General features: G+C 37.8%; 6 protein-coding genes and 1 long non-coding RNA gene across 17 annotated transcripts; 1 reads left to right on the top strand and 6 right to left on the bottom strand.

Annotated features, from left to right (window-relative positions):
• Positions 1 to 10,732: 10,732 nt before the first annotated feature.
• LOC136267687 (uncharacterized) lies at positions 10,733 to 16,312 on the bottom strand. Its single transcript, XM_066062835.1, has one exon. The coding sequence runs from the start codon at positions 16,310 to 16,312 to the stop codon at positions 10,733 to 10,735; it is 5,580 nt and encodes a 1,859-aa protein (XP_065918907.1).
• Positions 16,313 to 74,977: 58,665 nt separating this feature from the next.
• LOC136267686 (uncharacterized) lies at positions 74,978 to 96,213 on the bottom strand. The gene is made up of 12 exons (XM_066062834.1): positions 96,184 to 96,213; positions 96,132 to 96,137; positions 95,934 to 95,961; positions 95,807 to 95,884; positions 93,046 to 93,186; positions 92,571 to 92,777; positions 92,460 to 92,521; positions 92,119 to 92,395; positions 91,722 to 92,012; positions 91,275 to 91,574; positions 91,103 to 91,217; positions 74,978 to 75,302 (listed from the first exon to the last, which is right to left on the bottom strand). Exons 1-12 carry the CDS (start codon positions 96,211 to 96,213, stop codon positions 74,993 to 74,995), a joined length of 1,845 nt encoding a protein of 614 aa, XP_065918906.1. The 3' UTR covers positions 74,978 to 74,992.
• A 410-nt stretch (positions 96,214 to 96,623) lies between these two features.
• Positions 96,624 to 98,639, bottom strand: LOC136267685 (extracellular matrix protein 3-like). Its single transcript, XM_066062833.1, has 10 exons — positions 98,633 to 98,639; positions 98,437 to 98,574; positions 98,178 to 98,384; positions 97,985 to 98,122; positions 97,736 to 97,930; positions 97,531 to 97,671; positions 97,280 to 97,483; positions 97,084 to 97,221; positions 96,825 to 97,031; positions 96,624 to 96,769 (listed from the first exon to the last, which is right to left on the bottom strand). Exons 1-10 carry the CDS (start codon positions 98,637 to 98,639, stop codon positions 96,624 to 96,626), a joined length of 1,521 nt encoding a protein of 506 aa, XP_065918905.1.
• A 17,120-nt stretch (positions 98,640 to 115,759) lies between these two features.
• On the bottom strand, positions 115,760 to 116,551 carry LOC136266928 (uncharacterized). Its single transcript, XR_010706380.1, has 3 exons — positions 116,467 to 116,551; positions 116,180 to 116,345; positions 115,760 to 116,130 (listed from the first exon to the last, which is right to left on the bottom strand). It is a non-coding gene; the product is annotated as an uncharacterized lncRNA (long non-coding RNA).
• Positions 116,552 to 123,397: 6,846 nt separating this feature from the next.
• Positions 123,398 to 127,190, bottom strand: LOC136267684 (uncharacterized). Its single transcript, XM_066062831.1, has 4 exons — positions 127,028 to 127,190; positions 126,561 to 126,860; positions 126,389 to 126,503; positions 123,398 to 123,680 (listed from the first exon to the last, which is right to left on the bottom strand). The coding sequence occupies exons 1-4, from the start codon at positions 127,188 to 127,190 to the stop codon at positions 123,398 to 123,400; spliced, it is 861 nt and encodes a 286-aa protein (XP_065918903.1).
• A 395-nt stretch (positions 127,191 to 127,585) lies between these two features.
• On the bottom strand, positions 127,586 to 130,141 carry LOC136267683 (extracellular matrix protein 3-like). The gene is made up of 6 exons (XM_066062830.1): positions 129,969 to 130,141; positions 129,785 to 129,922; positions 129,523 to 129,735; positions 128,345 to 128,485; positions 127,883 to 128,089; positions 127,586 to 127,833 (listed from the first exon to the last, which is right to left on the bottom strand). Exons 1-6 carry the CDS (start codon positions 130,117 to 130,119, stop codon positions 127,646 to 127,648), a joined length of 1,038 nt encoding a protein of 345 aa, XP_065918902.1. The 5' UTR covers positions 130,120 to 130,141; the 3' UTR covers positions 127,586 to 127,645.
• A 5,688-nt stretch (positions 130,142 to 135,829) lies between these two features.
• Positions 135,830 to 141,289, top strand: LOC136267094 (uncharacterized). 11 transcript variants are annotated; one of them, XM_066062152.1, is made up of 9 exons: positions 135,836 to 136,174; positions 136,300 to 136,506; positions 136,555 to 136,649; positions 139,748 to 139,852; positions 140,107 to 140,171; positions 140,232 to 140,260; positions 140,351 to 140,443; positions 140,863 to 140,927; positions 140,987 to 141,289. In XM_066062152.1, exons 4-9 carry the CDS (start codon positions 139,842 to 139,844, stop codon positions 141,060 to 141,062), a joined length of 339 nt encoding a protein of 112 aa, XP_065918224.1. In that variant the 5' UTR covers positions 135,836 to 136,174; positions 136,300 to 136,506; positions 136,555 to 136,649; positions 139,748 to 139,841; the 3' UTR covers positions 141,063 to 141,289. The 11 variants fall into 11 exon arrangements, 8 of the variants coding, with proteins under 8 accessions (XP_065918226.1, XP_065918225.1, XP_065918224.1 ...); XM_066062151.1 differs by having other exon boundaries at positions 135,838 to 136,195; XM_066062150.1 differs by having other exon boundaries at positions 135,848 to 136,245.
• Positions 141,290 to 144,179: the final 2,890 nt, after the last annotated feature.

Genomic DNA, 144,179 nt, shown 5'->3' with positions numbered 1-144,179 from the left:
GTGATTGTAGGTTAATGGTAAAAAATTTAATAACGACAATTCAGGTGAATTTTGTGCCAAGACCAAGCGGCACCAAATTCACCTGAATTGTTGTTATTAAAATTTTTACCATTAACCTACCATCGCAGCCATTTCTTGGCCGCCACCTTGGATTTCACATCTTTTTTCACCATGGTATTTTTGGGGACCGCACTCTTTTTTTTACAGCTTGGCTGTTTTGGATTAGATATCATAATTGTGACCGGGCCTGCGAAAACAGGGCATGTGGGCACAAACTACACCCCATCACTCTACTGGTCATATCTCATTACTGGAAAAGTATATTTCCATTCTGTAACTTGCATCGTTATGCCAATGAAATGCTTACTAAGTGCTGAAAATTGCAACACCATAGCATAATGGTACAAAACGTTATGAGTGATGAAAGTGTGAAAAAGTAAACAAAAATCATGTGCCCACATGCCCTATTATCGCAGGCCCGGTCACAATTATATTATCAAAGGTTATGCCACAATATGAACGTATATCACGATAATTATATAACTAACTATAACATGACAAACTCCTCCTTGTAAGTTAAAAAATTTGAAGTGGACATATACCTCAAGTAAAAGTTACTAATGGTAACCAAGCTATAAGCACTTTTTACTACTGTAACAGCTGAGCCAAGTGGTTGTTACTGTATAGAAACAATAAAAACTTCAGAGTTTTCTTTGGAGTTGAATTGTGCTCACCACTATAAACCATCAGTGACTTAATTAAATTCCAAATGCTATGTCTGGCCTCCCCACATCTTAGACTAAGTGGTTCTACAATCGTGAAAACGTCGATATAACTGATTGGCTACATCACCACCTTGTTATCTTGACATATTGTGGCAACATTACTATTTGACATCCTCCTGGTGCCAGTGCATTGCAACACTTTTCAGGGCGTAGCTACAAACCACTGTAACTAGCATACCGATCTGAGGGGGTCTGAGGGAATGCTCCAAGTAATGTTGTTTTGAAAATTAGACCCTCAGAAATTGAACCTGACAGTGATTTCAACAATTTATTTGACTGTTGCATTAGGCTGAATTCTCTAATAGGGTTTCACAATATTTTATAGCATAAGCTTTCTACTAAATACATAACCCCCAGGAAAACTTTAAACTTTAGATCCTCTGAAATTCAATTATCAGCAGTTTATCAGAATAGCTACTACTGAATACTCTGATTTGCCTGACTGCTACGTTATTGTGACTGTTCTATTAGAGTATCTCAATATTTATTTAGCTATGCTCGGATCTGAGCCTCGATTCCCGCTACGCTGCTGTCAGCCTGATGCTACCTTTCAGTTCTGCCCCTACTTAAATTACAGAAACTTACAACCAGTGGCGATTCTAGACCTGACCTACAGGGGGGCCAAGTAGGGAACAGCATAACTATTGTTGTTTGTCTGTAGTATAAAGTAGAATTTCAGGGGGGTCTGGGGGTGCAACCCCCTGACGAATTTTTGCAGAATTTTTGCAGTATGAAGGCTTGAAAACAGCCTAAAATTTTTGCTTAAAACATGAAAACTACTAAAAATACTATACTGCAACTTTTCCTCAAGATTTTAAAAAGTTATTTTTCAGCAGGGGGGCCATGGCCCCCCTGAGAATGGCCTATGCTTACAACACTTCTAGTTTACTTCCATATGCTTTGACTCAGTTGATTCACCCTTGCCGCTCAGTCCTTTGGTCGAATAGTCTATCTCAAACACCAAGAATGGTACCATGGCACACTAGCCAACGGTGGCTCATCTTAATCCGCTGAGTTTGTCTTGATAAAGTTCGAAGTACAGTAGTACCCAACGTCTAGTTAAACACGCAGCACATAACTATGAACCTGGTTGCTATAAACTAAAAACCAGTTCTAACCGGTTCTCAAACTGGTTATACTTCACTGTTGCACGTAGTACATATAAACTGGTTGCCGTACACTCAAACCAAATGTACGAGTGGAATGCGTTGTAACTAACACGTACTGTGTTTGAACTGGTTACCACATAGTGAACTATGGCCAGTATGGATAGCATTATATAAGTGACCGGATTTGCGAAAAGGTACCTTTTCCACACATTTGACATACCAGCAAACAAATGATGTAACACTTGACTCCTAACACTTGCTCTTAGTATCAAATTGCAGCCAGATACTGTAGCTACACTCATGGACAATTTCAGGCAATTATATGCCATGGTCAAAAAGTTACAAAACTTCAAAATTCAAAAAATGGGTCAAATTTAGTGTGGAAAAGGTACCTTTTCACAAATCCAGTCACAATAAAAACACACGATAGTGTGTCATGCGGCCCAAGAAGCCGGCGCGAAACACCGTGAGTATATTGACAGGAAGAACGAAAACGTCATTTTCACACCTTTGTATCTCGGTGATCACTTATCTGATTGGAACCAAATGTGCTACACAGTTGCCCGCCAGCCAAGGGAGTCTACATTCCAAATTTGAAGGAAATCGCTCCAGCCATTTCCGAGATACGAGCTGCCAAAGTTTCGTTTTTTTTCTTCGTTTTTTTTTCTTCTTCGTCTTTTCGCACACTTGCAAAAATTGCTATAACAAGCAAACGCGTACTCCGATCGCTTTGAAATTTGGCACACAGAAAGGGAGTCCAAAGGCGAATCCTAGCATCAAATTTGGTACAAATCCGATGAATGGTTCAGGAGTTATGACCGATTATTCGCGTAAAACAAGATCGATTTGTTGTCACGCCTACAGAGTAAACCGCTTCATGGAATGAGTTGAAAATTGCTAAGTAGATGGAGTAACCATCGTAGGAGTGCCTTTTGGTGGTTTGAAAGGAATCGAGATTAAGACCACGGAGATATGACACAAAACCCAACCTGTGTCACAATTACGCGATCGATTTTTATGAATAAAAAAGTATTAGTTTTCACGCCTACTAGGCAAACCGCTTAGAGCAATGAGCTGAAAATCGGTGTATAGCTGGAATAATCTTCATAGAAAGTCCTTGCAGTAGTACAGAAGAATCGGATTACAAACCACTGAGTTATGATTCGAAAGCCAACTCCGTGTAGCAAATGCGAGATCGAGATACTCTAATAGAACAGTCACCCTAATAGAGCATTCGGCTAATTTATTTACTCCATTATAGAATTTTATTACATCACAAGTTATTCTGTAGGGAGTTCAGCTGCAAACAGTTAATCTTATAGACAGTTCAGCAAGAAGACAGTCACCATGTGGAGAGTTAAGCAAATATATCACTATAGAGATTCAGAACATTACAAGTCACACTGAAGAAAGTTCAGCTATAAACAAGTCATGCACTGCGTAGAGAATTCAGCTACAATTAAGTCACTCTCTAGAGAATTCAGTTACACAGAATTCAGCTACACACAAGTCACTGTGGAGAGAGTTCAGCTACAAACAAATTACCCTTTAGAGTGATCAGCTACAAACAAAACACTTTGCAGGGTGTTCAGCTGCAACAAATCAACCTTTAGAGCGATCAGCAATGAACAAATCAACACAAATCTACCTGTAGAGAGATCAGCTAGAAACAAACCACCCTGAAGAGAGATCAGCTACAAAAAATCACCCTGTAGAGACATCAGCTAGAAACTAGACACAATGTAAGGAGTTCAGCTACAAGCAATCACCCTGTAGAGAGTTCAGCTAAAACAAATCAACCTGCAAAGAGATCAGCTACAAACAAATCACCTTATAGAGAGTTCAGCTACAAACAGATTACCTGTAGAGAGATCGGCTACAAACAAATCAACCTGCAGAGATCAGCTACACACAAATCAACTTGTAGAGAGATCAACTACAAACAAATCACCCTGTAGAGAGATCAGCTAGAAACTACACACAATGTAAGGAGTTCAGCTACAAACAAATCACCCTGAAGAGAGGTCAGCTACAAAAAATCACCCTGTAGAGAGATCAGCTAGAAACAAATAACCCTGAAGAGAGGTCAGCTACAAAAAAATCACCCTGTAGAGAGATCAGCTACAAACAAATTGCCCTGTAGAGAGATCAGCTACAAGCAAAACACCCTGTAGAGAGTTCAGCAACAAAGAAACCACCATGTAGAGAGTTCAGCTACAAACAAATTACCCTGTAGAGAGATCAGCTACAAACAAATCAGCCTGTAGAGAGTTCAGCTAAAACAAATCAACCTGCAGAGAGATCAACTACAAACATATCACCTTATAGAGAGTTCAGCTACAAACAAATTACCCTATAGAGAGATCGGCTACAAACAAATCAACCTGCAGAGAGATCAGCTACACACAAATCAACTTGTAGAGAGATCAACTACAAACAAATCACCCTGTAGAGAGATCAGCTAGAAACTACACACAATGTAAGGAGTTCAGCTACAAATAAATCACCCTGTAGAGAGTTCAGCTAAAACAAATCAACCTGCAGAGAGATCAGCTACAAACAAATCACCTTTTAGACAGTTCAGCTACAAATAAATTACCTTGTAGAGAGATCGGCTACAAACAAATCAACCTGCAGAGAGATCAGCTACACACAATTCAACTTGTAGAGAGATCAGCTACAAACAAATCACCCTGTAGAGAGATCAGCTAGAAACTAGACACAATGTAAGGAGTTCAGCTACAAGCAAATCACCGTGTAGAGAGTTCAGCTACAAACAAACCAACCTGTAGAGCGATCAGCTAGAAACAAATCACCCTAAAAAGAGGTCAGCTACAAAAAATCACCCTGTAGAGATATCAGCTAGAAACAAATCACCCTGAAGAGAGGTCAACTACAAAAAAATCACCCTGTAGAGAGATCAGCTAGAAACAAATCACCCTGAAGAGAGGTCAGCTACAAACAAAACACTTTGCAGAGAATTCAGCTACAAACAAACCAGCTTGTAGAGAGATCAGTTACACACAAATCAACCTGTAGAGAGATAAGCTAGAAACAAATCACCCTGTAGAGAGTAGCTACAAGCAAAACACCCTGTAGAGAGTTCAGCAACAAAGAAACCACCATGTAGAGAGTTCAGCTGCAAAAAAATCACCTTATAGAGAGTTCAGCTACAAACAAATCACCCTGTAGAGAGATCAGCTAGAAACTAGACACAGTGTAAGGAGTTCAGCAAATCACCCTTTAGTGAGTTCAGCTACAAACAAATCAACCTGCAGTGAGATCACCTACAAAAAAGCACCTTGTACAGAGTTCAGCTACAAACAAATTACCCTGTAGAGAGATCGGCTACAAACAAATCAACCAGTAGAAAGATTAGCTACACACAAATCAACTTGTAGAGAGATCAGCTACAAACAAATCACCCTGTAGAGAGATCAGCTAGAAACTAGACACAATGCAAGGAGTTCAGCTACACAAGTAAATCACCCTGTAGAGAGTTCAGCTAAAACAAATCAACCTGCAGAGAGATCAGCTACAAATAAATCACTTTACAGACAGTTCAGCTACAAACAAATTACCTTGTAGAGAGATCGGCTGCAAATTAATCAACCTGCAGATAGATCAGCTACAGACAAATCAACTTGTAGAGAGATCAGCTACAAACAAATCACCCTGTAGAGAGATCAGCTAGAAACTAGATACAATGCAAGGAGTTCAGCTACAAGCATAATCACCCTTTAGTGAGTTCAGCTACAAACAAATCAACCTGCAGTGAGATCACCCACAAAAACGCACTTGTACAGAGTTCAGTTACAAACAAATCACCCTGTAGAGAGATCGGGTAGAAGAATTCACCTTGTAGAGAGTTAAGCAACAAAGAAACCACCATGTAGAGAGTTCAGCTGCAAACAAATCACCCAGTAGAAAGATCAGCTAGAAGAAGTTACCTTGTAGAGAGTTCAGTTACAAAGAAACCATCATATATAGAGTTCAGCTACAAAGAAATTACCCCGTAGAGAGTTCAGCTACAAAGAAACCATCATGTACAGAGTTCAGCTACAAAGAAACCACCTGCACAGAATTCAACTACAAACAAATTACCCTGTATAGAGATCAGCTAGAAGAAGCTACCTTGTAGATAGTTCAGCTACAACAATTCACCCTGTAGAAAGATCAGCTAGAAGAAGTCACCTTGTAGAGTGTTCAGTTACAAAGAAACCATCATGTAGAGAGTTCAGCTGCAAACAAATCACTCTGTAGAGAGTTCAGCTACAAAGAAACCGCCATGTAGAGAGTTCAGCCTCATACAAACCACCTTGTAGAGAATTCAACTACAACAAATCACCCTGTAGAGAAGAAGTTACCTTGTAGAGAGTTCAGCTACAAAGAAACCTTCATGTAGGGAGTTCAGCTACAAAGAAACCACCATGTAGAGAGTTTAGCTGCAAACAAATCACCTGTAGAGAGTTCAGCTAGAAACAAATCACCCCGTAGAGAGATCAGCTGGACGAAGTCACCTTGTAGAGAGTTCAGCTACAAAGAAACCATCATGTAGACAGTTCAGCTGCAAACAAATCACCCTGCAGAGAGTTCAGCTACAAAAAAATCACCCTGTAGAGAGTTCAGCTAAACGAAGTCACCTTGTAGAGAGTTCAGCTACAAAGAAACCATCATGTAGAGAGTTCGGCTACAAAGACACCACCATGTAGAGAGTTTAGCTGCAAACAAATCACCTGTAGAGAGTTCAGCTAGAAACAAAATACCCTGTAGAGAGACCAGCTAGAAGAGGTTACCTTGTAGAGAGTTCAGCTATAAAGAAACCATCCTGTATATAGTTCAGCTACATTTCAAGTCACCCAGTAGAAAGATCAGTTGCAAAAAAATATCCTGTGAGGAATAATGGGCATGTAATAAATATCTAATCCAAAACAGCCAAGCTGTAAAAAAAGTGTGCGGCCCTCAGAAAGGCTATGGTGAAAAAAGATGTGAAATCCAAGGTGGCGGCCAAGAAATGGCTGTGATGGTAGGTTAATGGTAAAAATTTTAATAACGACAATTCAGGTGAATTTGGTGCTGCTTGGTCAAAATTTAACTGAATTGTCGTTATTAAAATTTTTACCATTAACCTACCATCACAGCCATTTCTTGGCCGCCACCTTGGATTTCACATCTTTTTTCACCATAGCCTTTCTGAGGGCCGCACACTTTTTTTACAGCTTGGCTGTTTTGGATTAGATTTCATTTCTTTTTGTATTTGTATACCAGCTTTGGGACTTTTTTAACCTGCGTTTTTTTCTTTACTACAGGAAGAAGAAAAGATGAAGTAGATGTACTTTAAATATTTTATCAGAAAATGTACAAATTATATATACTGTATAATACATATTTGACCGCATTTGCGAAAAGGGGTCTTCCACACACATCCAATTTGCCAACTTTGACAATTGATAACTTCGGATTGGAAAGAGCTATTGCCTTGATATTTGGGCAGTGGTGAGCACCACTGTAGCTGAATACATGGTGAAATTTTCAGGTTAATGTGTTACTTGAACACTGAGTTATGGTCTCCAACGTTTACGGAATTGGATGTGTGTGGAAGACCCCTTTTCGCAAATCCGGTCACATATATTGATTACAGAAATCTCCATGGTGGTTTCTTTGTAACTGGACACTCTACAAGGTGACTTCTTCTAATTGCTCTCTCTACAGGGTGAATTGTTTGTAGCTGAACGATCTACAAGGTATTTCTTCTAGCTGATCTCTCTACAGGGTGATGTGTTTGTAGCTGAATTTTGTATAGGTGATTTGTTTGCAGCTGAGCTCTTTACAGAATGGTTTCTTTGTAGCTGAACTCTCTAAAAGGTAACTTCTTCTAACTGATCTTTCTACAGGGCAATTTGTTTCTGGCAGAATTTTCTACAGGGTGATTTCTTTGCAGCTGAACTCTCTACATGGTGGTTTCTTTGTAGCTGAACTCTCTACAAGGTAATTTCTTCTAGCTGATCTCTCTACAGGGAGATTTGTTCGTAGTTGAATTCTGTACAGGTGATTTGTTTGCAGCTGAGCTCTTTACAAAATGGTTTCTTTGTAGCTGAACTTTCTCCAAGGTAACTTCTTCTAACTGATCTTTCTACAGGGTGATTTGTTTGTAACTGAACTATCTACAAGGTATTTTCTTCTTGCTGATCTCTCTACAGGGTGATTTGTTTGTAGCTGAATTCTGTACAAGTGATTTGTTTGCAGCTGAGCTCTTTACAGAATGGTTTCTTTGTAGCTGAACTCTCTACAGGGTGATTTGTTTGTAGCTGAAATCCCTACAAGGTAACTTCTTCTAGCTGATCTCTCTACAGGGTGATTTGTTTGCAGCTGAACTCTCTACATGGTGGTTTCTTTGTAGCTGAACTCTCTACAAGGTAACTTCTTCTAGCTGATCTTTCTACAGGGTGATTTGTTTGTAGCTGAATTCTCTACAGGGTGATTTATTTGCAGCTTAACTCTCTACAAGGTGACTTCTTCTAGCTGAACTCTCTACAGAGTGATTGATTTTTTTTGCAGCTGAACTCTCTACATGGTGGTTTCTTTGTAACTGAACTCTCTACAGGGTGATTTGTTTGTAGCTGAACTCTCTACAGGGTGATCTGTTCATAGCTGAACTCCCTATAAGGTAACTTCTTCTAGCTGATCTCTCTACAGGGTGATTTGTTTGCAGCTGAACTCTACATGGTAGTTTCTTTGTAGCTCTACAATGTGACTTCTTCTAGCTGAACTCTCTATAAGGTGACTTGTTTCTAGCTGATCTCTCTACAGGGTGACTTGTTTCTAGCTGAACTCTCTACAGGTGATTTGTTTGCAGCTGAACTCTCTACATGGTTTATTTCTTTGTAACTGAACTCCCTGCAAGGTGACTTCTTCTAGCTGATCTCTCTACAGGGAGATTTGTTTGTAGCTTAACTCTCTACAGGTGATTTGTTTGCAGCTGAACTCTCTACATGATGGTTTCTTTGTAGCTGAACTCTCTACAAGGTAATTTCTTCTAGCTGATCTCTCTACAGGCCGATTTGTTTGTAGCTGAACTCTCTACATGATGGTTTCTTTGTAGCTGAACTCTCTACAAGGTGATTTCTTCTATAGCTGATCTTTCTACAGGGTGATTTGTTTGTAGTTGAACTCTCTACATGATAGATTCTTTGTAGCTGAACTCTCTACAAGGTGATTTCTTCTATAGCTGATCTTTCTACAGGGTGATTTGTTTGTACCTGAACTATCTACATGATGGTTTCTTTGTAGCTGAACTCTCTACAAGGTAACTTCTTCTAGCTGATCTCTCTACAGGACAATTTGTTTGTACCTGAACTCTCACATGATTGTTTCTTTGAAGCTGAACTCTCTACAAGGTGATTTCTTCTAGCTGATCTCTTTACAGGGTGAATTGTTTGTAGCTGAACGATCTACAAGGTAACTTCTTCTTACTTATCTCTCTACAGGGTGATTTGTTTGTAGCTGAACTTTCTACAAGGAAACCTCTTTTAACTGAGCTCTGTACAGGGTGAATTGTTTGTAGCTGAACTATCTACAAGGTAACTTCTTCTAGCTGATCTCTCTACAGGATGATTTGTTTGTAGCTGAACTATCTACAAGGTAACTTCTTCTAGCTGATCTCTCTACAGGGTGATTTGTTTGTAGCTGAATTCTGTATAGGTGATTTTTTTGCAGCTGAGCTCTTTACAGAATGGTTTCTTTGTAGCTGAACTCTCTACAAGGTAACTTCTTCTAGCTGATGTATCTACAGGGTCACTAGTTTGTAGCTGAATTCTCTACATGGTGGTTTCTTTGTAACTGAACTATCTACAAGGTGACATCTTCTAGCTGATCTTTCAACAGGGTGATTTGTTTGTAACTGAACTCTCTACAAGAAAACTTCTTCTAACTGATGTCTGAACAGGGTGAATTGTTTGTAGCTGAACTCTCTACAGGGTGATTTGTTTGTAGCTGATCTCTATACAGGTTACTTATTTCTAACTGATCTCTTGAATTCTGTTCAGGGTGACTGCTCTATTAGGATGACTGCTCTATTAGAGTATCTCGATCTCGCACTTGCTACACCAAGTTGGATTTCGTGTTATAACTCCGTGGCTTTAAGTCTGATTCTTCTACACCATTGAAGAGCCTTTCTAAGATGATAACTCCATCTGTACAGCGATTTTCAAAGCATTACCCCAAGTGGTTTATCTGGTAGGCTTGGCAAGCATAATAATAATGATAATAAAATTAAAAATTAGCTAATCTCGATTGCGTAATTGTTACACACTGTTGATTTTTTCGCTGTATCTTCCTGGTTTTTAGCTCGATTTCTTTCAAACCACAAAAGGTTTGAGGTTCAATAGTTAACCTATTCACCCACCGATTTTCAGCTTCTTCCCATACGCGGTTTACCCTGTAGGCGTGACAACATATTGGTGTTATTTTTCGTGCATAATCGCTCATAACTCTTTGCCTGTTTATGGTATTCCAGCCAAAGTTGGTACCAAGATGCGCCTTTATACCCCCCTTCTGTGTACCAAATTTCAAGGCAATCGGATAACGCGTTCGCGTTTTATTGCTACGGATGTACGATAATCTTCTATACCGGTCGTAACAGCTACCAGGTTCTGCAGGTCGGAACGCCCGATGAAAGCCACTCGACTCTTGTAACCTTGCAACACGAGGCGGGGAGAACTCTATCTAACGCACACACAATAGCTCACGTGTACAAGCACACAAGGGGAAATACCTAAGTTTATGACCTAACCTAATACAATAAATAAATGAATGTACACTAGCTACGAATAGAGTTATTCAGTCATCAATCTCGACATCCTCCGGGGGGCGGCGTAGAGTTTCAGTCCATTCACTCAACTGTTTCCTTGCTCTTACAGCAGCGGCTCTAGGGTGTCTGGGTGAAACTTGATCAGTATTCTGTTGGACAATTGACTCAGTTTCCTGTTGAACTGGCTCAACATCTGTCGAGGGATCTTCCACTTCCAGGGGGTATAGACGGGCAATGGGACGGTTGGTACGTCCACTTGCTGTGCGTACCGTCACTGATCGGATATACCCATCATTCCCCTTCACAAGTTCCTCAATTACTCCAAGTTTCCAACGGCTTCTGGGTATGTCATCATGAATTTGTACCACATCACCTGTCTTCACTGTCTGTTCCATAGAGCCCGCTGTACGGTGTCTTTCTCGTAGGGAGGTCAAGTACTCCTTTTTCCAACGAGATACAAAGTGTTGTAACAGCAGCCCCTGCCGGTCCACCTTACTTCGCAGTTGTTCAGCTGAAGGATAATCTGGGTCTGCAATCTCTTCTTCCTGTACATCAGGGTGTGGTAGGGCAATGATTCGGCGACCATACAGTAAGTGAGATGGTGTTAATGGCACCAGGTCTCCTGTGGAGGATGGAAGGTAGGTCAGTGGTCGATCATTAAGTACTGCCTCTACTTCCACAATAGTAGTCTGTAAGGTGTTCAGAGTGATGAAGGCTCGGCCCAAAGTCTTCTTCAAAGACATCTTCACCATCCCGACTAACCTTTCCCAAAAGCCCCCATACCAAGGGGCTCTCTTGGGAATGAACTTCCATGTTGTGCCCCTGCATGTGAGAGCAGACTGCAGTGTTCGTGACTGGAAAAGCTCATTTAATTCCTTTGCTGCTGATGCGTAGGTCGAAGCATTGTCAGATATAATTAACCGAGGTAATGACCTGCGTGCTGTAAATCTACGGAAGGCTTGTAGGAAGGTTTCCTCAGTAAGATTAGTCACCACTTCAAGGTGCACTGCCCTGGTACTGGCGCAGGTGAACAGGCAGACATATACCTTGTACTCACCAGTTGCTCCTTCACTCTTCACATACATGGCTCCTGTGAAGTCAACTCCAGTTACACTGAAGGGAGGCCCATCTTGGACTCTGGCCAGCGGCAGTGGTGGGGGATCAGGGGTAGGGAATGGTTTACCAGCGACTCTGCGACAGATCACACACTTCCTTAATAACTTGGCTACCACTCTTCGTGCTGCTGGAATCCAGAAGCATTGTCTTAGGGCTGTGACAGTAGCATGAGTGCCTCCATGTAATTGAGTGGCATGAGTGGCGTACACAATCAATGTGGTCAGTCTGTGATTCTCAGGGAGGAGGTAAGGAAACTTGGTGTTGTGGTCAACAGGAGCATTATGTATCCTCCCGCCACAGCGGAGAAAATTGGAGGAGTCTAAAAACAATCGAAGCTGTCTGACTAGTGGCAAACGTCTAGTAGATGTCTGGCTTCTGTGTAAGGAGTTGATTTCCTTCAAGTATGTTGAGTGTTGGCAGCTTTGTATCCACATGTTCTGAGCTTTGCTTAGTTCACCAGCTGTAATTGGTCCTGTAGGCTTGGACCCATGTGATTTAATACACTCAATGAATCGTAGCACATATGCAGTGACATATAACAGTTTAGACAGTGTACTGTACCTTTCTATGTCAATGATGGTTGCTACAGAGGATAATTGATTGTCTTCACTTGTTTCCTCAACTGGGTTGGGGGATAGCACTTCAGTCTCTGCAACAGTGAGTTGAACATGCTGTATGTCAGTCGTACTCCATTGTGGCCGTAACTCTTCACGGACAATCCACTCTGGACCATGTGTCCACATACTGGAAGCTCGTAGTGCTGAAAGTGAAATGCCTCTGGTTAACAAGTCTGCAGGATTGTCTGCAGATGGACAGTAACCCCACCATTGAGCAGGGCAGGCCTCGGTAATTGATGACACACGGTTTGAAACAAACTGTTTCAGTCTCTTGTCACTGTTGAGCCAATGGAGTACGATTTGGCTATCACACCACATGTGAACTACGTCAATCTTGTAATTGATTGAGGAACTGATCCAAGTGTACATCTGTGCAGCAACGGTGGCACCCATCAATTCCAGTCTGGGGAGTGTATGCTGCTTCAGTGGAGCTACTCTAGTTTTGGAAATGACAAATGATGATTCACAGTGTTGATGGAAGTATGCCACTGCGCCATAAGCCTTAGTGCTTGCGTCACAAAATATGTGTAATTCAATTGGTGCAGCTGTACTCAATCCATTCTTTAAATAACATCGAGGAATAGAGATAATGTGCAATTGTTCAAGATCTTGAAGTAGTGTCTGCCATTGTTGTTGATGCTCTGGTGGGAGTGGGTCATCCCATGATAACTTCTTCTGCCATAGCTGTTGTAGTAGTAACTTAGTACTAATTGTAACTGGGGAGGTAAAACCCAGTGGATCAAAGATCTTTGATGATTGTTGCAACACCTCACGTTTCGTAACTGGAGAATCACATGATGGAAAGGCCTTCTGAGTAAGTGACAAACTATCATTACTTGTGTTCCACACTAGTCCAAGAGTGTTGACTTGTTCACTATTGTCTGCGACATGATCCCTCTCTGCTGCTGCACAAACTTGCTTGCTGTTAGATGCCCAGCTCCGTAAATTGAAATTGGCTTCAGAAAGTGTTGTTCGGGCTTCAGTGTAGTATAGAATGGCTTCTTCTTCAGTTGAGCACCCTGACAAAATGTTGTCCACATACAAATTGTGAAGAAGATCCTTTGCTGTGGTTGAACTGCATTGTGTTAGATGGCAGTGAAGAGCAGCATACAACATAAACGGAGAGCTGGCTGACCCAAACAAAACAACTTTGAAGCGGTAGGTCTGAAGTGGGCTCTCAGGATCATCAGGGTTGCATGGCCACAGGAAACGGGTGAAATCACGGTCCTTGGGGTGTAACTGCACATGCAGAAACGCCTTCTCAATGTCAGCACTGACACCAAACTTGCGGGAACGGAAACGGAGGAGGATAGCTGGTAGCTCTTGTAAAAATGGAGGCCCTGTTTCTAGACAATCATTGAGACTGGCCAAGTGCTTAGCTTCACGGCTGCTGCAGTCATAGACTATCCTCAAGGGGGTTGTGGTCGAGTCCTTGTGTACCCCATGGTGTGGTATGTAGTGGCACGGCTTCGATAAATCAGAGTCTGGCACCTTCTCAATGAAATCACGTCTCAATTGTTCTTCAATTATTCCGTTGTAAACTTTGAGCAGCTCAGGTGTTTTACTCAGTTTACGGGTGAGTGACTGCACTCGTCGTTCACAAGTAGACTTGTTGGTAGGCAATACGGGGTGGTTAGATTTCCACGGAAAGTTCACAAGATAGGTACCATCACTCTGACGAGTTACTGAGTCACGTAGGTACTCCTGTAAGAATGTGGACAAGTGGCTAATTTGCTCAGAATCAGTTTCCCACACGTTGCCACTGTTGGTAAAATCAGTTGAGTCATACAGTGATACAGAACTGAGGTGGAACATGCCAGATGTTAGAGCAGGGGTGTTGTTGTACAGTGGTCCTGAAAGTAAGAATCCAAGCTTGCTTTCCACAGCAGTGGGACCTGGTCCTCTAATTACAGCTTCTTTCACAATTGACCAGTAGGCGTCAGCTCCAATAAGCATGGATATGTTAATGTCACCACTATCTGACACTGCATGATTGAGCTGTAACCCTTTCAAATATGACAATTGCTTAACATAGGAAAATGGAAGGTTACGGAGTGGCTGAGCAATTCTTGGAGTGACAAGGACTGATATTGGAATCTCTGTGCCCTCAGTAGTCTGTAATTGGATTGTGGCAATTGGAAGGGTTTGGTTGGAGGCTTCTGATGTTCCAAATGCAGCAATAGCAATACGTTCTGTTCTTTGAGTGTTAAGATGTAGAGAATTTGCAAGAGTTTGTGTGATAAATGAGCGTTGTGCTCCCTCATCCAGAAGAATGTTTGCTTGTGCAGAATAGTTGTTAGCTCTAACTGTGGCAACGGCTGTCTTCAGGAAGCACACCTTAGCTAGCTGGGGTTGTGACATTGCAGAGTTGATCAGATTCTGTGAAGCTTGCGTAGGAGGGACAGATGGCTGTTCGGAAGCTGGTTTCTGTGTGTTACTGGGAGTCTGGGGATTGTGTGTTCCTCGGCACAAACTGGTATGATGCCGTTCCTTACAATGTTTGCAGCGACCCTTAGACTGGCACTGACTGACTCTGTGGTGTCCAAGACAATTAAAACACAACTTATCCCTTTTGACAATGTCAATACGTTTGGATTGGTCTGAGACGGAGTCACACTGTGTGGCTGGATGTGATCCCTTACAAAACACACACTTCGGCAGCTTCCTGGGTTCATGTCTACTTAAGGCTCCTGTGTGAAATGATGCGGTAGAGTGATGATCTTCAAACTGAGATGGAGGAACAAAGGCACCAGCTTCAAGGACTCGTATTTCCTTTGTGATTGCCTCTCTAAGTTTGTCAAGTGTCCACTCAAGACTGCTGTGTTCTCTGGCCAAGTTCTTTCTAATGTCCACTGGAAGTTTCCCTAGTATCATGGGAACTAGTAGGGCTCCGTACGATGTTGTTGCTTGCCCTAATGCTGACAGTCCCCTCACGTGGCTCTCAATTGCATCATGAAAACCCCTTAAACTTGTGATGTTGTTCTTAGCTAGTGGCAAGTTCATCAAAGCATGCATGTGGGCATTGACAATCCTTTGTTGATCACCAAATCTACCCTTTAAAAGGTCTACTGACTGTTGGTAATTGACACTAGTTAAAGGAAACCCAGCAATGGTTCTTGCAGCTTCACCCTCAAGGTGTGCCCTTAGATAATTAAGCTTCTGAACATTTGTTAACACATTATTGGAGTGCACAGCAGAGTCAAAGGAGTCCCAGAATGTTTGCCACTTCAATGGGTCACCTCCAAATGTTGGTAATGTTAGCTTAGGGAGGCGGCTAACATTCTGGGGGACACCAGCAAATGTATTAACATACCCCTGAGCCTGATTAGGTTGTGATCCTTCATTGGTTTCTCTTGGTTGTTGTTGAGTGGTATTAGTTACCAGCGTGGCCTCACTAGACTGTTGATCACTAGCCGGATGGCTACCTGGTTGATCACTGACTGAATCACTTCCTTGTTGATCACTAACTGAATCACTTCCTTGTTGATCACTAACTGAATCACTTGCTGGTGTTGGTGGTGGGCTTTGGACACTCAGTGGTTGAAAAGGTGGAGCTTGAACATTGAGTGGTTTCGGTCTTGACTGCACTGCCTTAATGAAGGAAATCTTCTCTGCCAATGTGAAAATTATCTCCTCTGAGTCCAGTATTTCTGTCTCTAATTCTGTTGCATCACTGATGGTGGCTAGGATTTTAGCATCCAACTCTGTTAGTGTGGCTTTCTTAGCCTCAATTTGTTCTAATGATGTTTGAAGGGTGGCAGCATCTCTCTCGTTGGGAGCCTCATCACTCTCCAGGATGGAAGCAATCTTTCCAAATAAACGTGTCAGGTGAGCGCGGTGAGCCCTTCTTGATGCTCGGAGGTGTGAAACTTCCATCGAACAAATTCCGATCGCCAACTGAAATAACAAGCAAGAACAACAGTGTCACTAACGAAATCGCTTGCCTTACTGGGTACCGTTATCCTTTATGCCACGGTACCACGACTTTTCAATGGCGGGTTAGAAGTGTAAGGCTCGCGATTCAACTGCGTCACAGCACCAATGCTACGGATGTACGATAATGTTCTATACCGGTCGTAACAGCTACCAGGTTCTGCAGGTCGGAACGCCCGATGAAAGCCACTCGACTCTTGTAACCTTGCAACACGAGGCGGGGAGAACTCTATCTAACGCACACACAATAGCTCACGTGTACAAGCACACAAGGGGAAATACCTAAGTTTATGACCTAACCTAATACAATAAATAAATGAATGTACACTAGCTACGAATAGAGTTATTCAGTCATCAATCTCGACATTTTATAGCAGTTTTTGTAAGTGTGCGAAAAGAGGAAGAAAAATAAGAAGAAAAAAAAACGAAGAAACTAAGCCAATTTTTGAAGTCGCATATCTCAGGAATGCCTGAAGCGATTTCGCTCAAATTTGGAATGTGGAGTGCTGAAGGTGGAGGGAATCTACACATAACAAAATTGGTCTGGTTTCATCAAGGCAGCACAGAGCTACGGAGGTGCGAAAATTGCGTTTTCTTTCTTCCTGTCAATATACTCACGGGGTTGCGCGCCGGCTTCTTGGGCCGCACGACACACTACCGTGTGTCTTGATATGTATATAATTTGTATAATTACTAATAAAATCAAAAATATTTGAAGTACTAAAATTCTTCTTTAAGCTCTTTTCTTCTTCCTGTAGTAAAGAAAAAAAACACACGGGTTAAAAAAGCCCCAAAGCAAGCCATAGGCCGGCTTTGCAGTATACAAATACAAAAAGAAGTGATATCTAATCAAAAACAGCCAAGCTGTAAAAAAGGTGCGGCCCCCGAAAAGGCCATGGTGAAAAAAGATGTGAAATCCAAGGTGGCGGCCAAGAAATGGCTGTGATGGTAGGTTAATGGTTACATTTTAATAACGACAATTCAGGTGAATTTTGTGCCGCTTGGTCTTGGCACCAAATTCACCTGAATTGTTGTTATTAAAATGTAACCATTAACCTACCATCACAGCCATTTCTTGGCCGCCACCTTGGATTTCACATCTTTTTTCACCATGGCCTTTTTGGGGGCCGCACCTTTTTTTACAACTTGGCTGTTTTTGATTAGATCAAGACACACAGTAGTGTGTCGTGCGGCCCAAGAAGCCGGCGCGCCACACCGTGAGTATATTGACAGGAAGAACGAAGACGTCATTTTCACACATTTGTATCTCGGTGATCACGTATCTGATTGGAACCAAATTTGCTACATAGTTCCTCGCCAGTCAAGGGAGTCTACATTCCAAATTTGAAGGAAATCGCTCCAGCCATTTCCGAGATACGAGCTGCCAAAGTTTCGTTTTTATTCTTCGTTTTTTTTTTCTTCTTCTTCGTCTTTTTGCACACTTGCAAAAATTGCTATAACAAGCAAACGCGTACTCCGATCGCTTTGAAATTTGGCACACAGAAAGGGAGTCCAAAGGCGAATCCTAGCATCAAATTTGGTACAAATCCGGTGAATGGTTCAGGAGTTATGACCGATTATTCGCGTAAAACAAGATCGATTTGTTGTCACGCCTACAGGGTAAACCGCTTCATGGAATGAGTTGAAAATTGCTAAGTAGATGGAGTAACCATCGTAGGAGTGCCTTTTGGTGGTTTGAAAGGAATCGAGATTAAGACCACGGAGATATGACACAAAACCCAACCTGTGTCACAATTACGCGATCGATTTTTATGAATAAAAAAGTATTAGTTTTCACGCCTACTAGGCAAACCGCTTAGAGCAATGAGCTGAAAATCGGTGTATAGCTGGAATAATCTTCATAGAAAGTCCTTGCAGTAGTACAGAAGAATCGGATTACAAACCACTGAGTTATGATTCGAAAGCCAACTCCGTGTAGCAAATGCGAGATCGAGATACTCTAACAGAACAGTCACCCTAATAGAGCATTCGGCTAATTTATTTACTCCATTATAGAATTTTATTACATCAGAAGTTATTCTGTAGGGAGTTCAGCTGCAAACAGTTAATCTTATAGACAGTTCAACAAGAAGACAGTCACCATGTGGAGAGTTAAGCAAATATACCACTATAGAGATTCAGAACATTACAAGTCATACTGAAGAAAGTTCAGCTATAAACAAGTCATGCACTGTGTAGAGAATTCAGCTACAATTAAGTCACTCTCTAGAGAATTCAGTTACACAGAATTCTGCTACACACAAGTCACTGTGGAGAGAGTTCAGCTACAAACAAATTACCCTTTAGAGTGATCAGCTACAAACAAAACACTTTGCAGGGTGTTCAACTGCAACAAATCAATTACCTTTAGAGCGATCAGCAATGAACAAATCAACACAAATCTACCTGTAGAGAGATCAGCTAGAAACAAACCACCCTGAAGAGAGTACAGCTACAAAAATCACCCTGTAGAGATATCAGCTAGAAACTAGACACAATGTAAGGAGTTCAGCTACAAGCAATCACCCTGTAGAGAGTTCAGCTAAAACAAATCAACCTGCAAAGAGATCAGCTACAAACAAATCACCTTATAGAGAGTTCAGCTACAAACAGATTACCTGTAGAGAGATCGGCTACAAACAAATCAACCTGCAGAGAGATCAGCTATATACACACAAATCAACTTGTAGAGAGATCAGCTACAAACAAATCACCCTGTAGAGAGATCAGCTAGAAACTACACACAATGTAAGGAGTTCAGCTACAAACAAATCACCCTGTAGAGAGATCAGCTACAAACTAGACACAAAGTAAGGAGTTCAGCTACAAGCAAATTACCCTGTAGAGAGTTCATCTACAAACAAATCAACCTGTAGAGCAATCAGCTAGAAACAAATCACCCTGAAGAGAGGTCAGCTACAAAAAAATCACCCTGTAGAGAGATCAGCTAGAAACAAATCACCCTGAAGAGAGGTCAGCTACAAAAAAATCACCCTGTAGAGAGATCAGCTACAAACAAATTGTCCTGTAGAGAGATCGGCTACGAACAAATCAACCTGCAGAGAGATCAGCTACACACAAATCAACTTGTAGAGAGTTCAGCTACAAACAAATTACCCTGTAGAGAGATCGGCTACAAACAAATCAGCCTGTAGAGAGTTCAGCTAAAACAAATCAACCTGCAGAGAGATCAACTACAAACAAATCACCTTATAGAGAGTTCAGCAACAAACAAATTACCCTATAGAGAGATCGGCTACAAACAAATCAACCTGCAGAGAGATCAGCTACACACAAATCAACTTGTAGAGAGATCAATTACAAACAAATCACACTGTAGAGAGATCAGCTAGAAACTACACACAATGTAAGGAGTTCAGCTACAAATACATCACCCTGTAGAGAGATCAGCTAGAAACTGGACACAATGTAAGGAGTTCAGCTACAAGCAAATCACCCTTTAGTGAGTTCAGTTACAAACAAGTCAACCTGCAGTGAGATCACCTACAAAAATTCACCTTGTACAGAGTTCAGCTACAAACAAATTACCCTGTAGAGAGATCGGCTACAAACAAATCAACCAGTAGAAAGATCAGCTACACACAAATCAACTTGTAGAGAGATCAGCTACAAACAAATCACCCTGTAGAGAGATCAGCTAGAAACTAGTCACAATGTAAGGAGTTCAGCTACAAGTAAATCACCCTGTAGAGAGTTCAGCTAAAACAAATTAACCTGCAGAGAGATCAGCTACAAATAAATCACTTTATAGACAGTTCAGCTACAAACAAATTACCTTGTAGAGAGATCGGCTGCAAATTAATCAACCTGCAGAGAGATCAGCTACACACAAATAAACTTGTAGAGAGATCAGCTACAAACAAATCACCCTGTAGAGAGATCAGCTAGAAACTAGATACAATGCAAGGAGTTCAGCTACAAGCAAAATCACTCTTTAGTGAGTTCAGCTACAAACAAATCAACCTGCAGTGAGATCACCCACAAAAACGCACTTGTAAAGAGTTCAGTTACAAACAAATCACCCTGTAGAGAGATCAGGTAGAAACTAGACACAATGTAAGGAGTTCAGCTACAAGCAATCACCCTGTAGAGAGTTCAGCTAAAACAAATCAACCTGCAGAGAGATCAGCTACAAACAAATCACCTTATAGAGAGTTCAGCTACAAACAGATTACCTGTAGAGAGATCGGCTACAAACAAATCAACCTGCAGAGAGATCAGCTATATACACACAAATCAACTTGTAGAGAGATCAGCTACAAACAAATCACCCTGTAGAGAGATCAGCTAGAAACTACACACAATGTAAGGAGTTCAGCTACAAACAAATCACCCTGTAGAGAGATCAGCTACAAACTAGACACAAAGTAAGGAGTTCGGCTACAAGCAAATTACCCTGTAGAGAGTTCATCTACAAACAAATCAACCTGTAGAGCAATCAGCTAGAAACAAATCACCCTGTAGAGAGATCAGCTAGAAACAAATCACCCTGAAAAGAGGTCAGCTACAAAAAAATCACTCTGTAGAGAGATCAGCTACAAACAAATTGCCCTGTAGAGAGATCGACTACAAACAAATCAACCTGCAGAGAGATCAGCTACACACAAATCAACTTGTAGAGAGTTCAGCTACAAACAAATTACCCTGTAGAGAGATCGGCTACAAACAAATCAGCCTGTAGAGAGTTCAGCTAAAACAAATCAACCTGCAGAGAGATCAGCTACAAACAAATCACCTTATAGAGAGTTCAGCTACAAACAGATTACCTGTAGAGAGATCGGCTACAAACAAATCAACCTGCAGAGAGATCAGCTATATACACACAAATCAACTTGTAGAGAGATCAGCTACAAACAAATCACCCTGTAGAGAGATCAGCTAGAAACTACACACAATGTAAGGAGTTCAGCTACAAACAAATCACCCTGTAGAGAGATCAGCTACAAACTAGACACAAAGTAAGGAGTTCGGCTACAAGCAAATTACCCTGTAGAGAGTTCATCTACAAACAAATCAACCTGTAGAGCAATCAGCTAGAAACAAATCACCCTGTAGAGAGATCAGCTAGAAACAAATCACCCTGAAGAGAGGTCAGCTATAAAAAAATCACTCTGTAGAGAGATCAGCTACAAACAAATTGCCCTGTAGAGAGATCGGCTACAAACAAATCAACCTGCAGAGAGATCGGCTACACACAAATCAACTTGTAGAGAGTTCAGCTACAAACAAATTACCCTGTAGAGAGATCGGCTACAAACAAATCAGCCTGTAGAGAGTTCAGCTAAAACAAATCAACCTGCAGAGAGATCAACTACAAACAAATCACCTTATAGAGAGTTCAGCTACAAACAAATTACCCTATAGAGAGATCGGCTACAAACAAATCAACCTGCAGAGAGATCAGCTACACACAAATCAACTTGTAGAGAGATCAATTACAAACAAATCACCCTGCAGAGAGATCAGCTAGAAACTACACACAATGTAAGGAGTTAAGCTACAAATAAATCACCTTATAGAGAGTTCAGCTACAAACAAATCACTCTGTAGAGAGATCAGCTAGAAACTGGACACAATGTAAGGAGTTCAGCTACAAGCAAATCACCCTTTAGTGAGTTCAGCTACAAACAAATCAACCTGCAGTGAGATCACCTACAAAAAAGCACCTTGTACAGAGTTCAGCTACAAACAAATTACCCTGTAGAGAGATCGGCTACAAACAAATCAACCAGTAGAAAGATCAGCTACACACAAATCAACTTGTAGAGAGATCAGCTACAAACAAATCACCCTGTAGAGAGATCAGCTAGCAACTAGTCACAATGTAAGGAGTTCAGCTACAAGTAAATCACCCTGTAGAGAGTTCAGCTAAAACAAATCAACCTGCAGAGAGATCAGCTACAAATAAATCACTTTATAGACAGTTCAGCTACAAACAAATTACCTTGTAGAGAGATCGGCTGCAAATTAATCAACCTGCAGAGAGATCAGCTACACACAAATCAACTTGTAGAGAGATCAGCTGCAAACAAATCACCCTGTAGAGAGATCAGCTAGAAACTAGATACAATGCAAGGAGTTCAGCTACAAGCAAAATCACCCTTTAGTGAGTTCAGCTACAAACAAATCAACCTGCAGTGAGATCACCCACAAAAACGCACTTGTACAGAGTTCAGTTACAAACAAATCACCCTGTAGAGAGATCAGGTAGAAGAATTCACCTTGTAGAGAGTTCATTTACAAAGAAACCATCATATAGAGAGTTCAGCTGCAAAGAAATCACCCCGTAGAGAGTTCAGCTAGAAGAAGTCACCTTGTAAAGAGTTTAGCTACAAAGAAACCATCATGTACAGAGTTCAGCTACAAAGAAACCACCTGCACAGAATTCAACTACAAACAAATCACCCTGTATAGAGATCAGCTAGAAGAAGTTACCTTGTAGATAGTTCAGCTACAACAATTCACCCTGTAGAAAGATCAGCTAGAAGAAGTCACCTTGTAGAGTGTTCAGTTACAAAGAAACCATCATGTAGAGAGTTCAGCTGCAAACAAATCACTCTGTAGAGAGTTCAGCTACAAAGAAACCGCCACGTAGAGAGTTCAGCCTCATACAAACCACCTTGTAGAGAATTCAACTACAACAAATCACCCTGTAGAGAAGAAGTTACCTTGTAGAGAGTTCAGCTACAAAGAAACCACCATGTAGAGAGTTTAGCTGCAAACAATTTACCTGTAGAGAGTTCAGCTAGAAACAAATCACCCTGTAGAGAGATCAACTTGACGAAGTCACCTTGTAGAGAGTTCAGCTACAAAGAAACCATCATGTAGACAGTTCAGCTGCAAACAAATCACCCTGTAGAGAGTTCAGCTAGACGAAGTCACCTTATAGAGAGTTCAGCTACAAAGAAACCATCATGTAGAGAGTTCGGCTATAAAGACACCACCATGTAGAGAGTTTAGCTGCAAACAAATCACCTGTTACAGAGAGTTCAGCTACAAAGAAACCATCCTGTATATAGTTCAGCTACATTTCAAGTCACCCAGTAGAGAGATCAGCTGCAAAAAAAATCCTGTGGGGAATAATGAGCATGTAATAAATATATGTATATAATTTGTATAATTACTAATAAAATCAAAAATAATTGAAGTACTAAAATTCTTCTTTAAGTTCTTTTCTTCTTCCTGTGGTAAAGAAAAAAACACATGGGTTAAAAAAGCCCCAAAGCCAGCCATAGGCCGGCTTTGCAGTATACAAATACAAAAAGAAGTGATATCTAATCAAAAACAGCCAAGCTGTAAAAAAAGGTGCGGCCCCCATAAAGGCCATGGTGAAAAAAGATGTGAAATCCAAGGTGGCGGCCAAGAAATGGCTGTGATGGTAGGTTAATGGTTACATTTTAATAACGGCAATTCAGGTGAATTTTGTGCTGCTTGGTCTTGGCACCAAATTCACCTGAATTGTTGTTATTAAAATGTAACCATTAACCTACCATCACAGCCATTTCTTGGCCGCCACCTTGGATTTCACATCTTTTTTCACCATGGCCTTTATGGGGGCCGCACCTTTTTTTACAGCTTGGCTGTTTTTGATTAGATTATATATATCAAGACACACGGTAGTGTGTCGTGCGGCCCAAGAAGCCGGCGCGTAACACCCGTGAGTATATTGACAGGAAGAAAGAAAACGCAATTTTCGCACCTCCGTAGCTCTGTGCTTCCTTGATGAAACAAGACGCTTTTTTCTGTGGACATGCCCTCCAACTGCAGCACTCCACATTCCAAATTTGAGCGAAATCGCTTCGCGCGTTCCCGAGATATGCGACTTCAAAATTGGCTCAGTTTCTTCGTTTTTTTTTCTTCTTATTTTTCTTTTTCTTGTCGCACACTTACAAAAACTGCTATAAAAATCGAACGCCATATCCGATTGCCTTGAAATTTGGCACACAGAAGGGGAATATAAAGGCGCATCTCGGTACCAACTTTGGCTGGAATACGGTAAACAGGTAAAGAGTTATGAGGGATTATTCACGACAAATAACACCAATATGTTGTCACGCCTACAGGGTAAACCACGTATGGGAAAAAGCTGAAAATCGGTGGGTGAATAGGTTAACTATTGAACCTCAAACCTTTTGTGGTTTGAAAGAAATCGAGCTAAAAACCAGGAAGATACAACGAAAAAACCAACAGTGTGTAACAATTACGCAATCGAGATCAGCTAATAAAAAAACGACTGCTTGCCACGCCTACCAGATAAATCCGCTCGGGGTAATGCTTTGAAAATCGTTGTACAGATGGAGTAATCATCTTAGAAAGGCTCATCAATGGTGTAGAAGAATCAGACTTAAAGCCACGGAGTTATAACACGAAATCCAACTTGATGCAGCAAGTGCGAGATCGAGATACTCTAATAGAGCAGTCATCCTAATAGAGCAGTCACCCTGAACAGAATTCAAGAGATCAGCTAGAAACAAGAAACCTGTATAGAGATCAGCTACACACAAGTCACCCTGTAGAGAGATCAGCTAGAAGAAGTTGCCTTGTAGAGAGTTCATGCAACTATGGAAAGAGATAGTTCAGCTAGAAAAAATCACCTTGTAGAGTTCAGCTACAAAGAAACCACCATGTAGAGAGTTCAGCTACAAACAAATCGCCGTGTGGAGAGATCAATAGAAGAAATTACCTTGCAGAGAGTTCAGCTACAAAGAAAACATCATGTAGAGAGTTCAGCTACAAACAAATCTCCCTCTAGAGAGATCAGCTAGAAGAAGTTACCTTGTAGAGAGTTCAGCTTCAAACAAATCACCCTGTAGAAAGATCAGCTAGAAGAGGTCACCTTGTAGAGAGCTCAGTTACAAAAAAACCACCATGTAGACAGCTCAGCTACAAACTAGTGACCTTGTAGAGACATCAGCTAGAAGAAGTTACCTTGTAGAGAGTTCAGCTACAAAGAAACCATTCTTTAAAGAGCTCAGCTGCAAACAAACCACCTGTACAGAATTCAGCTACAAATAAATCACCCTGTAGAAAGATGAGCTAGAAAAAGTTACCTTGTAGAGAGTTCAGTTACAAAGAAACCACCATGTAGAGAATTCAGCTACAAACTAGTGACCCTGTAAAGATATCAGCTAGAAGAAGTTACCTTGTAGAGAGTTCAGCTACAAAGAAACCATTATTTAAAGAGCTCAGCTGCAAACAAATCACCTATACAGAATTCAGCTACAAACAAATCACCATGTAGAGAGATCAGCTAGAAGAAGTTAACTTGTAGATCGTTCAGCTACAAAGAAACCATCATTTAGAGAGTTCAGCTTCAAACAAATCACCTGTAGAGAGTTCAGCTACAAACAAATCTCCCTGTAGAGAGATCAGCTAGAAGAAGTTACCTTGTAGATCGTTCAGCTACAAACAAATCACCCTGTAGAGAGATCAGCTAGAAGAAGTTACCTTGTAGAGAGTTCAGCTACAAAGAAACCACCATGTAGAGAGTTCAGCTGCAAAGAAATCACCCTGTATAAAATCCTGCCACGAACAAATTGCCCTGTAGAAAGATCAGTTAGAAGAAGTTACCTTTTAGAGAGTTCAGCTACAAAGAAACCATTTTGTAAAGAGCTCAGCTGCAAACAAATCACCTGTACAGAATTCAGCTACGAACAAATCACCCTGTAGAGAGATCAGCTAGAAGAAGTTACCTTGTAGATAGTTCAGCTACAAACAAATCTCCCTTTAGAGAGATCAGCTAGAAGAAATTACCTTGTAGAGAGTTCAGCTACAAAGAAAACACCATGTAGAGAGTTCAGCTGCAAAGAAATCACCCTGTAGAAAATTCTGCCAGAAACAAATTGCCCCGTAGAAAGATTAGTTAGAAGAAGTTACCTTGTAGAGAGTTCAGCTACAAAGAAACTATTCTGTAGAGAGCTCAGCTGCAAACAAATCACCTGTACAAAATTCAGCTACAAACAAATCACCCTGCAGAGAGATCAGCTGGAAGAAGTTAACTTGTAGAGAGTTCAGCTACAAAGAAACCATCATTTAGAAAGTTCAGCTACAAACAAATCTCCCTGTAGAGAGATCAGCTAGAAGAAGTTATCTTGTAGAGAGTGAAGCTACAAACAAATCACCCTATTGAAAGATCAGCTAGAAGAAGTCACCTTGCAGAAAGTTCAATTACAAAGAAACCACCATGTAGAGAGTTCAGCTACAAACTAGCTACCTTGTAGAGACATCAGCTAGAAAAGTTACCTTGTAGAGAGTTCAGCTACAAAGAAACCATTCTGTAAAGAGCTCAGCTGCAAACCAAATCACCTGTACAGAATTCAGCTACGAACAAATCATCCTGTAGAGAGATCAGCTAGAAGAAGTTACCTTGTAGATAGTTCAGCTACAAACAAATCTCCCTGTAGAGACATCAGCTAGAAGAAATTACCTTCTAGAGAGTTCAGCTACAAAGAAACCATTCTGTAAAGAGCTCAACTGCAAACAAATCACCTGTAAAGAATTCAGCTACAAACAAATCACCCTGTAGAGAGATCAGCTAGAAGAAATTACCTTGTAGAGAGTTCAGCTACAAAGAAACCATCATGTAGAGAGTTCAGCTGCAAAGAAATCACCCTGTAGAAAATTCTGCCAGAAACAAATTGCCCTGTAGAAAGATCAGTTAGAAGAAGTTACCTTTTAGAGAGTTCAGCTACAAAGAAACCATTCTGTAAAGAGCTCAGCTGCAAACAAATCACCTGTACAGAATTCAGCTACAAACAAATCACCTGTAGAGAGTTCAGCTACAAACAAATCTCCCTGTAGAGAGATCAGCTAGAAGAAGTTACCTTACAGATAGTTCAGCTACAAACAAATCACCCTGTAGAAAGATCAGTTAGAAGAAATTACTTTGTAGAGAGTCAGCTACAAAGAAACCATTCTGTAAAGAGCTCAGCTGCAAACAAATCACCTGTAAAGAATTCAGCTACAAACAAATCGCCCTGTAGAGAGATCAGCTAGAAGAAATTACCTTGTAGATAGTTCAGCTACAAACAAATCACCCTGTAGAAAGATCAGCTAGAAGAAGTTACCTTGTAGATAGTTCAGCTACAAAAAATCTCCCTGTAGAGAGATCAGCTAGAAGAAATTACCTTGTAGAGAGTTCAGCTACAAAGAAACCATCATGTAGAGAGTTCAGCTGCAAAGAAATCACCACTGCCCAAATTTCAAGGCAATAGCTCTTTCCAATCTGAAGTTATCAATTGTCAAAGTTGGCAGGTTGGATGTGTGTGGAAGACCCCTTTTCGCAAATCCGATCACATATGTATTATATATATATAATTTGTACATTTACTGATAAAATATTTAAAGTACATCTACTTCATCTTTTCGTCTTCCTGTAGTAAAGTAAAAAACATAGGTTAAAAAAGTCTCAAAGCTGGCCATAGGCCGGCTTTGGGGTATACAAATACAAAAAGAAATGAAATCTAATCCAAAACAGCCAAGCTGTAAAAAAATGTGCGGCCCTCAGAAAGGCTACGGTGAAAAAAGATGTGAAATCCAAGGTGGCGGCCAAAAAATGGCTGTGATGGTAGGTTAATGGTAAAAATTTTAATAACGACAATTCGGGTGAATTTTTGTGCTGCTTCACAAAATTTACCTGAATTGTCATTATTAAAATTTTTACCATTAACCTACCATCACAGCCATTTCTTGGCCGCCACCTTGGATTTCACATCTTTTTTCACCATAACCTTTCTGAGGGCCGCACACTTTTTTACAGCTTGGCTGTTTTGGATTAGATATATATATATTTAATTTTTTATGGAGGCTAAAATATTGAATACAGCACATAACAAAAATTACAAGTAAAATGGCAACTAAATACAAAATCAAGACACACGATAGTGTGTTGTGCGGCCAAGTAGACTACAGGCGCGCAACAGGCAAGTGTGTATTTTACAGGAACCAGGAAAATGCCATTTTCAGGTATTCGTATGATTATGATTATGATTACTGAAAACACAGTTACAAACTGATATGTTCAGGTAGGAAAACAAAAATATTACAAATCACATAGGTAATAGTCAGTTATAATTTATCTAAAAATGCTTGTAGAGATTGGGATTCGATAGTGTCAGTGGGTAAATTGTTCCAGTTGTGGATAGATTTGTGGTAATATCTGAATTTATAATGATCTGTTCTAGCAAACGGAATCTCAAAATGGATGGGATGGGTGGGATATGTGGTGTTAGTGAAGTAATTTGGGACTGATGAGGAGTAAACAATGTTGTAGAAGAGTTTTAATCTAGTTACATATCATCGACGTTGAAGTGATGGCCATTGTAGATCTGCTAGCATAGATGTAACACTGCTGTTATATCGGTAATCTGACTTGACCCAACGAGCAGCACATTGTTGTGCCATTTTTATACTTTGCATTTCCCTCTGTAAGTAGGGGTCCCATACTGCCGATCTATACTCCAACAGTGGTCTCACTATACTGGTGTAAGCTAAACTTTTAGTTTCTGCACAATATCTGTAAAGGTTCTGTTTAACAAAGTTTAGCATCCTTGTTGCTTTAGAAATAACTTGATTGATATGTGGTGAAAATGACATTTTTGAGTCAAAGAGAATTCCTAAATAAGGGTGTTGGGTGACTCACTGAAAAAGTGATTTCTGATAGTATAGTTGAAAGCAGAGGAAGACGTTAGTCTACTACAGGTAAGTACCATGAAGCATTTAATTCCATTAACCAAGTTTCAGTCCACTTTATTATAAGGTTGAGGTTGTGTTGTAATAATAATTGATCCTGCTGACTATTGATAGTTCGATATTATGCAATCATCTGTAAAAAGTTTCAAATGGCCACACTTGATGTCATTAATGTAGAGCAAAAACATCAATGGGCTAAGAATAGTTCCTTGGGGAACACCTGACTGAACTGGCACAAAATTTGAATCATGTCCATTCACAACAATACGCTGTGTTCGCTGGGTCAGCCAAATCTTTATCCAGTCTTAAGTTGTACCTTGATTCCCATAGTGAGAAAGCTTGTTAAAGAGTCTACAATGTGGAACTGTATCAAATGCTTTCCTAAAGTCAATGAAAATCATATCTACTTGGGAAGTATTATCCATGGCCAATTGTATATCTTCAACAACTGATATGAGCTGAGACTCACACGAATGACCTGCTCTAAAACCATTTGCTCATCAATTAATATATTGTTGGTGTTCAGGTGCTCTGCAATGTGGTGATACATAATATGTTCTAATAACTTGCAACAAACTGAAGTTAGTGAAATTGGCCGGTAATTGTCGGTGTTGCTTCTATCCCCTTCTAAACACAGGTGTTATATTGGTTTTAGCCAGTCATTTGGTATATGTCTAGATGTTAGGGACTGGATAAAGATAACAGTTAGAACTGGAGCAATCTCTTTTGCACAGAATTTTAGAATCCTGGTAGTAATGTTGTCAAGACCAGGTGCCTTACTTGGATCTAGAGTTTTGAGGAGGTTTTGTACACCATCACATGAACCGAAATACCTGGCATTACGGGATATGGATTGCTGTTGCGGTTTGGTATGTCAGTGGCATTCTCTTGAGTAAATACAGACTGAAATGTGTTGTTTAACAAAGTGAAATCTGTGGCTCGATAGACTGAAATCTAATACAGACTGACATCTGTAGCTCAGTAGTGCCTGACCGGAAATTAACCATTTTTGCTGTGGTACTTCCCTCGGGATGGGACATCTCCAGTTTCAAATTGAGCTGAATTTTCCAAGCCATCACTGATATGCACCTTCAAAGTTCATTTCTTCGTATTTTTCTTCTTATTATTCTTCTTTTCACAACACTTAGAAAAATCGCTATAAATCCAGGATGCTTTAGTCGATTTTCCTCAACTTTGCAGGGCTGTAAGAATGTAATGAAGTACGTTTACAGTCCATGTTTTGTACACATCGGATAAAGAACGAGGGAGTTATATGCGATTTTCAAAAAATTTGATGGCGGTTTTTGGCACAGCCACAGGGTAAACCATTTGAAGGAATGACTTGAAAATCAGTCTGTACATGGAGTAACCTATGTAGTGCAAACCTCTTGTGGTTTGAAAGACATCGTACTAGCAGTCATGAAGTTATAACAAAAATACCAACCATATGTAAATGTGCACGATTGAGTTTTGTTAATAAAAAGGTAATACTTGCCACACCTACCGTAAACTAGTAAACGGAATCAGCTGAAATCAGGTAGAGAAGTAGACAAATCATTTTAGAACGATATTTCAGTGGTTTACAAGGAATCAGATTAAAATCCACTGAGCTACACTATGAAAGTGAACTAGATGTAAGAAGTGTACGATCGAGATACTGTAATAGTGCAGTTACCCTAATAGAACATTCAGCTGAGTAATAAGTCACTCTATTAGAACGTTCATCTACAATAAAGTCACCATCAGCTAAAAACAAGTCACCCAATAGGGAGTTCAAGTCACCCTTCGACTAGATCAGCTAGAAACATATCTCCCTGTAGAGAGATCAGGTAGACTCAAGTCACCCTGTAGAAAGTTCAGGCTACCCATAGAGAGATCAGTTAGAAACAAGTCACCCTATAGAGAATTCAGCTACATTTTGTAGAGTGTTTCAGCTAGAAATAAGCAACCCTGTGGAGAGTTCAGCTACAGTAAACTCTGTCAGTAGAAAGATCAGCTGGAAGTAAGTTATCATTGCAAAGAGTTCGAAAACATTTGAAGTCACCTTGTAGAGAGATCAAGTAACCCTGTAAAGAGATAAGCTACATTTCAAAACACCCTGTAGAGAGATCAGCTCGAAACATATCACCCTGTAGAGAGATCTGGTAGAAACTAGTCACCCTGTAGATAATTCAACTACAAACAAGTCACCCTGTAGTGAGTTCAGTTACAAATAAGTCACCCTGGTGAGAGTTCAACTGCAAACAAGTCACCCTGTAATGAGTTCAGTTACAAATAATTTACCCTGGAGAGAATTAACTACAAACAAGTCACCCTGGAGAGAGTTCAGATACAAACAAATCAGAGTTCAGTTAGAAATAAGTCACCCTGTAAAAAGAGTTCAACTACAAACAAGTCACCCTGTAGTGAGTTCAGTTACAAATAAGTCACCCTGGTGAGAGTTCAACTGCAAACAAGTCACCCTGTAATGAGTTCAGTTACAAATAATTTACCCTGGAGAGAATTAACTACAAACAAGTCACCCTGGAGAGAGTTCAGATACAAACAAATCAGAGTTCAGTTAGAAATAAGTCACCCTGTAAAAAGAGTTCAACTACAAACAAGTCACCCTGCAGTGAGTTCAGTTACAAATACATCACCCTGTAGAGAGAGAGTTCAGTTACAAATAAGTTACCCTGTAGAGAGTTCAACTACAAACAAGTCACCCTATAGAGAGTTCAGCTACAAACAAATCACCCTGTATACTTCAGTTACAGACAAGTTACCTCGTGGAGATTTCTGCTACAAAGTAGTCTACCAGCAGGAGAGAGGACATGTGATAATTTTCATACAGTATTAATTTTTGTAAAAATGCATCATTATAAAAAAAGTATCCATAGAATTCCAGGTCTTGATGTCTTCTCCTTTCTGCAGAAAAAGACAAGTAACAGAGCTACAATGCTGGTAATAAGCAACCCTAGAAATAAGCAACTCTGTGGAGAGTTCAGCTACAAACAAACTCTTTTTTCAGTAGAAAGATCAGCTAAAAAAGTAAGTTGTTCTGCAAAGAGTTCAAATCTATTAGAAGTCACCCTGTAGAGAGATCAAGTAACCTTGTAAAGAGATAAGCTACATTTCAAATCACCGTGTTGAGAGATTACTCAAAACAAGTAACCTTGTAAAGAGACAAACTACATTTCAAATCATCCTGTAGAGAGATCAGCTTGAAACAAATCACCCTGTATAGAGATCTGGTAGAAAAAGTCACCCTGTAGAAAAATCAGGTAGAAACAATTCACCCTGTAGAGATCAACTAGAAACAAATCACCCTGTAGAGAGATCAGCCAGAAACAAGTCACCATGTAGAGAGTTCAGCTGAAACTGTTGAGAAATCGGCTAGAAAGAATTCACCCTGTACAGATCAGCTAGAAACAAATCACCCTGTACGGAGATAAGCTCAACACAAATTACCCTGTAGAGAGATCTGGTAGAAAAAAGTCACCCTGTACAGAAATTAGCTAGAAACAATTCACCGTGTAGAGATCAGCTAGAAAAAAAATTATTCCGTAGAGAAATCAGCTAGAAATAAGTTGCCCTGTAGACAGTTCAGCAGGAAAAAAGTCACCCGTAGAGAGATCAGCTAAAAACAAACCACCTAGAGAGAATTCAGCTACATTTCATAGAGTGATTCAGTTAGAAATAAGCAACCCTGTAGAGAGTTCAGTTACAAACAAACTCTTTCAGTAGAGAGATCAGCTAGAAGTAAGTTGTCCTGCAAAGGGTTCAACTACATTTGAAGTCACCTTGTAGAGAGATCAGCTCGAAACAAATCACCCTGTAGAGAGATCTGGTAGAAACAAGTCACCCTGTAGAGAGTTCAGCCAGTAAGAAGTCACCCTGTAGAGAAAAAATCACCTGCTAGAAACAAGTCACCCTGTGGTGAAATTAGCTACATTTCAATCACCCTGTAAAATGATCAGCTTGAAACAAATCACCCTATAGAAGGATCAGTTAGAAACAAGTCACCCTGTAGAGAGATCAGCTAGAAACAAACCACCCTGTAAGATCAACTTGAAACAAATCACCCTGTTGAAAGATTAGTCTGAAACAAGTCACCCTGTAGAGAGATCAGCTAGAAACAAATCACCCTGTAGAAAGATCAACTTGAAAAGAATCACTCTGTTGAAAGATTAGTAAGAAGCAAGTCACCCTGTAGAGAGATCAGATAGAATGAAGTCCACACCATGTAGCACTATCAGAGAACAGTGCCATGAAACATCTATGGATTATCCATGAACAGTAAAATAATTGCTATGAAAGTTATTTCATTGATAATTCATTGTAATATCCATGTCATGAAATATCATGATTTAATGGTAATCTTATAGCATTTGGTAATCTTATAGCATTGACAAATTATTTCATGGCATAAGAAAATTTCATGGTTGCAGTGGCCATGAATTGTCAAATTTTCATAGGCAGTGTCCATGAATTTTTATAGGCAGTGTCCTTGAAAACTACATGGTTTACCATCACATTTTCATAGGCTATTCTCTGGGAGTCCAGCTAGAAATAAGTCAGATCAGCTAAAAACAAATCACGCTGTAGAGAGATCAGCTAGAAAAAATCACTACATAGAGAGATCAGCTGGAAACAAGATACAGAGATCAGCGTGATCAAGTCAGTCACCCTGTAAGAGCCCAACTCCTTTTCAAGTCACTCCATGGAGAATCCAGCTATGAACAAATCTCTAGTAGAAAGATCATCTAGAAATAAATCACCCTGCACAGTATTCAGTTAGAAACAAATCCCCCTGTAGAGAGATCAGTTAGGAAAGTTACCCTGTTGCCTGCAAAGAGTTCAACTATTGATCAAGTCACCCTGTAGAGAGCTCAGTAGAAACAAGCAACCCCAGGCCTGAGCAACTCTGTAGAGAGATGAGCAAGAAACAAATCACCCTGTAGAGAGATCAGCCAGAAACAAATCATCCGGTAGAGAAATCAGCTGGATCAAGTCACCCAGTAGGGTACATTTCAAGTCACCCTGTAGAGAGTGTAGCTAGAAACAAGTCACCCTGTAGAGAGATCAGCTAGAAACAAGTTACTCTGTAGAGTTCAGCTAGTAAGAAGTCACCCTGTAGAGATCGGCTAGAAACAAATTACCCTGTAGTGAGATCAGCTAGAAACAAGTCACCCTGCAGAGAGATCAACTGGAAACAGGAGAGAATTCAGCTACATTTCATAGAGAATTCAGCTACATTTCATAGAGTGTTTCAGCTAGAAATAAGCCACGATGTGGTGAGTTCAACTACAAACCATTTACCATGTAGTCAAAGAGTACGTACAGTAACATTATGAGACTCCCTGTAGAACTATATACACATTTCCCTTTAACGTATTCAGCCGCAAACAGTTTAACCTGTGCAACATATTTTCATGATCAATCAACGCAATTAAAAGTTATTGCCTAAAGTACATGTAGCTAAACAAATCATTGAAATCTTCTTCTTCATAATAATCGTCTCTCTAGATCTATGGTAAAGAAAAAGATAAGTTAAAAGAAATACCTAAAGCTGGCCTAAGGCTGGCTTTAGGAGCATGTATAAATTTTTTGTGGTGCCTAATTGTCTGGATAGTGTAGTAGAGGCTACACACCATAGGTAACCCATGCTCAATGACATCACTTCTGTTGCTGATCATATCTGGTTCACAAGGTACCATAACCCATCTTGCTCCGCTACTTGGTCTAGTCTCGTGCATTAAAACTGATTATATTAAAATTTTAGAAAACCCCTTAAATAAGGACACCTCCAGATAGAGGACATATTTAATTTCCCAAATGGTGTCTGTCTTAGAGGGGTTCCACTGTACTACTAAGTAAGGGTAAAGGATATTGTCATCATCAGACCCCTGTAGAGCCCAATATCTAAGGATCATCCTTGCATTGTAAGTCCATAAGGCAACAGACAGTTGTTGGAGGAGATTCTTTCATGCCAACTTGGAAGGAACATCACTATGGGGATGGTTCAGTCAGCAATAATATTTAAGGATCGTAAAGCAAATGGGGTCCAGACTCCAAAAGTTTCCACTACTAAGGGAATAAAATCAGCTCCCACCTTCATTACAGCTGCCAGATGTTTCTCATCCTTGGCCAACTCTCCAGCTGCAGCAGCCACCCCAGCACAAGAAGTAGAAGAGGAAATATAAGCAGGCTGAGTAGTACTGCATATGGAGACATCAAAATAGGAAGAGCGACCATTCTGGAAGTCAGGGTGGAAGATATCACCAGGGCGTAAGCCATCCTTACATAAAGAACCTAACTTGGTAATGAAGAGTCGCATAATGAAGGGTACGCGTCTAGTAATTCCCTGAGCATTCGACTTTAGGGGATGCGAAAAGTAGTGTTAACCTTAGGGTTAGGGTCAGGTTCAGCTTTGGTTCCTTCTTCTTTAATATAGTACACCTTTGTGGTTTGCTACCAGTTGCATTTATAATGTAGAAAACAAAGGAAGGCAGTAGCTGGCAGCGGTGGCTCAGTTGTAGGTCCCATGACTCAAGAGTGTGGAGGGTCTTAGGGTTGGGGATCTGCTTTAACCCCCCTTTTTTTTGTTTGTTTTACAGTACCTTTTTGTCTAAGTTTTTTTTTGGTTCACTGGTGGCAATGGCAATGGCCTTTATTTAATGTTTGGATATTGATTCACCCAATACCGGTTAGTGTTCTATTCTATACCTTGTAGGTTTGTTTGTGAATTAATTATTTATGATGTCACGTTAGTATTATTGTTATTAGTAGGTTATATAATTATAGCTTTACAGTGGCCAGCATTGAAGTTCTGACAACAACATGTGCTGCAGCCTTTAGATTACTCTACCTAACAAACTGGAACTGGTGGTTTAAAGAAGATTACTTGACCTACAGTAGCTTACAATAAGGTGAAACAGAAAAGTTATAACTTAAGAAGTTTGAGGTACTGCCTTTAAATAACAACAGTGTGATCTATGTAAGTTATCAGTATGTGACTAAACATTGAATTATGATTGACTTATCAATGTATTATTTTATAGTGTGCTGGTCTGAATAGTAAAGGAGGGTCAAATGTGTTGAAAAGGAGACAGTCTCTCACGCACAGGCAGAACAATGCACAAGCCAGTGGAATTCTGTTTGCTTTGTACGCTGAAGGGTAAGGTAAGTACTTTATTACAAGTAGAATACTGAATTTGTTTACATATACACCTTCACATGGTTTCAAAAACTTTCAATACCTAGTAAATTACAAGTAGCTACAAGGAAAATTAGGAATTTATGCAATATTAGGGATTATAGAAAAAAGTAGTAAAACAAGGAAGTCACACTTGCAGAGCACTCATAATACTTATACTACAGTCTATACCCATGACTAAAAAAATTATTAGGAATTAAATGTCCACTAGTATTAGACCAAAGTATATACTTAGAGATTAAATGTCTTCTAGTATATATTCAGGTAGTCTCTTGTTTCATTTTTTTATTTCTGTTATCCCTATAATTATAAAATTCCTATTTTTTTCTTGTACTGTACTTGTGACAATATTCATTACTAGTGAAATACTTCATACTGCAGCAAAGAAAAGAATTGCACCAGGCACAACTATATAAAAGTTGTTGTGTAACTGAACATGCACAAGCCCAACTATCAATTATTGAAATGAGGAATTCCTATTCTGCTTCACTTTCTGCTATGTTCCACTCATTATACAGAGGCAAACATTCTTCTTCACCCAATTCCTGAGAACAGTACAGTAGTATATGAATGACATCCACCAAAATGCTACGAAACTCATTTTATCTTATATATAGCACATCTAGTATCAAATCCTCAAGGAAAGACTTACAGAAGGCTGAATATTAAATCTTAAAACAAATTTCCGCCTGTTTTCTTCCTTTAAAACACGTTTTAACATCAGTATTGTATTCCTCGTGGGATTGGGTGAAAATATTGCATTATAAGCAAAAATAAAAGTAAACAGCACAAGAAATGCTTCTGAAATCAATTCATTCACTACAAAGAAAACAACTGATGCGCATCCAGACTACAGTTTCGTGTAAGGGAAAGTATTTTAATAGATCTTTTAATTGCAATTGTGCAACCACTGGATGTTGTGGTTAGCCATTAAAATGTACAGAAACCATTGGGAAACAGTCAACCACAGACACAAAATGTATTGTTACATAGAATCTTATGGAAAATCCAAGTTTTTAAAGCAGCACTGTAAACTACATCAATTTCTACACTCTGTGATGGTTGTCTGCTGTAAATATGCTAAGCCACTAGTGAGTTTAGCTCAAATAAAGGTTAGAATGCATGGTGAAAACATTTTCTGGAGACAAACACACAAGCAGCTGCTTGTTATCCTTGTTTAACAGATGTACAGTACAAGAGCAAGCTCTAATATCATCTGGATGATGTATCTGGGCTCCCTGAACACACTGTTAACTTAGTTGACTATCATGCTGATTCAGCACTTTCCTATGAAGCAGTTTGCAACAAAGACTATTGTTAAGACTTGTTGAAGTTCCTGTGTGATTTTCTGACTCTGAACTTACCAATATCAGCTGTGAAAGCTTTGTCTGATAACATTTCTAACTTCACCACCCTATTATACATCCTTTGTCCTATTTACAGCAGACAACCACAAAACAACAGAGTAATCAATGTAGTTTCTTTCCATATACAGAAAATTAGAACATACTATATACTTTGTAAGTTACTGAAGTTTTGCTACCAGTTATCATCATTTTCCCAATGGCTTTATACACTTTTATGGGCATCCACAGAATCCAGTGGTTACACAATAGACAATTAACACTGATTGAATTCCAAAGGCCTTACGTGAAACTGGCCTTATTACTGAAATGCGAAGTGGCCATTCCATTTCAGTTTCATCTACGTAAGTTGTACCCATTGAACATGTAGTGTTACAAATGGAGTGCAGTCCAAGAAGTACCTCTGCAATTAATATATGGAAATTAAAGCACTGAAACCATAAAGCATTACCAACCTGAGAAAGGAACCGGAGGACAAAGGTAAGTCAATGCTGTATGTATTGTAGCTGCTGTGGTTGGTGAAAAGGACTGTCTCAGACTAAAGAAATGTTAAACAGTGAAGAAATAAAAATAATCTGCAACCTTATTCATATTTGAGTTATGTTTGGCTGGAGGCATTATTCAGTCAGTCAGTTAGCAGTTGATATTTTATTTTAATTTCATATAAACTAGCTTGTTGGAAGGGTTTGGGGTTACTCTGAAGACATTTAATATGGGCTTTGTTATACCTAACCAGTGCTACCAAGCTGATATGAGACTAGTTTTTTGGGTGGTATCTTTAGCCAAGAAAGCCAATACTTGATCCACAGTACTATGATAACATGAGCTGGTGGATATTTGTTATTTGAAAACTAAAGTACTTTTTATCCAAATAATGGGTTTATTTTGCATTTTGCCAGTACAAAAAGAAACAACACAAAATCATACATTGTTTTCAATAGCCACAGCATCCTTATAATTTACACACAGATGCTTACCAATAACAGTAACGGTGATGGTCTCACTATCACTACCAATAGGATTACTCACACTACATGTGTATGTTCCACTATCACTTGTAGTAACACTATTAATGGAGTAGTTAGCACGGAATACTGCTCTAGTATTAGTATGAGTCACAATAGTAATACTAGTCGAATTTAATATTGGATCACTATCCTTCCTCCATGTGAATGTGTCTGGGGGAGAACCTCGTGAGGAACAAGACAATGTGAGGCGAGAGCCAGCAACAACTGTTACAGTAGATGAAGGTGGAGGGTCTATCATTGGAGCAGCTGTGTAGAGAGATGAAAGATGGTTAACAATGAGATGATGGGTACATATTAATTCACTCACTTCTACTAATGAAGTACAAACCCACCCTCATGGTCTGGTTCATCATTGAACTGTTCATCATGATACATGAGTAAACACCTTCTTCAGCAGTAGTGAATGTACTGCACAGATACAGGTTGATTACTCCTGGGTAGTTCTTAGGATTTGCTTGGCGTACTTCAAATACAGGACCATTACAATCTTGCCTGACAGGTATTTGAACTCCATTAAAGTACCATCTACCCAGTACAGTATTTGGATTATCACCAGAAGGTCCCAGTCCAGAAGCACAACGTAACGTTGCATTATGCTTATCAAGTTTAAAGGGTTGAATGACAAATGAGTAGTCAAACATTTGATTACTACTAACTAAATCTGTACTGATATCAGATGCTCCAGTCACTGCAATACCTATTATACACACAAATGGTACTGAATACTTACAAAATTACAGTCAACTGTGTATGATACTATTATAGTCAGGTTCACTATGTACTTTTGTTCAAAGTTTATGGAGATTAGCAAACCTATACATTTTTGGAAAGCTTAGAGCATGAGAAATCTGAAAATTAATGTTTACATTTGCACAGATTCCTGCAAGGTTGGCATTTTTAAATTTCAAAATGGCAGCCAATAAAGTAAGAAATTCCCGATATATCAATTTAAATTTGACATAAAAGTTCATCAAATAAACTCAACAAATTCTCTGGTGACATTTTTACATCTCTATTTATTAGAGGTCATAGTTAATCAAGAATAATTAGAAGTTTTTACAAACGGAATGGAAGAGCATCCATTATGCTGCAATAACTCAAGAATAGTTCTAAGCGAAAAGAATTGTGGAATATTCCAGATTAATTTAATGAGATCTATGTATAACTGGAGCAATGTATAAGTTTGGCTTTCACTGAAACAGTTCAAGCCTAAAAACAGCAGAAAAATTGAGTTACTCTAATAGAGCAGTCACATACTCTAATAAAGCAGTCAACTTTGAGTCCATATTGCTAATGTAGCAGTGACTTTTATGAAACTCCTAGCTAGTGTGCTTATGTTAGACATAAATTTCAGGAGATTAGCTAATACTAGGTTTGAAAGAATAATTGTAATTTGCATAAAATATGTGACCGGATTTGCGAAAAGGTACCTTTTCCACACATTTGATATGCCAGCAAACAAAATGGTGTAACACTTGACTCCTTATACTGATTAACTTGTTCTTATAGTATCAAAATGTAGCCAGATACTGTAGCTACATGCTTTGAAAGTTTCAAGCAATTATATGCCATTATCAAAAGTTATCAAGCTTTAAAGTTCAAAAAAATGTGTCAAATTTTGTGTGTGAAAAAGGTACCTTTTTGCAAATCCGGTCACATATTCTCTCTTAAAAGAAACTTTGTTAATTAGCAATTGGCAACTATGACTTCACCCTGACTAGATCCAAGAGCACTTTTGCACGTACCAGTTGGTGGCATGCATTGACATAGTTTACTATGTCAAATAACTTTGCTCAAAATTTATGGGCCTACATAATTATTATTAGAAAGCTTAGAGCATGGAGATCAATGCTTACATTTAAACAGATACCTACATGTTAGTTAATTAGTAGTTTGAAAATAGCAGTCCATATGGTGCAAATTTCTCCATATATCAGCCTCTTATTGACAGAGAATTGCAACAAACACTATTTCTATGTTCTCACACCCATATAGAATCATTAATAGCCTCTAAAATGCTAAGAAACTTAAAAGCAATTCATTTGGCAAATAGTTATTGCATGAAACAAAGTGAATAAGTGAATTATTAACACTGAGATGTAGGGTACAGCTATGTATAAAGACATCATGGTTATGTACGTATGTACATGTACATATATTTATATCTATTACAGTTAATTCAAAGATATGAACCTTATGTCTATTACAGTTAATTCAAAGATATGAACCTAACAATCATCATGATCAACACTGTCACTGTTGTCATTTTCAATGTATTATATACAGTACGATAGTATTATATACTAGGGATCATGCAGAATTGAGCTTTTCCAGGTCAAAATATCACCCTAAAACCAGTCTCAATTTCCCTTCATGACAGCTTTGCAACATTGGCTAGGCACAGCCAAGCTCAAAAATGTCTTTAGACTAACCCCAAACTCTTCCAACAAAATTTCTATAGCATTTTAAAGTTTTTCTATTCAACAGAATTTTACGCTGACTGACTGACTGACAGCCAAGCATAATTTGACATATGGGCTTGATTTTCCAACCACAGTACATACAATACACACATCATGGGCTTGCCTTTGTCCTCCTTTGTGTTCCAGTTCTCTTCACTGACAATGCAAGGTGTCAATTTACACTACATAATGTGATACGGCTCAACTGTGGCTGTGTTAGCTTATCGCCGGTTTTATCCATAGCAATATGATTGATAGTGGAGACACTTCGCACGCTGTTCTTTGTTTGCAACGCTGTGTAATGTGAAAAGCATAGCTGAAAATGAATCGTAATGGCTTGCTACAAAATTGATAGTTGGGGGCTTGGGGCATGTGTCCAGGTGTAAGGTTTTCCAAGTGCCCTTCTTCCTTTGATGCAGTATATGCGCGGGTTCACCAGTCATAATTATGTTAGTCCCACATTTAATCCCTATATTTCAGTCTATACAGTAGTGAACAAGAGAGGTTGCCTATATGCTGCAGTGGACATTTAATCCCTAATTCAGTCATGGTTATAGACTGAATGAAGTATAGGTCCACTAGTATATCTGTAGATGTTAAGGCAACCTCTCTTCTTTCACTACTTTTTAGCAATTCCCTTGTTTCTTCACTTTTTTTGATCGTAATCCAACTTCAAAAATTTTCATTTTTCCTTCTACTTGTATGTATAAATCTCGGTCACTTGTGCATCTGTACCACACAAACACAGTTCTGTGCAAGGTAAATCGTTGCAATAGCACCAGCATTTTAGCATGGAGCAGTTACTTGTAAGCCTGCCATTAAAAGCATCTTAGCTAGATTTTTGTCATCTTCTGGATAAGAATCACTCCATCGACAATGGCAATATTTGGATTATTTAAAGATGGTAATCATTCTGTCACTGGAAAAGAAATTTACATTGGATAACAGTTAGGTAACAGTGGATACTAATTTTCAAGATCATGTATCAATTTTAACTTGTTGGTGCATGTCTATCTGGTGCATAAAATTGCTCTTGGTGATCATGGTGAATTCATTGTTTATGTAAAAAAGAAACTTCCCTTTTAGGAGAGAGCTAATTCCATTTACTTTTAAAATGAAAATTCTTTCAAAATTCATCTAGTGCTAATTATGCTAAACATATGTAAGCATATTAGCAAAAAAAATGGACTCAAAAGTTGACTACCTTTAAGCGACTGCTCTATTAGAGTATCTAAATTTTTGGCTTTTTTTTAGGTTTGAACTGTTTTAGTAAAAGCCATTATTATACTTTTCACTAGTTATACTTTGCACCAGTTATACTCCAAATAATCCAGAATATTCATTAATTCTTTTCATGATAAATTATTCCTGAATTATTGCAGTATAGCTAATAGACGTTCTTCTATTCCCTTTGTAAAAACTTTCAATTGTTCATGATTAAATGTCTCACCTCTAACGAAAAGAGGTGTAAAATTGTCACCAGAGAATTTGTTGAGTTCATTTATTAAACTTTTATGTCAAATTTAACTTGATATATTAGAATTTTCTTATTTTATTAGCTGTCACTTTGAAATTAAAAAATGCTGACCTTGCAGGAATCTGTGCAAATGTAAACATTGATTTTCAGATTCCTCATGCTCTAAGCTTTCCAAAAATGTATAGGTTTGCTAATCTCCATAAACTTTGAGCGAAAGTGTATTTTTTGACATAGTGAACCTGACTATTATGTTTACACAGTACTTCAGTGGTTGATTTAGTATAGTGTTTGAATTTAGTGTACTAGGTCTACATTGTAATACCGTATTGCCTCGAATTACGGTCAGTCTTGTATAAATGTCTGGTCCCGTTTAGTCGCTGGGGGTATACAGCATCATAACAAAATAAATGCCAAGTCTTGAATAAATGCTGGATCTCAAATTGATATCTAGTGCAGTCAATATTTTGACAATTCTGGGTGGTATTACAAACAATGAAGTGAAGAAAGTTTTATAGAGTTCTCTGTAAGGTTGAATCTGTGAAATATGCTGAGGGGAACATCAAGGAGAGTCCAGGAGAGTGCAACACCAAGGTATGAAGTTGACTCATGAATGCAGATCAGGTATATAAACGCCAGTCTTGTATAGTCGCCAGTCTCATTTAGTAGCCGGGTTAAAAAGTTACTTGAAAGTAATACACACCTGGGCAGTAATTCAAGACAATACAGTATGTGTATTCAAGGTATATATCAAAGAAATAAAGTACTGGAATAAGTGAATAACAACATGTGAGAAACTATAATCATATCTAATCTAAAACAGCCAAGCTGTAAAAAAAGAGTGCGGCCCTCAAAAGTTCTTGGCACCAAATTCACCTGAATTGTCGTTATTAAAATTTTTACCATTAACCTACCCAGCAGAAACCAACCTATACCATCACAGCCATTTCTTGGCCGCCACCTTGGATTTCACATCTTTTTTCACCATAGCCTTTTTGAGGGCCGCACTCTTTGTTTACAGTTTGGCTGTTTTGGATTAATATCACTTCTTTTTGTATTTGTATATCCCAAAGCCAGCCTATGGCCAGCTTTGGGGCTTTTATAACCTATCTTTTGTTTTCTTTACCACAGGAAGAAGAAACAGATGAAGCAGATTTTAAATACTTGAACTAATTCTGATTTTATCAGTAAATGTACAAATTACATATCATACAGTACAATAGCACTGTATAGTAGGGACATCAAAGGTGTGGGGGCAGTCTGTGATATAATATAACCCAAAAAACCTGCCACAAGTTTTCCTCACAATGACATGATAGTATTGGTTGGGTAAAACCAAGCCCAAAAGTGTCTTCAGATTGACCCGAAACGTTTCAGTCAGAATTTTTTTAAATTTATTCAACAAAATTTTCTACTGCCTGCCTGCCTTACGCCAGGAGCATAGCGGAAAACTAGCTACAGTTACGGCCCTAATTCTTTCGCAGAAACGTTTCTAGTTCACTTAAGAAAAACCTTTGGTATATTGATAAACATACAATGCTTGCACTATTGTCTTACCTTTTATCCTTCTTTACCAAGGCCATCAGTCAAGGTTCTACCACTGAGTGTTAATAGACTACAGTACAGCTTCCATACCAATGTATATTGTATCCCATCCAAAAACAACTTATAGCTGTAAAGAAGTGCGTATCCAAGTAAAGCAGAGTTAACTGCAACAAAAAGTATGATATCATACTGCGGCCATGTGCGAGGTGTGCAAGTTGTAAAATTAATATTAGCTAATCATATAATACAATATTATTGTTAAAGTGTTAATGAGAACTATGTGACGCTGCTAGTTTTTAAGTGTGTGAGCATCTTCATAAATGCCACACAAATTTGATTCTCAATAAAGCAATGTGTATAGATTCTCTGATAGCAATAAATAGTTTGCGTTTGGCCGTCTTTCCTTTGTTCATAGCATTGCCGTACACAGGAAAGGCGGCCAAACTCAAACTATTTATTGCTATCAGAGAATCTACACACATTGCTTTATTGAGAATCAAATTTGTGTGGCATTTATGAAGATGCTCATACACTTAATAACTAGCAACATCACATAGTTCTCATTAACACTTTAATAATAATATTGTATTATCTGATTAGCTAATATTAATTTTACAACTTGCACACCTTGCATATGGCTGCAGTATGATATCATTACTTTTTGTCACAGTTAACTCTGCTTTACTTGAACGTGCACTTTTTTACAGCTATAAGCTGTTTTTGGATGGGATTTCAATACTTTTTGTTAGAATAAGCATACACTGTTGATTACAGTAGGCGAGTTTCCATGGTTTTGACAGAAACCCCAGATTACAGTGACAGAATATTAAAATACAACTGTAATTTTAGTGGAATACAACTACAGTCAACTAACACCCATTTTAACTAATAAACCCTTTGCCTTTCATCTTGTACTGCATTAAAATGATCAAGATACTCTAATAGAGCAGTCACAAAACAGCTGTAACACAGTAATCAATATTACAGCATAGTTACAACTTCTGCCTAGCATTGGATTGTATAGTTCAAATTACTAGCTACTTAACAGACTTTACAATATAAAATACCTTGTAGAAACGTGACTGTTCTATTAGAGTGATTGAATGCTCTATTAGAGTCAAGGGTCACTAACTGATTCAAAATCTCATACACCTTCAATGAAATCCTACCTGAAATATGAAAATCTTATGTTCTTATCATGATTCTGATTATAAATTCGTTCTGGTACCATATATAGCTTACACTCAACTACTTCTGCACAAAAGTAAGAATGAAATCCGATGTTCCGCTCCGCTTCAGATTTGTATTAAGCGAGTTGTGGAAGCTGCACAAAACCAGGAGCTGTGGGAAAGAAGCCACACAAAACCAGGAGAGAATCCATGTAAACTGCTCAAAAGTAAGAATGAAATCCGATGTTCCGCTCTGCTTCGTAAATGTATTAAGCAAGTTGTGTGGAAGCCAAACAAACCAGGAGCTGTGGGAAAAAAAGCCACACAAAACCAGATAGGGTAGAATCCATGCAAACTGCTCAAAAGTAAGAATGAAATCTGATGTTCCGCTCTAATTCGGATTTGTATTAAGCGAGTTGTGGTAATGTGGAAGCCAATCAATATCAGGAGCTGTAGGAGAGAAACCACACAAAACCAGAAGAGAATTATGCAAACTGCTCAAAAGAATAAGAATGAAATCTGATGTTCCACTCCACTTTGTGGAAGCCGCACAAAACCAGGAGCTGTGGGAAAGAAGCTGCACAAAACCAGGAGAATCCATGCAAACTGCTCCCACTCAAAAGTAAGGATGAAATCCCATGTTCCATAGGCAGTGGAGACAGGAAGGCCACTGTTAGTAAGAAAAGACTGAGATACTCTAATAGAACAGTCAGGATCTGGATACTCTAATAGTATTCAGTGTAGCAAGCTACATACTTAACGACGTATGTGTAGTTATAAATAAGGATATATAATTGGTGGAGAGCAGCTGATGTCAGCAGGTAGCGACCTTTTTATTATTATTTATTTATTTATTTATTTTTGGTCTTCAATGTACAGCTGGCCTGCCCCCTCACTCTTTGTCCTGCTCCACCGCCCCTGCTATGTTCCACTCCACTTCGGATTTACTTAGCAAACTACAAAAACTTTGCAACACAAACTTAGTGAAACTTCATAAACTTAGCAACACACAAACTACAAAAAGCAACTTAAACATACAGATGCTCATGGTTTTGTGGGGTTTCACACCAGATAAGGCTTCAATAGTTGCTCCTGGTTTTGAGAGATTTCGCATGGGATTTCCCCTGAATGATTGGCCTTGTTTCTTGGTTTTATAGGGCTTCAGTTGCAAGTCACTCCTGGTTTTGTAGGGTTTCCTTTACTAGTTATGTCTTGGCTTTGCTCCTAGTTTATATGGCTTTGCAATTCCTCTCAATTTCGTGAGGCTTTTTGTGAAATCCGTGAAATCTTGAGAAATTTGTTTAAGATTTTGAAATCTGTACCCTTTTTCGTGAATTAGTGACCCCTCAATTAGAGTATCTCGATCTACTTCAAGCATTGACTAATTCAAGTGGAGAAGCCATGCCCCTGCCCATATTAATAGGAGCTCTTGTGAAATGAAATGAGAATAGTAGAGAAATGGCAAGCATGTACAGAGACAGTAGAAAGGCGCATAAGTATGTCCTGTTGTAAATAAACACCTTTAACATTTATATTTTTACTAAATAAGCGCACCAGAATAGGCTCTGATCTTTGCGAGGCTGTTGTCTCATTTCTTGTCTTTATGTATTGAAGGGATTTAGACACAATTGGTGAGCTTAACAATATATGTATTTGTGTTGTGTGCCAAAAACAGCCCAGCTGTAAAAAAAGGCGAGGCCAAGAATGCACAAATACATGTTCATGGAGTAACCAAAAGACATGATATCAAAATCTGGCCAAGAAAGCATTTATAGTATAGGCACTTTTGTGCATTCATTTTCTATATGCTTCACATTATCACATCCAGCTAGCTGTACATGTGTGCTTGCAATATAAACAATACTACTGAGATGATAAAAGATTTTACACTGCCAAAATTAATTAAACTAAAAATTTACAATTGGTTTCTACTTGGCTATCTTTTTATTTAGCGCAAAAAGATGGCCAAGTAGAAACCAATTGTAAATTTTTAGTTCAATTAATTTTGGTAACAATGCAGTGTAATATCTTTTATCATCTCAGTAGTATTGTTTATATTGCAAGCACACATGTACAGCTAGCTGGATGTGATAATGTGAAGCATATAGAAAATGAATGCATAAAAGTGCCTATACTGTAAATGCTTTCTTGGCCAGATTTTGATATCACGTCTTTTGGTTACTCCATGAACATGTATTTGTGCATTCTTGGCCTCGCCTTTTTTTAAAGCTGGGCTGTTTTTGGCACAGGATATCAATACTTTTTGTTGAATAGAGAACATACAGTTAGGTATTATATTACATAGGAGACACTGTATGCATGCATGCATAATAACAGCTTCAGCAACAGATTAGCTAGCTAAATTAGTAGCAAAAGCTTCCAAGTTCAGTGTTTAGAAGTGCTACTAAAAGTGACTTGCTAAGAGAAAATTCATTCAAACTGAAAATAATGTTCAAATTCCCGCAAGGACTCACGTGATATCTCGCGTGACTTTCATGTAAATAAGAACCGGCAAAGTCGAGGCTACAGTCTTAACTGTTCTTGCTGAAGCAGTGGGTTGGTGATATAACTAGTCTAGTCGAAATCTGTGCGTGACAAGTGGAGCCGAATCAACTGCGAGTTGTTGCTGAATGTATGCCTCAGAATGGACATGAAGCCTGACTGTGGCACTGAATGCATCACACTATTCTCCCAGCAAATTTCCGGGTAAGTTTGTGTATAGCTAAGTCATTGTAAACGGCTATATAACTACCGTCGCAATTTTAGACAGGATTCTCCCATGCCATAGTAGCTTCCTGGGATTATATACTATCAAAGGCGTAGGAACGATAGCCATAACCAGTCAACCATAAGCTGATTAATACCCATGCAGATGTACAAGGTCCGGCTCCTCGGTACCCAGTTCATACGTGCATTTATATAAAGGTGTTGTGGGGTGTGTTATCACTAGCTAATACCCCTACACCTATACTACATAGCTATATCTCTTCACTCCCTACACCTGCCGCTATGCTCCTCTACACCTACTGCATGTGCTCGATGCATGTATATATCACGTGAGACTGAAATCATCACTGATTGAAGGTTCTTAGTTTACTAGTTTGTTAAGCTGCTTTACTGTAGTTGTACCAATAGTAAAATGTCAGTAACTTTAAGTATATGGAACATAATTGTTTTACTAAGTTTTAAACTCTCAGTAAAACATCAGTGAATGCGGGTTTACTGAAAAACTACTAAAATAACAAACAATTAACTGTTCCATATACTGGGGATATACCACTCTAGTAAACTAAGGAACTTCAAGCAGTGCATGGTCATGTGAAGGTCTTTTCTTTATGCAAGCTTTACATACTGTACTTCACACTACAAGGATTATGGCATTAATAGTTGTTATCTGCAATGTGAAACATCGTTACCTACAAGCTGGGATGTCTGCTCTAGCAGGTGTTCCCAAACTGAGTGTAGATCACGTGAATACCACACCGCGTTCATGGTTGGCCACTTTGATTTTCAACATCCTTGTTTATTTCTCTTGATAAATCAACTTCACCACCAAGTCTTAATAGTTTAATCGTCGGTAGTCAGCAACTCCCATACACTAGCGCACTACAGTGTGACTGCCCTCTTAGACTTAGATCTGTTACCACCCTGAATTCGAGTTAAATCTTTCCCACATCATATAATGCCACGGATACAACACTGTTTAAACTTCTCACTGCATGTGATCCAGGAAATATTTGAACAACAGATACCACGTGCAAGCACTACAGAAATAAAATTACAGGCGCTTTTGTGTTATTTAATACAGTACCTTGTACAGTACAATAAATGGCTTGACAATTGCGGTGGACTGGTGATGCCACACCCCAGAGTGCTTTTGCATGATTGTTGTATGGCTTCTCGTATGGAGGTATGTATTTCTGTGTGTATATATAACTTTGGCTGATTGGCTACTAGTACTTGGCCCAAAACGTGGGGGAGCCAAAACATGCTTTTGAAAATAGTGTGGGGGCCCAGCCCTGACGCCCTTGTATACTATGCTTGTGTAGGCCAGAGCCTTGTAGCTGGCTTGTTCTAGCTGTGTGGGTCAGACCGTGAACAAGTTGAGCTGAACCCTGAGAAAACAGCTAAAAGTGAAAGAGGATATTTTCTCAACGTTTCAACCAACCAAGATGGTTGGTGATGACAACAAAGATGTCAAGAGCAAACAAGTGCTTCCACCAACAGTTCAGGAAAAGTTAATATGCTATATATTTTTATGGCTTCCTATAATATATGGTAAAAACTTTGGCTATAAATAATGTGTCAGGCATTTGAATGATTATTAGGTAAGTCAATACTACAAATGAGTTAATATTTTTGAGGGCTCAGCTCAATGCGTACATACAGTAGGCCGTAATTACTATGCATCGATTGATTGATGTGATAATAATATCTAATCCAAAACAGCCAAGCTGTAAAAAAAAGAGTGTGGCCCTGAGAAAGGCTATGGTGAAAAAAGATGTGAAATCCAAGGTGGCGGCCAAGAAATAGCTGTGATGGTAGGTTAATGGTAAAAATTTTAATAACGACAATTCAGGTGAATTTTGTGCCAAGACCAAGCCGCACCAAATTCACCTGAATTGTTGTTATTAAAATTTTTACCATTAACCTACCATCACAGCCATTTCTTGGCCGCCACCTTGGATTTCACATCTTTTTTCACCATAGCCTTTCTCAGGGCCGCACTCTTTTTTTTACAGCTTGGCTGTTTTGAATTAGATTTCACTTCTTTTTGTATTTGTATACCCCAAAGCCGGCCTATGGCTGGCTTTAGGGCTTTTTAACCTGTCATTTTTTCATTACTACAGGAAGAGGAAAAGATGAAGCAGGATGATTTCTTAGTAGCTGACCTCTCTGCAAGGTGATCCTTCTAGCTGATCTCTCTACCGGATGACTTGCTTGTAGCTGAACTCTCTACAGGGTGATTTGTTTGTAGCTGAACTCTCTACAAGGTAACTTCTTCTAGATGATCTTTCTAAAGGGTGATTTGTATGTCTCTACAGGGCAATTTGTTTGCAGCTGTACTCTCTACATGGTAGTTTCTTTGTAGCTGAACTCTCTACAATGTAACTTCTTCTAGCTGAACTCTCTACAGGGTAACTTGTTTCTAGCTGAACTCTCTACAGGGTGATTTGTTTGTAGCTGAACTCTCTACAAGGTAACTTCTTCTAGCTGATCTTTCTACAGGGTGATTTGTTTGTCTCTACAGGGCAATTTGTTTGCAGCTGAACTCTCTACATGGTAGTTTCTTTGTAGCTGAACTCTCTACAATGTAACTTCTTCTAGCTGAACTCTCTACAGGGTAACTTGTTTCTAGCTGAACACTCTACAGGGTGATTTGTTTGTAGCTGAACTCTCTACAAGGTAACTTCTTCTAGCTGATCTTTCTACAGGGTGCTTTGTTTGCAGCTGAATTCTCTACAGGGCAATTTGTTTGCAGCTGAACTCTCTACATGGTAGTTTCTTTGTAGCTGAACTCTCTACAAGGTAACTTCTTCTAGCTGAACTCTCTACAGGGTAACTTGTTTCTAGCTGAACTCTCTACAGGGTGATTTGTTTGTAGCTGATCATGAACTCTCTACAAGGTAACTTCTTCTAGATGATCTTTCTACAGGGTGATTTGTTTGTAGCTGAATTCTCTGCAGGGCAATTTGTTTGTAGCTGAACTCTCTACAATGTAACTTCTTCTAGCTGAACTCTCTGCAGGGTAACTTGTTTCTAGCTGAACTCTCTACGGGTGATTTGTTTGTAGCTGAACTCTCTACAAGGTAACTTCTTCTAGATGATCTTTCTACAGGGTGATTTGTTTGTAGCTGAATTCTCTACAGGGCAATTTGTTTGCAGCTGAACTCTCTACATGGTAGTTTCTTTGTAGCTGAACTCTCTACAATGTAACTTCTAGCTGAACTCTCTACAGTGTGACTTGTTTGTAGCTGAATCCTCTACAGGGTGATTTGTTTGTAGCTAAACTCTCCACAAGCTAACTTCTTCTAGCTGATCTCTCTACAGGGTGATTTGTTTGTAGCTGAATTCTCTACAGGGCAATTTGTTTGCAGCTGAACTCTGTACATGGTAGTTTCTTTGTGGCTGAACTCTCTACAATGTAACTTCTTCTAGCTGAACTCTCTACAGGGTGACTTGTTTCTAGCTGATCTCTCTACAGGGTGACTTGTTTCTAGCTGAACTCTCTACAGGGTGATTTGTTTGTAGATGAACTCTTTGCATGATTGTTTCTTTGTAACTGAACTCTCTACAATGTGACTTCTTCTAGCTGATCTCTCTACAGGATGACTTATTTCTAACTGAACTCTCTATAGTGTGATCTGTTCATAGCGGAACTTTCTACTGGGTGATTTGTTTGCAGCTAAACTCTTTGCATGATTGTTTCTTTGTAACTGAACTCTCTACAAGGTAACTTCTTCTAGCTGATCTCTCTACAGGGCAATTTGTTTGTAGCTGAATTCTCTACAGGGTGATTTATTTGAGCTGAACTCTCTACATGATGGCTTCTTTGTAGCTGAACTCTCTATTAGGTACCTTCTTCTAGCTGATCTGACTACAGGGTGACTTGTCTGTAGCTGAATTCCCTACAGAATAACTTGCAATGTAATATAACTGTGTAAATTATACATGCAGCTGAATGCTTTATTAGGGTGACTGTTCTATTAGAGTATCTCGATCTCGCATTTGCTGCACGTAGTTGCCTTTCGAAACATAACTCAGTGATTTGTAATCCGATTCTTCTGTACTACTGCAAGAACTTTCTATGATGATTATTCCAGCTACATACTGATTTTCAGTTCATTGCTCTAAGTGGTTTGCCTGGTACACACGAAAACTAATAGTTTTTTTATTCATAAAAATCGATCGCGTAATTTTGACACAGGTTGGGTTTTGTGTCATATCTCCATGGTCTTTATCCCGATTCCTTTCAAATCACAAAAAGGCACTCCTACGATGGTTGCTCCATCTACATATCAATTTTCAACTGATTCCTCCAAGTGGTTTACCCTGTAGGCGTGACAGACCTTCGACCTTATTTTACGCATATAATCGGTAATAACTCCGTGAATGTTCATCGGATTCCTACCAAAGTTGGTACGGAGATCCGCCTTAATGAGCCCTTTAAGTGTGCCAAATTTCAGCCCAATCCGAGCACGCATTCGTGTTTTATGGCGAATTTTGCGAAGTGTGCGAAATGAAGAAGAAACCATGCTCGCCACAACTTACGCTCTGCTCACATTGAATATTGGAAGTCAAAACTGGAACCATTAACTGTTCAAAATAAATTTTTAGATATTGTAACTCTGGAACAAGCTTGCCCTCTGTGGAAGAGACTGATGTATGGCCTCCCTGAAAAACAGCTGTCCTTCCTGCTACGTGCTGGTTGTGACACTCTACCAACCCCTATGAACCTGGCCAGATGGAACATCATTACTGACCCTAGATGTGCTCTTTGTCAAGCTCCTCAACCCACAACAAACCATATTTTGACTGGCTGTCCTGCTGCTCTAGATCAAGGCAGGTATACCTGGAGACATGATTCAGTTTTACAGGTCCTTGTTCATGGGCTCCAACAGCATTTACCTGAAACATTCAAACTTTACGCTGACCTTCCTGGTTATCTAGCTAGTTCCAGCCCCCCTAGTACCATCCCAACCAATCTTTCCTCCACCCTCAGCAGGCCTGACTTGGTATTGGTTTCTAATGATTCCATTTGTTTGTTCGAATTGACAGTACCAACTAATACCCAGCAACATCTTCTTGCTGCTAGAGCTAGAAAGGAAGATCAATATAGCTCCTTGCAATATGACCTCCAGCTTTCTGGGTTAACTGTCAATCTTGTTCCAATTGAAATTGGTTGTTTAGGCCACTTTTTGCCAGAAACAATTGCTCAAATGGCTACTGCTTGTGAAGTGCCAAAGAAAACCATAAGATCCTTGTTTGAGCAGGCAGCTCGCATTGCTGTGTCCTGTTCTTACAGAATTTTTAATTCTAGAGCCTCCCCGGGCTGGGATCTTTTAGACCACCTTAGGTAAACTTTAAGTATTACATATATGTAGATATAGTTTTTTTTTTTTTTTTTTGTGTATTGTAATTTAATTTACCTTTAGTTAATGTAAGTCTTGCCAGGGCTCCTGTACTGATCCATCAGCACATGGTACCCCTGTGTCTAGGCCCCTGTATGCTTGTAATGTATATTTTGTCTTAATCATTAAGACGTTTATTCTCTCTGAAGAAGAAGAAGAAAAAAACGAAGAAATTAAAACGAAATTTTGTTCGCTCGTATCTCGGAAATGGCTGGAGCGATTTTCATCAAATTTGGTATGTAGACTCCCCTAACTGGGCGGCACGTCTCTATAAAATTTGGTTCCAATCGGATAAGGGATCACAGAGCTACATAGGTGTGAAAAATGCGTTTTCTTTCTTCCTGTTAATATACTCACGGTGTGGCGCGCCGGCTTCTTGGGCCGCACGACACACTATCGTGTGTCTTGATAAGCAGATCTGAAACAACCATGGACCCTACTATATAGTAACTGGGAAGATATATAGAGTTATGTATACTCTGATATGATTGTAGAGTGTTGTAGTTTGCCAATGGTCAAAGCTAAATTAACCATTTTAGATAGCTTTTGTGATGTTGAAGGTGTCAGGCAAACTCCAGTTAGGGGCAGGCAATAAAAGATTATTTTTCAAAACAGGAGAAGAACATGCTTAGGCCCGCAAGGTACAGGCTTAATCTACTTAGCCCAGTAGATGCACCATATTATATATAATGCACATATCAATCTAACCCCCCCCCCCCCCCCCCCCTTCAGGCATATATAGGGCTATAGTGGGCACAACCGAATGTTAAATGCCCCATGGTAGGACAAACCTATTGTGTCAAATCTCCACCATTGGTTCCAGTTGCAACGTGGGGGATTGACATAGCGTAGAAAAAATACTTGGGTGCTTAATGAATGATTGTCAAATGCCCCATAGTGAAGCAGTAGTTTCATGTCAATTCGCCTTGTAAAGCCCCACTTACAGGCTTTACATCCAAGGGGGGTGGTGGGATAACACATTGGTAGGTGTAGAATGAGTTTGCATCATAAACCTTGTGTTAAAATTTAGTCTGTCTTGCTTTTTCATGCTTATTATAGCAGCTAATGTGCATGCTTATTCAGGACTGGAAAAACTACAAATTGTCTTCTACTTTTATCTATCAACTATCCAATCACTGCTAGTTTATTAAAATTCCCTTCGCTGTTGTGTAACTTGTTTACTATTATGCTGTTGTATAACTTGTTTACCATTATGCTATAACCATTAGTCCCTCCTAGTTTATATGTCTCCTAGCAACAAAAATTGTTATGTCAACAATGTAGGTGAGAACCACAAAACAAGTCAAGTAATATACTCCAAAATTGGTCATCAACTGCTGCAGTATGCTGAATACATCTTGGGAATGGCTATGTGGGATGCTCACTTTAACAATAATCATAATAGTGGAATTAAGTGTTTGTTGACATGTTAGTCTGACTATATGATTACATGTTTTTAGTTAGCTGTGCCTTACCATACTGTATCCCTTTCTGTGTATGCAGGGTAGATACTGATGTTGTGATTGTTGGCGGGTGAGTTTATGGTCAATGGACAAATCACGCAAATGGTGAAGAAAAATTAATACGTTGTACCAAGACCCCACTACTATATTATGAACTCTTGGTGGTACTTTATAGCCAAACACTAGTGTATCTGGCTTCTTGTTCTATTGTAGTCATTTTTTTAATTTTATGGGATCATCATAATGTAAATGTTTACTATTACAGTATGTTCATGCTATCATTAAAGAGTTTCTATAATTATGGGTTAAGTGCTGAAAGGTGATGCGCTGATGCTGGCTTTTTAAGTAAACACTGAAGTTTCATAGGCACTGAAGGGCTGGGGCGGGATTAAAGACGTGCACGGGTAATGTAGCAGTAAGTTACTTCAACTATATCACTACAGCGGGTATAAAACAGCTGGCTATAGCTATGTAGCTACGGCCCTGCATGGGCCGGAGTCATGTTATAACGAGTCAGTGGAGGCATACCGTGGCGAATTTAAAACAAATCAGTGACTGGACTCGCAATTAAACCAAGAGTTGACAGCACAATGTCTATCAAATCAGCCAGCTCGCTATGGCTAATGACCTTGCCCACTTCCACACTGTTTGGGTTTGGGAATCAAATCACAGTAAAACAATAAGAAGTGTACTATGCATTTTTATGGTATCTTGAGCACAGTAGGGATGCAATATTTCTTATTGTTTTAATATAGTGCACTGCTCCAGCTACTTTTTATTGATGTGCTATGGTCCCTATACTTTAATTGAAAATTTCAATTTTAGCCTATTGTGTACTTGTAGATAAATCCTATCTACAAGTACACAATAGGCTAAAATTGAAATTTTCAATTAAATTTAGCCTTTTAATTTTGAATTTTAGCCTTTTAATCCTATCTAGTTTGGCCACCTTTCCTTTGTTCGTAGCATTGCCGTATACAGGAAAGACGGCCAAATTCAAACTATTTATTGCTATCAGAGAATCTATACACATTGCTTTATTGAGAATTAAATTTGTGTGGTAATTATGAAGATGCTCACACACTTAAAAATAGCAGCATCACATAGTTCTCATTAACACTTTAACAATAACATTGTATTATCTGATTAGCTAATATTAATTTTACAACTTGTACACCTCGCACATGGCCGCATTATGATATCATTACTTTTTGTCGCAGTTAACTCTGCTTTACTTGGACGCGCACTTTTTTTACAGCTATAAGCTGTTTTTGGATGGGATTTCAATACTTTTTGTTAGAATAAGCAATGCACTGTTGATAACAGTAGGCGAGTTTCCATGGTTTTGACAGAAACCCCAGATTTATAATACAGTGACAGAATATTAAAATATAACTGTAATTTTAGTGGCCAGGGCCGCCCACATGGGGGGGGGGGGGGGGGGGGTAACTGGGGTATCTTGCCCCCTGCCCCAGCCTGAAAGGGGCCCCTTGAATACTTGTTTAAAGAAAGATTGATATACTCTAATAGAGCAGTCAGGATCTAGACCCTTCCTTGCCCCTGGGCCCCTCTTTAACTCTTTTCCCTGGGCTTTCTAAATTTCTCTGGACAGCCCTGTTAGTGGCATGCAACTGCAGTCAACTAACACCCATTTTAACTAGTAAACCCTTAATAACACTTTGCCTCATCTTGTACTGCATTAAAACGATCAAGATACTCTATTAGAGCAGTCACAAAACAGCTGTAACACAGCAATCAATATTTAGCATAGTTACAACTTCTGCTTAGCATCGGATTGTATAGTTTAAATTACTAGCTACTTACAGACTTTACAATATAAAAATATGGCACTTGTAGAAATGTGACTGTTCTATTAGAGTATCTCGATCTACTTCAAGCATTGACTAATTCAAGCAAAGAAACTATGCCCCTGCCAAGAGATCTTGTGAAATGAAATGAGAATAGTAAAGAAAAGGTAAGTATATACAGAGACAATAGAAGGGCGCGTAATTATGTCCTGTCGTAAATAAATGCCTTTAAAACTTATATTACTACTAAATAAGCGCACCAGAATAGGCTTGTGAGGCTGTTGTCTCCAAGGTTGTCTCATTACTTGTCTTTTCGTGTTGAAGGGATTTAGTCACAATTGGTGAGTTTAACTATACATGTATTTGCGTCGTAAAACTTAATTGTAAAAAGGCGATTAGCACATATCATGATAAACATGTATTTGTCACAGTAGAGTCTCTCACGATTATTACGAGATATTGGACCAGGGTAAAAAATTTACTGCTATATTTAGAGGTTGTAGCGTTTGTATATCTTAGTATCTTAATAAATAATCCTCCATGATCACTAATCACTAATAGTACAGTAAAAACTGGTCATTATTCAGGCCGTAGGGACAAAAATTTTCTGACCTAGCTTTTTAAAGAGGTGGCTGCATTTTGCGGCCTTAAAGAAAGGTAAGAAGCATGCTGTTCTAACTGGCTATAGAGATGGATTCAGTGTGTGACAGCGTATGAGACAGTGAGTGCTGGCAGCAAGGGGGCAGCCAATCTGTTAGAGCACCAAAGGCACTGCTTCAGACTTAGGCAGTTGGCTGTCAGCCCAAAGTGTAAAAGTTTCACTATTGGTCCTTATAAGCTCCTGATGAAGAAAGTGATGAAGTCATTATCCATAGGATATATTTTTCAGAGTATTCATTTCAATTCTACAATATAGTAGCCAAGCATAAGATGAACATAACACAGCATTCCGGTAGTTTAGTGGTGACCACAACACTGCCTGAGGTAAACTGCGGTGAAATTTGAGACTACCAGAAGCCCTGGAATGCCGTCAACACATGAAATATCAAATATCTAATGCCTGGCTTTCATCCACAGTGGACCTGTCTTGGTGGCCACTTGTACAGAAGGAAAACAGTTACCACACAGTCTTTTGAGCGAACAGCTAGTTTCCACACCTCTTAATTATCAATTTGTAAAATCTTGAGCAAAATTGCGTGTGCAAGCAAGTGTGATGTTGTGCATTGGCAGTGCCGTGTATATGGTTGCTGCCTAGCATTGACACATCACGAGTATTGAAGTCACAATGTGTTACTGTATCATCCATCTAAATCACGAGTATTGAAGTCACAATGTGTTACTGTATCATCCATCTAAATACAATCTCTGAATGTGTCATTTAGTGTAGAGAGCAATCTTCCACAAGAAGTGACCTGCAGGTTTCAGTGTATATTGTTAACCATTAATATTGTTCACCATTGTGATTGTGAACTGTATGTACAGTGAAACCTCACTTAGCGGCCACCTCTTTAATAAGACCACCTCATTATATTGGCCACCTCTAGTACGTAGATCCCAAATATAGCTAAGCAGTACTTTATGACCTCATTAATAAGGCCACCTTGTTATTCAGACCAAATTTTTTGGTTCCACAGCCTGCCATATTAATGAGGTTTCATTGTACTTATGTGAATTTTTATTTTTCGTAACTTTTCTTCAGGTTTACTGATGGGCACTATGAAGCATTGTTGACTGATCCGTACATAATGTAGTGACTTGAAATGCTAAAACAGTACGTAGCATGTCTTGTATGTACATGTAATGTGTTGTAATGTGTCCACACATCCACACATCTTAGAAATGAATATAATTGTATTCTCTATAAATAGTCAGTTCCATTGTGCCACTGGGTCATAAGTTGGTTGAGTATGGATCATACAGGGCACACTTGAGTCACATTTTGTCCTGGCCAAGTGGATCTCATCCACTGACAGAATATACAGGATCAGATCACGTGTATAAATTATGGTGGAACTTGTTTATTGCCACCTTTACTCATTCAGCAGGTAACAGTGTATAAATTCTCAATTGGAATTGGCTTTTCAAGAGTGGTTGTCTTTCTATGCTAGTGGCCATTAAGATAGGTTGTACTGATAGAGTATACATACTAGAGATGCAACGATATCCTCCACTTAGTGTCGTTTGATAGTGATGCAATGGAGACTATGTATTGTTGCTAGGGATGCGTCGATTTCGCCAGCAAAATTATTGGAATAATAGGAATACAAGAGCAACAAGCAAAATGCTGGCAAAATAGGAGCAAAATCGAGCAAAATAGGAGCAAAATCGAGCAAAATAGGCGCAAAATAAGCAAAATTTGTTAATCTCAGATCTGTTTCAGACAGTGTGAATGTAACTGCATAACTAACACAAGTAACAACTTACCATAGCTACGTTTAACACTCGTACGTTAAATGAGTATGGCTCTAGCTGAACTTTGACCCGAAGGCGAACCCACAATACATGTTAGCGAATAATCACGTGTGAAATAGTGTCTACAATGGATGTGATAGAACGCATTGACTACAGTTCAAGTGCTGAAAGCGATGTTAGTGAAGTAGATGACAGTCTTAGCATTGTTAGTAATGATGATGACCGTGAATCGTCTCGCGAGTCAGATGTTACAACAACTTCGACTAGTACAACTTCGAGGACTCGTTCTACCGGAAGTGCCAGCAACTCAACGACGCCAACGTCTAGTGGAGTGTCCTTGCTTAGTGTGCTAAAGGCACCAAGTGCATCTGACTTCTCTCGTAAGAGAAAAATTGCCAAAAATCCACCAGCTGGCAGGAAGAGAGCATTACATTCGAATTCGCAGAGCAACCCAAAAACGATCAAGCCCCAGCAAAGAGTAACCGAATATTCCAAGGAACCCTTTACTGTAGCTACTGGAAAGCTTTTTTGCCAAGGATGCCGGGAAGAGTTACCCCTCAAAAAGAGCAGTATTGAGTATCACTTAAAGTCTACTAAACATGCTAATGGAAAGAAAAAGCTGCAACAAAGGAATGTTAAAGACTCAGACATTGCACACTATCATATTGCAACTCTATCATATATCATATCACTATCACTATCATATATCACTATCACTATCACTATCATATATCACTATCATATATCATATTGCAACTCAGACATTGCACACTATTATACTATCATATTGCAACTCTAGCACGTATTTATAACAGGAATGTTTGTTAACTGTTTAGACATACTGGAGCCACACCCACTCATCTGGATTCTACAAATGGAGTCATATCAACTTGTCATTGTACTTACTTGTTACTCCCATTGTGCTTGGATGAATATACATGCCGGCATGTGAGACTTGCTACCATAGCGGGCCACTGGAAAACATTTTCATAGCAGTTATATTACTGTCATTATTGTACAATTCTTACTTTATTGTTGTGAAAAGTGCTTGGTATTTATGCGTCCTCTGTATGTTGTAATTACATGTGTAATTTTTGTGTGGGGGTGCTATAAAATGCAATAGTGTATGGTGACAATTGGCTAGCTACATGTGCTAATTACTCGCAGCTTGTGTCAACAACTGGTAACCGCAGTTGTACTCTGTGTCATTCTTTAAGCCGCACCCTTAGAGGACAAATTACGTCACGATGGGGGCGACTAAATTCAAATTTAAAAATGAACAATGGTATGCAGCACCATAGATTATATCTGTGGACTATAATCTATGGCAGCACACTTCTTTGTGGCTATATGCACTGATCAACTACATAGAGTGCCAGTTCATCAATACCCAGTGATCGCAGTTGTGCTCTGCATCATTCTTTAAATTCCGAGTAAAATTCTTAGAGAGAGCAAATTACGTGGGGGCGACTAAATTCAAATTTCAAACTAGCCATTTTCAAAAACATATGTTTCAATCTGAACGAAACTTTTAGAACAGTTTAAAGATACATTGCTCTACATGCCAAGTGAGTATTGCGGAAAACAACAATCTGGGATTTGTATTTGGCCTCTAGGTCGACTGGGGACGACTGAAACTTCGTTTGGTGTTGAAATTACGACTGTAGGGTAATCATGTATGGTGAAATCGATGATGTGAATCTTGAGGCGATTGAGTGAATACCGAAGCGATAGCAGGGCAATAAATGTTTGGAATGCACAAAGGAACGCAAGGCATACACCTGCGGTTGCGTCTAACCGCATGCGATAAAAAACTTTTTTTTAAAATGAAACTTCCCCTTTGATGTTGGCAATCTCGATCACGAAATAATCGGCATGGATTTGCTTCACTGCTTGTGTGGTAGTTACTAGTGACACAATGAGTTCAACTCTAGAGTTTCAGAGGGATAGCGTAAGTGGCGGGTGAGTTACAGGAAGGCCGAATTTGACAACGTTCATTCCTGTAAAATCCTCACGTAGTGATTGCATCATTTATTGTCTGTGGCGCGTATTTCTGCTTTACTGGCCGTGCGAATGATTATGACTTTGGAATGAAATCACCTATAACTTCAGATAAAAACTAAGTTGTTTCATTCAAAAATATCTTTATTTTGGTACCATGTTTTAACAAGTATATTAATGCCTCAGGGAGATGAAGACATAAATGATTAAATTTCTGGCCAAAAATGGCCATAAAGGTCACCAAAGGTCAAGTCTGTGATAGCACTATATGTATATTAAAACTTTATGTCATGAAGATTACTGTTTATGTGGAAAGTATCATGCTTTTATGAAAAAGTGCACGATTTTTGTATTGTGCCACTATACTATGTAATTTTATTATGATATCATTGTTATCAACACCTCAATTTGTAGAAAATGTCATTATTGCTCATTAAGCTAAGTACATTAAAGTGGAAGATAAAAGCTAGTTAAACCCCACTTGCATTCATAGGATATCTTATTATGACTTTGACCTTGGCTTCACCTCCATCTTGGGTTGACAACCACACTATCCTACTTGTGCAGTATAACTATAGCAGTAAATAATGTAGCAAAAGACATTAGCCTGATTCTACAAGGAGTACTGTATACAGTGTAGTTCTAACAAGTCTACAAGAGTATAAATTTGATAAGCCACAGCCAGTAAAACATTCTACCAATTACAGCAGCAAATCTAGGATTTTTAAAAGAAGATGAAAATTCATGTTTCAATATACAAAATATTGTTATAGTCATAGAGATTAAACATGTCCTCCAAAAATTTAGCCTACTTTTAGTATAATCACAGTAAACCCAATGCTTTAAACTGTGCAGTAAAACGTTGTCATAAACTATATCTGTGATGCCGTAAGTGTGGTTACTTGACTGCTCTATTACAGTATTTCAATAAAATGAGAGGTGAAAAGTAAGTGTTAACATAGCCGACAACGAAGCATAATATTAGGATACTTCACTTTTCAGATAATAATTGATATAACTGGGGCATGTGGCACCATTTTTTTGGTATGCATGGATTGCAGAGGTGCTTTGCGAACAGTTCTTGATACAAAATCAGAGATAGAGAAAAGTGAAAAGTTGTGGGGCTCAAAAGTATTTCAGCTGACACTTGTATAGAAACTGGAGACTTGTTTATGGTTGTAGTGATTACAACAGTGCACAGTATGCAAAGCATACTCCTTTTAGGAGGGCATGGGGACATGCCCCCCAGAAAGTTTTTGAAAAATAAGCGGTACAAGATTGGCACTTTTTGCAAAAGTGTTGTCAATTAAAATCTTTCAAGTACTACATAATTGTGACCGGATTTGCGAAAAGGGGTCTTCCACACACATCTAATTTGCCAACTTTGACAATTCATAACTTCAGATCAGAAAGCACTATTGCCTTGAAATTTGGTCATAAGTGCACACCAACATAGCTGAATAAGTGGTAAAACGTTCAAGCTAATGTGTTACTTGCACACTAAGTTATGGTCTCCCGAGTTTATGGAATTGGATGTGTGTGGAAGACCCCTTTTCGCAAATCCAGTCACCATATGTACAATGAATCCTTCCATGATCCAGTTTGGAAACCACGATGATATTTAATTATGTGATACACTCGTGACATCACACAAAGTGATTATCGGAGGAGCTCTGCCCTTCTCATCTGAAAGCTGGGGGGCTCCAGCCCTTCAAGCTCCCACCTTCCGCTGCCACTGATTTCGCTGTATAACAGTTGAACATAGCTGACAACAAAGCACAATGGATACTTTACTTTTCAGACGATAATTGATATAGCTGGGGCACACGGTAGATGCAATATACATGGGTACACCAATAATAATAATTACATGCATTTACAAAAAAAAGTTAATAAACAAGTATACACAGAAAAATTTGGAATTTTCAACTAGAGTAGGAACCATAGCATATCGATAAAATAGTACTGAAACAAGCTGGAGTAGTTCACAATATTAAATCACTGTAAAACAATAAGAAGCACAGTAGGGATATAACACTTCTTATTGTTTTACTGTGATTTGATATCATGGACTACTCCAACTTGTTTCAGTACTTTTTATTGATGTGCTTTGGTCCCTACTCTAGTTGAAAATTCCAAATTTTTCTGTGTACTTGTAGTTAGACTTCAGACCACAGGGATTTAAGTAATTTAGTAACCTGATGGCCCTGTGTCGTGGCACCTGAGCAAAGCAAAGGCACTACTACAGGACCTGAGGGTTACTAAATTACTTAGGCTCCTGTGGTCTGAAGTCCAACTTATTTAGACTCTTTATGTAGTTTGTTGCACCTTAACACTATTGACAGCTGCTTGTATATAACAGAAAAATGTAGCATTCATTAATAGAAACAAGCCATTACTCCATCCGTAACAACAGTTATGGATTTAAAGTTAATTTTCACGGGGTGATGTGTTGCCAGCGTTACCAGTGTGGGTGCATGTAATAAATATGAAAAGGGTCTAAGTAATTAGACACCGCCAAAATCCACCACAAACGGGTCTAATAGCTATATGAATGCATGTTAGTTAAATGCAACTGCATACATATAACTGAAATATAGGTTTTTTTGCTATGCTGAATACAGTCAAAACAACAATGACATTGCTACTTGCTACTGAACTAGTTAGGCTGCTAGCTATTGAGCTAAGTTTAAAAGGGGGTTTTACCAAAACCTCAAAACCCTAGCTAGATCCACTACTGCATTATACATATTATTACATGCACATTTAAGTATATTATGTGCAAACCTGTTACACGAAGTGTTAATGGTTTACTGGAATAACTATCATTACCAATGGTTACAGTACAAATGATGGTACCAGCATCCTCTGCAAGTAGATTATCAACAGTTAATATTTTTCCTGTCCGGTCAGTATTGAAACATGTTGGAGCATTATGCTTTGTATTTTTAAAACATTCTGTAGCGTTCCACTGGTAGTTGATCATTGTAGATATTGGCTCATCACTTGATGTCACCATACATGTTAGAGTAACATTACTCAATATGGGATAGTCATATGTATATCCACTGACTAGTGTACCAGCTGGACTTCTCAATATAGTGACTGTGACTTGACCATTGACACCTACAGTATGGATGGATGCACTTTATGCATGACCTAGCTAATTTTCATGTACACATATACAAATGCAAGATACAAAATTATACCACTTGAATATGGCATTTAGCATCTAAAAGATATAACAGCAACATTGACTACCTGGCTTTACAATGAAACATCAAGAGAGCTTGAAATTTCCAGCCTTCCTTGTGATTCTTAGAATGCACCAAACACTTTATGTGGACAAGTATGCATCCATATACTCTAGGCCATGACCAAAATTTCATGCTTATGTAAAGAGGGCTTGGAAATTTTTGTCATTACCTATAGCTTTATATGAACAGTAAAGTGTCTCAATAAAAATAGTAGATCTGGTTATCACCTGAAAACACTCTGTATTGAAGTGAAGTCGCATGCAAGTCCTAGCTACTGTAAACTGGAGCAACTATCACCAGTAGATAGAACAACATAAGCAAATAACCACAGTCAGTATGCAGTTAAAGCAGACAGCAACTAATAGCTAGCAAGAAAAATTAGAAAAACTAGTAGTAGCAAGCAGCCAATTAGCTACCAGCTAGCAACAGGTACTGTAGTTAACAGCAATAGCATCAGCAAACAGCCAGTAGCTATCAGCTAAGTCAAACATTAAGCATGCAGCCAAAACAAACAGTAGCTCTAGTACTAGCACTGGTAGCAGAAGGAAGCATTGCCATATCCCACCTAAACTAATATGAATGCTTCATAAGATTATCCAAAAGTTGGTGAATACAGACAGCAACCATCTCAGCAAAAACCTGCATAGTTTGCACATATTATTGCATGCTACAAGAAGAATTAAATTTAATACTCAGGGAAGCAAGTCTCTTTATTCATTTGTCTGTTCATGAAGAGTTCATTTTGTTTCTGTGGCCCCAATGGTACGTGTATTACATGCATTTATTTACAATGTGATTACTGTGGTAGGTGTAGATAAGATTGTTATCATTTCTTCATTCAAACATCTTCATACATGAGAGAGTAAGTGACTACAGAGCTAAAACTATGCCTTGGTGTAGATTTGCCAATTCATCGTGAAACTTTTAAAGCTAATCTGTGGCCAATGCAAATGGAAGTAATGGCTGCAAATTTAAGTTCCTGCACCTTATTTTCAACCTATTTACTGTACAAATCAATCTTCCTCCTGTCTAGTGCTATAATTCCAAAACTACTTGCTGAAAATTTGACAGCCTATTCATTGGAACAGGCTGAAATAATGCTGATACTGCAAAAGAAATTCGTAATCTACATGGCATTCACTGAGACGGTCACCTATAATGATTACTTCAAACTGCCAATGATGAATGGCTTGATGGCTACTGCTAGCAAAATGTTCCCACTTCATTACCCTTAGAGAGACTAGAAAACAAGGAGAAGAATCCACACTGTAGATAAATGCACAATTAATGAAGGTATGAAACCAAACGATGGCCCTCTAAACCAACTACAATCATTTTGAGGAATGTAAAAGTCTGAAATTACCAATTCTCTTATATACTCACTGGTAGTACAGCATGTGTGGACATAGACTGAATGCACACATTATGATTGTTGAATGCATGTACATTCTTATGCATATTGGTTTGCTTTTATATCCTTAGTGTGGGGCCATTGGTTAGACCATTCAAATAAATTATACTGCAGTGTACATAACTAAGTTGTGTTGTGATGACATTTACCACTTATTCTCAATGAATCAAAAGTGTTTATGTTATCGATCATAACTGAATGTTATACTTTATATCAAACATATTGTTTTATATGCACATGTATAATTTTATGGACTGTCATAGTTTTACAAGCTCGTGTTGAGAACATGTGTGGTTTTACATTTCAATCTCTAACTGATCGTCGGAATGCTTCAATTCTGGGTCTTACTTGTCGCCTTCTGGCTGGAGAGAGTCGTGGTAATCTGCAAACCTTCTGTCCTAAGTTTAAGACTCCACTTAGATCATCTCAGAGGTTGCGTGGCTTTGATCCAGCCAGCCATCTACATTTCCAGAACCCATGCAACTTTCATACTTTAGACCGTTTACGTCGCAGCTGGCAGGCAGCAGTTGTTGACCTATGGGATTCAATTCCACCAAATATTCTATTAGAAGGTCACACAAATGGATGGCGGACTGTTTTACAGAACATAAAAAGATATATTATGACTCTATAATAACTGTGTATATAGCTATGTGTTGTACTTTTCTACAGCAAGGTTTACAAAACGTAAAAAAAAATAAAATAAAATAAAATAAAAATAAAATAGCACATAGCTATGTCCCATAAGGGAGAACAGCTCTGCTGAAAGTATAGAATTTAAATTTAATTTAACCAAATAGCCATTAAATTTACATAGAAGATATTTACACAATCTTTGCAATCATACTGTATGTAGCTATAATCAAGAAATTTGCACAGCAGTGTAAAAGATTTTCTCAAAACCACAAATCCTTGATCAAATGTGACCTCTACATTTAACCCTTAAAGCTGCATAAAACTTAAATGCATGCACCGTGTCCGCATAAGCCACTAAAATAGCTACTGATATTCATTTAGTCGATAACTTGTATACAGAAAGTCACATGAATTTGCAATTCGGAATGATGACATCATAAAGGACAACATGTTGTAGAAGATTCACCAATTGCAAAAACACTTCAATCTACAACGATTTAAACACAGGGATGTAATTCATGTGATGCTCTAAAAGAAGAGATTGTGAACTTTAGTCATATGGAAGTTTATTCATTGATCTACAAGTCCACTGTGGCACTAGCAATAGCTATTGTGAACACACAACATAAGAATACACAGTCACAAAAGGTACTGAAGTGATATTGATATTCATGTGACATGTTCTATGGCTGCTGACAGCAGAGTGACTCCTCTGTACCTATATATGACTCTCTGTATTTACAGGCTTTAAACCTTCTCACAGGTTTCTAGTGGCTAGATTGCATTCACCGAATATAGCCAAAAAGGAATTCAACACATTCAAGGGAATCCCTTTGTGGTTGTAATATAAGTGAACAGGAAACACTGTGCATAAACATTATAGTGTATGAAGTATATAACTGTAAAATATTAAGAACAGAAAAACATAATATGAGTGTAAGGTCAAGAGAACCTGAGTGTTGTATTAAAGGTCACACCCAAGTGCAACATTTTGAATGCATGAGCACACACATAGTGCTTATGTATGAAACATGTTGTAATCATGAAGAAAGACAGTTATTAGTATACTATGCATGACCTGGAATGTCACATGTAGTGCATGTTATATGACAGAAATATTGGGAGAACGTAGTGGTCAGTCTCCATGCAGCATTGCGTAAATCAGTAGCAAGTTGTACACATGCAGTGCCATCTTGCAGCAGAATTTATGGATAGTGACCAAGATCCGTTAGTTATAACACTATTATAAAGAGTTGTGCATTAGTAATAATTAGAGTAGCTAATAGTGCAGTAATGCCAAAGGCATCAAACTAAACTGTAGCTAGAAGAGAAGAGTTTTCTGTCTTGGGGGGGGTAATTGTGGTCATTTAGATGGCCATGTGGGTTGTGTCACCATTCACACAAAAATAATGTGTAGTAGGTAAACGTTTTGGAAAACTTTTGGTATGATGTTAGATGGCTTCATAGACTAAAACACTGCAGTGTGTTGCACAAACGAATAGTATGAGAAAGCAACAATTATAGCAGAAAATGAAGTTGGCAATAACCCATTCACAGCCAATATTAATTCTCAGGGACCACTAGCTGAATTGCTGTATAGTGTCATAGTAACCATCCAATAATGATGCGTATATCTAAATACTCACTATAAACTAAGGTGGTCAACTATGTTGCTTTTGTTTAACTGTAACAGGGTTGTCAAACAGAAAAGTCAACAACCAGAACAACAGAATCCCAATTAACTAATTACTAAGGTGTCTTACACTCCAAAGAACTATTCTATACAGTTTACTGAAAGTGCGATCAATTTCACAGCTGGTTTCTTTGTGATCTGCTCCTTTTTGCTGTTACGTATGTGCATAATAAATTATTATGCACTCATGTAAACACCTAGTATAAAGCAGCTGAATGTCAACTTTACCTGTCTCCAGGCCATTGATGTATAACATTAATTTTCTTTCAAATACCGTAAAATTACGTTGTAGCAAATTTTCGTCTATTAAAATTGCAATGCAACATATTTTCGTCGCTAGCACAATCAATGAAAAATTTTTTAACGGAATAATACGTTAATATATTTGTAAGTGCGAATTATTCGTATAGTTAAAAATGATTCGTCATTAATTAAAAATTTTTTTGATTCAGTCAGTGACGAAAATTCTTTGACGACAAATTTTCCAGATTTACAGTAGTGCTTTTCAACTTGAAGAGCAATTTAACTCATCTATTGTGAAAAGTTACACTTTGTGCTATTACATAACAAATACACACTATTCTATAGGTGAGTTATCATGCCATGCTGCTGCATGGTGGTAGTGACTGTTAGTGTGCTAAATGTTACATTTCACCTATTTGAGTGCTATAATTATGGTTAATGTACAGCTCAAGCTTTGATGTTTTCACTGAAATAGAGGATATTATTTACAGTCTTCATTGTAAATATTCAATACTAAAAGACCAACTATTATCACATAAGTCTGAGTATTACAGTGTTAAAATTTGCTGAGTATTGAATGGTATTACACTATCAAAGATGTAAATATCACAACAAGAATCAAATTTCCCTTCTGAGGATTACATTGAAATGCGTGAAATTAAAGTTCGACCCACAGGGTGCAATTGTTGTATGAACACAAAACAAGGCCAGATATTCTTATTCTCCATGAACAGGCAAATCCTAGCAAATTTGCTACAATAGGATTTTGGCAAGAGCAAATTTGTTAGCAGCCAACAATTTGTATTGGACAAATTAATGATTTGGTAGATTTTAGTTTGGCGAAACACCACTTACTCGCCAAATTTGCCAAAATTTCCTACTGTGGTACTCTTCAGTAATTGGCTCACTGCTACTTGTAGTCATGACAAATGATTTTACTTTACAATCAGGGTTAGCACAACCAACTCTACAATAACATCAAAGAGCCTTATCTTTTTACACTCTTGATCACTCAATGCTTTCATAAAGCAATTACAAACTATATTGAGTGCTGGTAGCTAATTAAGTATATCATTTGTTATGGTCACTGTGGCACAGACAGTGCTATTTCATTAACTTCATGGTGTGAAGAATTTTCACCATGCAGAGGGACAGTCTTAATAGTTTCTTTGATGCACTACTATGTTTATGATCTGTTGCATATTAATTTTTATCAAATTTTACACTTTGATGTTGGTGATAGCCATGGTAAAAATGTTGAGCTAAACTGACACTTACTGAGAGCCCAGCTATTCATGCACAATGGCATAGTATATCTATGACGATGGCAACATATTTCTTTACTCTTTTTAGTTGCTGGCATCAATTACAAGCTTAATACCAGACAAAAACAAATGATTCTTCTGTCTCCTAACTAAAGCTGCAATGCCATGGCTAGCTAGCCGCTACGTCATAGTATTGGGTTATGACTCTTCTCGAGCCGGTTTGCACCGTACGTGGTGTCAAATCTTTGAGTATATAGTTAGGTAATAAGTATTATAGTCAAATAAATCTTTGAGTCCTGAATGGCGGTTTCTTAATTAGCAACAAAACGACCAGCTATAGCTACGCACTACAGCAGATGTTCCTGGACAATGCTAATTCAATTTTCCAAACTTATAGCTATGCCTTCACAATGGCATGCACATCGGAGAAGTAGAGCCCACTGACCAGTCACATGAAAATGAAGCTTCTTCAAGTCATCGTTTGTAACCATGCAGTTAGCTTAACTTAGCTACATTCATACATGCTAATTATGATTAACTAGGATAAGTACCTGCCACAAGGATTACAAGCAGAACGCAGAGAAGGCTTGTTGTCATCTTCACGCGTTGCTATCAGATTTTCTCACGTGCAACATGTAATCCCACAGACTAGCCTACATTCGAGCCTACCCCTCGGGGTGGGGTCTACTCTACGGAACGGAACGGAACGGAATGATGGACTAAACTGCGGAACGGAATGCTTTCTCAGATTGAAGCTTGCAACTTACCATTGCTGTACAAGTTATCAGTGGCACTTCCAGCAGGTAATCAAACGTACATCTGGGACCCATACCACCATAACAATATTCAACAGCTAGAGAAAGTACAGCGTAGGGCAGCTAGATGGGTCCTAAATGATTTCAACCGATTCAGTTCAGTCACAGCTATGTTACAGCATCTTTCTTGGCCAAGCCTTCAGCTGAGACGTAAAATATCCAGATTACAAGCACTTTTTAAAATTATACATCAAGATTATTCACTGTCAATTCCTCCTCATTTTATTTCAATGACAAGATCCACCAGACTATATCACCCACATCGTTTTATTCTACCAAATTCATCTACCTATTCATACCAACAGAGCTTTTTCTCCAGATCAATTAAGGATTGGAACAACTTACCATCTTCCATCATTGAGAGCAACAATATTGACTCTTTTTCAGCGGAACTGCAAACATTGTATGGAACCCAATAACTGTAATCTTTGTAACTACGTAGCTAAATTCATTTTATGATTGCTTTTTTTTTTCCTGAGCATATCAGCTGTGCTGTCTGCTCAGTAACAATAATAATAATAATAATACCCAAAGAAAGATAAAACGAATTTAAGGATCGATTGTGGGTTCTTGTTGGTTGTCATTAGTAACGAAGTACTAATTGTGGGAATAGCTGACTCAGTGTGTTCATCTTCGGATATATCAAGTAGGGAACTTTGTTTTTACTAGTATGTGAGTTATTTTTACTTACTTGACTTTAGAATGTACAGTCTGAGGCCCAGCCTTTCTGATCGGCATAAATCAGTATGTGTATAGCTACACTACAAAGGAAACAAGTATGGTGACAAGCTGAATCAACTCAGTCTAAGCAGAATCTAAAGGAATTTTGTGCAGTGTGTGAGGAGCAAACATTCAGATACCTCAAGGAGGCTATATTGTGTGAACATCAATGATTCATTAACAGAGTAGTGGACTATTGTCAGATATCTCAGCCTGAGTACTGAGTTGAATTCTGGATGGGGTCTATTATACAGAATGGAATGCTTTCTGAATCAACTTGCAGCTTGGCTAGCTGCTATCATTGCTGAAATTGCATTTTATCAGTGGAACCTCCAGGAAAATGGAATAGGATAATTATATAACATTAATTAAGTGATTGTTTAGGTAATCATGACTTTATTCAGTCTAATAAACAGAATATATGGTTGATTGAGTGAGGTATCACTTTCAGAATGTTCAGATGACCAGTGATGAGATGCATGGATTCATCGAATTTTTGGTGTGGTTGGAGACATTAAATATCCAAAAGCAAACTGACTGTATAATATTAATTCACTTTCTTTATATTTTCTCAATTTTGAGCCTGTATACAAATAATTGAATTTTCCTTGTCAATAGAAATCCTAGAATAAGATGGGAGAGGAACTTATCTTTGTTTACCTATACTGTACAACCAAGAGTTCGTAATACTGATTTGTGTGGGGGAGAGTGTCTAACTCTCAGTATGGCCTGTACAAACACCCTGCGTAAAGTTCACCTTTCATCAAATCAACACCTTTACTGGGGGATAGAAAACTGTTGATTAGTGTTGCTGAAGATGGTAAAGCCTTTGTTCTGAAATAAGGCCAAGGTGTTACTTTAAGCAGGGTGTTTGGTGAATGCATTCAAGTTAGACACTCTCCACCTTATTATGAACTCTTGGTACAACTTCAAAGGAAAATGAAGAAAACATACAGATGAATCAATAAAATCACTACAGTAAGGTGAATTAGACTAGTGAGATCTTGGCTAATTAATGACAGTGGTTGGAGATTAAGTGTGGTAACTTCTTGCTCTTGAATATGTTGCAAAGTGGAAGTACAAATCAAAATGGGATATCAATTTCATTATGAAAAATTTGTATACATAAATAATCTAGGATTACTATTTCATTTGTCCTCCACTTAAACATGCTACAACAGTACTAGTGTCAGTACATTGGCAGTGAGTCTACCTTGAAATCTAAACTCTAGAGTAGATCCAACACAGGACAGCCCGCACTGTAACAAATACATGTGATCCCATTGCAATTTCATGGACCAGCTGGACTGGGAATCACTTGAAAATAGACAAACAAATTTAACCTGTTTTGTTTGAAGTTAAGCATGTGAAATGTTACACCTAGGATTCTTAGGTGGTATGTAATTAATGTGAGTGTTCCATTTCAGGTCTGACTAGATACATTGAAATTACACACACATCCTGGTCCAAATCACGTTTGCCTGGTGGCTACGGGCATGGTTTCACATGCGGCTTATAATAGAGATTTGGCTGATCTTGGAGTTTTGGCATTTAGCCTGATTCAAGGCTAGCAGTCAGACACATCCTTGAATTGTGCAATAGATAAAATCAGCCCACTATTGAATACGGCATTAGTCCACTGCACCAGCTGTTAATATATAAATAACTCCATGCATACACTTCAGTTATGTTTGCAGAATATACCCTCCTTGCAGTCTGCCAAAATATTTGCTCCCCACACACTGCACAAAATTCTTCAAGTTTTAATTCAGCTGGCTCTTTCCTGTTACCAGTATCTTCCTGCTTGCTTTATTTATACACTGACTTATGACTTGAAAGACCGGCCAAGACTGTTTTCTAAAGTCTAAATAAGAAAAACAGCTCACATAAAGTTCCCTTCCGTATGGATGAACATCACTGATACAGGTCATCCCACAATAATACTTCGTTACTAATGACAACCAACAAAAACCCACAATCGATCCGTTAATTCTTTTTATCTTATGTTTAACCACCCACTGGAGATGTCACTGCTAACTTATAAGGGAAGTTTCAGCAATGGTAAGTTACAAGCTTCAATTTGAGAAAGCGTTCCGTTCCGTGGTTTAGTCCATCATTCCGTTCCGTTCCGTTCCGTTCCGTAGAATAGTCCCCACCCCCCTCGGGAGCCTACACATGTGGGATTATTTGCAGACCGCCTCTTTCTCTCTCTTCTCTTACTGATCGTCTCCCAAAAATGACATATCAAATCTCTGGAGAAGGGAGGAACAGCCTTATATCATGCTCCTTTAATTTTTTCTTTTACAGCTATTGATCCAACCGTGAGGCCCAATGCTTCTGGTTCACATAATTAGTTCAAATTTTTTGTTACCACTTTACCATTTTGATTTGATTTGATTTTAAAATTAGCCTCAAGTCAGTCGGCAATGCCGTTCTTCCCTGACTGAGGAGGAAACACAATTTTTTTGTTACCATCTATTGTGCTGGGAGTGGTGACAAGGGGTGCTGGTCACCCTGGGTAAAAATTAATAATCTCTGGATTAAAAAAAGAAAATGTGTAGCTATAGCTACTGACAGATGCAAATTTTGAAGTGGAATGTTCATTTTTAATCTTGATTTTGTAAAAGATTTGTGAGGAACCTTGCATGCATGTGATTTTTGGGTGCATGGTGCCAGAGTCCTTGATCAAAGATAAAGAAAAAGCGGTCCCTCTTTGTCATTGGGTAGGAATAAAAATTGTATGTTCAATGTCAATGAGAATGATGGTGGTCTGTCCACACGAGACTAATTTATCTGCATGCATGTATAGCTAGCCAACTAGTTAGATATGCTAGCCTGACCTGAGGTATACAGTCTTTTGGCAATGACTCTAAAATTACCAGTATATATATATATATATCTAATTAAAAACAGCCAAGCTGTAAAAAAAGGTGCGGCCCCCAAAAGGCCAATGTGAAAAAAGATGTGAAATCCAAGGTGGCGGCCAAGAAATGGCTGTGATGGTAGGTTAATGGTAAAAATTTTAATAACGACAATTCAGGTGAATTTGATGCCAAGACCAAGTGGCACAAAATTCACTGTACAATGCAAAACAAAAACCTTCATTGCATATCTACGATATTAAAACTACTTTGCCAGTTCATGTAAAATTAAAGCCACTAAAAAATTTCAGTTTAGTACATCTAAAACAAAAAGTACACTACAGTTGGTTAACATGGCTCCACTTGTAGTTATTGTTTAGCCTTGGTATAGCGATTATCAACAGGTATGGACTCATAGTGATGATCCACTGAGCTCTCCTGGACACCAGTGACTGAGTATGCTGGATTCTTCTCCATATTAACATCACCAGATTTGTCCATTAGCTCATATGCTGACTCCTTAGCTGTTTGAGGTGCTGAATCCCTAAACATCACAAATTCTAAGTGAAATAATCTCTTATTACATCACTCACTGTTTTGATGTTTGAAGTCGCATATTTTTTTTGTTTAACTGAACAATCCATATCACCAATCCCACAATACAGGCTATAGCCACTACCAATAAAACTGCAACAACAGCAATTCCAAATATGTGACCACCACATTCACAATTGCAGGAATTGTCAAGATGATTGTTGTCTAAAAAGTAGAAAACGTTAATCAGCAATGTAGGACAGTTAGAAACAAGCAATGCATTACTGGCCAACATACCAACTGAAGTTAGCTGTGACAAAGCACTTGATGCATATCGTGGATTCTGTGTAGAAAAGAGTATAATATCAGTCATATACATTAAAATTGCATAGATAAGCCAATTGAAACTTCATTATTATATTTAAAAATTTTTATATACATAAACTTGCTTACGTACCAAATCAACATGTCTGGCAGCATAGGCCCTTATGAATATAAAGTACGAAACACTTTCACTGAGAGGAGCATTGTAATAGGTTTTTCTATTCCATGTGGTTGCATTTCCATTCCCCAATACTACAGTTTTCTCCCACTGGTCTTCAATTGTATTATCCATTACAACTGCAACATACATGGTGTGGCCAATTGATTCAGTATAATTGACAAGATCACTGTCTGGTATTGAAGAAGGTATCGCGTTTCCATCTGTGGTCACAACAACAACCCAGTGGCTAGAACCATAACAAGCAACACAGGATTACATTGTGGTTAAAAATATTACATGGTATGGTAAAACTGTATACCAGGGATCATGAAGGTTGCACTTCCTAACATAATAATTGACCAGAAACTAGCCTACAATAATGCGTTTATGATGCCTTGGCAGTATTGGCAAGGCAAGCTTATAAGTACCTTCAGGCTTCAGCATGACCCACAACACTTTCAATAGGTTGATACAAATATTAAAATGGAACCTTCTACTGACTGACTAAATAACTGATGCCTTCAAAATAACTGCTAAGGCTATGTACAGGTATATCTAAACCAAAACAGCAAAGCTGTAAAAAATGAGTGCGGCCCCCAAAAAGGCCAATGTGAAAAAAAATGTAAAATCCAAGGTGGCAGACAAGAAATGGCTGTGATGGTAGGTTAATGGCAAAAATTTTAATTACGACAATTCAGGTGAATTTGTGTTGCCTCCTCCACTAGGATTCGGTACCAAATTCAACCTGAATTGTCGTAATTAAATTTTTTTCCATTAACCTACCATCACAGCCATTTCTTGGCCGCCACCTTGGATTTCACATCTTTTTTCACATTGGCCTTTTTGGGGACCGCACTCTTTTTTTTTACAGCTTTGCTGTTTTGGTTTAGATATCACTTCTTTTTGTATCGCAAGCCACAAAACTGGCCATATAGCTTTGATGCTTCCTTTCAACTTGTTTTTTTTCTTTACTGCAGGAATTGTGGAACAAAGGAAGTAATTGTGTGTATAGCTTTTGTCTGAGGAAATATTTGTATATTTAACATTGAAAGATGATTATCACATATATACTGTTGTTAATAAGGTGACTTCTTACATAACTGAACAGTAGTTGAAACTCTCATTGTTTGTAGCTGAACTCTTTTCAGGGTGATTTGTTTCTAGCTGAACTCTCTACAGGATGATTTGTTTCTAGCTGAACACTCTACAGGGTGATTTGTTTGCAGCTGAACTCTCTACATGGTGATTTCTTTGTAGCTGAACTCTCTACAAGGTGACTTGTTCTAGCTGAACTCTCTACAGGGTGGCTGAATTCTCTACAGGGTGATTTGTTTGCAACTGAACTTTCTGCAAGATTATTTGATTCTAGCTGATCTCTCTATAGTGTAACTTGATTGTAACTGAACTCTCTACAGGATGGTTTCTTTGTAGCTGACCTCTCTACTACACAGTAACTTGTTTCTAGCTGGTTTCTCTACAGGGTGGCTTGTTTTTAGCTGATCTCTGGATGACTTGTTTCTAGCTGATCTCTCTACACGGTGACTTGTTTCTAGCTGAACTTTCTATAGGGTTATCTGTTTGTAACTGAACTCTCTACAGGATGGTTTCTTTGTAGCTGCTCTCTCTATGGGGTGACTTGTTTCTAGCTTATCTCTCTACAGGGTGAACTTGTTTCTGGATGAACTCTCTACAGATAATTTGTTTGCAGCTGAACTCTCTACATGGTGGTTTCTTTGTAGCTGAACTCTCTACAAGGTGATTTCTTTCTCTACAGGGTGATCTGTTCGTAGCTGAACTTTCTACAGGGTGATTTGTTTGCAGCTGAACTCTTTATAAGATGGTTTCTTTATAGCTGAACTCTGTACAAGGTAACTTCTTCTAGCTGATCTCTCTACAGGGTGACTGTTTGTAGCTGAACTATCTGCAGGGTAATTTGTTAATAGTTGGACTCTCTACAAAGTGATCATTCTAGCTGATCTCTCTACAGGATGATCTGTTCATAGCTGAACTCTCTACAGGGTGATTTGTTTGAAGCTGAACTCTCTACATGGTGGTTTCTTTGTAACTAAGGTGATGTCTTGTAGCTGATCTCTCTATTTGAATGACTAATTATTTATAGCTTATCTCTCCATAGAATTATAACTTTCTCTATAGAGTTATAACATGTTTGTATAGCTGAACTCTTTACAGAATGGTTTTTTTGATTGGACTCTAAACTCTCCAGACGGTGACTTGTTTATACTACAGAGTGACTTGAACTCTCTACAGAGTGACTTACTTGTAGCTGAACATTGCATAAAGTAACTTGTTTGTAGCTAATCTAGATGAACTCTCTACTACTGGGTAGCTTTTTTTTGTAGCTGCACCCACTACGCAGTGACTTGTTTATAGCTGAATTCTCTACAGAGTGACTTGTTGTAGCTGAACTCTCTACAAGGTGACTTGTTTATAGCTGAAGTTTCTTCAGTGTGGCTTATAGTGTTCTAAATTTCTACAGCAACATATTTGTAGCTGAACTTTCTACAGGGTGACTTCCTTATAGCTGAATTGTCTATAAGATTAACTGTTTGTAGCTGAACTCCCTACAGAATAACTTGCAATGTAATATAATTCTATAATGGAGTAAGTTATAAACGTAGTTGAATGCTCTATTAGGGTGACTGTTCTATTAGAGTATCTCGATCTCGCATATGCTACACGTAGTTGGCTTTGGAATTATAACTCAGTGGTTTGTAATCCGATTCTTCTGTACTACTGCAAGGACTTTCTGTGATAATTATTCCAGCTACACACCGATTTTCAGCTGACTGCTCTAAGCGGTTTGCCTGGCAGGCGTGAAAACTAATAGTTTTTTTATTCATAAAAATCGATCGTGTAATTGTGACACAGGTTGGGTTTTTGTCACATTTCGATGGCCTTTAAATGGATTCCTTTCAAACCACAAAAAGGCACTCCTACGATAGTTACTCCATTTACATAGCAATTTTCAGCTCATTTCTTCAAGCGTTTTACCCTGACAGACCTTCTAACTTATTTTACGTAAATAATCGGTCATAACTCCGTGAATGTTCATTGGATTTCTACCACACTTGGTACTGCGATTCGCCTTAATGAGCCCTTTAAGTGTACCAAAGTTTAGCCCGATTGGAGCACGCGTTCGTGTTTATGGCGGGCTTTGCAAAGTGTGTGAAAAGAAGTAGAAGAAAAGTTGAATATTTACGATAATTGTTAGAATTTGACAGATTAATCAAGACACACGGTAGTGTGTCGTGCGGCCCAAGAAGCCGGCGCGCAACCACGAAAGTATATTGACAGGAAGAAAGAAAACGCAAACCTCCGTAGCTCTGTGTTGCCTTGATGAAACACGACGAATTTTGCTGTGTACATTCCCTCCAACTTCAGTACTCCACATTCCAAATTTGAGCGAAATCGCTTCAGGCATTCCTGAGATATGAGACTTCAAAAATTGGCTTAGTTTCTTCGTTTTTTCTTCTTATTTTTCTTCCTCTTTTCGCACACTTACAAAAACTGCTATAAAACTCGAACGCGTTATCCGATTGCTTTGAAATTTGGCACACAGAAGGGGGGTATAAAGGCGCATCTCGGTTCCAACGTTGGCTGGAATACCATAAACAGGCAAAGAGTTATGAGCGATTATGCACGAAAAATAACACCAATATGTTGTCACGCCTACAGGGTAAACCGCGTATGGGAAGAAGCTGAAAATCGGTGGGTGAATAGGTTAACTATTGAACCTCAAACCTTTTGTGGTTTGAAAGAAATCGAGCTAAAAACCAGGAAGATACAACAACAAAACCAACAGTGTGTAACAATTACGCAACCGAGATTAGCTAATAAAAAAAGAATACTTGCCACACCTACCAGATAAACCGCTTGGGGTAATGCTTTGAAATTCACTGTACAGATGGAGTAATCGTCTTAGAAAGGCTCTTCAATGGTGTAGAAGAATCAGACTTAAAGCCACGGAGTTATAACACGAAATCCAACTTGGTGTAGCAAGTGAGAGATCGAGATACTCTAATAGAGCAGTCATCCTAATAGAGCAGTCACCCTGAACAGAATTCAAGAGATCGGTTAGAAATAAGTAACCTGTATAGAGATCAGCTACAAACAAATCACCCTGTAGAGAGTTCAGCTACAAACAATTCACCCTGTTCAGACATCAGTTAGAAGAAGTTTTCTTGTAGAGAGTTCAGTTACAAACAAATCACCCTGTTGAAAGATCGGATAGAAGATGTCACCTTGTAGATAGTTCAGTTACAAAGAAACCACCATGTAGAGAGTTCAGCTACAAACAAATCACCCTGTAGAAAGATCAGCTATAGAAGAAATCACCTTGTAGAGAGTTAAGCTACAAAGAAACAATCATGTAGAGAGTTCGGTTACAAACAAATCGTCCTGTAGAGAAATCAGCTAGAAGAAATTACCTTGTAGAGAGTTCAGCTACAAAGAAACCATCATGTAGAGAGTTCAGCTGCAAACAAATCACCTGTAGAGAGTTAAGCTACAAACAAATCTCCCTGTAGAGAGATCAGCTAGAAGAAGTCACCTTGCAGGGAGTTCAGTTACAAAGAAACCACCAGGTAGAGAGTTCAGCTGCAAGCAAATCACCTGTAGAGAGTTCAGCTAGAAACAATTCACCCTGTAAAGAGATCAGCTAGAAGAAGTTACCTTGTAGAGAGTTCAGCTACAAAGAAAACATCATGTAGAGAATTCAGCCGCAAACAAATCACGTGTAGAGAGTTCAGGTACAAACAAATCTCCCTGTAGAGAGATCAGCTAGAAGAAGTATCCTTGTAGAGAGTTCTGCTACAAACAAATCACCCTGTAGAAAGATCAGCTAGAAGAAATCATCTTGTAGAGAGTTCAGCTTCAAAGAAACAATCATGTGAGAGTTCAGCTACAAACAAATTGTCCTGTAGAGAGATCAGCTAGAAGAAGTTACCTTGTAGAGAGTTCAGCTACAAAGAAACCATCATGTAGAGAGTTCAGCTACAAACAAATCACCCTGTAGAAAGATCAGCTATAGAAGAAATCACCTTTTAGAGAGTTCAGCTACAAAGAAACCATGATGTAGAGAGTTCAGCTACAAACAAATCACCCTGTAGAAAGATCAGCTATAGAAGAAATCACCTTGTAGAGAGTTCAGCTACAAAGAAACAATCATGTAGAGAGTTCGGCTACAAACAAATCGTCCTGTAGAGAGATCAGCTAGAAGAAATTACCTTGTAGAGAGTTCAGCTACAAAGAAACCATCATGTAGAGAGTTCAGCTGCAAACAAATCACCTGTAGAGAGTTAAGCTACAAACAAATCTCCCTGTAGAGAGATCAGCTAGAAGAAATCACCTTGCAGGGAGTTCAGTTACAAAGAAACCACCAGGTAGAGAGTTCAGCTGCAAACAAATCACCTGTAGAGAGTTCAGCTAGAAACAAGTCACCCTGTAGAGAGATCAGCTAGAAACAAGTCACCTTGTAGAGAGTTCAGCTAGAAGAAGTCACATTGTAGAGAGTTCAGCTACAAAGAAACTACCATGTAGAGAGTTCAGCTGCAAACAAATCACCCTGTAGAGAACTCAGCTACAAACAAATCGCCCTGTAGAAAGATTAGCTAGAAGAAGTTACCTTATGGGGAGTTCAGTTACGAACAAATCACCCTCTAGAGAGTTCAGCTACAAACAAATCATCCTGTAGAGAGTTCAGTTACAAAGAAACCACCATGTAGAGAGTTCAGCTGCAAAAAAATCAATCACTCTGTAGAGAGTTCAGCTAGAAGAATTCACCTTGTAGAGAGTTCAGCTGCAAATAAATCACCCTGTAGAGAATTCAGTTACAAACAAATCACCCTGTAGAAAGATCAGCTAGAAGAAGTTACCTTGTAGAGAGTTCAGCTACAAAGAAACCACCATGTAGAGAGTTCAGCTGCAACCAAATCACCTGTAGAGAGTCCAGCTAGAAAAAGTCACCCTGTAGAGAGATCAGCTAAAAACAAGTCACCCTGTAGATAGTTCAGCTAGAAGAAGTCACATTGTAGAGAGTTCAGCTACAAAGAAACTACCATGTAGAGAATTCAGCTGCAAACAAACACCCTGTAGAGAACTCAGCTACAAACAGATCGCCCTGTAGAAAGATCAGCTAGAAGAAGTTACCTTGTAGGGATTTCAGCTACAAACAAATCACCCTGTACAGAGTTCAGCTACAAACAAATCACCCTGTAGAGAGATCAGCTAGAAGAAATTACCTTGTAGATAGTTCAGCTACAAACAAATCACCCTGTAGAAAGATCAGTTAGAAGAAGTTACCTTGGAGAGAGTTCAGCTACAAAGAAACCATTTGTAAAGAGCTCAGCTGCAAACAAATCACCTGTACAGAATTCAGCTACGAACAAATCACCCTGTAGAAAGATAAGCTATAAGAAGTTACCTTGTAGATAGTTCAGCTACAAACAAATCTCCTTGTAGAGAGATCAGCTAGAAGAAATTACCTTGTAGAGAGTTCAGCTACAAAGAAGCCACCATGTAGAGAGTTCAGCTGCAAAGAAATCACCCTGTAGATAATTCTGCCAGAAACAAATTGCCCTGTAGAAAAATCAGTTAGAAGAAGTTACCTTTTAGAGAGTTCAGCCACAAAGAAACCATTCTGTATAGAACTCAGTTGCAAACAAATCACTTGTACAGAATTCAGCTACAAACACATCACCCTGTAGAGAGATCAGCTAGAAGAAGTTACCTTGTAGATCGTTCAGCTACAAACAATTCACCCTGTAGAGAGAGCATTTAGAAGAAGTCACCTTGTAGAGTGTTCAGTTACAAAGAAACCACCATGGAGATTTCTGTAATCAATATTATGTATTACATATATAATTTGTACATTTACTGATAAAATATTTAAAGTACATCTGCTTCATCTTTTCTTCTTCCTGTAGTAAAGAAAAAAAATATAGGTTAAAAAAGTCCCAAAGCTGGCCATAGGCCGGCTTTGGAGTATACAAATACAAAAAGAAATGAAATCTAATCCAAAACAGCCAAGCTGTAAAAAAAAGAGTGTGGCTCTCAAAAAGACTATGGTGAAAAACGATGTGAAATCCAAAGTGGCGGCCAAGATATGGCTGTGATGGTAGGTTAATGGTAAAAATTTTAATAATGACAATTCAGGTAAATTTTGTGAAGGGGCACAAAAATTCACCTGAATTGTCGTTATTAAAATTTTTACCATTAACCTACCATCACAGCTATTTCTTGGCCACCACCTTGGATTTCACATCTTTTTTCACCATAGCCTTTCTGAAGGCCGCACACTTTTTTTTACAGCTTGGCTGTTTTGGATTAGATTATAAGTATCTCCAGTTATTATGAAACTATCGAAATTTCAGCACTTGGCCATTACCAACCAGCCTCCATTGGAAACTACCCGAACTTCATCAAATTTTCCAACCCTACCATAACTATCCCCAAATCTACTGTAAGGAAATGTTTAGATGATGCTGCCTACCAAAGTATTCTAGCCTCTGAGAGGATATTTTTGGCTAGGAATAATAAATAGTGGCTGGATGTGACTAGTATTAGTTAATTTATATAGCTTCTTTTTATTTTATTTTTATATTCACACCCTTGCCATGCCCACGCAGGTTCTTCCGTAGGACCATACACGTGGTCGCATGTGACCGAGGACTATCACACTTTCTGTAAGTTATGTAATTTCATCACTTCATAATTGATGGTTTTCTCTCTTCCAAGAAAAAAACCTCAAACTTTGGCTGCTCGTATCTCAGAAATGGCTGGAGCGGTTTTCTTCAAATTTGAAATGTGGACTCCCCTAACTAGCTGGCACTTCTGTAGCAGCTTTGGTTTCAATCGGATAAGGAATCATGGAGCTACAAAGGTGTGAAAACCGCATTTACTTTCTTCCTGTTAATATACTCATGGTGTGGCGCGCCAGCTTCTTGGGCCGCACGACACACTACCGTGTGTCTTGATAAGGACTTGGTTTTCACTGTCAGTTGTTGATTCAGCTGAACAGATATGTTTTGACATATCACAGTACATACAACGAATGCATCATGGTGTTGTGACCCATACATTTTTGCTGACAGCACAAAGTGTCAATTTGCAGTAGTACTAAATGGTTTCCCTGTGCTGACTATTACATTTAGAATGGAAAGTGTCTGACTGTGTATTCTGTACTGACTGGATTGACTGTAAAGACACTTCTTATACTTTTCTTTGTTTGTAATGCTGTATAATGGGCTGAACATATTACAGAGTGTAAAATTCATTTGGTGGGGGTGCGTGTGGAGACACAAATGAATGTTATGATAAATATGTCTGTTGCCATTCTGTTATTATTATTATTATTATTTAATGGGCTTGTAGATGCCAAGGCAAGCTAACTTGCCAGGCTAGGCCACAGGCCTTTGAAGGTGCCCATATCTAGATTGCTTCCAAAAATTATCCAAGCACAGCTTGAAGGTTGCAACTGTTGGTGCTGAAATGATAAAGTCAGGTAAGGAGTTCCATAGATTGACTATTCTATTTGTAAAAAGTTCTGCCTAACAAGTAATCTTGATCTTTCTTTAAAAAGCTTAAGAGAGTGGCCCCTGGTGGTAGCAGTATTTAAAGTAAAAAATGTAGATGGGTCCAAGTCATAATGTCGTTTAAGTATCTTATATGTTTCAATCATATCACCCCTTTGACGTCTGCAATACAGAGAATAGAGGTCCAGAATTTCAAGACGGCTTTCATAAGTCAAGTGGGCTAATCCGCGAAGGTGTTTAGTTGCACGTCTCTGAACCTTTTCAAGGGTGTCGATGTCTCTGGCCAAGTACGGACTCCAAGATTGCACACAATATTCCAAATGCGGTCGAACATACATCTTATACAGAAATATAAACATATCAGTAGAGTCAATTCTAAAAGATCGCCTAATAAGCCCAAGAACCTGTGTAGCCTTGACTGCAGCTTTTTGGCAGTGTAGAGATGGCTTGAGATCACTTGTGCACCACACTCCAAGGTCCTTCTCCTCGTTCACTAGTTCTAGGTCAGTAGATACATTTGTAGTGCCATCGTACATGGTGTATGATGCAGGAAGAGAGTTACCAATCTGCATTACTTTGCATTTGGCTGCGTTAAATCTAAGCAACCAAACACTTGACCATTGCATTAACTTGTTGATATCATGTTGTAGTTTAAGGCTGTCATGAAAAGATTTAATGACCGAGTATATCTTGGTGTCATCTGCAAACATCTTCAAATTACTCTCAATGAGGTCAGGCACATCGTTGACATACAGTATAAATAATAAGGGACCCAAGACTGAACCTTGAGGTACTCCACTCTGAACATTAACCCCTGAGACCCATTAACCACTACTCTCTGAAAACGATTTGTGAGAAAATTGGATAACCACAGGGACAAGTTTCCATGCACACTGTATGCTTCAAGTTTAGAAATCAATCTACGATGTGGTACAGAGTCAAATGCCTTACTGTAATCCAGGTATACCACATCAACCCCATAACCCTGGTCCACCGCACTTGTCCAGTCTTCAAAGGTTTCCAACAAATTAGTTAAACATGACTTGTTGCACACAAAACCATGTTGCTGATGGTTAAGATGTTATTTTCTAAAAGAAAGTCAAATAACTCTGTACGAATAATAGATTCTAAAATTTTAACCACAGTAGATGTCAGAATGATTGGTCTGTAGTTGGTAGCCTTAAACTTATAACCTTTCTTATATACTGGTATTACGTGGGCTTTCTTCCATTCGCAAGGGAGATCTCCACTAGTCAAGGACTGATGGAATAGCATGGTTAAAGGAGTGCAAAGTGTATGGGCACACGCCTTGAGAACATAAGAATGGATGCTATCTGGACCAGGAGCCTTATTATCTTTCAGAGTACTCAATTTCTTCAATACAATAGACTCAGATATGTTGACATCACATATAGATTCTTCATATCTAAAAGGAGGCGCTGGAATATACGATAGATCTTCTTGAGTAAAAGTTGACTCAAAATATCTGTTGAGAACATCTGTAATTTCCTCATCACTGGTAGTGTTATTTTTATGCAGTAGCTATGTGCTGGTTCACCAGATGTACATTTATATGTACCAGTACTTAATGCACATTATAACTGGGGCTATTATGTCAATACTATCAGAGTTAGAGAAAAGAGATATATGTATGCCATTACACTTGTACTACATGTGGTCTAAACAAGTAATAGAGGTATTGAAAAAATTATATATCATGTACACTGTAAAAATATTCCACTGTTAGGAAGCAAGGACTACTTACCCCTTTAGTTTCATAGCATTAATGAATGTGTCACTTTCATTCTTGAGATCAAAGGAGCCACCCAGGCTATATACATTTGCAATGTAGCAAGTTGGTGACTTTTCCCAGACTACATCTGAATTTAAGTCATGCATACTAATCACGTGAGTGTTAATCTATTTCACAACCAATTTTTGGCCTTAATGTTACCGTAGGCGGAGAAAATTACGCGTGGGAAAAGTTTTGCGAATTGCATTCTACTTTGTATACCGGCGTAAAAGTTTCGCGATGCTGATTTTGCATGCTAATTTCTTACTGTACAAGCATGTAGAAGCCAACCGGCGTAAAAGTTTCGCGATAGCTACTGCAATCGCGAAACTTTTCCCATGCGTCACTTTTCTCGCCTACGGTATATCAGCATTGAAACCGGGTCGGGTCATCCGGGTCACATTTTCTCCGGGTCATCTGGGTCTGACCCAGTTTACAAATTATCAGGGTCTGACCCGGATTGGATCACGTGAGAAACAAAATTGATCGTTTGACGACGTGGAACCTATAAACGCTAGTCGCGTAGCTCTTTCGTGAGCCACTCCCACTTATCGCGTTGCAAAAATACGCTCAGCCACGCTCATTTATTAGTAAGTGCAGTCTGTAGCATGAAACTGTGTCCGTTGCTGTCTGCAAGCTTACGTGGAGCCACACCCACTAATTGATTATTGTATGAGTTGTATATAGTCTAGGTCTAGTCTTGCAGCAGGATAAATACTTTTGTGAGCCACACCCATTTTAATATATTGGGAAATTGCAATACTAAGTATGTACGAAGCCACACCCAATTGCTGTCTGTAAACTCACAGTAGCTACGTGGAACCAACCCCACTGACTGATTTTAAATTATAAACTTACCTGCTTAGTCCAGCGCCTAAGCCAAATATTCGTTCACTTTTTAATAAAAGTACCATTTTTTTACAGAGTATATGGAGCATGCACTAAGTGTGTTAAGGAGGGGAGGCACGTAAAAAGCCCTCAGGAACACCCCTTTTTGCGCCCTGACAAGAAAACTATTTGTTTCTATTAAAAACCAATTATGTTTCTATCAAGTTAACTGCTGGGCCTAGTATCATAGTAGTACAAAGCATACAGTTGGAACATAATAGCCTATTAGTAATCTATAAAAAAATAAATAGTTTTCTCACCTAGGCAGTAAACAAAATCACTAAAATTTCCATTTGCAGGGATTCTGTTAAAGTTTTGGACCTTCAATGTTGATGATTGTGTAGTACTATGTACAAGGATCATCCTGATGTATATCATTTCTTTATTAAAGTGGTATAACAAAAGTTATTTAATACTAAAGTAACACGTGGATATCTCAACAGAAAATCATGAACTACAGCAGTTCAATTATCAAGCACAGAGCTTGAACAAGAGGTCCCTTGTCCTTATACTGGGCACCATATGGAAGGTAATTAAATGTCTAGTTTAATGAAGGCAGTTGCAAGTTGTTTCAACATCTTGTACAAGTTACAGCATTTTCAATTCAGTGTGATATAGCATAAGCAAGAAAAACACAAGGATGTGTCATAAGTACTTCTTAGTGCTCAAAATCTCACTTCATTGGAACCCAGCTCCTTTATGCTTATTTTGAGCATTATCACAGCACTAAGAAATATACCTTAATACTCATCTGTGTGCTTTTCTTGCTTATGCTATATTACACTGAATTGAAAGCGCTGTAACTTGAGAACAAGGTGTTGAAACAACTTGCAACTGCCTGCATTAAACTAGAAATTTAATTGTGACCGGATTTCATATAACAAGGCTTCCACACACACAAAATCAAACTTATGTTTTTGCCAGAAATGGATTGCTGGTCTAACACACTACCATATTCCACACTGTACTTCCTTCAGGACTGGTAAATCTGGTTTCTGTAGCAGCTTTCTTCCGACCCTGTCAAGCCACAAGAGGGGGAAAGGTGCTATTAAATGGCCATGACTTTGTGATAATGGTGTGTGGTGAGCTGGGACCTCACAGAGAGCTCGTCAATAGTGTTCTCACTCAATTTGGAGAGATGTGAGGGCCATGGAAAGCCATGGAGGGCCCAAACTTGGCCTCTGGATTCCATTCATCTTCTTACTTCATTTTACAACCCCTATATTGAGCCCACCCACCACCCCCACCCTCCCACCCTATTGCTACCCCCACCCTCCCACCCTATTGCTACCACCTGTGATATTATTACTCGCTCGAAAAAAGCTGCCCAAAACAGGGCAAATTTTGGGCATCAGAAATTTATACACCCACTCAGTGATAGCTAGTAAATAGATGAACAATTGGTGCAAGTTTTGTTTGCACAGCTGTAGGCACTGGGAAGTTATTACACAATGATTACTTAAAATCGCCATATCTCCTAACAAAGTTTTGTGCGTCGAAGCCTTGTTTTGTCAAATTCAGTCACAATTACCTTTCATATAGTGCCCAGTATAAGGACAAAGGACCTTTTGTTCAAGCTTTGTGCTTGATAATTGAACTGCTCTAGTTCATGGTTTTCTGTTGAGATATCCACCTGTGACTTTAGTATTAAATAACTTTTGTTATACCCCTTTAATAAAGAAACGATATACATCAGGATAATCCTTGTACATAGTACTACACAATCGTCAGCACTGAAGGTCCAAAATTTTAACAGAATCCCTGCAAATGGAAATTTTAGTGATTTTGTTTACTGCCTAGGTGAGTAAGCTATTTGTTTTTTATAGATTACTAATAGGCTATTATGTTCCAGCTGTACGCTTTGTACTGCTATGATACTAGGCCCAGCAGTTAACTTGACAGAAACATGATTGATTTTTAATAGTAACAAATACTTTTCTTGTCAGAGTGCAAAAAGGGGTGTTCCTGAGGACTTTTTATGTGCCTCCCCTCCTTAACACACTTAGTGCACGCTACATATACTTTGTAAAAAAATTGGTGCTTTTATCAAAAAGTGAACGATTATGTCAATTTAAGGGCTTATGTACTGTACTAACTTAGTTATCACATAACTACTCGTTTACTCAACACAATTTGAACGCTCAAAACGTAGTTTCGTTTGCTCGAGAATACCCAAAACATAGTTCTTATCGCGCATCTCGGCTTAATTTAATCCAGGTCAATCTGGGTCACATCCGGGTCTGACTCGGATTGCTATCTGGGTCAGTGGGTCATCCGGGTCAGTAGTAGTGACCCGGTTTCAACGCTGGTCTATATAATTGCTGCCTGGTTGTAGCCCTGGCTTGGATTAGGCCATGAAAACCACTCAGAGGCATTTTGTTGTTCTCACTATCCTATGAGTTGAAAAATGTTGGGATAAGGTGAGAACTAGTGCTACAGCAAGTGTTTCCACACAGTTTTGAATACAGACCCACACCCACATTACTGATACAACGAAGCTGCCACTTTACATGAAAATACAAGAAAGCTTACCTTTAGTAAGTATGCCATAATCAATACAATAGTACTGATTAAAACATTAAACTTGCATAACTGAAATTTTGTGTGATATCTCTAGGATTTGTCCATTCAACATTGCCAAACATAGTCAGAACGTACCAGCTACTGACCCACAATCAAATCTTTCACGCATTAATTTTATATATAATATATTCAATAGTTGCACTCGTATTGGCTTGGGTGATTGATCGCCAGGTGCAAACTGGAAGTGCTACATATTAGGTTTACGTAACATGGGACATTAATTTGGGCTTTTGCCTGACATGTATGCCCTCAGCCCTTGGGCCTAAGAATCTTGGGCTGTTGGACATACATATCAGGTAATGCTGTTATATACAACTATTCTATATAATTATGTATCACTGACAATTTATGAAACTGGAGTTATGTGTTTACATGTCATACAACAATAATTATAAAGTTAACATATGTGTTGCTTTAAATCTAGTAGCATATGTGATGAGTAATCCTCATCACATATCGAGTCTTTTTATATAGATCTTGGATACCAAGCAATGCCATTCCACCAACCCAAAACAAAGGCTAATCATACCTGGACATTGCCACTTCATACAATCAACCATCTCCATAGTTTGTAGCTAGTATATAGTGACTCTCTAGTAGCAATCTTTACACAATCCGGACAAAATCTTGTGTTCACTAACAGGAACTTACTTTAATATCCTCGCACTGTGATATATCCCGTCTACTCCGACAATATCATTGCTATCACACTTGTCCTCAGTTCTGCCTTGGACTTGTATGATAACAGTGACATCACTCTCATAGACAGGATACATATACTGTACTAGTATATTAACAAAAATTGTTGATTTAAAGAGATCCAAACAATAAAATGTAATGAAACAAGAGATGAATGGTGGTATATACAGCAAAGCCCTTCTTATTATCACTCAGATCCCTACTTCATTTTAAATCAACAAAATAATTTTAATATACTAGTTTGGTGCATGAAGCTAACACTTGTAAGTGTTCTATTAGGGTGTTAGAGTATCTCAAGTCGGCATTTCACCTACCAGGTGCCATATCACGATTTCATATTTTCACTGAGCTAGCATTATGAGTACAACTAGACTAATAAGGGTGTGGTCATTGTACATGTGATCAAGTAAACATGATTACTAAGAAGTGTGATCTCCATGCTTGATCATTATTAATCAACCAAGATTATCAATGGGCATTGTCTTGAGCCTATTGTGAAGTTACAGATATTTACTGAGTGTAAGCATTTTAAGTAAGTTTGTGGCATCTGTTGTGCTGCTCAAGGGAAGTGCTGATAGGGAAGACTAATGCCTCAATATGATTTCATCGCATGAAGAAGACGATGACCAGCCTGATTGAAGATAAAAGGAAAGACAATGGCACGCACTCGTTGGAGCCCTAAAAGGTACATGCCAATTGTGAGTTTGTTATTGTGGCATAAAATAATGGCCGTGCACTGCTTCTTTTGGCCTCCAGCCTTGTAGCTATGGTCAGGCAGGAAGACTGGTTAGTATACAAAAATTTGAGTTTCAGTGATTTTTCAATGTATATATCCAGCCACCTGTAAATGTTTTCTTTTTTGGTGATTTTTGTCATGTAAGATGCCTCTAGAATGATGTTTAAAGGCGGAATCATAGGTGGCACATCACTTTTGGGGGAATCATACTTAAACAGTATTACCGTACTGTTTGATATGGTTGAATATAAGGGAACATTCTGAATAAAGGTATTGCAAGAGAGGCTTGCTATTAAGCATTAATGCATCAAATATTCACTCTCTTGCTCTGTTTTTTATCTGCTTCCCTTATTTTGGATATGGAATTTAACAGAACTTGTTTACTTTGAGTGATAATTATTCCTTGGTGTATAGCAGGTGTTAGCTATGGAATAGTACTTATTTGTATAGTGATATCTTAAGTGAGAGCACACACAGTTTTACGTTTCCAATTGCAACAGTCAGAAATGAGGTGATGCATGTAATCCAGGTGCTACTTGCCATAAGTGCAACCAACCATGCAAGCCCTAGCATAATTATAACCACACTTTGCACCTCATGTTAAATGGACCTGGAGATGTATTCATTACTTATGACTGAATGCACAACATCTACTAGGGTACAGGTATATATTAAGCACCTCCTTTTTGGGCCAATGTGATATTTTTCTGCTATCACAATTTGCATCAAAACTATTGTAGCAGTTTGCTGCTAGCCACCATGTATAAAAAATTCTATACAAGGTACCCTGTACATACCTGATTGGTTCATCATAGAAATATGGCAACACAAATCTGATGTTAACAGCATAACTTGTTTCGTTGATTCTGAATGATTCAACTGCACTGGCCAATAGTTTAGTAAAGTCTGCAACTGTATATCAATAACTATTTAATCACAGTTGTTGAGCATATACATATGCAAACTAACCTTCAATTATTAAACTAGTAGATATATACACAGTATCAGATACCTCATTATTATATACTCCACAAGAATATTGTCCACTGTGTTGGTCAGGATCCAACTGTGTTATAACTAGCTGAGATGTGGTGGAGTTCACCACTTTTACTTGTACAATATTTTCATTGATTAAGTTGTTGTCCTTAAACCAAACAAATGTTAAACTGTTGGGTGAATCATCATCATTTATGGCAGAACAGTTGAAAGTAAACGGTTGTCCAGCAATAGCATAATACACTGAATCAAATGGTTCTACTACTGGAGGGCCTATGCATAGTGATGCATAAATAACTAAATACAAACAGACAATGTAAATGCTGGCTTGATAACAAATAAAAGATCATGAAAGTTATATATCACAGATTTTGCACAACTCTTACACAAGTGTAATAATAATAATGCATGTGGTCTCACCAAACGCAACAACTTTTGCTCTCTCTGACTCTGCTACATAACTTGTCCCATTCACATATACACCATAACTAGCAGTACAGTAATACTCATCCTCATCATTTTGTGTAAGTGATGGTATAGTTAGTGTAGGTGTGTTGACACCATTAAATCTGTCACCAGTTATCACTCCATTACTTCTCCTCCACTGATATGTAATGGGACCACTAGCTGTTGCCTCACATGATAAAGTGACTGTTGTACCCTCATATACAGTTGTTAAATTGTTGGGATGTTTTGTGATTGAGGCAATCACTACAAAACAATGTAAACATTGCAAAGCAACTTAACAATTATTTTTTACATTTAAACCAACTGAGTGATATACAACAAGGTACCTAAATGTAAACACTACTTTTACCAGTAGAATCTACTATGTGTCCTTCAATGGAATTTTTGTCTACATTAATACGAAGGTTAAGGAAAGGTGACAGTGATATGACAATATTAAATGTTTCATTGAATTCAACTATGTTATCTTTATATACTGGTATATTTGACGATTTAGCAATATCTCCAGGATTAAATGTTACAACAGAAGCTCTAGAATTAAAATCAGAGCTACCTATAACACAATCAGATGAAGATGCAGCAATAATAGAAATACACAACATTACTTGCAGACACTGGTGACTGTTCTAATGGAGTAACAGTGACATTAAATGGTCTACTGGATGTTCCTCCAACTAATTCCAATGTTACCAGTACAAATCCTGTATCTTCTGAACCAGTGTATTGTGTTTGTGTGAACTGCACTGTTATATCTGTGATAACATTTATGTAAATAATTACTTTGCAAATGTTTCAGCTTACCAGTAGAATCCAGTATTATTCCAGTTGCACTAGTAACAGAGCCAGCTACTATTCCAGGACCAAGTGATGATGGTACATTTAAGTTCATACTAAACACCTCATCTCCCTCAACAATATTATCACTCTTCACTGGTACTCTCACTGTAGTGGTAGTGGCATTAGCAGGAATTTTAGCAGTGAGACGAGTAGAACGGAAGTCGTTTTCTTCTGAAAGTTATTTAATTATTACTTTTGCATAACGCATAGACATATTAACTAAAGTAAACAAAGCTAATTGTAAACAAATGATTTATTGCATGAAAACTAAACCAATAACAACAACAATGACTTTATTCTTTAAAGATAGGATGATACAAGCCATAATTAGTTTTTGTGATAGCTTTCTATATCTGTGTATAACTGTAGACAGAATTGTTAATTGTTTCAAAAATGGCTTTATCTAATTAGCTAATAATACTTATAAGTATCTACTGACCTGTTGCATTTATTCCACGTAGACTGACATATATTTTAATATTTCTACCATAACTTCCTCCCGATATCACAATACTGACTAACACTTCACCAGATGATTCTGATCCACTAAAGCGTGTTGATGAAAACTGAATACGAAGAACTAATTGAAAGAAAGTAAGTTTATATCAATCTCAAAAATGCCAAGTATTCTATAACTATCAGAAATGAAATGCTTAATTGCATTAATGGTGTGAAATCAAGGTGTTGTTCAAGACAAATAAAATTTATTATACATTATACGGAAAATGATGCTGCTGCTACTGACAATAAAATCTAATCCAAAACAGCCAAGCTGTAAAAAAGAGTGCTGCCCTCAAAAAGGCTATGGTGGCTGTGATGGTAGGTTAATGGTAAAAAAAATTAATAATGACAATTCAGGTGAATTTTGTGCCAAGATGGCCTCACCTTTTTTTATAGCTTTGCTGTTTTTGATTAGTTATCACTTCTATTTGTATTTGTGTACCCATCTGTTTTTTTTTTTTACCACAGGAAGTAGAAAAGAACTTAAAGATTGTAATACTTCAACTATTTTTGATTTTCTTAGTAATTATATAAATTTTATACATATATTTATTACGTGCCAATTATTCCCCTCAGGATATTTTTTTGCAACTGATCTCTCTGTGGGTGACTTGAAATGTAGCTGAACCATCTACAGGATGGTTTCTTTGTAGCTGAACTCTACATGGTGACTTGTTTCTAGCTCATCTCACTATAAAGTGTTTGTTTTTTGCTGAACTCTCTGCAAGGTAATTTGATTATAGTCGAGCTTTCTACAGGCTTCTTTCTAGCTAATCTCTATAGGGTAACTTCTTTGTAGCTGAACTCTCTACAGAGTGGGTTCTTTGGAGCTGAACTCTCTACAAGGTGACTTTTTCTAGCTGATCTCTCTGCAGGGTGAGTTTTATCTAGCTGAACTCTCTACAGGGTGATGTGTTTGTAGCTGAACTCTCAACAGGGTGATTTGTTTGCAACTGAACTCTGTATGGTGATTTGTTTGTAGCTGAACTCTCTACAGGATGGTTTCTTTGTAGCTGAACTTTCTACAAGGTTACTTGTTTCTCTCTACAAGGTGACGTCTTCTAGCTGATCTCTCTGCAGCATGACTTGTATCTAGCTGAACCTTCTACAGGGTGATCTGTTTGCCACTGAACTCTCTACAGGGTGATTTATTTGTAACTGAAGTCTCTACTTGGTGACTTTTTCTAGCTGATCTCTCTATAGGGTGATTTGCTTGTAGCTGATCTCTCTACAGAGTAGCTTGAACTCTCTACAGGGTGATTTGCTTGTAGCTGAATTCCCTACATTGTGTATAGTTTCAAGCTGATCTCTGTACAAGGTGTTTTGTTTGCAGTTGAATTTAATAAATGAACTCTGCAGGATGATTTGTTTATAACTGAACTCTCTACAAGCTGACTTCTTCTAGCTGATCTTTCTACAAGGTGACTTGTTTCTAGCTGATCTCTCTACTGGGTGACTTGTTTCAAGTTGATATCTCTACAGAGTAAACTGTTTGTGACTGGAATCTCTGCAGGATGTTTTTTTGTGGCCGAACTCTCTACAAAGTGACTTTCTCGCTGATTCCTCTACAGGGTCACTTGTTTCTAGCTGATCTCTCTACTGGGTCACTTGTTTCGAGCTGAACTCTTTCTAGGGAGATCTTTCATAGCTGAATTCTCTACAGGGTGATCTTTTCATAGCTGAACTATCTATTTGGAGCTGAGCTCTCTACAAGGTGACTTGTTTCTAGCTTATCCCTCTATAAGGTGACTTGTTTCTAGCTGAACTCTGTACAGGATGGTTCCTTTGTTGCTGAACTCTCTACAGGGTGGTTTATTTGTAGCTGAACTCTATACAAGATGATTTGTTTGTAGTCAAGATCCCTGCTCGGTGATTTGTTTGTAGCTGAACTCTCTACAGGGTGATTTATTTGTAGCTGAACCCTCTGCAGGGTGTGATTTGTTAATAACTGAACTCTTTAAAGGGTAGTTCCTTTGTGTCTAAACTCTCTACAAGGTGACTTCTTCTAGCTGATCTCTCTACAGGGTAACTTGTTTGCAGCTTGTTTCCTCTCCAGGATGATCTGTTCATAGTCTAGTTCTCCACAGGGTAGTTTTCTGTAGCTGAACTCTCTATAAAGTGACTTCTTCTAGCTGATTTCTCAACAGCATGACTTGTTTCTACTTGAACTCTCTACATGGTGATCTGTTTGTAGCTATGCTCTGTACAGGGTGAAGTAGTGCGAGCTTTGATGTTTAAACACTTCGACAAAAGCATGTTCACTCTTCTGTGATTATCTTAACATTGTGTGATGATTTCAGTATGACACACGTATAACCCAATCCCACAATGACTCCGCCTATATGCCCATATAAAACACACATTTTTCTAAGTCAGTTAGAGTCCACGCCCTCGGATCTTCATAGATTTTACAACCTCACTTCGCTCAGTTTTTAAAATCCATGAAGATCCTTGTGCTAGGTCTCTAACCTACACTTTTACAATTTTTTTGAAGTGATTGTATCCTTTTTTGTGACTTGGCTGTTTTTGTGCAAATAGTATTTAACTTACTATCATTATTCAGAATGGTAACTACTGCTTGACCCTGACCAGTGACCTTATCAGGTAATGAAGTGGCTATCATTAATGTGAATGTTTCATTTCTTTCCAGTACATTATCATTTTTTATTGGAACATCAAATCAGTTGATGATGGGTTACTGAGAACTAGTACAGGTTGTGCTGGTCCATCATCTTCATTAACACTGTATGTTGACTGGTTGAAGGTGACTGTGATATCTGCATGATTATAATGCTACAAAAAAACTAATCAACACAGATATCTTACCATCATTATCTGTTATAGTAACTGTGGCCTGATTGGGGTTACCAATAGTAACATGAACAGGTTAAGTGTTTGAAAAATTAAGTTGAAATTGTTCATTGCTTTCCAACATATTATCACCAGTTATAGGAACAATAAATGTAACACTGGTCACTCTAGCAGGAAATATGACAGTGTATGGTCCAGAATCATAATCAATACCTCCTCCTGTGTATTAATTGGACATTGCACATGTAGTATGCAATATTCATACCAGTTGTTGTAACATCTGTGGCTTGGACATTTACTATGATTGATGTCGATGATGGGTTGCTGAGAATGAGATCTACTACTACATTTCTTTGTCTTTTACCATTTCTCTCATTAACACTGTATGTTGCCATACCAAACCTTACACTGACAACTATTAATATAAAATATGTTTGAAGTATAATGTATGTTATTTTCCTACACTCACCATCATGGTCCAGTATAGTTACAGTAACATTATTACTACTAGTAACACCATTGGGTAGTGATGATGGATCAATAATAAGATTAAATGTTTCTGACATTTCACGAATATCATCATCAGTTACTGTAATACTAAATGTAACATCATTCTCTCTGGCAGGAATTGTAACAGTGTATGGTCCAGAATTGTAGTCACTACCTACAAATTAATACTACAACTGACTCTACAATGAATGTAAATCACTCACCACTAGCAGTAACACTTTTACTATTTACTATTAATGTGATGTCAATTGATGATGGATTACTGTGATGTAGTGTAATGTAAACATTTCCATCACTTTCATTAACACTGTATGTTGATGGAGAGAAAGTCACAGTAGATACTGGGAACAAAAATGATGAATTAACAATTTAGCTATAGAACTGTTAGTGACTTACTAGTGGTGTCTATTATAGTCACATAAGCCTGATCATGATCACCATGTTTAGCAGATACTCCTTCCGGTAGCAAACCATTTGTAATCATTATTGTAAATGATTCATTTCCTTCCAATATATTATCATCTTGTACTGGAATATCAAATTGAACACTGGTCACTCCAGCAGGAAATGTAATATTGTAGGGTCCAACTCCATAATCAATACCTACTTATTAACAATCAATTATACATTTTTGTTAAATAATTTACATACTCACCAGTAGCTGATCCATTAGTGGTGGACACTTGTACAGTAATATTAGTTGATGATGGGTTACTGAGAACTAGTACAGGTTGTGCTGATCCATCATCTTCATTAACACTGTATGTTGACTGGGCAAATGCAATATCAATGTCTGTTAAATATCAAGTTGATTTATACATTAGCACATAATAGCAAGAGTAAGAACTCACAATCGTCATCCTCTATAATCACTGCAGCTTTTCTGGGATCACTTACAGTAACACGATCAGGTAGTGAGTTAAAAATGATGCTAAGTTGAAATTGTTCATCACTTTCCAATATGTTGTCATCAATTATATGAACATTAAAGGATGCTTTTGTCATTCCAGCTGGAAAAGTGATGTTATATGACCCACTATTATAATCATCACCACCTGTATTATACCATAATATGATATTACCCAAAACAATATGTCTATACCAATTGCAGTATCATCACTTGTTTGAACTAGTATAGTGATATCAGTTGATGATGGATTACTGAGAATGAGATTAAATTGTTGCTTTATTTTCCTTCTCTCGAAAACTCTGTATATAGACCGTCTAAATCTTACATTCACAGCTATATACATACATTAAATAAAGCACAGTCTACAACAATTATTCTATAAGTTCACCCCACTCACCATCATGGTCCAGTATAGTTACAGTAACATTATTACTACTAGTAACACCATTGGGTAGTGATGATGGATCAATAATAAGATTAAATGTTTCTGACATTTCACGAATGTCATCATCAGTTATTGTAACACTGAATGTAACATCATTCTCTCTGGCAGGAATTGTAACAGTGTATGGTTCATAAATGTAGTCACTACCTACACATCAATAGTACAACTGACTCTACAATGAATGTACCTGTAATTACTCACCACTAGCAGCAACACTATTACTATTCACTATTAATGTGATGTCAATTGATGATGGATTACTGTGATGTAGTGTAATGTCAACATTTCCATCACTTTCATTAACACTGTATGTTGATGGAGAGAAAGTCACAGTAGATACTGGGAACAAAAATGATGAATTAACAATTTAGCTATAAAACTGTTAGTGACTTACTAGTGGTGTCTACAATAGTCACATAAGCCTGATCATGATCACCATGTTTAGCAGATACTCCTTCCGGTAGCAAACCATTTGTAATCATTATTGTAAATGATTCATTTCCTTCCAATATATTATCATCTTGTACTGGAATATCAAATTGAACACTGGTCACTCTCGCAGGAAATGTAATATTGTAGGGTCCAACTTCATAATCAATACCTGCTTATTAACAACCAATTATACATTTTTGTTAAATAATTTACATACTCACCAGTAGCTGATCCATTAGTAGTGGACACTTGCACAGTAATATCAGTTGATGATGGGTTACTGAGAACTAGTACAGGTTGTGCTTGTCCAGAATCTTCATTAACACTGTATGCTGACTGACTGAACACAACTGTGGAAGCTTGAAAAAAGAAAACATTTACTTGTAAACAACTTTTCACATGTTGCACATTACACACTCAACATGGCCTGGTGTGCACTTGCAATGCAGCACTGTGTGTATGCACTCAGTTTCCTGATAATAAAGAAATTTACAGTAAACATAATCCACACAAAAACAGCCAAGCTGTGAAAAAATGGTGCAGCCTTAAAAAGCCTGGGTGAAAAAAGTCATGAAATCAAAGGTGGCGGCAAAGAAATGGCTGCAATGTTAATGCTAATAAATGTTAACAAAGCACACAGCCATTATTAAAATTTTTTAGCATTAATATCATAGCAGCCATTTCTTGGCCACCACCTTTGATTTCACAACTTTTTTCACCCAGGCTTAAGGCTGCACACAGCTTGGTTGTTTTTGTGTGGATTTCACTCCTTTTTGTATTTTATAAGGTCACAAAACCAGCCTATGGCTGACTTTAAGGTTTGTTTTACTCACATTTCTTCTTTTCTATGTAGATACAATGTTGATTATTGAAGACAGACTTATAAATGTATTTCATTGCATGATTTAATTCAATATTATTGTAATACTCTAATAGAGTGCATATTTTTTGAGGATTTCTAATAGAACATACATTGAATGTTCTAAAACAATCTAGTACTTCTATTGGTAGATCTATGAAATTAAATTGATTATTCTTTGTTACTTCTAATTACTGATATTGCTGTCAATAAAATATCATTATTCTTTATTTATTGAACAGGTCTTTAGAACAAGGAACTTTCTGGTAGCAGAGGATGGTTAAGGATGAGTGAAGGTCAGGAAAAAGGTCAAGAAGAAGAAGCTTCTTTACTGCCAGAGAATGGCCTTTCTGATGGAGGATTTCAGACCACACAGCTTGAACAAACAGTAAGTGACTTAAAGAGGGAAAAGGCAACAGCAAAGACAGGGTTTACAAAGGTTAGAAGGTGTTTATTGACAGTAATTCAGAGAGAGGATACAGACAGTGTAGAAATAAAAGGTATTTGTGAGGAGTTAGATGTAGCTTTAGGATGTGCTATGAATGTTATGGAGAGGTTATATGATAGGTACAAGTTAGACAAAGATAGTAAGAGTGCAGACAAGCTTAGTGATGAAATAGAAAAGATTGAAATAGAATTATAGCAATGCGCAGAATCGAGCGCAGGAAGTCTTGGATTCACTAAGCACACCAAGGAGGTATGACTAGTTCCTAAATAGATTACAACAACAAAAAGAAGATAGACAACAGCCAAATAGAAAGGAACCTGGGCTACCTCAACAAGAAGCTCCTCCAGATCACCAGCCACCACAAGAGAGAAGCTGTCCTGAGTCAGTTTCCGTGAGTAATGCTAGTCAGAATAATTGTACAGACCCCGGGCTTATTGGGTTAGATTTGTGGAAACAGCTAAAAAGAGTAACAATCCCAGTTTTTTCAGGTGACAAAAAGACTTATCAAAATTGGAAAGCTGCATTTACAGCTTGTGTGGACAATGCTCCTGCTACACCAGAGTACAAACTGCTACAGTTGGGGCAGTGTCTGGCAGGGGAGGTACTAAAGGCCATTGATAGTTTGGGACATTCGGCAACAGCATACCACACTGCTAAGGAGAGGCTAGAAAGAAAGTTCGGAGGACAGCGTCGCCAAATAGCTTTGTATTTGGAAGAAGTGGATAACTTCAGGCCTATTAATCCAGGAAGTCACAGAGATATAGAAAAGTTTGCAGATTTATTAGATGTTACCATTGTTAACCTAAAGGAAGCCAATTGCTTTGAAGAATTTAATGATGGCCTGTTATATTTGAAATTACAGAAGAAGCTACCCACAACAATGTTATCAGGTTATCATAGGTGGATATTTGAAAACCACAAACGAGAGTCAGCTGAAAGTTTGAAAGAGTGGGTTATCCAGGACGTAGAGTTTCAAACAAAAGCCCTGGAAGCAGTCCATGGATTTTCCACAGTTAAATCAGGAAGGTATGAAGTTAAGAAATTTAAGAAAGATGTACCGTATAGTTTCTTTGGTAAATCCAATGTCAAGCAGGTTACTAGTAAAGACAGACAGAGTTCAAGAGTCTGTAGGGTGTGCAGTAAACCCCATGGAGCATGGGCATGTCCTGACTTTAAACAGATGGATTTACAGAACAGGTGGGACAGTGCTAAACAGTGTAAATTGTGCTTCCGTTGTTTAGGCGATGGTCACTTGGAAAGTATTGTAACCGAACAAGAATATGTGGAATTGACAACTGCAAAGAAGTTCATCATAGATTACTACACAAAGATCGAGGTCCTCATTCCAGTAGTCAAAATAAAGGCGTGGTACATGGGAAGGAAGAACTACAGTTACTGAGTAAACATGATGTGGCCAGTGAGAAGACGATTTGTGCTCCAAATGAGGGGGAGCCAAAAGCTACTAGTGACCCAGGTCAAAACGAATCATACACCACAATTACAACAAACCCAGGTACCATTGCTCTGAGGACAATTCCAGTGTATTTGAGAAATGGTAATAGAAAGGTTAAAGTGAACGCATTATAGGATTATGCTAGCACAAAAACTTACATCAACTCAGATGTTGCAGCAGAACTTGGTCTACAAGGACAGTTAAAAGGTTAATGTTAGCGTATTAAATGGTCATGTTGAAGCTTTTGAAACATCTCCTGTGGAATGTACTATTGAAAGTTTGGATGGAAGAGCTGCTGTGACAATTACTGCCCTTACAGCAGACAGAGTTACTAGGGAGTTGAAGGCCATTGATTGGAAATCATCTGCTGCAAAATGGGCTCATTTACAACATTTGGAATTTCCTAAACTAGGATCATGACCAACAGTGGATGTGTTGATTGGCCTTGATTGTGCAGACCTCCATTTTTCATTTAAAGATATTCGTGGAGCACCTGGCCAGCCAGTGGCACATCTTACCCCATTAGGTTGGACATGTATCGGTGCCATGGATGACAATAAACAAACAAAACTGAGTAATAACTTTGCTTGTACCTTCTTTTCTGTGGGTCAGACAGATACTGAAAAGGTAAATTTGATGTTACAAAAGTTTTGGGAAGTTTATACTAGTGGGACAGAAGAATTTTCAATATTGAAAGCTGAGGATAATCTGGTTTTAAATATGACAGAAACATCTATAGCCTACAACAATGGTTGTTATAGAGTCGCTATTCCTTGGAAGGAAGAATTTATTAACTTACCAAACAATTACGAGATGGCAGAGAAGAGACTATACAACCTGGAGAGACGATTGTTTAGAGAACCAGAAATTGCTGAAGAATACAAGAAGATAATTGGTAAACATCTTGAAAAGTGATATGTGACAAAGGTACCTTTAATGGAGGATAACCAAGCAGTGAGATGGTACTTACCTCACTTTCCTGTTGTGAAGAAGGATCGATCAACCACAAAGGTACGAATAGTATTTGATGCTTTAGCTAAGTACAATAATGTTGCCCTAAATGATGTTATACACCAAGGTCCCAAATTACAGAATGACTTGTTTAATGTTTTACTCCGGTTCAGAAGGTATCCCATTGCTTTGGCTTGCGACATCGCAGAAATGTATTTAAGAGTAAAATTGTATCCTAAGGATAGGCCATATCATCAATTTTTATGTAGAGACATTGATTTTAAGAAGAAACCAACTGAATACCAATTTAATCGCTTAGTGTTTGGGATAAACTCATCACCTTTTTTAGCCCAACTTGTCTCTCAGCATCATGCAAGGGTTTACTCTAATAGAACAGTCACCCTAATAGAGCATTCAGCTTACTCCATTATAGAGTTCTATTACATTGCAAGTTATTCTGTAGGGAGTTCAGCCACAAATAGTTACTCTTATAGACAGTTCAACTGGAAGCAAGTCACCCTGTGGAGAGTTAAGCTATAAATATATCACTGTAGAGATTCAGAACATTACAAGTCACACTGAAGAGAGTTCAGCTATAAACAAGTCATGCACCCTGTCGAGAGTTCAGCTACAATTAAGTCACTCTCTACAGAATTCAGCTACACACATGTCACTGTGGAGAGAGTTCAGCTACAAACAAATTACCCTGTAGAGAGATCAGCTACAAACAAATCAACTTGTAGAGAGAGATCAGCTAGAAACAAATCAACCTGCAGAGAGATCAGCTACAAACAAATCAGCTTGTAAAGAGATCAGTTATACACAAATCAACCTGTAGAGAGATAAGCTAGAAACAGATCACCCTGAGGAGAGTTCAGCTACAAAAAGGCACCCTGTAGAGACATTAGCTAGAAAATAGACAAGTTCAGCTAGAAGCAAATCACCCTGTAGAGAGTTCAGCTAAAACAAATCAACCTGCAGAGAGATCAGCTACAAACAAATCACCTTATAGAGAGTTCAGCTACAAACAAATTACCCTGTAGAGAGATCAGCTGCAAACAAATCAACCTGCAGAGAGATCAGCTACACACAAATCAACTTGTAGAGAGATCAGCTACAAACAAATCACCCTGTAGAGAGATCAGCTAGAAACTAGACACAATGCAAGGAGTTCAGCTACAGGTAAATCACCCTGTAGAGAGTTCAGCTAAAACAAATTAACCTGCAGAGAGATCAGCTACAAACAAATCATCTTATAGATAGTTCAGTTACAAACAAATTACCCTGTAGAGAGATCGGCTACAAACATATCAACCTGCAGAGAGATCAGCTACACACAAATCAACTTGTAGAGAGATCAGTTACAAAGAAATCACCCTGTAGAGAGATCAGCTAGAAACTAGACACAATGTAAGGAGTTCAGCTACAAGAAAATCACCCTGTAGAGATTTTAGCTACAAACAAATCACCCTGTAGAAAGATCAGCTAGAAACTAGACACAATGTAAGGAGTTCAGCTACAAGCAAATCACCCTGTAGAGATTTCAGCTACAAACAAATCACCCTGTAGAGAGATCAGCTAGAAATTAGACACAATGTAAGGAGTTCAGCTACAAATAAATCACCCTGTAGAGAATTCAGCTAAAAAAATCAACCTATAGAGAGATCAGCTACAAACAAATCACTTTATAGATAGTTCAACTATAAACAAATTACCCTGTAGAGAGATCGGCTACAAACAAATCAACCTGTAGAGAAATCAGCTAGAAATACATCACCCTGAAGAGAGGTCAGCTACAAAAAATCACCCTGTAGAGAATTCAGCTACAAACAAATCAACCTACAGAGAGATCAGCTAGAAATAAATCATTCTGTAGAGAATTCAGCTACAAACAAATCAACCTGCAGAGAGATCAGCTACAAACAAATCACCTTGTAGAGAGATCAGTTACAAACAAATCACCCTGTAGAGAGATCAGCTAGAAACTAGACACAATGTAAGGAGTTCAGCTACAAACAAATAACCTGTAGAGAGTTCAACTACAAACAAATCACCCTGTAGAGAGATCAGCTAGAAGAAGTCACCTTGTAGAGAGTTCAGCTATAAAGAAACCACCATGTAGAGAGTTCATCTGCAAACAAATCACCCTGTAGAGAACTCAGTTACAAACAAATCGCCCCGTAGAAAGATCAGCTAGAAGAAGTTACCTTGTAGGGAGTTCAGCTACAAACAAATCACCCTGTAGAGAGTTGCAAACAAGTTATCTGTAGGGAATAATTAACATGTAATAAATGCATTATTAAATGTATATATATAATTTGTACATTTACTGATAAAATCAGAATTAGTTAAAGTATGTAAAAACTTCTTCATCTTTCTCTTCTTCTTGTGGTAAAGAAAAAAAGATAGGTTAAAAAAGCCCCAAAGCCAGCCATAGGCCAGCTTTGAAGCCAGCCATAGGCCAGCTTTGGGGTATACAAATACAAAAAGAAGTGAAATCTAATGCAAAACAGCCAAGCTGTAAGAAAAGAGTGCGGTCCTCAGAAAGGCTATGGTGAAAAAAGATGTGAAATCCAAGGAGGCAGCCAAGAAATGGCTGTGAAGGTAGGTTAATGGTAAAAATTTTAATAACGACAATTCAGGCGAATTTTGTGCCAAGACCTAGCGGCACTAAATTCACCTGAATTGTCGTTATTAAAATTTTTACCATTAACCTACCATCACAGCCAATTCTTGGCCGCCACCTTGGATTTCACATCTTTTTTCACCATAGCCTTTCTGAGTGCCGCATCCTTTTTTTACAGCTTGGCTGTTTTGGATTAGATAATATTATAGTGGCTTATGTGGATATGATGTATGCATTTTGTAAAGCTTAAAGGGTTAATATGAATAATTTATAGGAGATGGTAATGCACTTACCAGTAGTTGATCCATCAGTACTTCTAACTAGTACAGTAATATCAGTTGATGATGGGTTACTGAGAACTAGTACAGGTTGTACTGGTCCATCATCTTCATTAACCCTGTATGTTGACTGACTGAAGGTGATGGAGATATCTATACCATGGTTAAAGTATGTCACAAAAGACTGATAATTATGTACCATCTTCAGTCATACATAAACTACTTCTACATGTTTCACATCATCAAGGCAAATAAATCTATATAAACACATTATTTTTTCTTTACATTTAATCGGTTGTCAGAGTATAAGTATGTGAAAATCTTCCCTTTACAACACCATTTATTTCCCAAACTAATAAGTTTAAAGTGAGGCCTCTGGTTCTGCTAGGATGTGCAGTTATGTAAGTTGATTTGTTGTAAATGGATAAAGCAAGATCCTATGGTTGGTAGGTGTTGAAAGTGAAGCACAATTTATTAGAGTACTGTAATGACTGTTCTATTAGAGTATCGTATAGAGTATTGTTCTATTAGAGTATAGTATATTAGAGTATTAGAGTATTATGGTCCTATGATATAGCTAAGCTAATTCCAGTGGAAAGTAAATAAGGTACAGATAGCTATATAGTTTCAGCTTATACATGAAAACATAAAACATGCAATGTTCAGGGTAAACAGCTAGGGGTATAATAGTGTAAAGACAAGCAATCCACTTATGAAGACCAAGCAACCACATGCACTGATCATGATTAGTGAAATACTTATACATTGAAAATGTACACACAAATTCTGTGTCAGCTGTGCCTATATACACTTAAGTACACCAGTCCATGGTAGTCTTATCAAAACCAATCTCAAAGTTTACCTATACAGCAAAATCAAAATGCCAGTTACATAAAAAATATCAGTTTAAAAAGTATACTTTAGTTCAACATTTTGAGGTAATCATTTGTGAAAATGGAGTTTCCTTAGCTATTAAAGTTGATTTGCAAAGTCTATGGCCAATTTTTGACCTTAGTTTACTATAAAAATGTAACTCTATTTTTATATAAATCATAGTTAGCTACATGTAGCTAGATCCAATGATACAATGAACATTTTGACAGACTGAGTTTCTGAAGCCTTTCAACATAAAAATCACACCAGGAGGATACAAGTAATAAGTTTAGTGCCACTTTTCTAAACTGATTTTAGTTTATGAATATTCTTTATGAGGTGGGGATTCCCAGAAAGTCTCTAGTAACAATAGTGATAGGATGTGTGTCATCATCAGAAAAAGCAGAACCAATGCTGTTGTGATGATGACACTTTGAGCTTAAAAATTACTGGGTCAAAAATTAATGTTTTCAGATTCAATCTCAGACAGTTTCATACTACGTACGTAAAAATTTAAATAAACTTTTAAAGGATTGCACATGTAACCTTAAAAGATGCTCTCAGAGAGTCTAAACTTTGGTTTGACTCTTATTCCTTTCTAATTAGCATGACTTGACAACCCATAGTATATCTTGAATAGGGTAGCAACTTAACGCTTAAAACTGTTGCATAGCACAATTATGTGACAAAACATCAGATAAATGTATGTACATGTATACATTCAAGAAACGGAAATTTATGAGCAATTAAAGTGGGATATCTGGATAGATTGACTGGACTGCACATGCAACTATCAAAACCCTATATAATGCTAGCTTTTCTATCTCTGATCACAAAATTTGACTTAAGTCAGTTTGCTTCATGACAGCACACACAACTATCAACATTGTCCTCAAAGCTAATATCTGAAAGTGCAAGTTTAAAAAAATTTTTTTTTCAAAATAGTATGCACAACCACTACAATGTCTGACACAAAATGATTACAGATTCAACATACGTAGGTGTGCATGGTCATCCTATAAACATCACGATCATTATAACACTTCTGTGTCAAAATCTACCAACATATCTGGCTTCATCCAAAATCTATATACACTTTGAGTCTGAGTCTTTGTCACAGTCAACCATATACTGGTTATATGGATTACAAGTGTATGTAGACTTTCACCCCAGGCCAGATGAAAGTATAGGGATGATATAGCGCATATAATACACCAACATAATTATGGTATTATCTAAAGTATTATCACAGCATTTGGCATGCCCAGAAATCATAATTTACAAAATATTATTTGACTACTTGTTAATGAATGAGTACTCTATAAGTTTTGCACTTTAGACAAGATATTAAATTATGGAGGCAAGTGATCCCATTCATTTATTTCACTTGACTCTGTAGGTATTTGACTCTGTAGTGCAGCAGAGGGGAGATGATAACACAAAAATGCACATATGTGTCATGATTGAAGATGGTTAAACAGACATGATACATCTAAACATGCATCATGTTAAAACTTAGACTATGTGTGGACATAGAATTTTCTGCTTTTTACTGAGTGCACCTTTTGTAGGCCTGAGTCAAATATGCTTACCCAAAATGCTTTCAGAAATTTTCACCTATTGTGCTCTTCATTATGCTTGCATTATATTGCAGCTCCTACAATGAATTTGAGTGCTCTATTGCAGTTTGCACTTTCCACTGGCTGCTGTGTTAGGGAATATCATTCTGTTTTCATGTATAATTAAGCTCCATAGTTTCAAATGTCTACCCTAATTATGCTACATAACATTACCCTGACATAGCACTCCAGCCTATTATGCTTTTATTATGCAGGAATATTTTATGTAACCCTAACCATTTCAGTTGACAAAGTCAATACACTTGGTTAACTTTATGCATGCAATTTTAAGTGTACCATTGTTGCCTATGTCCCATAATATATAGCTATACACAATTGCAGTATAATAAAATAAATAATGAAAAGGTTTGCAAGCTCAGAGAATGTTACTAGACATGCCCACACACATGCAAACTACACACACATATAGAAAAAGGCTAAAGAATACAGTATATCTACAACTATTGTTGCTAATGTTCAGTACTACTGATAACAATCTAATTCTGTCTGTTAGCACATTCAGTAGGAGAAACACATTTTGGTGGAACAGATTTCCATTTACCATTATCACAGTACAAGAATGCTTCTCCAAGAATAATAAAACCACTTTCACAAGTAAAAACAACAGTCTTTCTGTCACTTAGCAGAACTACTTTGCCATTGTCAGGATCATTGAGAGTTGGACACATCTTCCTTTTGCCTAAAGAACCATTATATTATGCTATGCGCTTAATATGTATGCTAAATTGTGATTATACTAACATACAGCACAACTGTATAACAACAAGTAAATACAAGCTATATTTTTGGTATGCAAATCTAATATTAAATACAAATTATCTGCATTAACACAATTAGCATTGAATAAGTTGTTCCTCAAAACAACTGCAACATTTAGCATATAAAATAAATGGCATTAATCAAAAATGCCAATAAACGATATCAAGACAAAGACACTTAACAGTGTGTTGCACAGCAAAGAAAGTCAACTCAAGTAGTGTGTGTTATATGGTGAGAAAATGAGTGTTATTATAGTTGATTATCATTGTAGCTTGATTGTGCCATGATGAAAACCCACCATATTTATCCTCATGGTGGCACACTATCCATACATTGGTTTAATATTCTTCAAGATCTATACCTGGACTTAAAATTTCTCTTGTTTTCTACATAGCTATATTATTTCTTTGTATAAACATAAATTTCTCTCGGCACACTCTACAAAATTTGTTATGAATCATTCATATTTTTGTTACTCCTACAGTATAAATTGCTAAGTTGAAAATCTGTCTGTAAACAGGTAGCTAAAATCTTTATAGTGTCAAAGCAATTGGAACACTGCTACAGAGTTATAAAGTAAAATGTGTGACAAGCACAATTGACACAGAGGACTTTCTGAGTATTATTGCAAAAGATAACTTAGAGTTATACCAATTTTCAAACATCTTGCAATTGCGGATCCAGGAGCTGGCAAGGGGAAGGGCACAGACTGGCTAAGTTGTATATAGCTAGGTGGTTGGGGAGCAGATCATGTTCACTTGTTAGTTGCTGCATTTTTTAAGTAGCAATGATCACTCCTTAGAAGGTTGATTTTTGTCATCATGGCATTTGTAGATGGTTGTGAAGTCTTAAAAGCAGTTTAAAAGGCTACGAAAGTTTTAAACACCAGCAACATGATAATTATTTTTAAAAGTGCTTAGTAGGTCCGAAGGTGCTAGGTGACACAGTTTGGGTGTTTGACAGATGTTTTAACTTGGATTTCAGATGTGTTTGTAATAATTGGTGGTAATATGCAGTTTTCATTTTTAATCTGACAACGTGTATAGTATTTCTATCAAAAGAAGTATGGCTCTTCCACAGAGGTAGGAGAAGGGGGAAGTGGGTGAAGGAGGGATTTGCCCCAAATGCCCCATCCTGGATCTGTTATTGTCTTGGATCCGTTATTCTAATTAGAATTTGCATGATTTTGAATTTCATTAAATGTTGGGCATTTTGAAAAAGTCTCTTCTTAGTTTTCATACTGCATTTAAATCTTAAACTCTTGAATTCTTAAAAGGAATCTGATGCTGTATGCAGTATGTACTGCTACTATAGATTTAACAGTATTACACATCTATACTATACAAAATTGCTCATTATTGTACCTGTATTATAATCATATATCTTTCCCACCGATGTGTGTTTACCACTTCTCAATTGAGGACTATTGTTTGTCCAGAACAAGGTTATATCAAATGTTTCTTCTCCTTCCACCTCCTCATCACAGCTCACTAGTATATTAACTCTTTCACTCACTTCTCCAACACCAAATATTATAGTAATTGGATTAGAGTCAAAGTCTACACCTGATCCTATCACAGTACAGTAATCACTAGTTCATACATTGTGTTACTTGTTAATGTATCCCTCATCTCTTGCTGACACTGGTGATTGCTCAGAAGGAGTCACCACTACTTCAATAGGTGTGATAGATGATCCTCCTGATATTATCACTACAACTTATACATGTCCTGATGACTCTAAACCAACAAATTCATCTGATCCAAACTCCACTACTAACACTACACAACACATTCATGTAAACACAATATTCAAGAATAGAGCAATTACAAATATATATGTATGTGTGAGTTATAATAGCAGCCTATGTTATTAGCGTGCTTGTGATATAATTCTCACTAGAAGATGATTATGTACATCAGAAGTGTGTCATCCACCATTAAAAGGTATATACTTTTAATCATGGTTGTGCACTCATTATTTGGCCACCTTCATTTTTCAAGCTTCTACCAGCCTTTGTTTATCCCAACAGTACATTGAAGGACATGGTGCAGTGAAACTTAATCCGCATTCTATTGAAACATCAGTTAGTCTGGCATGTTTAAATATTAGTCATGTGTCTCTACAGCATACACCATGGCTAAATCATACAAACATTCCATGCCATTTTGGTTTACAGAGTAACACTGGCCATTATTAAACAGCATTATTGCTAGAAATATTGCTTATAGTCATTATCTACTATGGTGAAGCTAGCTTTAATATCACGTCTTCTAACAGTGACCCTATTAGGCAAGGGTTTGTTTATAAACAATGTAAATTTCTCATTATCTTCTACTATGCCATCATCATTGATTGGAATATTCAGTGAAACTCTAGTCTGTCCAGCAGGAAATGTGACAGTGTATGGTCCAGAATCATAATCAACGCCTCCTGTAACATTATTACTACTATTAACATTTTGTGATGATGTTACTTCACTCACTAGTGGCAGTAATCTGAGTATCTCTAACTTGTACAGTAATATCAGTTGATGATGAGTTACTGAGAACTAGTACAGGTTGTGCTGATCCAGTATCTTCATTAACACTGTATGTTGACTGACTGAAAGTGATTTTGACAGCTATCACAATAAAATAATAGTCATATCTTAGTATTGGAACAGACTATTTGTATTCATGTATCATATAAGCCTGAAAAATTGCATGACTATAGCAAAATGGCATAAAAATTTATGAGTCACTAAAACTTGAATATTAGGTAAATTCATGCCCTATTGTTGCACGCCCAGTCACATATGCAAAATTGGGTATAACACTGGCTCACTATCATCATCTCTTATAGTCACTGTTGTCAGACTGGGATGATAGACGATGACATATTCAGGTAGTGAGTTAGAAACTATGCGAATTGAAAATCTTTCATCGTTCTCCATTATATTATATTATCATCAAATATGGGAACACTAAATGATGTTCCAAACATTTTAGCAGGAATGGTGACATTGCAAAGTCCACTACCATAATCAACACCTCCCGTAATATCAAAACAACTAGTAGTATGCAGTACGACCAAGAATGCCTGTGTTTGACAGACAAGTGTGTATTATACAGGAAACGATTTTTCAATTCCTATAATTTTGTGGAAGTGGGATATCTTACACACCAAATTATACGGTAACCAAATCAGTCCAGTCATCTTTGATACAGTGGATTTCATGTGTGTTTGACAATTGTATATTGCATTTTGCATAAATTATGTTTTGGCATGTGAAGTTCTTCTGGATTCCTTGAGCTACCACTGTTGTTACTGCTCCAATTCAAAAACTATGGCCTGCATTATGTGTTCTGATCTATGCCCAACTCCTGTAATATTTTTCTTAAAAAGCACCGTTCACTGCTTGAAGGTTGTTAGTTTACTAATTTGTTAAGATGCCTTACTGTAGTTATACTGATAGTAAAGTGTCAGTAAACTTAAGTATATGGAACATAATTATTTTACTAAGTTTTAAACTCTCAGTAAAACATCAGTGAATGCGGGTTTACTGAAAAACTACTAAAATAACAAACAATTAACTGTTCCATATACTGGGGATATACCACTGTAGTAAACTAAGATACTTCAAGCAGTGGTTGTGAGGGTGCATTCATTGCTGAACTGGAATAATGGGCCATCTGCTAGGCCTCTCAATGTCATATAAGCCAGTATCATTGCCACCGAACACAGGAGGTCCTGGACACTTTTACAGAATGAGCCTGTTCTACAATGTCCCTGTATAACATGCTGTGAGGGATCAAAAACACTATCAGAGGGAGTACTGTTTTCCCCACCCTGAGAAAGCCATTGAAGCATAAGTATATTGCTACCCACAGCATGATGACATCTTAGTTTGTCTCTTTCTTTCCATTGCTGAAATATAAGCTGCAGGACTAGGAAGCCTCTTCTTTGTTGGATGTCCAGCTTGCTCTTATTTCATAACCTGATTGCTAGTTCCATTTGGGGAATCACACCTATCTTCGAGTCTCCCAGGCCATGTGAGATCTGCATGTGCCTTACAGCCGATAGGTAAGATCTGGCAGTTAGGTGTCGTAGTAGGCCCTCCCTTTTCAAAGGAGCTCCAAAATAGTGGTGTCACATTGTATCTACTACAGCAATTTAGAAAAAATTCTTGCCTGCTGTGTAACCCTTGTGCGTTTATTGTGCTAGACCTGTTTGGTAAAAGCTGTGAACAACCTGGTCCGATTGCTTGTTCACCATTAGAATGAATAGATCTAGTTGTGGGATTTTAGACTTGGGTGTCCAAATCCTGTGAAAATTGCTAACCCTTATTACACAGTCAATAGTGCATTCACATGAGTGTTATCTTTTTCAGACTTCACTTTTAATGTTCAGTTATAAAGAATAAGGACCTCAGCAGCTGCTTTAACAGAGCATCTTCATTATAGCCCCCATTTACATTCATGATCTCCACCATGGCTATGTTGTCACAGTGGAAACTACCCGTTAAACCATTCCTTCACCCTACCAACGTTCTTACAGAAAGTATTGGTATTAAATTTTTGGAAGCAATCTGCCAACGACTGGCCACTCTCACTGTAACCAGTGCGAGCAACACACTGTTGCACAGCTCCAGTTTCCAGATGCATCCATCTCTGGAGCACAGTTTACCTTCCTACACTGTTGTACACCCAATAGCAATTTTAATTCTTTCTAATTGGCCAAATCACAACTCAGCTATTCCTCTGCTCTTATGAGTTGTAGCCTCTTATCTGACAGGTGCAGTTCCATAATAACTGCATGCCCCAAGAGGTCAGTATTATAGTTGGCCCTTCACACTTTTAGTATGCCTACTCTCCTGCAGAATTCTAGAAGGGTTGCTACAGTAGTAGTGCCCCAGCATCCTTATGTAATCACACAGATAATGTAATAGTCAAGTGACCCCCACTTTTGTGCTCTCCACTCAATGGCATCTGCCAAGGTTGTAAAAATTCTTGAAGGTAATCACAGCCCAAATGGAAAACAGGTATCTAGATACAAAAAAACTTGCTATTCCATGTCTAGCAACATTCTGTCTGTTGGGTGAACTAGTTGTCTACTTTCACTAGCAATGTGTTCTTGCTTAACATAGCCACCACCCTTGCTACACCATTGACACTGACGTATGATAGTGAGGACTGTTCTTCTGATATCCCATTGTTGACACTATGGCCTCATGGGCAAGAAATATCAAAAATTGGCCTCCACTTACCAAGCTAATTGCTTTTTGGAACTACCCCAAATGGGCTAATACAAACCCCAGAAATCAATTCTAAATCTCTTGGTAATGGACCAATCAGTCTTCCTGAATCTATCTCCTCCTTGGGTAGGCTGTTACAACCTCTGGGATTTCCTCTGCTGATAAAATGTTGCACTTTGTTGAGACACAGACAGTGTTGGGACAGTTACTTTTTAAATGTAACTCGTTACATAATGCATATTAATACAATTGAACTATTTAGTTACAGTTACATATTGCCCATAAAATAAAGTAACTACAATAATATTACATAATATTATATTACTTTGTGTCCACAGCCTTAAGCTGTCACGTGTGAAACTACTACTTTATCACGTGACATGATTGTGTTGTTGGACAATGTGCAAATCTTGGTTATAAGCAAGGAGCTGGTGAATTAGCTTCATTCAGTAAGCTTCGTTACTTCGCAGTAGCTAGGCATTACTCAGTGGATCACTAACGAGATTAGTAACTTAGTTACTTAAAGTAATAATACTATGCAATATGAGACTCGTTACAGTAACTTCATTACTTAGGTAACGCATTACATTTGCAAGTAAATAACTTGAGTTATATTACCTGTTTTTTACAGCATATTTCATTATATTACTTCCTACCACAAAAGTAATAATAATATTAGTATTATGTAACGCATTACTACCCCCAACACTGTACACAGATCTTCCTGTGGTCAATGGAACCCTTCAGTAACCGTAGTTGCAAGTAAGTGCTGAATCGATCAGTTCTATATCTGGCTGGTCCCTTAGCATCCTTCTCCATTTCTCTACCTTTAAAGGTGAGCTTCATTTACTTAGCATTGGTGGAACTGTTACCTGGTGCCTGCATAAATTCAGATGCAATAGTTGTTGTATACTATGACAGACACCAACCCCTGCAGTTATCATAAGGTAGAAGTGAGAGGGGGTAGGCACCTGGGTGTAGTATACAAAGGAATACTGACTATAGAAGGATTTTATGTTGGTTGTAACCCCTTTTCTTTGCTAACTACTGTAGCTATTAGGACCCTTCCAATTATACATGGTATCCCCCTCCTAGTAACACCTCAAAGAGATGGAAAGAGTGAGAATACCCTTGACCAGGGATGCATACTCTGAACCAAACTAGCCTGACTTAGATATCCAGCAGTATATCCAATGGGCCAATCACTTCAGGTTTGAAGTATATTAACCACAAAAATGAACTATTGCTGAAACAATTGGAGCAGAAGCCACAGGATGTGTGAGTCATTTTGTGTTCACACTGTGCCAATGGAGCACTTTATTTTCTTATTAAATACCCTTTCCTTGATCACTGCACCACAATGCCAATTCTTCGTTACATGTGTGATTTGCATCTATAACATTCATTTATTTTCTATAGTAAATACACTAAATCACATGATTGCTGTCTTTTAAAATGTGTGCCATGATGTAGTGGGCCACTCTTGCAACCTTCCTTGGCTAGTACTGGGCAGCTTTATCTGCCATATAGCTCACTATGGCACATGGTACACCTGTGAGTATAGATACTCCCCTCCCCAAAAGTGACATCCATAGGGGGACTAAGTCCACATGCCTTAATTGTTTAATTGATGGGTTCTCCCACCAAGGGTCTGCTGACTGCTGTTGTCTATCCCAATGCCATTAGCACTCTGGCTGCCGCCTATCCCAATGCCATGGCTGCTGCCTATCCCAATACCATACGCACTCTGGTTGTCCAGACCTAAGCTATGGGCTGGAGCAAAGGGATCCTTGGCACCTCCAAACCTGGGAAAGCAGAACAATGACCAGGGGCCACACTTCACCCATTATGTTGGACTGTCTGCATACATACTCTCCCACCTTTCCAAAATACAAGTCATCCAGTAGATTGTATATAGAGAGTTGAGCTACATTACAAGTCTCCCTGTAGATAGTTAAGTCCCATTTCAAGTCATTCAGTTGAGAGTTCAGTAATGTAGCAAATCTCGCTGTAGAGTTCAGCTACATTACAAGACATCCAGTGGAGATCCACAGGAGTTATATAACAAGTTGCCTTTTTGTACATGATCAAAACACATGGTAGTGTGTCGTGCAGCCCAAGAAGCCAGGACGCAACACTGTGAGTATATTGAAAGTAAGAAAGAAATGTAATTTTCACTTATTTGCAACTCCATGCTGCCTTTATGAAACAAAACAATTTTTGCTTGTGGACATGCCCTCCACTATCAGTAGCCCATGGCCACATACCAAATTTGAGCAAAATTGCTTCAAGATATGCTGTATCATGCTTGCAAATAGTTACTAACTCAACTACTACATGCAAAGTTTGTAACAACCAAGCACCTATAGCAGCCTTTATGTTCATCTATTATCTGTATAATTGGTATACAACTTCTTTCCATTTGTCCATGGCTCCATGCCAAACCTGATAACTATGAGCATTGAGGTAAAAGAAACATACACTGTACAATGCAAAAAAACCTTGCATATCTATGGTATTAAAGCTTGTAAAGTTATTAAAGCTGCTACAAAGTTACAGTTTAGTACATCTAAAATGAAAGGTATACTACAGTTAGTTATCATGACTCCACTTGTAGTTATTGTTTAGCTTTGGTATAACGATTATTAACAGGTATGGACTCGTAGTGATGATCCACTGAGCTCTCCTGGACACCAGTGACTGAGTATGCTGGATTCTTTTCCATATTAACATCACCAGATTTATCTATTAGCTCATATGCTGACTCCTTAGCTGTTTGAGGTGCTGAATCCCTAAACATCACAAATTCTAAGTGAAATAATCTCTTAATACATCACTCACTGTTTTGATGTTTGAAGTTGTGTATTTTTTTTGTTTAACTGAACAATCCAAATCACCAATCCCACAATACAGACTATAGCCACTATCAACAAAACTGCAACAATAGCAATTCCAATTACGTGACCACCACATTCACAATTGCAGGAATCGTCAAGACGATTGTTGTCTAAAAAGCAGAAAAAGCACACTTATTTATTATGTCCAACTTAGCCACTCCAATAAAGTATACATGTTAATCAACAATGTAGGACATTTAAGAATAAGCAATACATTACTGGCCAACATACCAACTGAAGTTAGTAGTGACAAAGCACTTGATGCATATCGTGGATTCTGTGTAGAAAAGAGTATATGTCACATGGAATACATCAGCCATATCAGGGGCAGTGAAGCAGGCCAAAGACTGAGGGGGCCAGGCCAGCTGAGAGTTGAAGACCAAAAAAAAAAAAAAAAAAAAAAAAAAAAAGGTCACAGCCTGCTAACAATAGCTGCTCTCCACCAATTATATCTCCTTATTTATAACTACACATACGTAGCTAAGTAATTTGCTACACTGCTTCTCTGAATACTGTGACTGCTCTATTAGAGTATCCAGATCCTGACTGTTCTATTAGAGTATCTCGATCTTTTCTTGCAAACAGTGTCCCAAAAAAATTGGGGGGGGGATGACCCCCCTGTCTCCACCGCCTATGAGCCATATACATTAAATTGCATAGATAAGCCAATTGAAACTTCATTATTATATTTAACAATTTTTATATTCATAAGTAATTTGCTAATGCACCAAACCTATTCCAATCAATTAGTGTTGTTTTAGTTCTAAGGAACTAAAACTAAATCTAGTTTTAGTACAGCAATTTAATTCTAGTTCTAGTACACTAGAACTAAACTAAAATTGTGGTCTATTTTAGTTCTAAAACTAAAACTAAACTAAAATTCATTCAAATTTCGGTTCAAAAACTAGAACTAAACCAAAACTTTTTAAATTTTTAGGACAAGAACTAAAAGTTTTCTCAAGCAATCCTACATAAAAGGATATTGTACACTATATCCACTTAACACTTTTCTTTGAAGATGGTGATGCCTGGAAATGCTACCATAAAACATTGTTATTCAGCATTAATTCTGCTGATTTAGGTTATTTAAGCACAATTCTATTAGAGCTTTTGTTCATTTGCGCACAATGGCAAGTGAAAGTTGTGCTAAACCAGGTGGAAGGCCTAAGTCAAGTGGAGTGTGAACTACTTCAGGTACGATAAGATCAAGGACAAAAGTGTGTGTACTGTGAAAAGTACTGATGGTTTGATTTGTGGTATAAAAGAATTTAAAGGACAATATTCTATAAACTTGAAGAAACATTTGAAGACATGCCATACTGACACTTATAAATATTTTTGAAGCAGCTGAAATTGAAAAGACAAGGAAAAAGAAAGGAGAGTTTCTTCTAGCCAGTTGAAACAGTCCTCCTTGCCAATACATAGTTTAGGATCTAAATTGTGCAACCCTAACAGCAATAAACATAAGACTATTATACATTTCATCTTACAACCTTTATAGGTGCTAACAATGTACCACTGAATTTAGTAGATAACAGTGAATTTTGTGCATTAATTGAAGAATTGGATTCTTGGTACAGTTTGCCTCATCGATATAAAATGAGAAAAAATCTATCAAAACACCAAATCTAAAGTTTCTGGAAGTCTAGGGCATGCTACCAAGGTTAGTATATGTGAAGATATCTAACACTAAAACTAACACTAACTAAAAGTACAGAAATATGGGGTACCAGAACTAATACTAACTAAAACTATGGTAGAATTGAGATACTAGAACTAAAACTAACTAAAACTATGGTGGAATTGGGTATTAGAACTAAAACTAACTAAAACTTTAGGGGACTATGGGCAATAGAACTAGAACTAAACTAAAATGAATTTGCTGTACTAAAACAACACTACAATCAATATGTCTGGAGGCATAGGCTCTTGTGAACAGATAGTATGAAACACCTTTACTTAGAGGAGCATTGTAATAGGTTTTGCCATTCCATGTGCTTGTATTTCCATTTCCTAACATTACAGTTTAATGATATCTAATCCAAAACACCCAGCTGTAAAAAAAGTGTGCGGCCCTCAAAAAGGCTATGGTGAAAAAAGATGTGAAATCCAAGGTGGCGGCCAAGAAATGGCTGTGATGGTAGGTTAATGGTAAAACTTTTAATAACAACAATTCAGGTGAATTTTTGTGCCGCTTGGTCTTGGCAAAAAATTCACCTAAATTGCCGTTATTAAAATTTTTACCATTAACCTACCATCACAGCCATTTCTTGGCAGCCACCTTGGATTTCACATCTTTTTTCACCATAGCCTTTTTGAGGGCCGCACACTTTTTTTACAGCTGGGTTTTTGGGTTAGATTTCACTTCTTTTTGTATTTGTATACGCCAAAGCCGGCCATAGGCCGGCTTTGGGACTTCTTTAACCTGTCTTTTTTCTTTTCCACAGGAAGAAGAAAAGAGGAAGCAGATGTACTTTAAATAATTCTGATTTTATCAGTAAATGTACAAATTATATATATAACACATATATTTATTACAGAACTCTCCATGGTGGTTTCTTTGTAACTGAACACTCTACAAAGTGACTTCCTCTTGCTGCTCTCTCTACAGGGTGCATTGTTTGTAGCTGACAATCTACAAGTAACTTCTTCTAGCTGATCTCTCTACAGGGTGGTTTGTTTGTAGCTGAATTCTGTACAGGTGATTTGTTTGCAGCTGACCTCTTTACAGAATGGTTTCTTTGCAGCTGAACTCTCTTCTTCTAACTGATCTTTCTACAGGGCAATTTGTTTGTGGCTGAATTTTCTACAGGGTGATTTCTTTGCAGCTGAACTCTCTACATGGTGGTTTCTTTGTAACTGAACTCTCTACAAGGTAATTTCTTCTAGCTGATCTCTCTACAGAGAGATTTGTTTGTAGCTGAACTCTCTACAGGTGATTTGTTTGCAGCTGAACTCTCTACATGATGGTTCTTTGTAGCTGAACTCTCTACAAGGTAACTTCTTCTAGCTGATCTCTCTACAGGGAGATTTGTTTGTAGCTGACCTCTCTACAGGGTGATTTGTTTTTGTAGCTGAACTCTCTACAAGGTAACTGATGTCTCTACAAGGTCACTACTTTGTAGCTGAACTCTCTACATGGTGGTTTCTTTGTAACTGAACTCTCTATAGGGTGACTTCTTTTAGCTGATCTTTCTAGAGGGTGATTTGTTTGTAACTGAACTCTCTACAGGTGATTTGTTTGCAGCTGAACTCTCTACATGATGGTTTCTTTGTAGCTGAACTCTCCACAAGGTAATCTAGCTGATCTTTCTACAGGGTGATTTGTTGTAGCTGAACTCTCTACAAGGAAACTTCTTCTAGCTGATCTCTCTACAGGGAGATTTATTTGTAGCTGAACTCTATACGGGTGATTTGTTTGCAGCTGAACTCTCTACATGATGGTTCTTTGTAGCTGAACTCTCTACAAGGTGACTTCTTCTAGCTGACCTTTCCACAGGGAGATTTGTTTGTAGCTGAACTCTCTACAGGTGATTTGTTTGTAGCTGAACTCTCTACAAGGTAACTTCTTCTAGCTGATCTCTCTACAGAGAGATTTGTTTGTAGCTGAACTCTCTACAGGTGATTTGTTTGCACCTTAACTCTCTACATGATGGTTTCTTTGTAGCTGAACTCTCCACAAGGTAACTTCTTCTAGCTGATCTTTCTACAGGGTGATTTGTTTGTAGCTGAACTCTCTACAGGTGATTTGTTTGCAGCTGAACTCTCTACATGATGGTTTCTTTGTAGCTGAACTCTCTACAAGGTAACTTCTTCTAGTTGATCTCTCTACAGAGAGATTTGTTAGTAGCTGAACTCTCTACAGGTGATTTGTTTGCATCTTAACTCTCTACATGATGGTTTCTTTGTAGCTGAACTCTCCACAAGGTAACTTCTTCTAGCTGATCTTTCTACAGGGTGATTTGTTTGTAGCTGAACTCTCTACAGGTGATTTTTTTGCAGCTGAACTCTCTACATGATGGTTTCTTTGTAGCTGAACTCTCTACAAGGTAACTGATGTCTCTACAAGGTCACTAGTTTGTAGCTGAACTCTCTACATGGTAGTTTCTTTGTAACTGAACTCTCTACAGGGTGACTTCTTTTAGCTGATCTTCCTAGAGGGTGAATTGTTTGTAGCTGAACTCTCTACAGGTGATTTGTTTGCAGCTGAACTCTCTACATGATGATTTCTTTCTAGCTGAACTCTCTACAAGGTAACTTCTTCTAGTTGATCTCTCTACAGAGAGATTTGTTAGTAGCTGAACTCTCTACAGGTGATTTGTTTGCATCTTAACTCTCTACATGATGGTTTCTTTGTAGCTGAACTCTCCACAAGGTAACTTCTTCTAGCTGATCTTTCTACAGGGTGATTTGTTTGTAGCTGAACTCTCTACAGGTGATTTTTTTGCAGCTGAACTCTCTACATGATGGTTTCTTTGTAGCTGAACTCTCTACAAGGTAACTGATGTCTCTACAAGGTCACTAGTTTGTAGCTGAACTCTCTACATGGTGGTTTCTTTGTAACTGAACTCTCTACAGGGTGACTTCTTTTAGCTGATCTTCCTAGAGGGTGAATTGTTTGTAGCTGAACTCTCTACAGGTGATTTGTTTGCAGCTGAACTCTCTACATGATGGTTTCTTTCTAGCTGAACTCTCAACAAGGTAACTTCTTCTAGCTGATCTCTTTACAGGGAGGTTTGTTTGTAGTTGACCTCTCTACAGGGTGATTTTTTTTGTAGCTGAACTTTCTACATACAAAGTGACTTGTTCTAGCTGGTCTCTCTACAGGATGACTTGTTTCTAGCTGATCTCTCTGCAGGGTTACTTGTTTCTAGCTGAACTCTACCGGGTGATCTGTTCGTAGCTGAACTTTCTACAGGATGATTTGTTTACAGCTGAACTATCTACATGGTGGTTTCTTTGAAGCTGAATTCTCTACAAGGTGACTTCTTCTAGCTGAACTCTCTATAGGGTGATATTCTCGTAGCTGAACTCTCTGCAGGGTGATTCGTTTGCAGCTGAACTTTCTACATGATGGTTTGTTCATAACTGAACTCTCTACAAGGTAACCTCTTCTAGCTGATCTCTTTACAGGATAACTTGTTTCTAGCTGAACTCTCTACATGGTGATTTGTTGGTAGCTAAACTCTCTACAATTCGATTTGTTTGCAGCTGAACTCTCTACATGGTGGTTTCTTTGTAGCTGAACTCTCTACAAGGTAGCTTCTTCTAGCTGATCTCTCTACAGGGAGATTTATATGTAGCTGAACTCTCTACAGGTGATTTGTTTGCAGCTGAACTCTCTACATGATGGTTTGTTTGCAGCTGATCTCTCTACAAGGTAACTTCTTCTAGTTGATTTCTGTACAAGGTGACTTGTTTCTAGCTGATCTCTCTACAGGGTGATTTGTTTGTAGCTGAACTCTGTACAGTTTGATTTGTTTGCAGTGGAACTTTCTACATGGTTGTTTCTTTGTAGCTGAACTCTCTACAAGGTAACTTCTTCTAGTTGATCTCTCTACAGGATGACTTGTTTCTAGCTGAACTCTTGACAGGATGATCTGTTGATAGCTGAATTCTCTACATGGTAGTTTCTTTGTAGCTAACTCTTTACAAGGTGACTTTTTCTAGCTGATCTATCTATAGGGTGATTTGTTTGTAGCTGAACTATCTATAGGGTGATTTGAACTCTCTACAAGGTGATGTTTTCTAGTTGATCTCTCTACTTAGTCTGGATGACTTGTTTCTAGCTGAACTCTCTACAGTGTGATCTGTTAAGTTTCTACCTGATCTCTCTATAGAGTTATATCTTGTTTGTATAGCTGAACTCTTTTACATGGTGGTTCTTTGATTGGTTGCTGAACTCTTTCTCCACGGTGACTTGTTTGTACTACAGAGTGACTTGTTTGTAGCTGAACTCTCTACAGAGTGAGTTACTTGTAGCTGAACATTGCTTAAAATGACTTGTTTGTAGCTGATCTAGATGAACTCTCTACTGGGTAGCTTTTTTTGTAGCTGAACCCTTTACACAGTGATTTGTTTGTGGCTGAATTCTCTACAGAGTGACTTGTAGCTGAACTCTCTACAAGGTGACTTGTTTATCGCTGAATTCTCTTCAGTGTGACTTATAATGTTCTGAATCTCTACAGCAACATATTTGTAGCTGAATTCTCTACAGGGTGACTTGCTTGTAGCTGAATTGTCTATAAGATTAACTGTATGTAGCTGAACTCCCTACAGAATAACTTGCAATGTAATATAATTCTATAATGGAGTAAGTTATAAACGTAGCTGAATGCTTTATTAGGGTGACTGTTCTATTAGAGTATCTCGATCTCGCATATGCTACACGTAGTTGGCTTTGGAATCATACCTCAGTGGTTTGTAATCCGATTCTTCTGTACTACTGCAAGTACTTTCTATGATAATTATTCCAGCTACATACTGATTTTCAGCTCACTACTCTAAGCGGTTTGCCTGGTAGGCGTGAAAACTAATAGTTTTTTATTCATAAAAATCGATCGCGTAATTGTGACACAGGTTGGGTTTTGTGTTATATCTCGATGGCCTTTAACTGGATTCCTTTCAAACCACAAAAAGGCACTCCTACGATAGTTACTCCATCTACATAGCAATTTTCAGCTCATTCCTTCAAGCGGTTTACCCTGTGGGCGTGACAGACCTTCGACCGGCTTATTTTACGCAAGTAATCTGTAATAACTCCGTGAATGTTCATCGGAGCCCTACCAAACTTGGTACTGAGGTTCGCCTTAATGAGCCCTTTAAGTGTGACAAATTTCAGCCCGATTGGAACACGCATTCGTGTTTTATTTCGGATTTTGCAAAGTGTGCGAAAAGGAGTAGAAGAAAAAAACGAAGAAAAAAAACCCAAACTTTGGCCGCTCGTATCTCGGAAATGGCTGGAGCGATTTTCTTCAAATTTGGAATGTGGACTCCCCTACCTAACCGGCACCTCTGTAGCAACTTTGGTTTCAATCGGATAAGGAATCATGGAGCTACAAAGGTGTGAAAAAAATCGCGTTTACTTTCTTCCTGTAAATATACTCACGGTGTGGCGCGCCGGCTTCTTGGGCCTCACGACACACTACCGTGTGTCTTGATATCAACTCACCATATCAAAATGACTGGCAGCATAGGCCCTTATGAATATATGGTATGAAACACCTTTACTGAGAGGAGAATTGTAATAGGTTTTACCATTCCATGTGCTTGTATTTCCATTCCCCAATATTACAGTTTTCTCCCACTGGTCTTCAATTGTGTTATCCTTTACAACTGCAACATACATGGTGTGGCCAATTGATTCAGAATAACTGACAAGATCACTGTCTGGTATTAAAGAAGGAGTCACATTTCCATCCATGGTCACAACAACAACCCAGTGGCTAAAACCATAACAAGCAACACAGGATTACATTGTGGTTAAAAATATCACATGGTATGGTAGTACTGTATAACAGGGATCATGAAGGTTGCACTTCCTAATAAAATAATTGATCAGAAACCAGCCTAAAATAATACATTTATGATGCCGCGGCAAGCTCTCATAAGTACCTTCAGCACGACTTACAATGCTTTCTAATAGGTTGATACAAAATATTAAAATTGCTGTTCAGTGGAACCTTCTACTGACTGACTAAATAACTGATGCCTTCAAAATAACTGCTAAGCCTATGTATATAAGGGCTTGGTTTTCACTGATAGTTCAGATGTCTTTAGGCATATCACAATACACACAATGGATGCATCATGGACCAAACATTGTGACCCATATCTTTTTGCTGACAGCACAAAGTGTCGATATGCAGTAGTACTTAAAGGCTTCCCTATGTGCTGACTATCACATTTAGAATGGAAATTGTCTGACTGTGTATATTGTACTGACTGGATTGACTGTAAAGGCACTTCTAATATTTTTTTCTTTTGTAATGCTGTATAACGGGCTGAACATATTACAGAGTGTAAAATTCATTTGGTGGGGGTGCACGTGGAGACACAAAATGAATGTTATGATAATTATGTATGGTGCCATTCTGTTATTTTTATGCTATATGTACCAGTACTTAATGCACATTATAAATGGAGCTGTTATGTCAATACACTATCAGAGTTAGAGAAAAGAGATTTATCTACGTATGCCATTACACTTGCACTGCATGTGGTCTAAGCAAGTAACAGAGGTATTGTGTCTAATAAAATGTTATATATATATCATGTACACTGTAAAAATATTCCACTGTTAGGAAGCAAGGACTACTTACCACTTTAGTTTCATAGCATTAATGAATGTATCACTTTCATGCCTGAGATCAAAGGAGCCACCCAGGCTATATACATTTGCAATGTAGCAAGTTGGTGACTTTTCCCAAACTACATCTGAATGTAAGTCATGCATACTAATCATGTGAGTGTAAATCTATTTCACAATCAATTTTCAGCCTTAATGTCTATACGATCGCTGCCTGGTTGTAGCCCTGGCTTGGATTAGGCCATGAAAACCACTCAAAAGCATTTTGTTGTCCTCACTATTCTATGAGTTGAAAAACGTTGAGCTAAGGTGAGAACTAGTGCTACAGCAAGCGTTTCCACACATTTTTGAATACAGACCCACACCCACATTACTGATACAACGAAGCTGCCACTTTACATGAAAATACAAGAAAGCTTACCTTTAATAAGTATGCCATAATCGATACAATAGTACTGATTAAAACATTAAACTCGCATAACTGAAATTTTGCGTGATATCTCTAGGATTTGTCCATTCAACATAGCCATACATAGTCAGACCATACCAGCTACTGACCCATATTTAAATCTTTCCTGCATTTATGTTAGAGTTAAAGCACCACCGTGCGTGTGTACGGAAAATACAGTACAAGGGGGTGTGTTGAGAGACTAATACAGCACTAAGTGAAGCCGAGTGTTGTATTTGCCTCGATACACCTCCCAAGTACTGTATTTTTCATACACACAAGCAAGGCGGTGCATTAAGTGTTATATTGTACTTCCTGGTTGTCTGGCTCGGGGTGATTTTCTCTAGTACTCAAACCTAGTGGCACATCACTTTTGGGAAAATTGTACGTAAACAGTATTACTGTACTGTTTGATATGGTTGAATGTCAGAGAACATTCTGAATAAAGGTATTGCAAGAGAGGCTTGCTATTAAGCATTAATGCATCAAATATTCAAATTATGTTGGATATGGAATTTAACAGAACTTGTTTACTTTGAGTGATAATTATTCCTTGGTGTATAACAGGTGCTGGCCATGGGATAGCACTTATTAGTATGGTGATTAGGCTTGCACCAATTATGCCGGCATAATTTCGAGGATAATAGGCTGGCAAAAGCATCAAGCATTATGTCAGCATAATAGGATGATTTTCAAGAATTCTAAATAAACTGTGCAATGCGCCCGCCACAAATACTGTACAACATGAGCACACTGCAAATTATTACTGCATTTCATATCAAAAAACCTTGCATTGTTATTATTTTACTATTTCTTGACTGATTATTCACACTTTATGGTAATAAGATCAAGATACTCTAATAGAGCAGTCAGTTACTCTAATACAGCAGTCAGCAAATACAGATTATACTCTAATAAACAGTCAGTTCTAGAGCATAATCACAATTTTGAGAGCATAATTTTGAGCATAATAGGCTGGATTATTGAGCACTGCTCAAAAGCATAATAGGCAATTTTCAAAGCATATTTGGCTCAAGCCTAATAGTGATATCTTTAGTGAGAGCAAATACAGTTTTGCATTTCCAATTGCAACAGTCAGAAATGAGGCTATGCATGTACGTAATCCAAATGCTACTTGCCATAAGTGCAATCAACTATGCAAACCCTAGCATAATTATAACCACTTTTTGGCACCTCATGTTAAATGGACCTGGAGATGTGGTCATTACTTTTGACTGAATGCACAACAACTACTAGGGTACAGGTATATATTAAGCACCTCCTTTTTGGGCCAATATGGTATTTTTCTGCTATCACAATTTGTATCAAAACAATTGTAGCAGTTTGCTGCTAGCCACCATGTATAAAACATTCTATACAAGGTACCCTGTACATACCTGATTGGTTCATCATAGAAATTTGGCAACACAAATCTGATGTTAACAGCATAACTTGTTTCGTTGATTCTGAATGATTCAACTGCACTGGCCAATAGCTTAGTAAAGTCTGCAACTGTGTATCAACAACTATTGAATCACAGTTGTTGAGCATATACATATGCAAACTAACCTTCAATTATTAAACTAGTAGATATATACACAGCATCAGATACCTCATTATTATATACTCCACAAGAATATTGTCCACCGTGTTGGTCAGGATCCAACTGTGTTATAACTAGCTGAGATGTGGTGGAGTCCACCACTTTTACTTGTACAATATTTTCATTTATTAAGTTGCTGTCCTTAAACCAAGCAAATGTTAAACTGTTGGGTGAATCATAATCATTTATAGCAGAGCAATTCAGAGTAAATGACTGTCCAACAATAGCATAATAGACTGAATCAAATGGTTTTACTACTGGAGGACCTATACATAATGATGCATAAAATAACTAAATACAAACAGACAACATAAATAAACAAGAAAGATTTAATACTGGCTTGATAATGAATAAAAGATCATGAAAGTTATATATCAAAGATTTTGCGCAACATTTACACAAGTATAATAATGATGCATGCATGTGGTCTCACCAAATACAACAACTTGTGCTCTCTCTGACTCAGCTACATGACTTGTCCCATTCACATATACACCATAACTAGCAGTACAGTAATACTCATCCTCATCATCTTGTGTAACCGATGATATAGTTAGTGTAGGCGTGTTGACTCCTTTGGCATTGTTATTAATCATCCTTCTACTACTTCTCCTCCACTGATACATAATGGGGCCACTAGCTGTGGCATTACAGGATAAGGTGATGCTATCATTCTCATATACAACTGTGAAGTTATCAGGATACTCTGTGATTGAGGCAATCACTACAAAACAATTAATCACAATAAACTTTGCACGACAATATATTTTTCACATCTAAGCCAATGGAATTTCATTTACAACAAGAAATCCATGTATAGACACTGCTCTTACCAGTGGAATCTACTATATGTCCTTCAATGGAAATTTTGTCATCTACTTTAATATGAAGATTAAGAAGAGGTAATAGAGATATGACAATATTAAAAGTTTCATTGAATTCAACTATGTCATCTCTATACACTGTTATGTTTGAGGATTTAATAATATCTCCAGGATTAAATGTTACATCAAAAGCTCTAGAATTAAAATCAGAGGTACCTATAACACAATCAGATGAAGATGCAATAATAATAAAAATAGACAACATTACTTGCAGACACTGGTGACTGTTCTAATGGAGTAACAGTGACATCAAATGGTCTACTGGATGTTCCTCCAACTAGTTCCAATGTTACCAGTACAAATCCTGTATCTTCTGAACCAGTGTATTGTGTTTGTGTGAACTGCACTGTTATATCTGTGATAACATTTATGTAAATAATTACTTTGCAAATGTTTAAGCTTACCAGTAGAATCCAGTATTATTCCAGTTGCACTAGTAACAGAACCAGCTACTATTCCAGGACCAAGTGATGATGGTACATTCAAGTTCATACTAAACATCTCATCTCCCTCAACAATACTATCACTCATCACTGGTACTCTCACTGTAGTGGTAGTGGCATTAGCAGGAATTGTAGCAGTGAGACGAGTAGGACGGAAGTCGTTTTCTTCTGCAAATTACTTAATTTTTACTTTTGCATAACACATAGACATATTAACTAAAGTGAACATAGCTAATTTTAAACAAATGATTTATTGTATGGAAGCTAAACCAATAGCAACAATGACTTTATTCTTTAAGGATAGGATGATACAAGCCATAATTAGTTTTTGCTATATCTGTGTATAACTGTAGACAGAATTGTTAATTGTTTCAAAAATGGCTTTATCTAATTAGCTAATAATACTTATAAGTATCCACTGACCTATTACATTTATTCCACGTAGACTGACATATATTTTAATATTTCTATCAAAACTTCCTCCCAACATCACAATACTGACTAACACTTCACCAGATGATTCTGATCCACTAAAACTTGTTGATGAAAACTGAATACGAAGAACTAATTGAAAGAAAGTAAGTTTATATCAATCTCAAAAATGCCTAGTATTCCATAACTATCAGAAATGAAAATTAATGCTTAATTGCATTAAAAGTGTTGTTCAAGACAAATAAGATTTACTGTACATTATAGAGAAAATCTGCTAGCCATTGTTTACAAAGATGACCTGCCATTTACTGCGCACAAAAGTAAACATGATAAACTCAAGACAATTATGTATGTGTGGCTGTTCTAGAAATGAATATTACACCTAATTGTCTTGTTCTGTAACCTGCCAACAAGAGAATCTGTGCAGTTACTCACAACTAAGTATTCTGGATGTGGAAAAAACTGGATTCCCTACTTCCTTGTGTTTCTCTCTTCCTCACCAAAATTTTTGATCACATGGTACTGTACACAACTTGGATCATGTGATGCAATTATTGAATGTTTCTCAATGTCAACTGCTGATTTACAATGAATATATCATGCTACCTACGTATGCACTACTTGTCTCTTGCCTGTAATAATGGGTGCTGCTGTCCTAGGAAATTTTGGGTGGGCATCTGCCACTGCTCTAATTGGGTGACTGTATATAGTAATAGAGTAAATGACTGCACTATTAGAGCAACTCTCTGTTTAGTGCCAACAATTAGCAATAACCACACATTGGCTTGGCCTTACTGGCTACAGTACTACCACTGTACAAGGCTAACAATGTTTAGGCTAGAATTTTATCTATTAGCTAGAAGTGAAAATTTTCCATCATGCCTGATTCTCTTAGCAATGTAAAGTTTTGCTCAAAGTTGTCGGTGGATCAAGTAACCACCTCATATGGGATTTCTACATCTTTCTGACTCCTTGCTACACAGACTTTATTTAACCTTACCGCAGGTCCCTAGACGAATGATAAATAAAAGTATGTCAGTATAATCAGCAGATCCTCAGCCATGACTCAAAGAATTTATTATATTAAACTTGGATTGTTGTGATGGATATACAAGTGTAAATAATTTTAAAAAGTAGAACACTTATAAATAACATCAGTGCAACTATACCGTCATCATCAATGATAGTCACACTGGTAGTATCAGACTTGATGGTTATTGGTAAACAAGTTGATATCAGTCTAATAGTAATGGAGAACATCGTATCTCCATCTTGTCTTGTGTTATTATTGATATTCACATCAAATGATGATGATGTCACTCCACTACTAATAGTCACATTAAACACTAGTGGAGCTCCTGATCTATCATAGTCAATACCAGCTGTAGTAGAATATCCCTCAACTTTACATCAACAATTAATAACTATTACCTTTGGCTGATCTATCATTCACACTAACTTCTACTATAACATCTTCAGAGGTTGTCCTGTTTAGTATTAGACCAACTGATAATGGAGTCATGTTCTCTTCAATAAAATATTGTGATTGGTCAAATGACAACATTACACCTGTTGGTCAGTAATAACACAACATAATCACTAGCACTTCTCCTACCATCATCATCTCTTATCATCACTTCACTAGTATCATCACTTCCACTAATAACTCCACAAGGTGAGGATGGAACACTAAGTGTTAGTGTAAATGTTTCATCACATTCTGCAATGTTGTCATCAATGATGTTTATAGTGAATGATGTTGACATTATATGAGCTGGTACAGTAATAGCGATAATCCTTTGACTTCTGTAATCATTTCCTCCTACATTCAAATAGAAATTAGGTCTATAAACTCAATCCTAAAACAAAAACAGCCTTGGAGCTGTAAAAAAGTGTGCTGCCAAGCAAAGTAGAATCAATCAAACAAAGCTTATTCAACATGACTGGTAAGAACAAGGACTCATATCAAGTTGCGGCCAATTAGATTGGAATATTACCATGATCAATCTGTTAAACAGCTGGTAAGAACAAGGACTGACATCAAGTTGCGGCCAGGTGAATGCAGTATTACCCATTCTCTTTGCATCTAACTATATAATAAAACTAGAGCAATTACACATGCAACTGTTATTAAATTGTCGTTAGGCTACTTTTTAAAATCACACACTACAAAAAAGGCCAAATGACAATTTAATAACAGTCGTATGTGTATTTGCTCTAGTGTTATTATACCAACACACACGGTAGTGTGTCATGCAGCCAAAGAAGCTGGCACGCCACACTGTGAGTATATTAACAGGAAGAAAGAAAACACTATTTTCACACCTTTGTAACTCCATGATCTCTTATCCAATTGAAACCAAAGTTGCTACAGAATTGCCAGCTATGTAGGGGAGTCTACATTCCATATTTGAAAAATATCGTTCCAGCCATTTCCGAAATACAAGTGGCCAAAGTTTGGGGTTTTTCTACATTTTTTCTTCATCTCCTACTTCTGCTTTTCGCACACTTTGCAAAATCCGCCATAAAACACAAATTTGTGCTCCAATCAGGCTGAAATTTGGAACACTTAAAGGGCTCATTAATGGATCTCAGTACCAAGATTGGTAGGAATCCAATGAACATTCATGGAGTTATGACCGATTTTTCAGGTAAAATAAGGTTGAAGTCTGTCATGCCCACAGGGTAAACCCCTTGAAGGAATGAGGTGAAAATTGCTATGTAGATGGATAGGGACCCGCCAATTATGCTCATAATTTTACCTATTATGCTGTGCTGCACTGCTCAAATATTTACCTATTATACTTAAATTTATGCTCAATACTTACCTATTATGCTCAAATTATTCCCAATTATTTATGCCTCAGTTCTCATGCTCTGCTAATAATTTCCAGTTTATGGATAAATAACAAGTGGCTGAAGCACAAACTTACTTGTCAAAATGCATATCACAGAAAAGATCGATATACTCTAATAGAACAGTCAGCTATGTGACTGTTCTATTAGAGTTAGAGTTACTGACTGTTCTATTAGAGTATATCGATCTTTCAGTGATAGCTATTTTGATAAGCAAGAATTCATACAAATATTCTACCTATTATGCTAGCATTATGCTCAATGCTTTCAGGCACCTATTATGCTCATAATTATGCCAGCATAATCGGCGGGTCCCTATAGATGGAGTAACTATCGTAGGAGTTCCTTTTGGTGGTTTGAAAGAAATCCAGGTAAAGGCCATCAAGATATGACACAAAACCCAACCTGTGTCACAATTACGCGATTAATTTTTATGAATAAAAAACCTTTAGTTTTCACGCCTACCAGGCAAACCGCTGAGAGAAATGAGCTGAAAATTGGTGTGCAGCTGGAACAATTATCATAGAAAGTCCTTGCAGTAGTACAGAAGAATCGGATTACAAACTACTGAGTTACGATTCAAAACACAACTACATGTAGCAAATGCGAGAACGAGATACTCTAATAGAACAGTCACCCTAATAGAGCATTCAGCTACATTTCAAATTTACTCCATTATAGAATTATATACACTTCAAATTATTCTGTAGGGAGTTCAGCTACAAAGAGTGAGAGAGAGCCATCATTACATGAGAAAATATGTACAGGAATAAAAAAGAAAGAAGCATGTGTAACCTCGGACTGCATGCGACCACAGAGTAGGCTGCCTAGAGCACTACTGTGGGCATGGCAAGGTACAAAAAGAGAACACACACACACACACACACACACACAATTATTATACACATACAATTACAATGATAATTACAATATTAGCTAACTAGTATCTAGTTCGGACACCACTCTTTTCATTGTCTCGTCATGAAAACTCTCTGAGAGGCAGAGATACTGGCAGAGGCTGCTTCATCTAACCAACTCCTGATTCCACTTTTTGATGTGTTTAACTCAGGAAGGATAAATCTAAACAAATTGACCAAGTTCTGAGACTTGGTAATGCCTCAATACTGTTACCTCAATTGTTTCATAATAATTAGTGATGTTGAGGCGATCAAATTCAGCCAACAACTGAAGGTAATCAGTTTTGTTCTGTTTTCTAGATCAAGCCGACTGAATATGATGAATAGAGTCTAGCGGACATGTTAATTTCAACAGTGCAATGGATGAGCTCTGAGGGTTGTAAATTACAATATCAGGACGGTAGGGGGTAATAAAAAGACTTGCTGGAATTGTTGACTGGGGAGTGTTATCAGCATGGAAATCTAGTAAATCTGCAAACACTTCGATGAAAGGAGCACTAGTGAAGGCTTCAACAAAGGGTCATTCCATGTCAAATCAACAAGGAATTTTAGGGTCACCTCTCGGATTTTGATGAAGCTTGGTGTGTTTGTAGTACCTGTGATGCTTATCACTCATGAAAATTTTTAGCTCCATACATTCCATAGTTTCTGATTTATGACCACAAATAAATTATTTTGAATATTTCATGAAAATTTGGTCCATCTCCAGTTACAAAATTGACTGCAACTTTGTACTGTGTAAATATTTTTAAACACAATTTTCACTGATTGAAGACTGTTGACAGACCTTTCCAGTGATCCCTAAATTATGGGATATCTACTTAATTATGGTTCAAAAGTACTTCATTGAAAACTTTGATCCTTTATATTTTGAGAAATGCTGATTGAAAATTTTCAAATTCTTTTGTGAATAATGCTTGGGTCATTGTCTATGTTTGATAAAATTGTTGTGGTGGGACCACAATGGGTTCAAGAGATATTATGAATTATGTTGTGGTATACAGTGGAATTTGCAGTCTATTATTGCTGTATTGGAGTGTACAACTCCAATAACCACTTGCAACAAGGCCATGCCAAGTTTGTCTTACAGAGTGAAGGTATCTAGGTGAATTGCAACCTGTACTAGTGACCACCTGTACTGAAAGATCATCTATAAGCTGCAGTTAATTTATACTTTAATTAGATCTTAATGTACCGTATGACAACAAATATTGGCGAAACTAATATTTGGCGATTTGCTATAAAATTGCAGTTGGCGAAATTTTAATTTGGCGAAATGCTCTCACTGAAAAATTGGCGAATTGCGTAAGTAGTACTGACTTGCTTTAAAGGTCCTGCTTCCATTGACGCCTACTGTACTGCTCCAAATTTTTGTGGCCATACCCACTTTCAGGATTATTTGCTGTCTGTAGGCATACTAGCCCATTTATCAATGGCTGCGCACGAATTCATGTCTGCAAGCTTACGTGGAGCCACGCCCACTAATCGAGTATGAGTTCTAGTCTAGTCAGTAAGCCGCACCCATTTGCATGCGTGGAACCACGCTAATTTACCAGTTTCAGCAGTATCTATGATGGTTTGTCAAAAACCTACTTCAACAACTGCTTGACCCAAGGTTTGAAAATAATATTGACGAAATTTAAATTTGGCGGTTTAGTTATGAATCGCCAATTCGCCAAATTTAGTTCACCGCCAAATTTAATTGATATACGGTATAGCACCAAAGCATCAATCTTTTCTAGCAAATCCAAAAATGGTCCTTATTAGACAGGTTGACTATAAATGAGATCATCATGCATCCATTAAGACATTAATGTTGTACCATCTCTTCAGTTATACCTTACACCCCAAAAACACCTTCGCTGTAAAAAAGGCGCGCCCAAGAAACTACAAGTGCCTGGAACCCAATGTAAAAAAACAAAAAGAAAAAACAGCTCAGCTAAAGTGAAAAGTAACTGGTAACTTAAAGAGCTGATATCTGAAGCGGCCAAGAATACAATTACTAAAGTTTAATCCATGCAAGAACACCTTGGCTATAATACAGGTGTGTACATGAAAGCAACTGGCAACTGAAATGGCTGATATCTGAAGCGGCCAAGAATGAATGGTCATATACAACTAATCCAAAAGTTTAACACTGAACCTTTATAATTCAGCTGTGTTCTATATTCACTCTTTGCTGCATCGTAAAGTAATTTCTTTTAACTCTAATTGGCTGGTAATTTGCCGCCTTTTTTAATAGTCAGTATAATAGAGTAAAAAAAGGCGGCCAAATTACCAGCCAATTAGAGTTAAAAGAAATTACTTTACGATGCAGCAAGAGTGAATATAGAACACAGCTGAATTATAAAGGTTCAGTGTTAAACTTTTGGATTAGTTGTATATGACCATTCATTCTTGGCCGCTTCAGATATCAGCCATTTCAGTTGCCAGTTGCTTTCATGTACACACCTGTATTATAGCCAAGGTGTTCTTGCATGGATTAAACTTTAGTAATTGTATTCTTGGCCGCTTCAGATATCAGCTCTTTAAGTTACCAGTTACTTTTCACTTTAGCTGAGCTGTTTTTTCTTTTTGTTTTTTTTTACATTGGGTTCCAGGCACTTGTAGTTTCTTGGGCGCGCCTTTTTACAGCGAAGGTGTTTTTGGGGTGGATATCACTCTTTTTTGTCAGTGATAGACTCTACATTTGGTTTAAAAGGTAATTTTTTGGAAATGAGCAATTAACATTAATGCAGAATATTGTCTTGGAGAGTCAGTAAAATCCAAACATAATAATGATTGTTTCATAACATCGTAAATTCGGAAGTATGAATTTACAGTGTAGTATGACTGTTCTATTAGAGTAAATCTATCTTTACTGCCTGCATGTGACGAATATATCTCATATCTGTGCATGTTAAATGCTTCAGACACCTAATTAAACTTGCAAGTGCCTAACTAGTACAGTTGCTACACAGCTATAAATACATTTGTAATTGTTATCATCATAATAATTTATCATGTTATAACCATTTTTTAATATTTTGGTCACAACTTCAGGATTAGAGCAGCAGAGAAAGGAATAGAGGACTCAACCATCAAGACTTGTATATGGGAGATGGAACAGTATTGCAATAGACAATGCCAGTACTAACCCCTCAAGGGTGTTGCAGTACAGTATAGATGCAAGACCAGAGCCTCGATCGTCACCTTTTGACTGTGGTCACAACTTCAGGATTGGAGCAGCAGAGAAAGGAATGGAGGACTCAATCATCAAGACTTGGGGAGATGGAATAGTATTGCCATGGACAATGCCAGCACTAACCCCTCAAGGATGTCACAGTGCAGTATCGATACAACCACTCCAACCAGTGCATAAGACCAGAGCCTTGATCACCACCTTTTGACTGAAATTTTTAAACTTTAAGCAATTAAAACAAAAAAGTTGTAGTACTTATACTTTCCTGAGGGAGCATGTCCCCAGAGTCCCAGACTCCCTTGCCTGTTCAACAGAATAATAGGATTGAGCCTTACTACCACTTTCACCTTTATTCTTGGCCCGGATGTACATATCGGCAACATAATACAGTAGTTGTAGATAATGCTAGTTAATGCCCCTAGCTATAGGGGTGGAATTTTTCCCTATATCACACTATCACAGTAGTTCTTCTCGCAGTTCTTTTCCTGGCCATCATCAATTGCTGTAAAAACATTAGTCTCGTCCCCCAGACCCTTCCTCAAGCATGCTTATCACACAAAAATGACTTAGTTTAGCAGTGCACAAACAATTATTGACAGCTTATACTATATTAAAGTACACTTACCGCATTGTTGAACCATGTATACCACCAGAATCCACCGGATTGACAACTAACACGTGATCTATTTAGGGGAAATCTCGTGGAAAGTCCCTAATTACCTTAAGCGGACACTCGTGATACGTGATTTTAAATTGAATGGTTTAAGAATGTAACTGGATGGTGAGGCGTACTTTAATCGGCTCGACTTTAATGAGAAACTCGAGCCCCTCGTGAGAAACTACATCGCTTGAGCAACGCTTGAAGAAGTAAGAGTCAAGAATACTGAGGTACTCTATGACATATGCCGGTCTTGAATGCTAACGAAACGAGGAGTGAAGTTTGTGCAACGTGTCATATCGCCACACACTGATTCACCGTGTTTGTGCGATAGGGTTTTTGACCTGTCCACCAGATGTTGAAAGGAAATTCATTCCACCACATGTTGAAAGGAAATTCATTCCAACTTGTGAAGTTATTGATATACTCATTGTTGGGGTCCACGGGGACATCGATGATCATTTACCAGTCAGCTGTAAGTAATGTCACAACAGAAGGAAAGGAACCATTTCCATACCCCTATGGCATACTGATTTTCTAGGTCAGTTTATGTACACTCAACCACAGAAATGTAGAACTTTGGTTGCAGGTGGAAAATAAACACCTTTTTACTCAGTTACAAGAGATTCACCAGCTGGGATAAAATGTTGAAGTGAATTTCATTAGTACCAACTTGTTCATCAGGTATTGGACAATTCCAAGTGTCCAGATTATGCAGTTGTCCTCATGTTCAAGTTTACACGTTTAGGCAAATTCCACAACATCATATAATCTATTACTATATCAGTGTGGAATAATGCTTATGGGTCATTCCATACCAAATCAACAAAAAAAAAATCCGGACCCCTTTCGATTTTCGTGAAATTTGGCACAAACATGGCCCCTTTCAAGAAACTTTCTCACACCAAAATTTGGCTCATTTCATAGGTCTCCCTTTAAGTTATGACCACTCAAAGTTTCTGCTGAAAATTTTATTTTGCTTACATGTCTTCAATAAAATGGCCATAACTTTGCTTGTGATTGACGTAGAAACATCTGGTTTAGATTTTTGAAATGCTTATTAAATTCTCTTTCAGGTGATATATAATGTTTTATAATCGTTCAAAGGAAAAGGTCAAACCACAAAAATGTAGCTTTTTCCTTTGATCTTAATTTTCAAAAATATATATTCTTTAATTAAATATATTTTTGGTTTACATGTTGCTCTAATAACTACCATTCATCACTGTGAGTTTAAAGTTGGGACCAATAGTAGATCATGAGTTATAAGTGTTAATGTGTAGCCTTGTAATCACTGTTGTTTGTATGGTTCAAATATGCAAAGATGCAATACGAATTGCAAGTAACTTTATATAATAGTACGTCACAATTATTTTATACATTGTTGGTTTGTAAGTAAAGTTAATTTGTTTATGTTTTGTAAGAAAACCCAGTAAAAGCTTGTAATTAAATACATATACTCAAGTAATTTACCCCTTATCAAGCTTGTATATATTGTTTCTGATTATGACACCAAGTCGAATATCCAAGTTCAATATTTCATCATATAGTAGTGAAATATTGAACTTGATGAGATTTTCACTAGCTACAGTAACTGCTACTGTTAGCATTTAATGCTGATTGTTGATATGCAAGTACGTATTTTGATACACAAATGTAGCTATAGTGGAAACTGTCTAAGCCAGTAAGGCCAATTTCTTTGGCCTTAATAATGTAGGTGGCTATTTATATAGTTTGATGTGTACAAATCTTTTACTTGAACAATTTAAAGTTGGCCCTTAATAGAAAGGTGGCCTTTCATTACAGGTGGCTGCTAAGACAAGTTCCACTGAAATTTGAAACACTTACAAATAAAACAATGTTATGTAGCTGCATTCACACAGACATGAATGTTTCAATATTGTAATCTACTAGAGCTTTTCTAACAAGTAGTAATGAACAACTGATGTAGTATTAACATTCTTTTCAACTTATACCTTCAAAAATTCAATTGTGTACTGATATCAATGTATCAAGTTTCCATGTGAATGATTGTAGAGGCTGTCATGCAATATGCACCAGTTTTAGTCTCAACTTTTACTATAACACTCTGATTTAACTTTGAAGTTAGTTGCGTTGACCCTTTCTTTAATCGATTGTTGATGTATTTCACTTAAAGCTATAGATATGCATCAGTGTGCAATTGCTGTAGTGAATCTTTGTACAATGTAATTTCTATGGAACATTTCTATAATTCTATGATTTTCAATTATAGAATCAAATTATGAGCTACATTGCTATTTTTATCATGATACAGCTGATGTATGGAGTTTAAGCCAGTTACCTTAGGGCCAAAATTTATGGGCCTTAATGTGTAGGTAGCTGCTTAATACATTTGCATAAGTGTACAGCAACAATTTAAAATTGGCCTTATTGGAGTGGTGGCCTTTCTATACAGGTGGCCACTTTCCACTCTATTCCATCAAATTTTTAATTTGACGAGTAAGACAATACATAGTGGTTTTAGAAGTGTACATTTTTCCAGCAAAGGCATTATTTATAGGTTCAAACATATAAAGGTGGCCTTTAAGTGGCCATGCAGTAGTAGGCATTCCCTTTCAGAGTATGATTCAGAGTGATATACAGTGTAACATATCTTAGCAGCTACCTTAAAGGCCACCTTTTTATAAGGGCCAACTTAAAATAGAATATCTCTACTCTAATGCAACTATATGAAGCAGCTATCTAGGTATTAAGACCAAGAAGCTTTGGATATCACTAAGACATGACATTTCGATTCCACTTTACATGTACATATGTATGAATAACTGTGCATGTCGTTTGCATCCATTATACACGCGTATAAGATTGGAAACTATCATCATAATCTGTGGCTGAATATTATTGTACAGTAAGTAAAATTGAAAGAATACATTGGAATATCATTAGTTGTTCAGTAAATCCCTTATAAATGTAGCTACCTCTATAATAAGACCACCTCTATTTATAGGACACTGAACTTACAGCAAAAACATAATCAGTGATTATTTTATTAGGCAGCCTTATTATTGCTCCAACTTTCTTAACTTTAAAAGTGGCTCTGTTAGTATGGTTTCAGTGTACTGAGCCCTTGTCAATACAAACCCTAACTATTTTAATGCATAAAATGATTTTTGACATACTAATATAAGGTAACTTGCAATTGGTATTGGAAATTACACTAAAAATACCATACAAACAGCAGTGATTACAAGGCTACACATTAACACTTATAACTCATGATCTACTATTGGTCCCAACTTTTAACTCACAGTGGTGAATGATGGGTATTAGAGCAACATGTAAACCAAAAATAAATTTAATCAAAGAATACATATTTTTGAAAATTAAGATCAAAGGAAAAAGCTACATTTTTGTGGTTTGACCTTTTCCTTTGAGCAATTATAAAACATTATATATCACCTGAAAGAGAATTTAATAAGCATTTCAAAAATCTAAACCAGATGTTTCCACGTCAATCACAAACACAGTTATGGCCATTTTATTGAAGACATGTAAGTAAAATAAAATTTTCAGCAGAAACTTTGAGTGGTCATAACTTAAAGGGAGACTTATGAAATGAGCCAAATTTTGGTGTGAGAAAGTTTCTTGAAAGGGGCCACGTTTGTGCCAAATTTCATGAAAATTGAAAAGGGTCCGGATTTTTTCTTGTTGATTTGGTATGGAATGACCCTTATATGATATTTTTCATATTCCAGGTTTTAGGTGTATTGTATTTAACACCTGCTTGTTGGTTTTTGCAGGCCATCTGGTCATACTGGTTTATCCACTAGCAGTTGAATGTGATCATGGTACATATGTAAGTTGAGACCACGCAAGAACAAAGATACAGGTGTCATGAATTTCAGGTCAGTTACCGTTCAGAGGAATTGTATTATTACAATTGTTCTTTTTGTAGCTATCAATTATCAGTGACCAGTTTGTGATAGCGTACTTTTGTTTGACTAATGACCTAATGTTCTGGTTTACATGCTTACCCAACAGTTATGTTACTCACTTAACCTGCATATGGGATATATATTTTTTAGTTCATTTTGATTATCCATCCTTTATTGGTACAGCCTGGCATATTGATTTTTTGTACATTCTCTTTTTAATTCAGTGCCTGCTGGATTGTTTTGTCAGATATCAAAACAGGTGTCTTTGGTGTTGCGACCGATGTTCCAGGTCAGTTTGCATGTGTGTTTAATTTAAGGTTGACTTCAGTGCCTGCTTATTCTTTTACAGGTCTCGGTATCGAGTGTCATGAATTTCAGGTCAGTTGACGTACAGAAGAATTGTATTATTACAATTGTTGTTTTTGTAGTTATCAATTATCACTGTATACTAGTGATGTGAATTTGCAGGTCAGTCTACTCAGATGTATCGGGCATAGTGTTGATGGGTTCATACAAATTTCCAGTGTAGACTGTAGTGGCATCAAGGGTGTTAATTTCCAGGTCAGCTTACATGTTGTGATGTTAGTGATTTTTTCCTAGTACCTAGATGTTAAGTGTATTGTATTTAATGCCCACCTGTTATGTTTTTAAATTATGGTATATCAGTGTAGACAGTGCAACAGTAAGCCTTCTGTGTTGTAGTAACTATTTGTTTCATAATTATGCTTTTGTCCGGAATGGCACAATTTTTTTGGGCAACCAGTGTGAAGTCCAGTGTTACAAACATTGTATTATGACCAAGTTGTGATAGCGTACTTTTGTTTGACTAATGTCCTAATGTTCAGGTTTGACATGCTTACCCAACAGTTATGTTATTCATTCACTTAGCCTGAGATATAATTTTTGTTCATTTTGATTATCCATGCTATTATTGATACAGCCCGGCATATTGATTTTTTGTACATTCTCTTTTAATTCAGTGCCTGCTAGATTGTGTCATCAGATATCGAAACAAGTGTTTTTGGTGTTGCGACCGATGTTCCAGGTCAGTTGCATGAGTGTTTAATTTAAGGTTAACTTCAGTACCTGCTTATTCTTTTACAGGTTTCAGTATCGTCTTGCTGACATACAAGAAATCATCACTATTGTTGGAACTATTTTTAGTCAAGTATTGATGTGATTTTGATTAACGTTGTTACACATTGTTGTATGTTTACCATATGGCAAGAAATTTTCATGGCCATCATGAAATTTGAATATTGTGTAAGTTGTGTGGAACAACCCCAACTCATACATGGTCACTGGCAAACCACGAACCACATTCGAGTCACAACACCACGAACCATGCACATCCGAGCAATCCATTACAAAATTTTGTTGCACCATTTGTGTGTGCATAATACTTAATGAAAGCCACAACACAAGCTACATGGTACACACTACATGAGGTGGTAACCCCTAAAGCCTTGTATTCACCTTACCAGCCTTTGTGGTTAATCTATTAAAAATTACATATAAATAGACAATTGAAGAGTATGCTTAAAGCACCTTCGCTAGTGATTTTGTTCTTCACACCATAAGACAACTAGCGATTTATAAACGCTCGCATGGGGTGTGGCACTAAATCGAATTTAAAAGATTTTTGCTTAAAACGCCATCCCTAGGGAACTTACGGTTCAGCACGCTATCACAACTTGTTTATCAGGCATTAGAGTTTGTGTCCACGTCGTGTCTTTAAAAGTTATTGTAGGGAATAGAGGTTTGATTGAAGAAAATACGCGTATAGGCAAACCAGGATTGGATAATGTCAGTGCTAGATGGACTATACAAACACGGCTATGTTGACTGGTATAACGTGACAGTAGTCGTAACATAAGATAGAGAAATAAAGTGAAATACGCCTATTTTTTTATTTTGCGATGGTTACTTTTTTATTTTAGCGAGGTCGCAAGAAAACTATGATGATGATGACTCCTAAAGATTTTTTTATCACGAAACGCAATACAAATCTTTGAGAGATGTTGCGTAATCTAGGGCTAATATTGCGAAACCGGCCCTACACGTAAATAACTCACAGTAGTGGCCGCGCGTCTTTTAATTTGGCGTGCGCTTTGTAGTTTCTTGGCCGCGCGACTCACTACCATGAGTCTTGATCACTACCATGAGTTTTGATTTATTAAGTAAAATCTTGCCATAATGCACTTACATACATATCCCAACACTACACTATTCAAGTTACGTACATGGCTGCATAAGTACAACAGACCTCCTCAAAAAGGATATCTGGGTACCTTGATAGCCTCATGATCTTACTTTATAACTGTACATACATTTTGGACCCAAGACAAGTCTGTGGTTTCTCAAAAATGAACACTTCATCAATGGTCCAGGGAATAGAAGAGTTACACTATATACAGTAGATGCATTACTTGTACCAAAAGTTTTTATATTATTAACACTCGCTTGCACCTCAATGCGTGATTTATAGTACTGTAATTACTAAAAGTAATGGTTTTTCAAAGTATTTTGTGTTCACGTTTTGAAGATCAGTACAGGTAAATATTAAATATGTGGTCGACATGTTTACTTCCTACGTGAGTATGTGTATGAATTTATGACTTGATCTTCAAAGTGGTAGTGAATGTACAGTAATGTAGTAATTAATTTCACACATTGAGGTACAATTAATGCATGTATATGGTAAAACCCCTCCATTGCTAGGACCATAATAAAGTGCACATATTACAGAAGCCACAGAAGTATGTTGGTCTAAACGTATGTGTACCGCTAGAGTGGGAGTACAGAACAGGTGTCCTCGTTATCAAGGTATCCAGGTATCCCTTCTGAGGAGTTCTGTTGTATGTACCTATGCAGCCACATAAGGAACTTAAATATGGCTAAGTCCACTACAGTGGGACACAACGTAATAAAGAAGGTACTTGTGAAGAGATGGTTAGGGACCCGCCGATTATGCTCATAATTTTACCTATTATGCTATGCTGCACTGCTCAAAAATTCACCTATTATGCTTAAATTAATGCTCAATATTTACCTATTATGCTCGATTATGCTCAATCAAGTCAATGTTCATGCCTTAGTTCATATGCTTTGCTATTAGTTTAACACTGTATAGAAAGAAAAAAATGAGTGGCTGGAACACAAATAATAAATTCTTGCTGCATGTAAGAGAAAAGATCGATATACTCTAATAGAACAGTCAGTCTGATGATTGTTCTATTAGAGTTACTAACTGTTCTAGTAGAGTATATCGATCTTATTTTGCAATTGTCATTTTTCCAGCAAGAATTTATACTATGGTACAAATATTTAACCTATTATGCTGGCATTATGCTCAATGCTTTTAGGTACCTATTATGCTCAAACTTATGCCAGCATAATCGGCGGGTCCCTAGAGATGGTACAACATTAATTTTACATGATGCTTATGGACACATGGTGGTCAGATCTTTAATTTATAGTCAACCTGTCTAATAAGGACCATTTTTGGATTTGCTAGAAAGGGTTGATGCTTTGGTGGTATACATTAAAGAAGATAACTTAACTGCAGCACATAGATGGCCTTGCAATACAGGTGGTCACTAATACAGGTTGCAATGCACCTAGACACCTTCACTCTGTAAGACAAACTTGGCAAAGCCTTGTTGTAAGTGGTTATTGGAGGTGTACACTCCAATCCAATAATAATAGCCTGCAAATTCCACCACATACCACAATATAATTCATTATATCTCTTGAGCCCATTGTGGTCCCACCACAAAAATTTTATCAAACATAGACTATGACCCAATCATTATTCACAAAAGAATTTGAAAAATTCAAGCAACATTTCTCAAAATATAAAGGATTAAAGTTTTCAATGAAGTACTTTTGAACCATAATTAAGTAGATTCCCATTATTTAGGGATCACTGGAAAGGTCAATCAACAGTCTTCCATCAGTGAAAATTGTGTTTAAAAATATTTACACAGTGCAAAGTTGCAGTCAATTTTATAACTAGAGATGGATCAAATTTTCATGAAATATTCAAAATATTTGTGGTCATAAATCAGAAACTATGGAATGTGTAGAGCTAAAAATTTTCATGAGTGATAAGCACCACAGGTACTACAAACACACCAAGTTTTGTCAAAATCCGAGAGGTGAACCTAAATTCCTTGTTGATTTGACATGGAATGACCCCAAATTTAGTTGCTAAAATGAAAAGCACTTGGTTATGCCGATACGTATACCTCTGTTGAGTCAATGCTACAGGGCAGCCACTCAGAACATGAGCTGT

Source organism: Dysidea avara, chromosome 9 (assembly GCF_963678975.1).
Source record: "Dysidea avara chromosome 9, odDysAvar1.4, whole genome shotgun sequence".
NCBI lineage: Eukaryota > Metazoa > Porifera > Demospongiae > Dictyoceratida > Dysideidae > Dysidea > Dysidea avara.
Note: the sequence above shows the minus strand (reverse complement) of the source record. Positions and strands in the feature narration are given on the sequence as shown.

Bases quoted from the DNA above. Each gene is read 5' to 3' on its own strand.
- LOC136267687 (XM_066062835.1), bottom strand. From the start codon at position 16,312: ATGGAAGTTTCACACCTCCGAGCATCAAGAAGGGCTCACCGCGCTCAC.
- LOC136267686 (XM_066062834.1), bottom strand. From the start codon at position 96,213: ATGTCCAAGCCACAGATGTTACAACAACTG. The intron at 92,778-93,045 runs GTCAGTAGATAC...AATAACTTTCAG, and splicing joins ACGTGGAATAAATGCAACAG to AAGAAAACGACTTCCGTTCT. The intron at 92,522-92,570 runs GTAAGCTGAAAC...ATGTTATCACAG, and splicing joins AATAATACTGGATTCTACTG to ATATAACAGTGCAGTTCACA.
- LOC136267685 (XM_066062833.1), bottom strand. The intron at 98,385-98,436 runs GTGAGTATGTAA...GTTAATAAGCAG, and splicing joins TACTAATGGATCAGCTACTG to GTATTGATTATGAAGTTGGA. The intron at 96,770-96,824 runs GTAAGTCACTAA...TTTTGTTCCCAG, and splicing joins GACTATAATAGACACCACTA to TATCTACTGTGACTTTCTCT.
- LOC136267684 (XM_066062831.1), bottom strand. From the start codon at position 127,190: ATGATTAATAACAATGCCAAAGGAGTCAACACGCCTACACTAACTATA. The intron at 126,504-126,560 runs GTTAGTTTGCAT...GTTGATACACAG, and splicing joins TACTAGTTTAATAATTGAAG to TTGCAGACTTTACTAAGCTA. The intron at 123,681-126,388 runs GTATGTACAGGG...TTATGGTTTTAG, and splicing joins TTCTATGATGAACCAATCAG to CCACTGGGTTGTTGTTGTGA.
- LOC136267683 (XM_066062830.1), bottom strand. From the start codon at position 130,119: ATGTCAACATCATTCACTATAAACATCATTGATGACAACATTGCAGAA. The intron at 129,923-129,968 runs GTAGGAGAAGTG...ACTGACCAACAG, and splicing joins GATGATAAGAGATGATGATG to GTGTAATGTTGTCATTTGAC. The intron at 127,834-127,882 runs GTAAGCTTAAAC...ATGTTATCACAG, and splicing joins AATAATACTGGATTCTACTG to ATATAACAGTGCAGTTCACA.
- LOC136267094 (XM_066062154.1), top strand. The intron at 140,172-140,231 runs GTCAGTTTGCAT...ATTCTTTTACAG, and splicing joins TGTTGCGACCGATGTTCCAG to GTCTCGGTATCGAGTGTCAT. The intron at 140,261-140,350 runs GTCAGTTGACGT...GTGAATTTGCAG, and splicing joins TCGAGTGTCATGAATTTCAG to GTCAGTCTACTCAGATGTAT.